Raw genomic sequence first — 121,896 nt, forward strand, 5'->3', positions numbered from 1 at the left:
ACATTTAAAAATACTCTGCTTTGAATGTTAATGTGTGTCTGGTATGTGTATCTGAAAATTACATCTACTCATTCTCCTCCTTAAAAAATACAGATATTAGAAAGATGCACGTTGTTTATTTCAAACAGTTTATTACAGTTTATTTATATTTACAGTTTATTTACTGTTACCAAGAGGTCTCCTACTTCACTGTTAATCACTTAAGCTTAGGTTCAAGGTGAGCACAGGGAAACCTTCCCCTTCAGCAGGTGAATTTAAAAGCAGCCTTTGTGATAAATGCTGCAATAAGCAGAGCACATTTTTAAACAGAGGGAGACTTTAGGAAAGTTTAATTTAGGAAATTGAGAGACTCACATTATTAAACCTCATCAAACTAATGCTCAAGAGAAGCTAGAAATACAACCTTTTTTAACTCTGTAACCAGTGTTCAGACTTTTTTTTTCTTTGAGGTAAAAAAAAAAAAAAGTAATTTCTTTCCTTGCAGGCAAGCCAAAGCTTGGTCGAGAGTTGGGTCGCGGCCAATACGGAGTTGTGTACTTGTGCGACAGCTGGGGAGGACACAACCCATGTGCCTTAAAGTCTGTGGTACCGCCTGATGATAAACACTGGAACGACCTGGCTTTAGAGTTTCACTACACAAGGTAAGTTGGAAAGAGTGAGTGTAAAAAAAAACCAAAAAAAATCTCACATGTAATGACAGATTTGGTTTGACCTCAGCATCAATTCTGTTCTCAAAGTCATTTTAATTCTTTTACACCAAACTGCTGCAGGTGTAAAGCTCTGCGCTCATCAGAGTTTGCGGTGCATTTTACTGGCACTCAGGTGAGCACAGGAAATTTCAAATGGCTCAAGCAGGTTTAGAAGAAACTGCAATTACCAAGAGGATAACTCTATTCATAGGATATGACAGATGCCTTAAGTTCAAACTCCACTCACTTTATAAAAAAAAAAAAAGTTTTGACTGTTAAAGCCTTGAGGCTGTTCTGAGCAGCGCACGCCAACATGCTGGTGGAAGTGACAGTGACTTATTAATACTCGTCTGCTCCAGCTGTCATAAAGGTGAGGAATGCAGGACTTTGTAAAGCTGCTCTATACCTCAATGTGGACAAACAAGATTGATGTTGTATGGTTTCCACATAATAACAAGTGAATACTTTATGATCATGTGACTGAAATATTTTGTTGTCCTCCCTTCTCCCTTTACGGGTGTGTTCCTTCAGGTCCCTGCCCAAGCATGAGCGGCTCGTCGACCTGCACGGCTCGGTGATTGATCACACCTACGGAGGCGGCTCCAGCATCGCTGTGCTGCTCATCATGGAGCGCCTGCACAGAGACCTCTACACAGGCTTGAAGGTGACTTGATAATCCAGGGAATAGAAAATGAGATGTAATTTATTGGTAAAGTATTATAATATTCCATCTCTCACTCTGTCCTCCCTTTATCTTCTCTCTGCCTTAATGTGTCGTCCCCGGTTCACCTGTGCCAGGCGGGTTTATCTCTGAAGGAGAGACTTCAGATTGCACTGGATGTTGTGGAGGGCATCCGCTTCCTGCACAGTCAGGGTCTCCTGCACAGAGACATAAAGCTAAAAAATGTTCTGGTAAGTTCTGACCAACAGCCAGTTCAGCACATGTACAGAGTCTATGACTGTGGAAGTTTTTATTTGCATATTTTTGTGAATTTGTAACAACTTTCAAATAAACTAATAAGCTTTATGGTATAAAAATTAATTAATTGTTTGTAGATTACTGTTTTGCTCCAGCACTTTTGTTAAGATTCAGTCAGCTGAGATGAACATGAAAAAATTAACATGCTAACTTCCCATGCCCACATCCTTAACAATAAAATCTTTCAATCATCAATCTTTTGTTGTACAAACAAAACAATGTACATTTTGTATCTTGGAGGAAAATTTATATGAAATAATGTCACATATTTTTCATAATCTGACAGATAAAACCACTGTAAACGCTGTACTCATCAAATAACTGTGTTCAGTGTCATTGAAATGGTTTTCACTTTCTCCGTTAAAGACAATGAAAACTGCCACCGTTAGCTCTCCCACCTTTAACTCTCCTGTCCAAACCAATATTCCTCTTTTTCCTTTTCTACCTGACCAAACAAATTTTCCACTCTTTCCTTTCTTCTAGTTGGACAAACAGAATCGTGCAAAGATCACTGACCTTGGCTTCTGTAAACCAGAGGCCATGATGTCTGGCAGCATTGTAGGAACTCCCATCCACATGGCTCCTGAGCTGTTTACAGGTATGATCACTGAGCAGCTGCACTGCTGATAATTCCACCATGAGGCTGTTTGAAAAAGCAGCTTTCTTTATTTACTTAAGAGGACGATCCTGTTACATGACCTTTAGGTATCTGTCCTTACATCTTATGTCAAAGGTAAACCTGACCACGCAGGAATCTTTTGTCAGTGTTTTTAAGGTTTCCTCTTCTCCTGACAGGAAAGTATGACAACTCTGTTGATGTGTATGCCTTTGGGATCCTTTTCTGGTACCTCTGCACCGGTTCGGTAAAACTCCCAGAAGCCTTTGAGAAATGCTCCAGCAAGGACCAGCTCTGGAACAATGTTAAAAAAGGTAAACAACTCATGAGGTCGAATTCACATCTGTGGTTTGAGCCAGACCAAGAAAAAAAAGAAGGTACACTGCACACATTTGAGTATTGCCTTTTTAGTTCTGGTCTGGTTCGTGTTCACAGAGGCAAACAAACAAAAGCTTTAAACACGACATGGCACAAATTCATCCTGCATCATCAGTGTTAAATGGACCCACAGGGGAAATCAAGCTCCAGTGATACTTTTATGATTCTAATGTGATCATATATATTCTCCGGTTTCACAGATTCATGAGGAAATAACTAATTATAATAAGCATTAGTCAAGACTGCAACTTGTCCCTTATGTAATGAATAATAACAAATGTAATTAGCAGTAATAGAATGAAAAGGAGGCAGCTGATAATGAAATATTACAGTTAATGAGGAAATACTGAAGTACACAGAGCAGGACAGAGGCACTCCACACTGCAGATTTAACTGCTTTTCATTAACTGGTTAATGTGGAAAAATCACTTATGATGACATATTCAACAGCACCACAGACCACAGCCAAAATGATCACAAAGTTGAATCTCTAGGACAGTTTAAACAAAAAGTGAACATTGTAACCTTCATGAAGGCAGGTTTTGTTGCAGAGCTATTGTATTGCACTGTGTCAGTTTTAGTTTAACACTTAGTTTAAGTGTAAATAATAAACAAGTGTACATTTCTTAATGTATATAGATCACTTATAAGGTTGCTTCCCTGACACTTCATGGCCACAGGATTCAGAATTCAGTTTAAAATCACACTTCTGCTATTATGAAATCCTGTAGTTGGTCGTTTTACCTTCATGCCGCAAACAAACTGTACCAAAGTCCACTTAGAGGTGGTTTCCAGATTTTTACAGGAATTTGTTCGACAACTTTCACATCAGCCCTGAATGAACTGAAGTAAACGTGGAAACTCACCAGTCTGTTTGAACTGAACAAACCAGTTTCGGTTTTCAGTCACAATGAGTTTGACAAATGAGACACCTTACCTTACCTTACCTGAGAAAACATGCCTGTCTACAAAATGACAGCCTTGATGTTCACTATCTGGGGACACAGTGTTGTTTATGATGTTATTTTCATTCTGTACGTATTTCTCTGCTGTCAACTCACTTGTGTCCCCGTCGTCTCCAGGTGCCAGACCAGAGCGGCTGCCTAGTTTTGACGAGGAGTGCTGGCAGCTGATGGAGGCCTGCTGGAACGGGGACCCTTCCCAGAGGCCCCTGCTCGGCATTGTGGAGCCCAGCCTGCAAAGCATCATGGTCCGGCTCTGCAACTGCGGCTCCGAACAGAAAAGCAGCAGCCTCGAGGACTCAAACTGAAAACACTCCAGACAAACTAACACACGTGTGATAAGGATTCTGATCAGAAAAGTATTTTTGTTGTATTTATGAAGAGCTGAACGGAGAACTTCTGAAGAACAGGTGACCAGTAAAAAAAAAAAAAAAAAAAAAAGTCCTCCTTGTTCACAGTTGTTAGATTTACATTATTTATGGGGAGCTGATACAAACCAGAAGTTTGCAAATATGTGTGTTTTATTGTTTGTGCAGTGTGTATTTGTATACAAACTCTACAGTATGCTTTTCTTGTAGCTGCCATGCTAATTGCTACTTGGTCATAGAATTGTAACTAGATACAGATTGTTTTAAAAAGTAGTCCGTTCCCAGTATTATGGAAAAAATATAAATATATAAAAGATTAATTTTAGACTGTATTTAAACTGAACATTTCTGCATCTATACAAATACGTCTTTTTTTTTAAATAAAATGATCTGTTACAACAAATGATATAAGCTATTGTTGGGTTATTGCCACAGATTTTGAGGTAAGAAAGTTTAATAGAATTCTGTAAATCGGCGACATCTTGAAACAAAGTGGAGTCTGCTTGCAGCTCTTCTTCACTGGTTGCACATGCTCACTGGTACCAGTTCAACCAGTGAGTGATTTCTTTCTCCCTTGTTTTATCTAAGTAAGTTTTAGTGGTCTGAACAGATAAGATTTTTTCCCCCAGTAATTCGTAAGTGGAAAAGCAGCAAATATTAGAATAAAGTGGAAAAAAAAAACAATTTGTCTCTCTGCTTTCCTATATCGTTAATCGTCTTTTAACCCTTTGTGGGGTTCGACGCTTATGAAGTAGGGAATCAAAGTTCTGTGTATCACACATTTTAAGAAATTCTGTGTACTTTGTAAAAAACCAGCAAATGAGCATATGAACACTGGATTTTATTCAGTCCCTGTGTCTCTACGTACGTGTGATGGCAAAGATGAAGTGTTTGAAGCCTCTTCTTCTACTGTGTAAGTGCATTTTTCTTCTATAATATCTAAGCTGAAACTTATTTATCAAGTTATCAAATTTTCTTACATTCAAGGACTAGCTGATTAATTAGTTCAGATGTTAGTGAACTGGTAATGAAAGTAATTATTTGCAGCTCTGGTAGCAGTAACTACTGCTTTGTGAGAACAGTGTTTGTCTTAAATCCTAATAAAGATTTTGTGTTTTCCATTTCAGACCCAGCTGATGCACAGCAGACGGGACAACATGACAGGATGTGAGGGGGCTGGTCAGACTGGAACGTGTGTTAATGATAAAGAGGAACCCAGGTGAGAGACATCAGCACCACCTAGTGATTTTTTTTTTATGCCTCACTTCTCTACTGCATTGTAAAATTCTGAAATAAGGTTCAGATGTGTTTTGGCAGGCCACTGAAGGGGATAACCCTGAGTAACTGACTCACAACACAAAGTCCCGCTCATATATAACCAGAGCATAATTGTAAAACAACCCAGTTGCATCATGTATTAAAAATACTGCTGTCACCTAAAAGAATGGACACCAATCAAGAGTACACGCAACTTAAACACATCAAAATGTTTGATTTGTAAATGATGTAAGCAGGGGCGGGCTGGGGTTGAAATTCAGCCCGGGAGCTTGGTTTGGAGAGGCATTTTACCCGATCGCACGACGGACGCAAGTGGAACTGTGATTTTAACATGAATACTTTATTGAAGATGCTTTGTGTTGCTTGCATGTGGTTTTGCTCAAATAAAAACAATTAAGTGTGTGTGTATGTGTCTGTGGCTTCTTTCTTAATTTACCCTGCTTGTCTTTCTTCAATAGAAACAGGGATCGGCTCAAACTTCTGTTGTATGGCGATACTTTCGATTATGGTATGACGACCCTGAACAGCAAGACGTGCTGTGTAAAACCTGCAAAGCTAAAGTCGTTACGACCCGAGGTAATACGACCAATCTCTATCAACATTTGAGACAACACAGAGAAAAATTTGACGAGTGCATGCAAATAAAAGCCCGACCAAGTAACGTGAAAGATAAAACTGAAAACCGCCCGAAAGAACCATAACGTACAATCACGGATACATTTTGAAAATGTCTTTATTTTCAAACTTTTATTTATTTTTTTCTATTACGTTATTTGGAACAAACAGTGTAATCTTCAGGTTTTTTATTTTTTATGTGTCACGTGTATGTTTTGAGTTGAGAAATACACAAACTATCATTATTCTGTGTTGTCCTTGATATTCAAGCAAGTGGACTCATGACACCATTCATTTATAATATAATAGAAGATGTATAAGATAATATAAAAGTAATCGCAATCGCAAAAAGCAATATTGTCCACAATAATCGCAATCGCACGTTTTTACCAAATCGTGCAGCACTAAATGGGAGGGGCCGTTCGTATCCGCCCTTAATATGCAAAATATTAGTTTTACCCAGTCCAGCGGTGTGGAATCATCCCAGGCTAACGTTAGGTTCATAGACTTTTTTTTGTTTTTCTCAACTTTATTTAATAAATTGTGCATAAACACAATGAACAGAACACATATGCCATGGGTGCAATATTTCTAACAGTTCAGATAAAATTCAGTTCCTTTAGGATGTTAAAAGTCCTTGTTGCCTTTTGGTTCTCCATGTGTTCCAGAATGAGTCCATATTTATTCAGTTCAACAGTGAATTGTACAAAGGAGGGTTTGGATCCAGACCATTTCGATTTATGAATATGATATTTCCCAAGAATGACAAGAATCTGTATAGCATGGTTCATATTTTTCTTTAGCGTATAATCAACAAAATATAACAACACATCAAATACATTAATAAGTACATTTGTATTTAATTTTTGGTTTATATATAATTGCATATTGGTCCAAAATTTAAGTGAATGTGTGCGATGGAAAAATAAATGAAATATAGTTTCCTTGTTTAACTTGCAAAAATCACAAGTATAATCTATATCCAATTTAAATCTTTCTAAAACATCTTTGACAGGATAAATTCAATGTATAATCTTAAAACATACTTTCTTCATTTTATTATTAATGCGATACTTATTGAGAACTCCACAAGCTTTTTCCCAGTGTAAATCATCCATCATAGAAGACCAAAAGAATTTTTCTGCGGAAGGTACATAAACGTTCAAAGAATTTCTTATAAGTCTGTTACTACACTGTTTAGAATTAATGCCTACATTTTCAATAAAAATTTGAGTGGAGTATGTAACATTAATATCTGTGATAATACAGGTTCTAATTAACGGACACCAGAGGGAATAGCATCAAAAAGCATATTCCTTCGGTGTAATTGGTATCCTGAACTTATTCAGAAACTCAGGGTATGATAGCAACAAACCATTTCTATTTATAAGCTGACCGATCAGCAAAATTCCATTGTCAAACCATAAGCGATTAAACAATGATTTATTTTTGTACAGTACAGTACAGTATCTTTGTTGTTCCATATAAAGTACCTGTGGGGACTAAAAATATGTTTGTATACCAATGACCAAGCTAAAAGAGTCTGTCTATGAAATGTAGCTAATTTAATGGGGATTTTGTCCAAGCAAAAATTACATTTTAACTGAAAATTAATGCCTCCAACTGAGTTAAATAATTAATTAGGAAAAGCATTCCAGATGCTATTGGGATTTTTCAAAAGCTGTATAATCCATTTAATTTTGAAGGTGTTGTTTAATACATTAAAATCTAGAACCTCAAGACCACCTTGATCTCTGTTTCCTCTGATAACCTCCTTTTTAAGGTACTGGGCCTTTTTCCTCCAAATATAGTTGTAGAGTATCTTATCTAATTCTTTAATAACTTGTGTTGGGACACATAGTGAAAGTGAGACATAGACTGATCTAGATATACCCTCAGCTTTAGATAGCAAGACCCTGCCATATATAGAGATATCTCTCATCAACCATGAATTTAATTTCTGCTTTGTTTTTTCAATAATGGGATTAAAATTAAGTTTGTGTCTCTGCTCCATATTTTTACAGATAACAACACCTAGATATGTAACTTTTTCTTTAACTGGGATCCCATGACAAACTGGTAGATTGCAAGTTTTAACTGGAAACAAAACAGATTTGTCCAAATTCATTCTTAAACCTGAAACATAAGTAAATTCATTAATATATGTTATGGCTTTGGAAATCTGATTTTTGTCCCTCAGAAAGATTGCTGTATCATCTGCCAATTGACAAATTTTGAACTCTTTACCCACTGCATTTATTCCTAGAAAGGGAGATTTCTTAACATGAGAAGCCATTATTTGGGTAACTAACAGAAATAAGAAAGGAGATACTGGACAGCCTTGTCTAATACTGTAGTGTCAGATTTTGTGCAGTATGTTTGTATATTTTGTTTATTTTTAAGTGTGCAAATCCTATTGTGTTCTGCTTTTCCTAGACCTGATTCTCTGTTTGCTTCTGCATCTCACTCACCCCCTCCCAACTCTATCCCTCACACACTGACACAGCTCCACTATCTCCTACACATACACACACACACCTCTAGTCTGCAACATGCACACTCCTGCACCGTTCCCTATGCTGCTCTCCCCCCCCCCCCCCCCACACACACACACACACACACACACACACACACACACACACGCCTCTACTCTGCCACATGCACGCTCCTGCACCGTTCCCTATGCTGCTCTCCCACATACACACACACACACACACACACACACACACATGCACGCTCCCTTACTCTCTCACAAAGCTCTCCATCAGAGCACAGCCCATCTTGCACCTGTGGTTGTCCTTGACACCACACTAAACCTCAAAGGTATAAGTCCCTCTGTCCCTCTGTCCCGTACATTGTACAGATGACCATGCTCCTGTTGCTCCCCTTTTGACTCTCCAATATTTTACTCATCTGTGTATGCTCCTGTGAATGTGCTATCCACTGGCGCTGCTTATTTGGCAGCTGATGTTGTTCAGAGTTCATGTGCTGTACTCATGTCACTCATACTCACTCCTACCATACCTGTTGCTAATTTTGAGGTAGTCTCAAAAGTTTTTTTAAAAAAAGTAAACAACAGAAATTCAGATCCCATTAAAAATAAAATGCGTGTTAAAAATGGACAATCAATGGTACACGAGATAAGCAATGACACCAAGAGAGACGAAGCCAGCCAAAGTCTAGGAAAAAAAAGACAAATTTGGCATAGAATTTGACGCTGGTAAAAATGCACCAACCAGACAAAGGGAAAATGAAAAAAGACATGCCAATTCACGCCCAGAAGTGTCCTTGAGATGGGTACAACCCTGTGTATATAATATGATGTATCTTTTGAGATTTTCAGATGCTCCTGCAGGACTTCTCATGCTTGTAGACTCTGTGTATGTAGAATAAAGATTTCTGGACTCAACCTCTCTGATCTCCTACACCTGATTGACTCTGTGCATTTTTCTCTGAAGAAGATTTGAACACTTAGAATTTTTCGAGAAGACAAAAACTTAAGAGAGTAAAGATTAAGGTGTGGGGACCTCAGCCGGGACCTGGACCCAGCTTCAACTGGCCCTTGACTGGGTCTATCGCCTGGCCTGAAAAATCCACATCAAAATCACGTAGTATATTGAATCTTTCTTTAATTTTACTGAACTGCTACAATTGTTATATAATGTCTGAATAGCTTTTTGAAAATATTCTCCAAATCCAAAAAAAGAAATGGCTTTAAACATGAAATTATGCTCTATTGTATCAAAAGCTTTGTAAAAATCAATAAATAAAATAAAGCTTTCATCAGGTATTAGGTTATTATAGTCTATCATATCCAGTATCAGGCGGATATTGTTACTAATATGTCTCTTCTGCATAAAACCAGATTGTTCATCTATTATTTGATATAAACCTTGTTTTAGTCTTTTAGCAAAAATTAAGGCAAATAGTTTAGCATCATTGTTAAGCAAACTGATAGGTCTCCAATTTTCTATGTGTGCTTTGTCTTTGTTTGGTTTTGGGATTAATGTAATTACACTTTGTTTCAATGTACTTGGAAATTCACCTTTTTGGATTGATTCCTTAAACATGTTCAATAAGAAAGGACCAAGTTTGACAGAAAAGGTTTTATAAAATTCACCAGTCAAACCATCATTTCCCGGTGGATTTGTTTTCTTTGAGACAATTTATACATTCAAGTATTTCAGATAAAGATATCTATCACAGGAGTCTTTGAATTTATCATTTATTTTATTAGTATGTGGTGATATGTTTTTTAGGAAGGGTTCAATAGGAGAACTGATCGGGACTGAAGAGTATAATTTTTGATAAAACCGTGAAACATGCTGAGAAATTAATTTAGGGTCATCTGTTAATGTTCCATTGATCATCAACCTGCTCACCGTTATATATTCAGCATTTCTTTTTTCTAAACTAAAAAAATATTTCGTGTTTTTCTCTCCATGCTCAAGCCATTTACGCCGTGATTTAATAAAGGCACCTCAAATTTTTTCCTCATAAATGTTAGATAACAAATATGTTAAATAACAAAATCAGTTAGATAACTGATTTTGTAGTATATTCATGTTTAATATATCTTGATTGGTTAAGTTTCCATTTGTTTCCATTTGTAATTTTACAGTTTCTTTGATAATCTTATCTTCCTCCTCTCTTTTTAATTTTGCCAACTGTTTTCCCTTTCTAATAGCAGCTGTACGAATTTAATATTTCATTAGCTCCCAAAAGTGCCCATAAGAGCCTGAATTATGGGCCTGGCTCCAGTACTTGTCAATAATACCATCCAATTCTACTTTAAGATCTTCACTTTTCAGTAAGGAGCTGTTGAGTTTCCAATAACCAGTGTTAAATGTGTACATACAGTTTGTTTTAGGGACATGTTTAATAAAGATAGCTTTGTGATCTGTTAATACAGCTGGTTCTAATAAAACACCTGTGACCAGATCACTAAGGTCATTAGAGATAAGCCAAAAGTCAACGCGTGACTGTAAGGAGAAGTTCTTATCGTTCCAAGTATACACATTTCGCTGAGGATTTTTCTCCAGATGTCTGTAAGCCTCATTCGTAAACATGAATGGTTGAGGGTACAGTCTATGTTTGTGTTCTTTGGTGGCCATCTGTCTATACTTTCATCAAGAGCCGTGTTAAAATCTCCTCCCCAAATTATTTTAGCTAAGGGATAGACCGAGTATAGCTGATTAATTTTTGATTCAATATCCTGAAACAGTATATTGTTGGTATGCCTGTTGTTGGTGGCATAAATATTAACCAAAATAAACTGGCTATGATCAAGATCAACCACTAAGATAATATATCTTCCTGACAAGTCTTTAACACCGTGTAATATCTGACCTTTAAATCTTTTAAGATGGTGACCCCTGCTGATCGATTACTGTCATTAGAAAACCATATTTCATTACCCCACTGATTTTTCCAAAAGCATTCATCTGCCGAACCTGCATGTGTTTCTTGAATAAAATAAAAGTTTGCGCTTTTTCCTTTACAATATAGAAAGATTGCTCTTCTTTTAAGTAGATTCCTAGGTTCATAGACTGTATAAACCACGGACGTAGCACCCGTGATGTCACCCATTGGTTTTGGGGAATCGGTTTTGTGACCAAACCATGGGCCTTTGAGCTGCGCCATCTTGGATTTTAGTGGGAGTTAGTGGTGTGCGATACTGCATATTTTGGTATCGATCCGATACCAAGTAAAGACGGGCCAGTATCGCCGATACTGGTACCGATACCGATACCTTTCAAAAAATAAGATTTTTGTGATGTTTCCTTTTTTGTTATTAAATAGTTAAAACCCAGGACAGAATTAGGACAAAGTTTATAATTAAATAGAAAATGCTTTATTATCAAATATTTTTCAGAAAAATCTTAAATAAAAAGTGCACGCAAACCAGTAAACAAATCAAAACAAACTACTGTACAAAACAAAGTACTGTTGAGAAACTATAATACAAACATTAAATTAAAATCAAAACAAAAACAACTAGTGAAAATATGAATAATAGTGTTTCCACTATACCTGACTAGCTTTTTACAAATCCCACATTCTTCTGTTGTATTTTCTCCCTGAGCTGATGAACCTGAGCTGGCAACTTGCTTGTTTGCTTTGTTTGCTAAGTCACATCGCAACATCTAGGGGGGAGGGGGAGCAAAGTGTGCCTGCTCTGCGCTGACACAGGAGCGGCGAGTCCGGTGACTTGGCTGTTTCCTCTTTGCTGAAACCGCAGCATTGGAAACAAGAGCGGAGCTTAAAGTAAAGAATCGATCTCACCAGGCTAGTATCAATCCAATACCAATACCAACTTGGTATCGATACTATCGATATTTGGATCGATCCGCCCACCACTAGTGGGAGTGTACTTTCCATATTTGGCGGAGAGGCGGTTACTCTACGGGTCAGCAGGTTAAACCCCCCCCCCCCCCCCCCCCCACCCACTTAGCTCGCAACCGAGCTATGCCTGTCTATGAAGCTGTCGCTCAACGTAACCACGCCCTAATTTATGTAGGAATTTTAAGCCGGTGAATTTTTTTGTACCACAACTGTTTTAGTGTTATTTAAGCTTTGAGGTCTTACTAAAATATGACTTTTTTGTCATATTTTGAAGCCTTAGTATACTATGAGGTGTTTCATGACATTTTGATGTCTTACTAAAATATGACTTTTTTGTCAAATTTTGAAGCCTTAGTATACTATGAGGTGTTTCATGACATTTTGATGTCTTACTAAAATATGACTTTTTTTGGCCGATTTTGACGCCTTACTATACTATGACGTTTTTTATGACTTTTGGAGGTCAAAAAATTTTTTGACTTTCTTTGGCCGATTTTGACGCCTTACTATACTATGACGTTTTTTATGAGTTTTGGAGGTCAAAAAAATTTTTGACTTTTTTTGTCCGATTTTGACGCCTTACTATACTATGACGTTTTTTATGAGTTTTGGAGGTCAAAAAAAAATTTTGACTTTTTTTTGTCCGATTTTGACACCTTACTATACTATGACGTTTTTTATGACTTTTGGAGGTCAAAAAAATGTTTGACTTTTTTTGTCCGAAAAAAACGTCATACTATACTATGACGTTTATTTTTTTATTTTTGGAGGTCAAAAAAAATTGTGACTTTTTTTGTCCGATTTTGACGCCTTACTAAACTATGACGTTTTTTATGACTTTTGGAGGTCAAAAAAAATTTTGACTTTTTTTGTCCGAAAAAAAACGTCATACTATACTATGACGTTTTTTATGAGTTTTGGAGGTCAAAAAAAATGTTGACTATTTTTGTCCGATTTTGACGCCTTACTATACTATGACGTTTTTTATGAGTTTTGGAGGTCAAAAAATTTTTTGACTTTTTTTATCGGAAAAAAACGTCATACTATACTATGACGTTTTTTATGACTTTTGGAGGTCAAAAAAAATTTTGACTTTTTTTGTCCGATTTTGACGCCTTACTATAATATGACGTTTTTTATGAGTTTTGGAGGTCAAAAAAATTTTTGACTTTTTTTGTCCGAAAAAAACGCCATACTATACTATGACGTTTTTTATGAGTTTTGGAGGTCAAAAAAAATTTTGACTTTTTTTGTCCGATTTTGACGCCTTACTATACTATGACGTTTTTTATGACTTTTGGAGCTCAAAAAAATTTTTGACTTTTTTTGTCCGAAAAAAACGCCATACTATACTATGACGTTTTTTATGACTTTTGGAGGTCAAAAAAAATTTTGAATTTTTTTGTCCGATTTTGACGCCTTACTATATTATGACGTTTTTTATGAGTTTTGGAGGTCAAAAAAATTTTTGACTTTTTTTGTCCGATTTTGACGCCATACTATACTATGACGTTTTTCATGACTTTTGGAGGTCAAAAAAAATTTTGACTTTTTTTGTCCGATTTTGACGCCTTACTATACGATGACGTTTTTTAAGACTTTTGGAGGTCAAAAAAAATTTTGACTTTTTTTGTCCGAAAAAAACGTCATACTATACTATGACGTTTTTTATGAGTTTTGGAGGTCAAAAAAAATTTTGACTTTTTTTGTCCGATTTTGACGCCTTACTAAACTATGACGTTTTTTATGACTTTTGGAGGTCAAAAAAAATTTTGACTTTTTTTGTCCGATTTTGACGCCTTACTAAACTATGACGTTTTTTTATGACTTTTGGAGGTCAAAAAAAATTTTGACTTTTATTGTCCGATTTTGACGCCTTACTATACTATGACGTTTTTTATGACTTTTGGAGGTCAAAAAAAATTGTGACTTTTTTTGTCCGATTTTGACGCCTTACTATACTATGACGTTTTTTATGACTTTTGGAGGTCAAAAAAAATTTTGACTTTTTTTGTCCGATTTTGACGCCTTACTATACTATGACGTTTTTTATGACTTTTGGAGGTCAAAAAATTTTTTGACTTTTTTTGTCCGATTTTGACGCCTTACTAAACTATGACGTTTTTTATGACTTTTGGAGGTCAAAAAAAATTTTGACTTTTTTTGTCCGATTTTGACGCCTTACTATACTATGACGTTTTTTATGACTTTTGGAGGTCAAAAAAAATTGTGACTTTTTTTGTCCGATTTTGACGCCTTACTATACTATGACGTTTTTTATGACTTTTGGAGGTCAAAAAAAATTTTGACTTTTTTTGTCCGATTTTGACGCCTTACTATACTATGACGTTTTTTATGACTTTTGGAGGTCAAAAAAAATTGTGACTTTTTTTGTCCGATTTTGACGCCTTACTATACTATGACGTTTTTTATGACTTTTGGAGGTCAAAAAAAATTTTGACTTTTTTTGTCCGATTTTGACGCCTTACTATACTATGACGTTTTTTATGACTTTTGGAGGTCAAAAAATTTTTTGACTTTTTTTGTTCGATTTTGACGCCTTACTAAACTATGACGTTTTTTATGACTTTTGGAGGTCAAAAAAAATTTTGACTTTTTTTGTCCGATTTTGACGCCTTACTATACTATGACGTTTTTTATGACTTTTGGAGGTCAAAAAAAATTGTGACTTTTTTTGTCCGATTTTGACGCCTTACTATACTATGACGTTTTTTATGACTTTTGGAGGTCAAAAAAAATTTTGACTTTTTTTGTCCGATTTTGACGCCTTACTATACTATGACGTTTTTTATGACTTTTGGAGGTCAAAAAAATTTTTGACTTTTTTTGTCCGAAAAAAACGTCATACTATACTATGACGTTTTTTATGACTTTTGGAGGTCAAAAAAAATTTTGACTTTTTTTGTCCGATTTTGACGCCTTACTATACTATGACGTTTTTCATGACTTTTGGAGATCAAAAAAAATTTTGACTTTTTTTGTCCGATTTTGACGCCTTACTATACGATGACGTTTTTTAAGACTTTTGGAAGTCAAAAAAAATTTTGACTTTTTTTGTCCGAAAAAAACGTCATACTGTACTATGATGTTTTTTATGACTTTTGGAGGTCAAAAAAAATTTTGACTTTTTTTGTCCGAAAAAAACGTCATACTATACTATGACGTTTTTTATGACTTTTGGAGGTCAAAAAATTTTTTGACTTTTTTTGTCCAATTTTGACGCCTTACTATACTATGACGTTTTTTATGACTTTTGGAGGTCAAAAAAAATTTTGACTTTTTTTGTCCGATTGTGACGCCTTACTATACTATGACGTTTTTTATGACTTTTGGAGGTCAAAAAAAAATTTGACTTTTTTTGTCCGATTGTGACGCCTTACTATACTATGACGTTTTTTATGACTTTTGGAGGTCAAAAAAAATTTTGACTTTTTTTGTCCGAAAAAAATGTCATACTATACTATGACGTTTTTTATGACTTTTGGAGGTCAAAAAAATTTTTGACTTTTTTTGTCCGATTTTGACGCCTTACTATACTATGACGTTTTTTATGACTTTTGGAGGTCAAAAAAAATTTTGACTTTTTTTGTCCGAAAAAAACGTCATACTATACTATGACATTTTTTATGACTTTTGGAGCTCAAAAAAATTTTGACTTTTTTTGTCCGAAAAAAACACCATACTATACTATGACGTTTTTTATGACTTTTGGAGGTCAAAAAAAATTTTGACTTTTTTTGTCCGAAAAAAACGTCATACTATACTATGACGTTTTTTATGACTTTTGGAGGTCAAAAAAATTTTTGACTTTTTTTGTCCGAAAACAACGCCATACTATACTATGACGTTTTTCATGACTTTTGGAGGTCAAAAAAAATTTTGACTTTTTTTGGCCGATTTTGACGCCTTACTATATTATGATGTTTTTTATGACTTTTGGAGGTCAAAAAATTTTTTGACTTTTTTTGTCCGAAAAAAACGTCATACTATACTATGACGTTTTTTATGACTTTTGGAGGTCAAAAAAAATTGTGACTTTTTTTGTCCGATTTTGACGCCTTACTATACTATGACGTTTTTTATGACTTTTGGAGGTCAAAAAAAATTTTGACTTTTTTTGTCCGATTTTGACGCCTTACTATACTATGACGTTTTTTATGACTTTTGGAGGTCAAAAAATTTTTTGACTTTTTTTGTCCGATTTTGACGCCTTACTAAACTATGACGTTTTTTATGACTTTTGGAGGTCAAAAAAAATTTTGACTTTTTTTGTCCGATTTTGACGCCTTACTATACTATGACGTTTTTTATGACTTTTGGAGGTCAAAAAAAATTTTGACTTTTTTTGTCCGATTTTGACGCCTTACTATACTATGACGTTTTTCATGACTTTTGGAGATCAAAAAAAATTTTGACTTTTTTTGTCCGAAAAAAACGTCATACTATACTATGACGTTTTTTATGACTTTTGGAGGTCAAAAAAAATTTTGACTTTTTTTGTCCGATTTTGACGCCTTACTATATTATGATGTTTTTTATGACTTTTGGAGGTCAAAAAAAATTTTGACTTTTTTTGTCCGATTTTGACGCCTTACTATACGATGACGTTTTTTAAGACTTTTGGAAGTCAAAAAAAATTTTGACTTTTTTTGTCCGAAAAAAACGTCATACTATACTATGATGTTTTTTATGACTTTTGGAGGTCAAAAAAAATTTTGACTTTTTTTGTCCGAAAAAAACGTCATACTATACTATGACGTTTTTTATGACTTTTGGAGGTCAAAAAAATTTTTGACTTTTTTTGTCCGATTTTGACGCCTTACTATATTATGATGTTTTTTATGACTTTTGGAGGTCAAAAATTTTTTTGACTTTTTATGTCCGATTTTGACGCCTTACTATACTATGACGTTTTTTATGACTTTTGGAGGTCAAAAAAAATTTTGACTTTTTTTGTCTGATTTTGACGCCTTACTATAATATGACGTTTTTTATGACTTTTGGAGGTCAAAAAAATTTTTGACTTTTTTTGTCCCATTTTGACGCCTTACTATACTATGACGTTTTTTATGACTTTTGGAGGTCAAAAAAAATTTTGACTTTTTTTGTCCGATTGTGACGCCTTACTATACTATGACGTTTTTTATGACTTTTGGAGGTCAAAAAAAAATTTGACTTTTTTTGTCCGATTGTGACGCCTTACTATACTATGACGTTTTTTATGACTTTTGGAGGTCAAAAAAAATTTTGACTTTTTTTGTCCGAAAAAAATGTCATACTATACTATGACGTTTTTTATGACTTTTGGAGGTCAAAAAAAATTTTGACTTTTTTTGTCCGAAAAAAATGTCATACTATACTATGACGTTTTTTATGACTTTTGGAGGTCAAAAAAATTTTTGACTTTTTTTGTCCGATTTTGACGCCTTACTATACTATGACGTTTTTTATGACTTTTGGAGGTCAAAAAAAATTTTGACTTTTTTTGTCTGAAAAAAACGTCATACTATACTATGACGTTTTTTATGACTTTTGGAGGTCAAAAAAAATTTTGACTTTTTTTGTCCGAAAACAACGCCATACTATACTATGACGTTTTTCATGACTTTTGGAGGTCAAAAAAAATTTTGACTTTTTTTGGCCGATTTTGACGCCTTACTATATTATGATGTTTTTTATGACTTTTGGAGGTCAAAAAATTTTTTGACTTTTTTTGTCCGAAAAAAACGTCATACTATACTATGACGTTTTTTATGACTTTTGGAGGTCAAAAAAAATTTTGACTTTCTTTGGCCGATTTTGACGCCTTACTATACTATGACCATTTTTATGACATTTTGAGGCTAAAAAAAAAATTTGACTTTTTTTGGCCGATTTTGAAGCCTTACTATACTATGACCATTTTTATGACATTTTGAGGCTAAAAAAAATTTGACTTTTTTTGGCCGATTTTGACGCCTTACTATACCATGACGTTTTTCATGACTTTTGGAGGTCAAAAAAATTTTTGACTTTTTTTGTCCGATTTTGACGCCTTACTAAACTATGACGTTTTTTATGACTTTTGGAGGTCAAAAAAAATTTTGACTTTTTTTGGCCAAAAAAAAAACGTCATACTATACTATGATGTTTTTTATGACTTTTGGAGGTCAAAAAAAAATTTGACTTTTTTTGTCAGATTTTGACGCCTTACTATACTATGACCATTTTTATGACAATTTGAGGTCAAAAAAAAAATTTGACTTTTTTTGGCCGATTTTGAAGCCTTACTATACTATGACAATTTTTATGAAATTTTGAGGCTAAAAAAAAATTTGACTTTTTTTGGCCGATTTTGACGCCTTACTATACCATGACGTTTTTCATGACTTTTGGAGGTCAAAAAAAATTTTGACTTTTTTTGTCCGATTTTGACGCCTTACTATACTATGACGTTTTTTATGACTTTTGGAGGTCAAAAAAAATTTTGACTTTTTTGTCAGATTTTGACGCCTTACTATACTATGACCATTTTTATGACATTTTGAGGCAAAAAAAAAAAATGACTTTTTTTGGCCGATTTTGAAGCCTTACTATACTATGACCATTTTTATGACATTTTGAGGCTAAAAAAAAATTTGACTTTTTTTGGCCGATTTTGACGCCTTACTATACTATGACGTTTTTTATGACTTTTGGAGGTCAAAAAAATTTTTGACTTTTTTTGTCCGATTGTGACGCCTTACTATACTATGACGTTTTTTATGACTTTTGGAGGTCAAAAAAAATTTTGACTTTTTTTGTCCGATTTTGACGCCTTACTATACTATGACGTTTTTTATGACTTTTGGAGGTCAAAAAAAATTTTGACTTTTTTTGTCCGAAAAAAACGTCATAATATACTATGACGTTTTTTATGACTTTTGGAGGTCAAAAAAATTTTTGACTTTTTATGTCCGATTTTGACGCCTTACTATACTATGACGTTTTTTATGACTTTTGGAGGTCAAAAAAAATTTTGACTTTTTTTGTCCGATTTTGACGCCTTACTATATTATGTTTTTTATGACGTTTGGAGGTCAAAAATTTTTTTTGACTTTTTTTGTCCGATTTTGAAGCCTTACTATACTATGACCATTTTTATGACATTTTGAGGCTAAAAAAAATTTGACTTTTTTTGGCCGATTTTGACGCCTTACTATACCATGACGTTTTTCATGACTTTTGGAGGTCAAAAAAAATTTTGACATTTTTTGTCCGATTTTGACGCCTTACTATACTATGACGTTTTTTATGACTTTTGGAGGTCAAAAAAAATTTTGACTTTTTTTGTCCGATTTTGACGCCTTACTATATTATGATGTTTTTTATGACTTTTGGAGGTCAAAAAATTTTTTGACTTTTTTTGTCCGAAAAAAACGCCATACTATACTATGACGTTTTTTATGAGTTTTGGAGGTCAAAAAAATTTTTGACTTTTTTTGTCCGATTTTGACGCCTTACTATACTATGACGTTTTTTATGACTTTTGGAGCTCAAAAAAATTTTTGACTTTTTTTGTCCGAAAAAAACGCCATACTATACTATGACGTTTTTTATGACTTTTGGAGGTCAAAAAAATTTTTGAATTTTTTTGTCCGATTTTGACGCCTTACTATATTATGACGTTTTTTATGAGTTTTGGAGGTCAAAAAATTTTTTGACTTTTTTTGTCCGATTTTGACGCCATACTATACTATGACGTTTTTCATGACTTTTGGAAGTCAAAAAAAATTTTGACTTTTTTTGTCCGATTTTGACGCCTTACTATACGATGACGTTTTTTAAGACTTTTGGAGGTCAAAAAAAATTTTGACTTTTTTTGTCCGAAAAAAACGTCATACTATACTATGACGTTTTTTATGAGTTTTGGAGGTCAAAAAAAATTTGACTTTTTTTGTCCGAAAAAAACGTCATACTATACTATGACGTTTTTTATGAGTTTTGGAGGTCAAAAAAAATTTTGACTTTTTTTGTCCGATTTTGACGCCTTACTAAACTATGACGTTTTTTATGACTTTTGGAGGTCAAAAAAAATTTTGACTTTTTTTGTCCGATTTTGACGCCTTACTAAACTATGACGTTTTTTATGACTTTTGGAGGTCAAAAAAAATTTTGACTTTTTTTGTCCGAAAAAAACGTCATACTATACTATGACGTTTTTTATGACTTTTGGAGGTCAAAAAAAAATTTGACTTTTTTTGTCCGAAAAAAACGTCATACTATACTATGACGTTTTTTATGACTTTTGGAGGTCAAAAAAATTTTTGACTTTTTTTGTCCGATTTTGACGCCTTACTATACTATGACGTTTTTTATGACTTTTGGAGGTCAAAAAAAATTTTGACTTTTTTTGTCCGATTGTGACGCCTTCCTATACTATGACGTTTTTTATGACTTTTGGAGGTCAAAAAAAAATTTGACTTTTTTTGTCCGAAAAAAACGTCATACTATACTATGACGTTTTTTATGACTTTTGGAGGTCAAAAAAAATTTTGACTTTTTTTGTCCGATTTTGACGCCTTACTATACTATGACGTTTTTTATGACTTTTGGAGGTCAAAAAAAATTGTGACTTTTTTTGTCCGATTGTGACGCCTTACTATACTATGACGTTTTTTATGACTTTTGGAGGTCAAAAAAAATTTTGACTTTTTTTGTCCGAAAAAAACGTCATACTATACTATGACATTTTTTATGACTTTTGGAGCTCAAAAAAATTTTGACTTTTTTTGTCCGAAAAAAACACCATACTATACTATGACGTTTTTTATGACTTTTGGAGGTCAAAAAAATTTGACTTTTTTGTCCGATTTTGACGCCTTACTATACTATGACATTTTTTATGAGTTTTGGAGGTCAAAAAAATTTTTGACTTTTTTTGTCCGATTTTGACGCCTTACTATACTATGACCTTTTTTATGACTTTTGGAGGTCAAAAAATTTTTTGACTTTTTTTGTCCGAAAAAGACGTCATACTATACTATGACGTTTTTTATGACTTTTGGAGGTCAAAAAAAATGTTGACTATTTTTGTCCGATTTTGACGCCTTACTAAACTATGACGTTTTTTATGACTTTTGGAGGTCAAAAAAATTTTTGACTTTTTTTGGCCAAAAAAAACGTCATACTATACTATGATGTTTTTTATGACTTTTGGAGGTCAAAAAAATTTTTGACTTTTTTTGTCCGATTTTGACGCCTTACTATACTATGAGGTTTTTTATGACTTTTGGAGGTCAAAAAAATTTTTGACTTTTTTTGTCCGATTTTGACGCCTTACTATGACGTTTTTTATGACTTTTGGAGGTCAAAAAAAATTTTGACTATTTTTGTCCGATCTTGACGCCTTACTAAACTATGATGTTTTTTATGACTTTTGGAGGTCAAAAAAAATTTTGACTTTTTTTGTCAGATTTTGACGCCTTACTATACTATGACCATTTTTATGACATTTTGAGGCTAAAAAAAAAATTTGACTTTTTTTGGCCGATTTTGAAGCCTTACTATACTATGACCATTTTTATGACATTTTGAGGCTAAAAAAAATTTTGAATTTTTTTGGCCGATTTTGACGCCTTACTAAACTATGACGTTTTTTATGACTTTTGGAGGTCAAAAAAAATTTTGACTTTTTTTGGCCAAAAAAAAACGTCATACTATACTATGATGTTTTTTATGACTTTTGGAGGTCAAAAAAAATTTTGACTTTTTTTGTCAGATTTTGACGCCTTACTATACTATGACCATTTTTATGACAATTTGAGGCCAAAAAAAAAATTTGACTTTTTTTGGCCGATTTTGAAGCCTTACTATACTATGACAATTTTTATGACATTTTGAGGCTAAAAAAAAATTTGACTTTTTTTGGCCGATTTTGACGCCTTACTATACCATGACGTTTTTCATGACTTTTGGAGGTCAAAAAAAATTTTGACTTTTTTTGTCCGATTTTGACGCCTTACTAAACTATGACGTTTTTTATGACTTTTGGAGGTCAAAAAAAATTTTGACTTTTTTTGGCCAAAAAAAAACGTCATACTATACTATGATGTTTTTTATGACTTTTGGAGGTCAAAAAAAAATTTGACTTTTTTTGTCAGATTTTGACGCCTTACTATACTATGACCATTTTTATGACAATTTGAGGCCAAAAAAAAAATTTGACTTTTTTTGGCCGATTTTGAAGCCTTACTATACTATGACAATTTTTATGAAATTTTGAGGCTAAAAAAAAATTTGACTTTTTTTGTCCGATTTTGACGCCTTACTATACCATGACGTTTTTCATGACTTTTGGAGGTCAAAAAAAATTTTGACTTTTTTTGTCCGATTTTGACGCCTTACTATACTATGACGTTTTTTATGACTTTTGGAGGTCAAAAAAAATTTTGACTTTTTTGTCAGATTTTGACGCCTTACTATACTATGACGTTTTTTATGACTTTTGGAGGTCAAAAAAAAATTTGACTTTTTTTGTCCGATTGTGACGCCTTACTATGCTATGAGGTTTTTTATGACTTTTGGAGGTCAAAAAAAATTTTGACTTTTTTTGTCCGAAAAAAACGTCATACTATACTATGACGTTTTTTATGACTTTTGGAGGTCAAAAAAAAAATTGACTTTTTTTGTCCGATTTTGACGCCTTACTATACTATGACGTTTTTTATGACTTTTGGAGGTCAAAAAAAATTTTGACTTTTTTTGTCCGAAAAAAACGCCATACTATACTATGACGTTTTTTATGACGTTTGGAGGTCAAAAAAATTTTTGACTTTTTTTGTCCGAAAAAAACACCATACTATACTATGACGTTTTTTATGACTTTTGGAGGTCAAAAAATTTTTTGACTTTTTTTGTCCGAAAAAAACGTCATACTATACTATGACGTTTTTTATGACTTTTGGAGGTCAAAAAAAATTTTGACTTTTTTTGTCCGATTGTGACGCCTTACTATACTATGACGTTTTTTATGACTTTTGGAGGTCAAAAAAAATTTTGACTTTTTTTGTCCGAAAAAAACGTCATACTATACTATGACATTTTTTATGACTTTTGGAGCTCAAAAAAATTTTGACTTTTTTTGTCCGAAAAAAACACCATACTATACTATGACGTTTTTTATGACTTTTGGAGGTCAAAAAAAAATTTGACTTTTTTTGTCCGAAAAAAACGTCATACTATACTATGACGTTTTTTATGACTTTTGGAGGTCAAAAAAATTTTTGACTTTTTTTGTCCGATTTTGACGCCTTACTATACTATGACGTTTTTTATGACTTTTGGAGGTCAAAAAAAATTTTGACTTTTTTTGTCCGATTGTGACGCCTTCCTATACTATGACGTTTTTTATGACTTTTGGAGGTCAAAAAAAATTTTGACTTTTTTTGTCCGAAAAAAACGTCATACTATACTATGACATTTTTTATGACTTTTGGAGCTCAAAAAAATTTTGACTTTTTTTGTCCGAAAAAAACGCCATACTATACTATGACGTTTTTTATGACTTTTGGAGGTCAAAAAAATTTGACTTTTTTGTCCGATTTTGAAGCCTTACTATACTATGACCATTTTTATGACATTTTGAGGCTAAAAAAAATTTTGACTTTTTTTGGCCGATTTTGACGCCTTACTAAACTATGACGTTTTTTATGACTTTTGGAGGTCAAAAAAAATTTTGACTTTTTTTGGCCAAAAAAAAACGTCATACTATACTATGATGTTTTTTATGACTTTTGGAGGTCAAAAAAAATTTTGACTTTTTTTGTCAGATTTTGACGCCTTACTATACTATGACCATTTTTATGACAATTTGAGGCCAAAAAAAAAATTTGACTTTTTTTGGCCGATTTTGAAGCCTTACTATACTATGACAATTTTTATGACATTTTGAGGCTAAAAAAAAATTTGACTTTTTTTGGCCGATTTTGACGCCTTACTATACCATGACGTTTTTCATGACTTTTGGAGGTCAAAAAAAATTTTGACTTTTTTTGTCCGATTTTGACGCCTTACTAAACTATGACGTTTTTTATGACTTTTGGAGGTCAAAAAAAATTTTGACTTTTTTTGGCCAAAAAAAAACGTCATACTATACTATGATGTTTTTTATGACTTTTGGAGGTCAAAAAAAAATTTGACTTTTTTTGTCAGATTTTGACGCCTTACTATACTATGACCATTTTTATGACAATTTGAGGCCAAAAAAAAAATTTGACTTTTTTTGGCCGATTTTGAAGCCTTACTATACTATGACAATTTTTATGAAATTTTGAGGCTAAAAAAAAATTTGACTTTTTTTGGCCGATTTTGACGCCTTACTATACCATGACGTTTTTCATGACTTTTGGAGGTCAAAAAAAATTTTGACTTTTTTTGTCCGATTTTGACGCCTTACTATACTATGACGTTTTTTATGACTTTTGGAGGTCAAAAAAAATTTTGACTTTTTTGTCAGATTTTGACGCCTTACTATACTATGACCATTTTTATGACATTTTGAGGCTAAAAAAAAAATTTGACTTTTTTTGGCCGATTTTGAAGCCTTACTATACTATGACCATTTTTATGACATTTTGAGGCTAAAAAAAAATTTGACTTTTTTTGGCCGATTTTGACGCCTTACTATACTATGACGTTTTTTATGACTTTTGGAGGTCAAAAAAATTTTTGACTTTTTTTGTCCGATTGTGACGCCTTACTATACTATGACGTTTTTTATGACTTTTGGAGGTCAAAAAAAATTTTGACTTTTTTTGTCCGATTTTGACGCCTTACTATACGATGACGTTTTTTCTGACTTTTGGAAGTCAAAAAAATTTTTGACTTTTTTTGTCCGATTGTGACGCCTTACTATCCTATGAGGTTTTTTATGACTTTTGGAGGTCAAAAAAAATTTTGACTTTTTTTGTCCGAAAAAAACGCCATACTATACTATGACGTTTTTTATGACTTTTGGAGGTCAAAAAATTTTTTGACTTTTTTTGTCCGATTTTGATGCCTTACTATATTATGTTTTTTATGACGTTTGGAGGTCAAAAAATTTTTTTGACTTTTTTTGTCCGATTTTGACGGCATACTATACTATGACGTTTTTCATGACTTTTGGAGGTCAAAAAAAATTTTGACTTTTTTTGTCCGAAAAAAACGTCATACTATACTATGACGTTTTTTATGACTTTTGGAGGTCAAAAAAAATTTTGACTTTTTTTGTCCGAAAACAACGCCATACTATACTATGACGTTTTTCATGACTTTTGGAGGTCAAAAAAAATTTTGACTTTTTTTGGCCGATTTTGACGCCTTACTATATTATGTTTTTTATGACTTTTGGAGGTCAAAAATTTTTTTGACTTTTTATGTCCGATTTTGACGCCTTACTATACTATGACGTTTTTTATGACTTTTGGAGGTCAAAAAAAATTTTGACTTTTTTTGTCCGAAAAAAACGCCATACTATACTATGACGTTTTTTATGACTTTTGGAGGTCAAAAAAATTTTTGACTTTTTTTGTCCGAAAAAAACGTCACACTATAATATGTTTTTCATGACTTTTGGAGGTCAAAAAAATTTTTGACTTTTTTTGTCCGATTTTGACGCCTTACTATACTATGACGTTTTTCATGACTTTTGGAGGTCAAAAAAAATTTTGACTTTTTTTGTCCGAAAAAAACGCCATACTATACTATGACGTTTTTTATGACTTTTGGAGGTCAAAAAAAATTTTGACTTTTTTTGTCCGAAAAAAACGCCATACTATACTATGACGTTTTTTATGACTTTTGGAGGTCAAAAAAATTTTTGACTTTTTTTTGTCCGAAAAAAACGTCACACTATAATATGTTTTTCATGACTTTTGGAGGTCAACAAAATTTTTGACTTTTTTTGTCCGAAAAAAACGTCACACTATAATATGTTTTTCATGACTTTTGGAGGTCAAAAAAATTTTTGACTTTTTTTGTCCGAAAAAAACGTCATGCTATACTATGACGTTTTTTATGACTTTTGGAGGTCAAAAAAAATTTTGACTTTTTTTGTCCGAAAAAAACGCCTTACTATACTATGACGTTTTTTATGAGTTTTGGAGGTCAAAAAAATATTTGACTTTTTTTGTCCGATTTTGACGCCTTACTATACTATGACGTTTTTCATGACTTTTAGAGGTCAAAAAAAATTTTGACTTTTTTTGTCCGAAAAAAACGCCATACTATACTATGACGTTTTTTATGACTTTTGGAGGTCAAAAAAATTTTTGACTTTTTTTTGTCCGATTTTGACGCCTTACTAAACTATGACGTTTTTTATGAGTTTTGGAGGTCAAAAAATTTTTGACTTTTTTTGTCCGAAAAAAACGTCACACTATAATATGTTTTTCATGACTTTTGGAGGTCAAAAAAATTTTTGACTTTTTTTGTCCGATTTTGACGCCTTACTATACTATGACGTTTTTCATGACTTTTGGAGGTCAAAAAAAATTTTGACTTTTTTTGTCCGAAAAAAACGCCATACTATACTATGACGTTTTTTATGACTTTTGGAGGTCAAAAAAAAATTTGACTTTTTTTGTCCGATTTTGACGCCTTATTATACTATGACGTTTTTTATGACTTTTGGAGGCTAAAAAAAAATTGGACTTTTTTTGGCCGATTTTGAAGCCTTACTATACTATGACCATTTTTATGACATTTTGAGGCTAAAAAATTTTTTGACTTTTTTTGTCCGATTGTGACGCCTTACTATACTATGAGGTTTTTTATGACTTTTGGAGGTCAAAACATTTTTTGACTTTTTTTGTCCGAAAAAAACGTCATGCTATACTATGACGTTTTTTATGACTTTTGGAGGTCAAAAAAAATTTTGACTTTTTTTGTCCGAAAAAAACGCCTTACTATACTATGACGTTTTTTATGAGTTTTGGAGGTCAAAAAAATTTTTGACTTTTTTTGTCCGATTTTGAAGCCTTACTATACTATGACGTTTTTCATGACTTTTAGAGGTCAAAAAAAATTTTGACTTTTTTTGTCCGAAAAAAACGCCATACTATACTATGACGTTTTTTATGACTTTTGGAGGTCAAAAAAATTTTTGACTTTTTTTTGTCCGATTTTGACGCCTTACTAAACTATGACGTTTTTTATGAGTTTTGGAGGTCAACAAAATTTTTGACTTTTTTTGTCCGAAAAAAACGTCACACTATAATATGTTTTTCATGACTTTTGGAGGTTAAAAATTTTTTTGACTTTTTTTGTCCGATTTTGACGCCTTACTATACTATGACGTTTTTCATGACTTTTGGAGGTCAAAAAAATTTTTGACTTTTTTTGTCCGAAAAAAACGCCATACTATACTATGACGTTTTTTATGACTTTTGGAGGTCAAAAAAATTTTTGACTTTTTTTGTCCGATTTTGACGCCTTATTATACTATGACGTTTTTTAAGACTTTTGGAAGTCAAAAAAAATTTTGACTTTTTTTGTCCGATTTTGACGCCTTACTATACTATGACGTTTTTTATGACTTTTGGAGGTCAAAAAAAATTTTGACTTTTTTTGTCCGAAAAAAACGCCTTACTATACTATGACGTTTTTTATGAGTTTTGGAGGTCAAAAAAATTTTTGACTTTTTTTGTCCGATTTTGACGCCTTACTATACTATGAAGTTTTTCATGACTTTTGGAGGTCAAAAAAAATTTTGACTTTTTTTGTCCGAAAAAAACGCCATACTATATTATGACGTTTTTTATGAGTTTTGGAGGTCAAAAAAAATTTTGACTTTTTTTGTCCGATTTTGACGCCTTACTATACTATGACGTTTTTTATGACTTTTGGAGGTCAAAAAAAAATTTGACTTTTTTTGTCCGATTTTGACGCCATACTATACTATGACGTTTTTTATGAGTTTTGGAGTTAAAAAAAAATTGACTTTTTTTGTCCGATTTTGACGCCTTACTAAACTATGACGTTTTTTATGACTTTTGGGGGTCAAAAAAAATTTGACTTTTTTTGTCCGATTTTGACGCCTTACTAAAATATGACGTTTTTTATGAGTTTTGGAAGTCAAAAAAAAATTTGACTTTTTTTGTCCGATTTTGACGCCTTACTATAATATGACGTTTTTTATGACTTTTGGAGGTCAAAAAAAATTTTGACTTTTTTTGTCCGAAAAAAACGTCATACTTTACTATGACGTTTTTTATGACTTTTGGAGGTCAAAAAAATTTTTGACTTTTTTTGTCCGATTTTGACGCCTTACTATACTATGACGTTTTTTATGACTTTTGGAGGTCAAAAAAATTTTTGACTTTTTTTGTCCGATTGTGACGCCTTACTATACTATGACGTTTTTTATGACTTTTGGAGGTCAAAAAAAATTTTGACTTTTTTTGCCCGATTTTGACGCCTTACTATACTATGACGTTTTTTGACTTTTGGAGGTCAAAAAATTTTTTGACTTTTTTTGTCCGAAAAAAACGTCATACTATACTATGACGTTTTTTATGACTTTTGGAGGTCAAAAAAAATTTTGACTTTTTTTGTCCCAAAAAAACGTCATACTATACTATGACGTTTTTTATGACTTTTGGAGCTCAAAAAATTTTTTGACTTTTTTTGTCCGAAAAAAACACCATACTATACTATGACGTTTTTTATGACTTTTGGAGGTCAAAAAATTTTTTGACTTTTTTTGTCCGAAAAAAACGCCATACTATACTATGAAGTTTTTCATGACTTTTGGAGGTCAAAAAAAATTTTGACTTTTTTTGTCCGAAAAAAAACGCCATACTATACTATGACGTTTTTTATGAGTTTTGGAGGTCAAAAAAATTTTTGACTTTTTTTGTCCGATTTTGACGCCTTACTATACTATGACGTTTTTTATGACTTTTGGAGGTCAAAAAATTTTTTGACTTTTTTTGTCCGAAAAAAACGTCATGCTATACTATGACGTTTTTTATGACTTTTGGAGGTCAAAAAATTTTTTGACTTTTTTTGTCCGAAAAAAACGTCATGCTATACTATGACGTTTTTTATGACTTTTGGAGGTCAAAAAATTTTTTTGCCTTTTTTTGTCCGAAAAAAACGCCTTACTATATTATGACGTTTTTTATGACTTTTGGAGCTCAAAAAATTTTTTGACTTTTTTTTTCCGATTTTGACGCCATACTATACTATGACGTTTTTCATGACTTTTGGAGGTCAAAAAAATTTTTGACTTTTTTTGGCCGATTTTGACGCCTTACTATACTATGACGTTTTTTATGACTTTTGGAGGTCAAAAAAATTTTTGACTTTTTTTGTCCGATTGTGACGCCTTACTATACTATGACGTTTTTTATGACTTTTGGAGGTCAAAAAAAATTTTGACTTTTTTTGCCCGATTTTGACGCCTTACTATACTATGACGTTTTTTGACTTTTGGAGGTCAAAAATTTTTTTGACTTTTTTTGTCCGAAAAAAACGTCATACTATACTATGACGTTTTTTATGACTTTTGGAGGTCAAAAAAAATTTTGACTTTTTTTGTCCCAAAAAAACGTCATACTATACTATGACGTTTTTTTATGACTTTTGGAGCTCAAAAAATTTTTTGACTTTTTTTGTCCGAAAAAAACACCATACTATACTATGACGTTTTTTATGACTTTTGGAGGTCAAAAAATTTTTTGACTTTTTTTGTCCGAAAAAAACGTCATACTATACTATGACGTTTTTTATGACTTTTGGAGGTCAAAAAAAAATTTGACTTTTTTTGTCCGATTTTGACGCCTTACTAAAATATGATGTTTTTTATGAGTTTTGGAGGTCAAAAAAAAATTTGACTTTTTTTGTCCGATTTTGACGCCTTACTATAATATGACGTTTTTTATGACTTTTGGAGGTCAAAAATTTTTTTGACTTTTTTTGTCCGAAAAAAACGTCATACTATACTATGACGTTTTTTATGACTTTTGGAGGTCAAAAAAAAGTTGACTTTTTTTGTCCGAAAAAAACGCCATACTATACTATGAAGTTTTTCATGACTTTTGGAGGTCAAAAAAAATTTTGACTTTTTTTGTCCGAAAAAAAAAACGCCATACTATACTATGACGTTTTTTATGACTTTTGGAGGTCAAAAAAATTTTTGACTTTTTTTGTCCGATTTTGACGCCTTACTATATTATGATGTTTTTTATGACTTTTGGAGGTCAAAAAATTTTTTTGCCTTTTTTTTTTCCGATTTTGACGCCTTACTATACTATGACGTTTTTCATGACTTTTGGAGGTCAAAAAAAATTTTGACTTTTTTTGTCCTATTTTGACGCCTTACTATACTATGACCTTTTTTATGACATTTTGAGGCTAAATAAAAAATTGGACTTTTTTTGGCCGATTTTGAAGCCTTACTATACTATGACCATTTTTATGACATTTTGAGGCTAAAAAAAAATTTTACTTTTTTTGGCCGATTTTGAAGCCTTACTATACTATGACGTTTTTTATGACTTTTGGAGGTCAAAAAAAAGTGTGAATTTTTTTGTCCGATTTTGACACCTTACTATACTATGACGTTTTTTATGACTTTTGGAGGTCAAAAAAAATTTAGACTTTTTTTGTCCGATTTTGACGCCTTACTATACTATGACCATTTTTATGACATCTTGAGGCAAAAAAAAAATTGACTTTTTTTGGCCAATTTTGACGCCTTACTATACTATGACCACTTTTATGACATTTTGAGGCCGTTCTAAAAAATGATTTTTTTTGGCCGATTTTGACGCCTTACTATACTATGACCATTTTTATGACATTTTGAGGCCAAAAAAAAATTGACTTTTTTTTTGTCAATTCTGACGCCTTACTATACTATGACCAGTTTTATGACATTTTGAGGCAAAAAAAAAATTTGACTTTTTTTGGCCGTTCGGGAACCCTCCCGATCCTGGATATTTAATATCTAGGCCACCAAGCCAGAACCCATCTTCTATCAGATAATTTTCAGCCATATTTTTTAAATTCCAGATTTATGTTTATTTTGCAGAGCTCAAAATCCACTGCTCCCTTTTTCTAATGGTGCCTTTTCTAAACAGTGAAGACTTGAGGAAATTGGAAGAATTTAGATTTTATCTAATGAAATAAAACAGTCCAATAAGATCATAACCATCTGTAATGAAAGTAGCTAATCAATTTCTTATGACAGATTAACAATACTTTGATCTGTGTAACTTAATTTAAAATGAAACTACAAAGAACATTTCCACCGGATGTAAACTCACAGATGTGAGGTGAATTCAGTGGTCAGATACTCTGCTCACATCAAACTGTTATGTTGTCGGCATGCAGATATGAAATGAGCATAATGAGTCCGTAAAAGTAAAAGATCAGCTCTTCCTTTTATGTGTAGGCCAAATGGGAAAAAAAAGTCCATCGCTCAGTTTTTTGTCAAATGCAAAATTTAATTAAAACTTCAAACTCTTCTGTAGTTTGTTCAGACTTCAAAGTTGGTGCACAACATTTTTAGTCCTTCATCCTTTGTAAAACTGCCAACAATTTTACAATGAACAGCTCACAGCAACCATTCAAACCATTTAATATACGAATGGTTTCAGATGTAACTTTAACTAAAAATTTCTCAGACTTATAAATCAGCCTTTTTTCCCCTCTTCCTGTACACATGTAGACTCGAGCCTGGTTTGCTTTTTGCGACTATGATTTAATCATTTATTATCATGGCAACGAGCCAGTTTCCAGCAGGAATCACTAAAGTTTAATTTGGTCTTATTTGACTTTCTGAAATGTACCGTGAATGGTAGATTCACTTGTTAGAAGTAAAACACAATGATACCACCATTAAAACCTCCGCTGTCTCTTTTACTTGTTGAATTTTGTTGAAATTGTGGAAAGTTATTCCACATAGAAAAATACCAGCCACTTTGTAGAGACTACTCTGTTTCACTACAAGAAGACAAAAACCATGAAGGAACCTAAAGGAATAGTTCAACATTTCAGAAAACACACTCATTCACTTTCTTTCATTAAATATGAAGCTACAGCCATCAGCCAGTAAGCTTAGCTCAGCTTAAATAATGGAAACATTGGGAAACAGGTAGCCTGGCTTTAATTGGGTTGAGTGACCTTGAGCTCTGGAGTGGTCTGAAAATAAAAACTAGAACTTTAAAGTTGAATTAAAACTTAAATTAGTTTTAGTTAATGGGGAAAAAAGTGTTGATTCCATTGTTTGATGTTTCACAGTGCACATCACTGTGAAACCAAAACGTTTTTTTGAGATGCTGTTAAGTGATTTATCCCTGTTTCTAGTCTTTGTGCTAAGCTAAGCTAACTGGCTGCTGGCATTAGCTTCATATTTGACATGAGAGTGGTATCAGTGTTCCCCACAAACTCCCTGTCAGCAGAAGTGCTGTTCCCAAAATGTCGCACCTTTGCTTTAAGCATCAACTACGAGTCAGCAGATTGAAGTGAAATTGATTTATGTTGAAATAAACAGGCTGCGGTTTCTATAGCAAAAATTTGTAATCTGGTCCCTTTTCATAGTAAATAAATGATATTTGTACAGTAGCAGGATGCACAGTTCTAACGCAAAATACTCCACACAGGAAAAAAAAAACCAACAAACATTTTTAAAAAGCAATGTTATAATGACTTGGCACTGATCAAAAATTTGAGGTAAGATGGAAATGGTAGAAAACAGTTTAATCAGTAAAAACAGGAGCGACAGAGTAAAAGAGACAATCCTCTGTTGAGATGCCAGAGTTGATATGAATGATTGACCTGGTAGTGTTGATTCTTATAACATGAAATTTATACATTAAATCCATATGGTTGGTAAAAAACAAAAAACAAAAATGGCATCCACAAACCTTACATCTATTTGACTGAATGTAACAGAGTAATTCATAATTAAAAACAGGGTCTGAATGTGTGAAGGAAGTTTACATATTTACTTAGATTTAAAGATATGTTCTTGATTCATTTACAGGTCACTCTATACAGTAAAAATGAATTACAGCTCAAATAGTATTACAGCACAAATTTGCATGTATTTCATTATTTTACAAAAGACAAAAGCTCTGTAGCTAATCTATAAAATACAGCGGTTTAGTCAATGAACTCCAATGAATGTGTTCATCCCTCAGATAAAACGATGAAAAACGAGAGCGCTTTTGGCGTCCATAAAAAATGTGCTCTCAGTAATTTACAAAAACAACCAAACAAAAAAAGATGTATCAAAAGTCCTTTGAGTCCTTTTTAGGTCTACACATGCAGGTTTCCCCCCCTCGAAGGCTGAGCAGTCTCTCTAGCTGTTGCCTCTGGAAACATCCTTCATTAATGAGAACTAGCTTATACGGAGCATCCATGAACAGGCAGAGGCAGCGATTCGAAGAGCCTCTGCGTCTGTGAAGGACCGTCCTGTGCCTCTTGGACATTTCAGGCATGTAAAATAGCTCAATAACCTGAGTCTGAACTCCTCAAACCTCAGACTGGCACAAACACTAACAGCTCCAACAGTGACATGAACTGGCAAACTAGAAACACAACGTAGCTATGTATGAAAAAGCAATGTCCCTGAATGTTTGCAAGTCTACAGCTAAATGACCCACCCCAAAAGAAAACAAAAAAACATGACCTCTTTATTGTTCCACAGTCTTCAAAACAAAATATATATCCTGGAACAAAAACAAAAAAAACACTACAAAAAAATCAACTGCCAACACATCTGGACAGTAAATAAAAAAGTGCATTGCTTCAAGTATGTAAACAAAATGATTTCTTTAAAGGGAGAGTGAGACTCATGTCAGTGTGCGTGAGCCTGGGCCAGTGCAGTGACTCCTGAGGTTTGGCACACATGTATGAACATGCATACACACATACACTCATATGCACACACACAACACACACACATACACTTCTTCAGAGAATCATGATGATGAGGGGGAACTCCTTTCTCCATTTTTTTTTAAGGGGAAGTCCGGTGCTCCCTGTTTGCAGTCAGTGTTGAAGAAGGAGGCTCTATGACCTGCAAAGACACACCCCTCCGTCAGCGCGGTCACATGGAGGTGTTGCAGTGGCTGCTGGGAAAACAGGGTGGTGAATGGAGGAGGAGGACAATGAAGAGGAGCAGGAGGGGGTGAGTTCAGAATGAATGGAGAGGAATGTAGCACAAAACAAGACAGAACACAAAAAGAAAAAAATAACCACGAGTCAATGAAACACTTCCACACAGACGTACACACAGACACAGACACAGACACAGACAGAGACAGAGACACACACACACACACAATCTGTGAGGGGGTGACGGATGCTAAAATGATGCACCAATCTGAAGACAGTGATCCTGATTGTTTTTGAATGAGGATCAGAGCTTCATGGGATAAAATTAAAGAATAAAAATCTATGATTTTTGGAAAGAGAAAAGGGGCAAAGAAGATTGATTAGTCTACAAACTACAGTTTGTTTTTCTTTCTGATGTATTTCAAGAAATGAGTTTAAAAGTGGCTTTGATATTTGCCTAAAAGAGACACACAACATGTTCATGTCTTAACCAGACGTAAACAGTCTCTCTATACTTTAAAGTCACTGCTCATTCACGAAAGAACAAACAGTAGCTAAGCTAATTTTATGGCGAGTCATCAGTTTCTTCATATTGGACATGCATCTGCGGCTTTTTTCATCCAGTTCTTGATTTTAAATTAACATTTTTGCCAATTTCAGACATTTCTGAAGGCAACATTCTTGAACAGCTACTTGTGTTGAGACAACATTTAATTTTTGAGTTTTTTTTTTGTAGAAAAACCTGCAACAGTTACTCAATTACTCAGTTAGTCAACTGGCAGAAAATCAATCTGCAACTGTTTTGATAATTAAACAATCACAAAACACATTTCAAATAAAAATACCACATATTTACTGTTTATAACCTCTGAAAATGTGAAGATTTGATGCTTCTACTTGTCACATCTGGAATATTTTACAGTGGACCCCATGAGTTTCTAGGGAGTTTTTTTCACTATTTTCCATAAACAAATCAACGATAAAAATAATATTTAATTGTAGCCCTAAAAAACATGTTTAAATTTCTCAAAGTAAGATATATAAAAAAAAGTAATGTTTAGCTATCAACCCTGAGACTCAAGAGTCGTTCTGCAAGTATTAAAGTATTCAAGGCAAGTATTAGAGTAGTAAGTATTTTCATGCAGTATCCAGCTTATTTAGAGATCCTTTTTTTGCTTTGACATCATGTTTGTTTTTGCTGCTGTGGTTTTCTCCAATATTAATTACTTTGAGAGGAACACAGAAAGCTGGAGCTACATGTCCATGGCTGTAAAAAATACAATGTCTACGTCCTACATGAGCAGTGAGTGTAAAATAACAAGACTTTAAAAACTCTAAACTGTTCCTTCAACAAGGATGGATATGACAGTTGCTGTCGAAATCAAATCTGCACATTCAGTTTTTAAAACTTAGCCACTGGTATCGTTTTATCGCTCAAAACTACACTTAGATTAACTGCTTTGGGTCCAGTTGAATTATACGATTATTAAAAGTGCTTAGGATCACTCCACGTCGACTTTTACACTGTGGGTAATGACAGGATGGGTGCTGTCTTCATTTGGCTTAATGTTAAAGATAATTAGGTGGAAATAACACCGACTACAAGCAATGAGAACAACAATCACTGAGGACGGCAGCACAAACCGGAGTTGGACGCAGACAGCTGAACGAAACACTGAATGACTTCTGCAACAGACGGTAACACAACACTGGACACGTTTACACTGACAGTGAGTTCAGTTCTGCAGAAAAACAACACATTTTTTTTGTTTCCCTATGAGTATCTAACACGTTTTTGTCTTTGTGATTTAGCTGGCCTTAATACTCACTCTGATCCTGATGAGTCTCCGTCCACCGTCCCTGCCTTGATGCTCATGGCGACGCCGTTCAGATGATCAGGTAGGCTGGGTTTAGCAGGGCCGGCTCGACTGTCACTGGAGGAGGATCCCTGTGGGGACGCTGTGCGCGGGGCATTTTCACACAGCTCATTGTGGATGCGATTGAGGCCGTTTCTCTCCACAATTGGAGAAAGCTGCTTCTTCTTTAGGATCCCTGCATTGGATTAAAGATGTGATGTTTTTACGAAAACACAACAACAAATGGGGAATTAATCAGAAAAACAGTGATTTACTCATTTGTTTAAATTCATATATGTTGGGATAACTCATTTATGTAGTTCCACTTGTACCAGTAATTGAGACAAAATAAAAACTCAATTTATAGAATTTTTTGGAATGGGCTGAACAGCACTCAGATCAGGTGAAACTGTGTTAGTCCACATGGTCATTTTTTAAAAACTTATTTCATGACAATAAGGACATATTTTAAAAACACACGGTAAAGGTATGTGTACTGTCCGGACTCCTGCTGGTTTGTGCATTGGGCTGAACCTCACCTTTGTGAGGATGGGCGTTGAGGTTGGGCAGACTGGGCAGAAGCACCATCATGGTGTCCTGCGCTCGGTCGTCTGATAACGTCCGGGTGTCGCGGCTGAGGCTCGGCTCAGGATTGGCCAGAGTTTCTGTCTTCAGTCTGTCTGCCCCTGCGAGCTCGCTGTCACTCACTGCTGCGTAGTCTCCAGGCCAGTACATCTTACCCAAACTGGTGTCTGGAAAACAAACGCGGAGAATTGATCAAATCCAAGAAAATGACTGAATATGTAGCTCAGTTTTAAGCTGCCACATTTACTATGGTGTACTACACACTAATAATTTTATAAGGGATGAGTGTGTTAATGGCACGTTTTGCTCAACAGCTCCATTGATTTATTTTTATTCCTGGTTTGTGAATGTGTATTTGTGGTCCTCGTAGGTGCAATGACATTGGTTCACAGAAGACACCTCAAAATTTCAAGGTTCTGGATTTTTTTTTTTTAAGACAGATCGATAAATGTTAAATGAAAATCAAATGAATAAATTAGACTGGGACTAGTTTCAGATGTGCTCCTGTACCATGTGGCTGGGGTCTCTTGGCCACATTGGACGCCAGGCTTTCCCAGCATTCCTCTGGGGGGAGGGGACCCTCCTCATCCTCGCTGTCTGAAGAGTGTGTGGAGGCGTAGGAACCGCTCTGGTCATCCTCTAGAGACAGGTCGCTGTCCGAGTCGCTGTCGTGATCTACAGAGAGAGATAGAGAGAGAGATAGAGAGAGAGAGAGAGAGAGAGAGAGAGAGAGAGAGAGAGAGAGAGAGAGAGAGAGAGAGGGTACAAAGTTAGTCCGGTCACACCTTTCAATACGGGTAAAGTAAATCAGAGGTGATGAATGAAAAAAGTACCGTTCAAGTGCTCCTTAGTTTCATGGAAGAGCGACGCGTGGTCGTTCAGCGCGATGTGCGCCTGACTATTACTTAACCCATCATCCCTGAAAAGACACAAGAAATCAGTTAACAGCTGCTCCTGTCATGCTGGCAGATGATGCAGCATATTCATTTTTAATTCTTTATATTGTGTCCTCACCGGAGCACAAATGGCACGTAGCTCTGCTGGCTCTTGCCGCTCTGCATGGTACCGTTCAGAGAAACACTGGAGTCTCCGAAGGGAAGGTGATACAACCTGCCATCCATGTAGTTTGTGTTACATTTGTAGCCCTGAAAATACAGAGATGAGGACAGGAAAGAGTTTTAAGAATTTAAAAAAAAAACCATCCTACAACTCCAATACAGAATTAATTTTTTGTTTTTCTGATCTTGTGTGGTTGTAAGACTGGTTGTAACCAGTTGTAACACTGGTTATGATGCTATAAAGATAAGTTTGGTGTTATTCTATATTTTTGTTATTGTCATGGAATCCCATGAAAACACCAAAACCAACAGGGAGTAAGTCTGTCTCTCCACATTTCTCCCACTCTAGGCACTCAGCTAAGGAAGCAAAGAAAAAAAACATAATTTAATTTTTGAAGGAAATTAACAACTGATTGTGAAACTGCATTACTAATTAATGCTAAATGTTGAAATCGGAATATTTTACCAAACCATCTATATGAATTTACACAATTTATATTTTGTTTTCGGTTTCTCAACATCAGACAGAAAACTGAAGTGAAAAAGATAGTTTTAATAGACAGTAAAATATTACAGTGCTATAAATGTGGTATTTAAATTTCAAAACTAATGTTCAGCAGTGATTACATTATCCACTATCCAGTGGTTCCTCCTTGAGACATAAAACTTTAAATGCAGCTCACAAATTTGTAGTTTCATTTTAAAAAATATGTGTTTTTAGAAAACGTTACTCAAATGCTAGAAAACTGAAGTGACTTTGTTGGGTTGTGGAGTTTACACTCATTGATTTGTTTTTAATAGTTTTTGGATCAAATTGGAAGAATAAGATGCATCTGGCTTTGGCTTTGACAGGCAAAACGTTTTTAGGTAGGATTAACTGGCTGGTCTGAGATCATTACAGCTGTGGTGTGTGTAATTCACTTTCACAGGAGCATCGGCGTTTTTATCACAGCTTCTGACATGTGACCAAAGCTGAGCTCTACATCCCAGAGGTGTCAGACTGAATGGAGTATTTTCTTAGAGCAGTGAAGGACTCACAGACGCCTTGGATTTGATCATATGATCCGGACGCTTGCGGCTGCAGCAGTATTTCATGGCATTCCTCGCTTCTTTATTGAAGACAACACGGAAGAAGAAAACAAAGGGACCCTGGGGTTGGACGACAGAAGAGATGGTCAGGACAAAAAGACACAGTCATCGTTTCAGACCATTTGAGCGGGGAACTGGAGGGCTCACCTGCACGCAGTTGAACCCAGCGAACAGGTAGTGGAAGATGATCATGTCACTGTTGACGGACAGGAGCGCCAGAAAACACGTGACCGAAACCAGGAAGAGGACGCCGCCTGCGGTTTTCAGGCCTGAGCTGCAGAGTATGAATCACATGAGAAAGAACACAGAGGGTGAAGTGAGCGAGGAGCTGTCAGGACGATTTCTGTGCCTTCACTGATCCAAAGATGGAAGTTGATGATAAGAAACCAGAGTACGCCAAAACCAACGTCGAGAGTTCAGTAAAGCCTGACACAGAAACAGACTATTGAGCTATTTTTTAGAACTGATCAAAGGAAATGTCTGAGCAGATGTCCTTGATGTGGTTTTACTGGTTTGATCAGAAAGTTCCCTGTTTCAGTCTGTCCATTTCTAAAATGTCAACATAAGTCTGAACATATTTTAATGAGAAACAAAAAAACATTTCATGTAATAGCAGATTCTTTGTTAAATATGATGACAGTCACACAATACCAAGCACAAACAAAATTCCCTGCCTGGTTAGCTTTAGCTTTGACTCTCTCTGAGGCAGGCAGCACGCTAACAGATGTTGGTGTTTATGTTTGATGAAATATGTGGGGACACTCACACACGAGGCTCTTTCTTCTCAATGCTGTGGTGCCTCAGTGAGCAGGAGGCTCTGGATGACAAGATGTAGAGGAAGATGTTCATCTGTGAACGAAATCAAATCACACTGCATCACTACAAACAACGAGGCAGGAGTTTGTGAAAGTCAACATCATATTAATATCTCACATGTCAGTTCTTGTTATTTTCCCTGCGGTTAATTTTTTTCAGGTGAGTGATTTTGAATATGTGCTGACAGTGACTCAACCGAACAGTGAGGGGTGTGCTCCCTGTAACAACATTTGTAGAGCCACTCTGATTTAGATCATGAGTCAGCATATTTGATTGTCACATGACCCAGATGACACAGTAATATGGCGTAAAACTACAATATTCGTGCACAATGCAACAGCTTTAACATGATTTCATCATTTGTTTGTGTTATAGTAGGACATTTGAAGTCTTTAAACATGACTTGTAATAACTTAAATGCATACTGCTGTTGTCAAGTAAATAGTTGGTCTAAAGGGACTCACCGACACCACCATGGCGATGGGTCCAGCAAAGCTCCAAATCAAAGTGTCGTACATAGACAGCCAACAGAAGTCTGGGTTCCCGTAGCCTTCGGGGTCCAGTCCCACCGCCAAACCTGAAGACAAACCCAGAACAATTTTCTGCATTTAGAGATATAAGACACTATTTAATGAAGGAACTCCCCAGGCTTTTCCCCCTGTACAATGGGTGCACTGTTGTGTTTTCAAGTGATAAAATGAGGGTTCAGACTAGGGATGGGGCCGATCCGATCCAGTATCGGTATTGGGTTCCGATACCAACATATTTCACGAATCGAAAATTTCCGATCCAACCTGCGGAGATTTCCGATCCATGAACCATTTTGTGCTTTAATGTTGTCTGCTGAAATGACTCCACAAGTGATTCCCTGTCGGCTGCCCTGCTAACTGGCTGCACCGCCGTTCAGGAAGTCCATTCCCCAGTTTGCAGCCAGCTAGCAGGTGAGCATTGAGCAGCACCATGACTAACCAACTTTTCAGCACATGTCCGCTGTGTGGAAACATTTTGCAGTAGAAACACCACGAAGCAAGACAACAATGTGCAACGTGCAATGTTTTCACAGACTGATGTCCTTTCTAGGTACAGCAGGAATAAAATGAACCGTGAGTGAGCTTCCGCCCCTCGGGATGTTCGAGATTTGAAAAACCTTGATTTGTTTCTGCTACAAACCCAGTATACTTAATTTGTGCTGATCAGATCAAGTAGCCCTTTTTATTTCTATTTTATTTGGACAGGGGTAGTCTAAAAGAAGGTTACCCTTTATGAGTATCTCTTGAATTTAATAAATATTGACTGTTAACAAGAATTCCCTGTTTTTCTAACCTTAAGTTGCCTTTGGGGACATACATGCATACATTCGTACATATCATATTTGCCTGTGGAGAAGATTTATTACAGCTTCATATAAAATCAACAATAATGATAATAATATTTAAGCAAACGGAGCTCTGGTATCGCAATAGTATCCGTATTGGCAGATATCCAAATTCATGTCGGAAGTGAAAAAAATGTGGATCGGTGCATCCCTAGTTCTGACCTGTGATGAAGGCAGGCACTCCCCAGCCAATTAGGTAGTAAAATCTCATGGGTCCATAGTTGATGTCTCGCATTTCGCTGATCATGCGGTAGACGTGCAGCCCCTCCAGGAAGAGCCAGGAGAAAGTGCAGAGGTAGAAGAAGTGCAGCAGGATGGCGATGACTGTGCACAAAAACTGCAGGGGAAAGGGCAAAGAGGACATGAGGAGGGAAGATTATAGTCTATAAACTGTAAGAGTATAAGTAAGAAGAGAAAAAGGGTGGAAAAGAGAAACTGATTGAGTACCAGGTTGTCAGCCTGGTTGATGCCCAGGATGAAGATGAGCTCAGAGAGGAAGAGTGCGGTGGCTCCGTTGTTGATTATACTCGTCTTGTTGCACTGCATGGCTCTCAGACAGAGGAGGAAGATCACAGTGAGGAGGAGGAACCCCAGCGTCACGCCCACTGCGCTCCACGTCAGGATTTTGATTGGCAGGATCTCACCGTTCTGACACAATTAGGTTAGGACGTAAAAAAAAAAAAAAAAGGTTGAGTAAAAAGTGGTGATACTGGTGGATCAGGTGAAGCTGAAAGGTTTGGTGTCACTCACTTCTCTCCTGGAGATATCCATAAGCACAGCAAAGCTGGTCATGTGATAACACTGACAGCTGATGTGGGTGATGTTTCTGAAAACCACCTCGCAGCCCTTTGCCGACCAGCCGCCGTTACCAGCACTGATATAAAACACAAAGACCATAGGACACAGAGAGATTAGCACGACTTCATCCAGTTTCTAGTTTCATCAACTGTGTGCGTGTGTGCGCGTGTGTGTGTTGTTGTTGTGCTCACAGTATAGTGTGGTTCCAGAAAACACAGATGGGTTTGGAGCGCTCCTCGGTGGTGACCAGGCGGAACTGCACAGTGATGGGTTTGTCCAGCGTGTGCTGCAGCAGCTCATCGTTGTCGTGGACTGTGATACTCACCACCGGTGTGTTGATGACCGGACGCTTTGGAACACTAAGCAAAAATAAAACGAAAATAAACTCAAAAATGAAATCACGAACTCTTTAAACCAACAACATGTTTGCTTCAAGCTCCAAGTCTCACTAATTTCCTAAAGCAGCCTGGCAATGTAGTAACATTACAGAAAAGGTGTGAATGGTGTGTTAAATTCTGTAACTCTTAGACAAAAAAGACCACAATTTGAGTTGAGACCAGCTATGAACCTTCTAACACCCTGCAACTTTCAGCTTGTCAGGACATTTTATTTTGGATAGTTTGGAAGTTTTCTCATTACTGTAAAATATTAGCTGAAACAAAAGCTCAGACTGGCAAAATATCTGGATTTAATGTGATCAAAGTTAGTATTTACAGTTTTTTTTTTAACAACAAATAAAGAGTTCATGATCTGGACACAGTGGGGGACTGTGAGGGAAAATGTGTAATGCATCCTATTGGCCTAATACATATACCATGTAACTGTACTATCAACTGTCCAATAAATTCAAGAATGGCGGTAAAAAAAAAAGAAAGACTAAAAAGCTTAAAATGCTGCAGCATTTTTCTTGTCCAGTAACAACGCTTCATGGTGGAGTTTTGCTTGTCATTCTCACCGCAGACTTCTCTTGTCAGAATCGTAGCTCTCCGGTAACAGCGAGGCCAGGCTGTGGAAGATGATCACACTGGCTATGGCGTCCTGCTGACTGTCGTCAGGGTGGCGTCTCTTCCTGTTAGCTGAGCGGTTCCTCATGGAGGACTCTGGGAACACATCCAGGTGTCTGTGACCCTTGGTGTCCACAGGTGGTTGAAAGACAGAATCAGGCAGCGTGACGGCTGTCTCCAGGTCCGCGGGACGAGGGCCCCTCAGGGACTGGTACCGCGGGAGTTTGGCTCCGGCAAAATTCATCTTTTTCAGACGGTCCACAGAGATGACTGAGGAGTGCAGCACAGTGGCATAGTGAGAACAGAAACTGTGATTTAACCAGAGCACCAGAGAAAATGAAAAAGAAAGAAAATGTGAGGCCAAGCAGTGGCTCACATGATCTTTGACAAGGACTGACCCAGATTTTAGAAATACTGACATTGTGACTACAGACTCAGTTTATAAACCAGCTGCCAAAAAAGTCTGTTAAATTGTCTGATTATTTTGTTTTTTCCAATTAAAGTTGAATTACGCAATAACTTCAGTGAATTTTTCCTTCAGTTTCCCTCAGCCCTTTGATTTTAATTGCGTTAAATGTTTCAGCAGCAAAACATCAGCCACGAGCACAAAAAAATATTTTTATTTTTTTGCTAGAAACCTGATTAATGCTGTAACATGATGGGAAGGAGCACCTATAAATATCAAGACATCAAGGTTTATTCTCTGCCTTTCAAAGAGTCAGACAAAGTCTACATCTTACTTAAAACATGATATAAAACTGACTTTAATATAAAGTGACTTTGCCTCCCTTGTATCTTTGAGTTTCTTTGAAGTTTGAATAATTAACATTATTATGCTCCATAAAAAATGAAATATTGCCGTTAGAGGTCGTCAGCACGTCACATATCTTGTTCCCTGGTACAACGCTCACCAATATGTGGTGTGACGATGGTAAAGGGGCTGAGGTAGGTCTTCCTCATGTTCTGTGCCAGTGTGTTTGCATATTCCTCGTAGTGGCGCAGCAGCGCCGCCGTGCCGCCCTCCGAGTGCTGGATCAGCTCCCAGTGCGGGCGAGTGTCTGGAGACAGGATGGCGCTGCCCACACGGACCAGATTCTGTCAGAAAACAGTGAGAGTTCAGTGTGACAGGATGTCGCAGCGGAGAGTGAAATGAAGTGTGATGTATTCCCCGCAGATACAGCGTGAAAGGCTGAGATGTCCTACCAGGCAAGACTGCCCTTCTGTTTATACACCAATTCTGTTTACTGAAACAACAGCAACAATCTATTGTTTTTATTTCCTTTCACGCTGTGCTATGAATACGACTCTGTGTGAAGGAGTGTGGGCAGCGTGTGGTTGTTCACCTCAGTGAAGTGGACGTCCTGTGTAGCTGTGAGGTTGAAGCCCTGCTGGTTGCTCTCATGCTGCAGCAGACTCTGTGTGAGCCGATAAGCCACTTTCACATCGCTGCCATAGTATTTCTCTGTGTGCAAGGTGGCGTTGGCCAACATGGCTGCCGTCTGCTGAACCTGTCCAGAGTCCAGGAGCGATGCGTTGCGGGAAAACTTCTCAGACTAAAGGAAGGAAAGTAAAAACACAACCATCAAGTAACTTCTAGACACTTTGTTGGTAAAGCATACTTTTTGGCATGCTAGTGGTGAGGTGCTGAGGGATGACAATGTCTGTTGGTCAGAGCAGACTGAATCCAAACATTCATGGTTCCCAGAGGATAGATTATACTTTGATGATCCCCTTGAGTCTTCCTCTAGCGCCACCATGAGGTTGACAATTTAGATTTTAAGAGACATATCATGTTGATGCTACCTCCTGAATGAGGATGTTAGTGTGAAAATTGCAAGGTTACATTTAAAACTGGCAGAGAGAGGAGCTACACACCAGGGCTTTCAGCTTGCTGAAGGTAACAGAGGTGCAGTTGAAGAGATTGGGAGGCAGCCAGCCCTTGTGCTCATCACAGTGTCGGATCGCTGTGCCTGGGAAGGAGGAGAAGGACAGAGAGTTATCATGAGAGATGAGGAATAGGCTGCAGCTGAGAGAGAGGGCTTGAGGCAAGTTTCACATATCGCCATTATTATATGGTAATTTGACAAGCGGCTGAAAAACCATCATACCGAGCGTTCCCTTGGGACAGGGAACTGCTGCAGGGAGACCGAACTTAGTCCTGGGCCACCAAATCTCAGCCTCGATGGCCTGAGGGCAGCTGTCATAGATTACTGTGAGAGGAGGAGGAAGGAGAGGAGAGGAGAGAGGAGGAGGGAGACGAAGAGGATAAAAATGGGAAAAAAAAAAAAAATTAACATATTTGAAGCTATAATGAAAAAAAGGATTATAAACAGTGACTTGACAGTAATCTGATGTTAGTCTGACCTTCACAGCCGTTCGGAGAGACCTCGGCGAAGGGGTTGTCACAGCGGTCACACTGGCGTCCGATCACACCGGGTTTACACTGACACTGGCCGCTCTCTCGGTCACACGCTCTGGAGAAAGAGCCGACCGGGTAGCAGTCGCACAGCAGGCAGGTGTCACTGCCTTCAGGACGGTAGTGGTTGTCCTGCGAACGTGATTGGAGAGACGAAGTGCTGATTTTTTGACATCAGTTTTTCGTTACTTAATTTTCATACATCAGTGCATATTTCCACCTGACAGCTATGACAAGCTGCAGCTGCTGGTTCAAGAACATCTGGCTGCTGAAGGACGAGTTTCTCATTCATGTTCCCCACCTACATTTTCTTAGTCAGACTTGAGCTGCATCTCAGTGACATATTACATACTGACTTTATGCAGGTATTGAGTGTTTTCACGCAGACAAGGTGACAACATTCCCTTTGCTGCAAACAGACTGTATGCAAATTAAATGAACGGTGAGCGAGCTTCTGCCCCTCGGGATATTTGAGATTTTTAAAACCTTGATTTGTTGCTGATTAATTTGTGCTGATCAGATCAAGTAGCCCTTTTTATTTCTATTTTATTTGGACAGGGGTAGTCTAAAAGAAGGTTACCCTTTATGGGTATCTCTTGAATTTAATAAATATTGACTGTTAACAGGATTTCCTGTTTTTCTGACCTTATACTACATGCATACATTCGTACATATCATACTTGCCTGTAGGGAAGATTTATTACAGCATCATATAAAATCAACAATAATGATAATAATAATATTAAAGCAAACAGAGCTCTGGTGTTGGAATAGTATTGATATCCAAATTCAGGTATCAGGATCGGATCGGAAGTGAAAAAATGTGGATCGGTGCATCCCTACTAAATACACACATATAATTAAGTTATATCTGATTAACTATATTTAAATAGCATCTTTTAACACCTAATAATCTTTAAATGCCCAAAAAAGAAATGGCTGAAGAAATAAATACCTGGTGCTCAGAGAACAATATTTGTTGTATTGAAGAAAATCATTAACAACTTGAGAATCCAGCAGGATTTATATGTTGAAAAGGGGAAAATTGATTATTTACTTTTCATGCTTGAGACTGTGTAAACACACCCTTACCCTCCATTTGTGTGTGTGAGTTATTTTATCAGTTCTGTTATTTGATCAGCAGACTCACCTTACAGCGACACTCCCCGCTGGTCTTGTTGCAGTCAGAGTCAAAGCCCTTGTCTGTCTGACAGTTACAGGGACCACAGGTCTTGTGACCCCACCAACCTCTCGGACATGGCAAGTCAGTCCTGTGGGGATACACACATTATCCGTTCAGCTCATTTTACCTACAGACTGATGAAACATACGCTGAAGAAGGAACTATGACTATCGACAAACACAGTTTAACATAACTGTGGTAAACTTTACTTTTTCTCGCAGTAATGGCCAAAGTAGTTGCTGGGACAGTCACAGGTGTAACCACGAGAGGAGCTCAGCTTCCTGGTGCATGTTGACTCGTGTTCACAGGGGTTTAATGAGCATACATCAGTGCAGTTGGTGCCATAGTAGCCTGTAAAAAAAACCAGTGTGGGCAGTGCCATTAAATTGATAATATTTACAAGAAAAACTATTCAGGAGATGGAATGCGACACGTGAGCTAAAAGGTTTCTAATTTTTAAGGTAACGTTTCAGCCCTGGATAATGTTATGATTATTGTTGTTGGCCTCTGAACATGCTGCACACTGACCGTTGAGGCAGGTGCAGGAGTAGCTGTCCCAGTCGTCGCTGCAGTAGCTGTTGACAGGACAGGGGCTGGAGCTGCAGGGGTCTGGCACGCTGCAGCCTGGCTCCACATTCACCTTCCTGGCCTGAGACAGACTCAGAGCGCCACCAACACGCAGACCCTGTAGGAAAACAAACAGTCACATGCAAAGTATGAACCCATGGATGTAAGACACAGCAATGCATTTGCAAGCAACCAGCTCGTCAAGTTTCACATATGAAAGTCGCAAGAAACTTCAGATGCGTTTGTAATCTCTACAGGGATCTCATGTCTGATGTTTGTTTTGATATTTGAAATATTCAAAATAAGGAACAGGGGAAATTTCAGATCTGATGAAACAGGCCGTTGGGATGTGTCACAAACACAGAAGCTGCTTCATGAGGTTTGTCTAAAAAGCTGTTTGAAATATTTTCATATAAACTTCCTGTGTTATGTCTACCTGCAATCCATTATCATCGTTTCCTTACAAAGTTAAATCTTTTCAAAAGACACTTCTGAGTGAGTATGAAGTGAAGTCAAAATATAAGTATTTGTGTTTAAACTGGGTTAAATCTGGTGGAAAATTGATGAATGGGGTCTACAGAAGAGGCACACCTGTATACAGCCACGGAAGCCATGCTGAATTTTCCCATCAGGCCTTGCCAAACCACCGATGCTCACAGTTTTCAGCTTGGATTCCCGCAGCTTCCCGTCCACCTCCATACTGGCCTGAATAGGATATATGACACTGATTTTAAGACTGAAAACATAGAGGGAATCATCCATAGTGATTTAATATCAGTAGGATACAACAACTCACCAGGTAGAGTCCGTGGTCTAAAGACAGCACAGCTTTGTGATGGGTCGTTGCTCCTCCCAAACTGCTGATATCCAGCTGCAGATGGTGCCAGTCTCCATCGTTCACCAGCACCTCCTCCATGCGGGAGAGAGTCGAGTCTTCGCCTCTGTGCAGCCCCATCAACACACTCCCCCCACGCAGCTACAGCGGCAGAGAGAAAGGGAAGAAACAGCAGGAGGGAGATTGAACCGATGCTCAATAACAGAGGAGAAAAAAAGAAAGTAAAGACCACCAAGAAATCAGGCCTGCATCACGCGATGAATAGAAACAGAGACCTCTGACAGCGTTTTACGCAGACTCTACAGCCATGAATTGCTGCACATCACAGGTGTGCTCTGCTGGAAACAGATTATCGGACAGTTGTGTAACATCAAAGCGGCGTCAGTCAAGACAAGCTCAAACAGCAGCTGAGCACAGGACTGAAAATGTCAACTCCTCTGACGTTACAACCACTGTCTGATAATTTTTCATTTTTTGTTTCATTGTCCTCTGATAATCAGTGACATGCTGCAACTTGGGCGGCCAACAGGTGGAGCCTCATTCTCAAAATGTTCTATCTTTTTGGAAGTTAAGGTGAGGAATCGCTATCGTGATCTCACTGCACCTCACACCCATGATGAAATATGTTTTCACCCTTTCTGAATTTAGATTTGAATATCAGCCTTTGCTGATCAGATCATGTGACCATAAAGAACAAATAACCTGAAAATCATCTGTAATTTTTTCTTGTTTCTCTTATTAAAGTGTCCCGGTGGTAATATATTCTTAGTCCCTTGAGGATACATTGACATTGCTGTGTATTGCAACATTTCAGTGACTGTAAATCTGTCCGTGGAGAGAAATAATGTATGATGCAACTTGCAAGGAGACCAGAGTGTAGCCAGAAAGTGTGTTTGTTTTTTTGAGTGTGTGTTCAACTATATGTTGCTTTCACCTGTAGTGTGAGGTTGTGCTGCAGGCCAGATGAGATGTGTAGCAGTGTGGCGCTGGCCTGACGGGTACGGAACATGAGCTCTAAGTGCCAGGGGACGGAGGCCGCCGTCGTCGCCGCCAGGTTGTTCCACTGCAACAGGCTGTTACCAAGGAAACGCTGTGGACTGGCCATAACTACAGAATAAAGATGACATGAAGCAGATAAAATGTTAGGTGAGAGTAAGACAGAAGCAGGAGTGGTGCAGATAAACGAGAAAAGAGTTTCACAGTAGGAGACGTGAGACGGTGAATCATTACTGTCAGTCAGCAAACACAGTATGTTCTCTGATCGCTCCATCAGACACAAAGACACTTTACTTCAGTGATCTCAGCTTTTTGTGGCTGTCTGATTTCAAATCAGGTGTTCAACACCTGCACTGAAAAGCGTTTTTTTTAAAACGTTTAAAGTAATTAGTAATTCAGTCAAAAATGTCTTTTATTTCATGTTCATTGACTGTGATGTTTGAGATTCACTGTGCAGAATGATGCATGTGCAGAATCTTAACAGCAGAGGACTGTTTTCACATTCATCTGCTCAAGTGGGAAAGTTTCTCTGTGCTCACTTTAAATCTGACTTAAGATGTGAGCGTACGAGCAGGGTTTGATCGTGGCTCTGTATGCAACCTGCACAGGCGTGATGTGGAAACTTGAAACTTCCCGTACACATACACTGCAACCAGACTTTTCATTAAAATAAGAGACATATTGTGTCCCATAGAAACACATCTGAAACAGAGTAAAATTTACATATTGATTGATTCTGAATTTTCCAACAAAGCAGATGGATTAGATGTAATTTTAAGTATCTTTAACTGGTTAATTGAACTTTTCTTTGAGGGAAAAATGTCATTAGTATTCAAAGTATTTTCATATGACTCAAAAGATGGGGGGGCAGTGAAATGATGTCACATCATTTCGAATATAATTTTCTGGTGAAGTTGATGAATCAGAAGGAAGTCATGGTGTTTGTTCACTTCATGCACTGACGCTCAGGTCCAGCAGAGGCTTTCTGGCTCCTTCACACATCAACAAAGTGACACCAAAGGACACTCAGTCTGCCTGATGTCTCCTACTGCCTGATGTGCCACAGTTTCCCTCTCATTAGGCTGTCTCTGTACGGAGTGAAGACAAACACCTGAATCACCCAAATCGAAACAATTGATTAGCAACGGCAAATAAACCTGATGCACCATGTTTGTTGGCTGGAGAGAGGAGCGAGACACAAGGAGGGAAACCGGTGGAGCAATTTGATTCAAAATGTTTTGGAAAATTTTGGAGCAGTTTGAAATAAGTTAGTGTTTTTATCCTGTGTCGTGCTTCCATTTGATACTGATTTTGAGTTTTGTTGTGTGAATGAATGTGTATTATGTGTAGGTTATTTGTGACTGAATAAAACAAAAATAATTCATTTATTTACACAGAGGATTTAAAAAAATTATGTGACAACATTAACCCTCCCCTATGAACTGTCAGTGAGTCATGTTTTTCCACACAGAAACCATTCTCATTAACATTCATGTGTATGTGCATAAACAACTGCACTCTGAAGAGGCACCTCTAATGGTGACGTTGATTTCTCAAGACTGTTGTTGGTTATAATATATTCAAGTTATCAAAGCTCATTAAATCACCTTCGGAGATCAGTAACGTGAGCACGCTGCATTACGCTTCTCTGTCCCACTTCCACACCACACACTATCCCCACCTTTTACTTAAGACGTGCAACACACCTGTTCGTATTTGAATACCCATTTCCACCCCCTTGCACAGCAATTTCTAATTCCCCAATTTTCTCCAACTCGATCTGCATGAAAAAACATTCATTTGAATTAATCTTTTTTTACTAACTCTACTTCAACCTAAAAACAAAGGTGTTCTTTTTTTTGCACTACAGTCATTTAAATGGCTCATTTCCCTTCCTCTGTCTCTTCTCAAATTGCTGTAAAACCATAAATCAACACAGAAAACAGCTGCGGCGGATCAGGTGGAACAAAAACAGACACTGGAGAACACGAGGACAGAAACATAAGCTATGTACTGTGTGTCTTCAAGAGTCAAACAGGAATTAGTCTTAAACTGGTTCAATATCATCTAAACCAGAGAAAAGTCAACCACAAGCAGATTATCTTTCACAACTGATCCTGATTCTGATAGAAATCAGGCATTAAAGCCTCTGCAGTGCAATCACCAGACTTTTTCTGACAATACTTGTCTGAAAATAAGAAAGCTGTTATCACTGATTGGACAAAGACCAGGAGCTTCACTGCAGACCTGTTATTTTGAAATGCAAATGTACTAGTTTCTGCATTTGGGAGTTTCTGCCACTGTTTCCACTCTGCTTATTTCAACCTGACGGATGCCAGTTTCACACTTGACGACGGGTTCAGTCGTAGGTCACAAAGATGGAGGACAGTCTTGGTTCAAAACTGCAAAACTGCATCCGTGTCAGCTCTCATTTCATATGTGAGCTCTCCAGCCCTGACGGCCAGCACTTTTCTACTCGACTCATTCACCTCTTTCACAGTTTTGTCCTCCAAATCCAAGCGGGCAATCACAGCTGAAGGAGCCCCACAGGTTCACACAGGTTCCTCCGTTCTGACACGGATTGTTGTTGCAGAAATGTCTTTTGGCTGAGCATCCTGGGAGGGCAAGAAAAGAAAGAGGTTGATCTCTCTGTCTGATCTATCCTACCTCATTATTTCATCAGGGTAGCAAAGAGTCAGAGGGTAATAAAATATTCATAGCAGGTACAATGATCATTTCCCACTGACTCTACTTCCCCGCTGTGCTCATTATAGTCGGTGTTATTCAATCTTCTCTTGCATGGCTGGTCTAACAGTAAACACCGTTTGACTACAAAACATTTACAGGTTTAAAAGATAAAGTAGAAGCTAGTCTTTGGAAGCCAAACAGCAGGTCAACACTCTGCATACCTGGCAGAGTGCCGTTGTTAGCGATGAAACTGGCCATGTCTATGTGCTGATTGTCAATTCGAAGGTTCTTCATGCAGCCAACAAACTGCTGGTTGCGAACCGGAAAATCTTCTGGAAGTTTAGGGACTCCTCCGAGGAGCAGGGGGCCGGTCAGGTCCAAAGATCTAACAACACAGAACCCGTGAACATTTACACACCCTGTTTTTTGTCCCGCCTCAACCAAAACGCATCATCAACAGTAATGCTTGGGGGTGGGGGTGGGGGTGGGGGGACATGAAAAATTCATCACAGAGATAGTTTTGCTGTGTTATTCTTCCACCCTAGAGAAGAAAACAGAAAGAAGGATAAACATCCCAATAAAGGAAAAAAGCAAAGCTCAGCTAACACCCTGGAGTTATGGAACTTCATTTCAAAACAAGTTTATTCTTTCACTTAATGAGCCGACTGCAGAGAAAGTAATCAATGAAATTACTGAAGTCAATACAGAAGTAATGAGGGAATCTGTAAAGCAAGGAAAAGGGCTATCAATGGAATTCCTGATGCAAAAATTAGATTTATCTTTTATTTCCTAATGAAAGAACTCATACCGCCGCTGATGAACTTACTTTTTGGATCCTGACTGGCTGCCTTGAGCGGAGCAGGTGTAGTTTCCAATCATGTGACCAAACCTCAGGGCCACAGAGGTATCACAGTTGTCCACCGTCACTACGACGACCTTCTGGTCCGAGGGGCCCTGCGGCAGGCCAGCCTGGTTTAAGATCGGCTGTGGAGAGAGAGACAAACTCATGAATATCAAGGTAGATTCTGCAGTGCCTTCCTTATGTTTCTGGGGAGACTCTGGTCAAAACAATGAGGATTAAGAATACACAAGGCTTTGCTACCTCGGGTGTGTTTCTCAGAGTTTGAGTTTTTGTGTACACTTGAGAATCTAGAGAACTTTCTCATGTTTGTAGATCTTTGGTTATTGTTTTTTCTTAACATCCAACTGAGGATTTCACAGTGCACTCAATGTTTTTGATTTTTAATTTGAGAGAATTAACCACAGAATAACAATACAGTTTATTTTAAGACGCCTTCATAAGTATGCACACAGATCTGGATCAGTGCAGTTCAGTGCAGCACAGCAGAAACCGTAAAAATAACTTGGTTTAGATGGACACATAAAAGAAAGTTATTATCCTGCCTTATGCCTCATAGCATCATATTCATTCAAGAACTCCCAAAAGATTTGTCAGAAAAGTATCAGAAACTGTATTGTCATGTTTCTATTTTTAAAATGCTGAAGTATTTTGGTCCCTCGATATTTAAAAATACCACTCTGAAATGGGTTGTTTAGAAAATATCTCATTACTCTGCTGCATTTGATAGAGGATTAATTCAAAAAGAACAGAAACTTCTGGGAATTTCAGCCATTGCTTATCTGTTTGTACTTTAATATGCCAGATTAAAAACTGGAGATTTGAAACTAGAAAAAAGCCACAAAAAAAATAAAATTATTGTTTGCATCACACTCGGTTCAATCCCCGTTCAGCTCCAGCTCGCTGTTGTTGAGCATTTTAATTATTCACATCATAACAGCTAGAGCTAAAGGCAGCGGCTGGCGAGCACACACGCAAACACACACACACTGGAGAAGAGCTTGCTCTCTGCAGGACATCCTCCCTGTCGACAAAGGATCTTCTTCATTGTCTGAGAAATCAATAGAGGGGGGTGGAGGTGGGTGCAACAAAAGAAGGTGGGGTCTGTGGGGGAGAGAATGATGATCCTGTCAATAAAAGGTCGCAACCTCTTTTCAAACTGGCCAGTTTGTCTGAGGTCACGTAGAGCTCATATTAACCCTAAGTGTAGGTTCAAGCTGGTGTCGCGAGCTGAGAGCTGAGAGCAGTGACCGCCCTCGCACACACACAGCTGACCGACTCGGCCGCCTGCAGGCGAGGACGGGCTGCTGAGCTGTCAGCTGGTCAGACAGGATTTAGCAGGAATTAGCTCGTCTCAGAGATGATATGAAGGACTGGCTCATTGTTGGTGGACTGAAAACAGACATAAGCTTTCTGTTTTTATAGTCTGGCCACTTAGTTCTCTGTGAGGTTGAACTAAAATAGATCCCTCCCCACTAGCTTAATAAGATTCAGGAATTCTAATTTCCTGATTGCTCTACTGTTACAACTGCCTTTGTCTTTGCTGTCTGATCCCTTTATTTAAAATCCTGCAGAAAAGACACCCAGCTGCAGACACACTGTAGATTTCACTGGCTGGTGCAACGTCTTCAGCTGCTCTATTGTAGTAACTTTATTAAGACAAAACACACTTTATTTCATCAAGCACTATAGTGATGACAAATATAATTTTGGCCCAAGGCCCTACCACAATTAAGTTTCTCTCACATGATGTTCTCATTGAATAGATTAGATTAAATCTCTGTGAGCCTCTAAAAATACTAGTCTGTCACTGCAAGGCTGCAGCTGGTTACATTCCTGCACTCACTTTGTGTCTTGTGATCACAGTTTTCTGAGTGAGTGATATAAACAAGATGAAACCAGAATGAACTCTAAACCATCTGTCTGAATAATCTGTCTTCTCACAGCACCTCACCTGGATCACGTCATCACTCTTTGTGAAACAGAAATGTCAGTTCCCACTGTGCTGTGGCATATTTTCACTGAAATATGTGTGACACGGACTAGAAGAATAGAAGACAACTTTATTGTACACCGGAGTGGTGAGAGCCTTCATGGTAATCTGCTTCATAGTAAATGTGATGCCAACCTCATGGTGGCGCTGGAGGAAACGTCAACAGATCACGAGTGTTGTGGGCTTCATTCTCTTGGGAACGATTAACGTCTGTACCAAGTTTGTGCCAACCATCATGTAGATGTTGAAAACGTTTATGAAATAATAGAATAATTTGACCAGCTGGTGGAACTAAAAGAAAATGTCACAAAGTTATTAGGACTCATCCTCAGGGCGCTCTAAATATTTCTATCAAATTAGATTACAATCCATCCTTTTGAAAAACTTCAGTCTAGACAAGCAGTGGACTGATTCAATTAGTCTCTGGAGCCATGCAAATAAAGCAAAGCATAAACTATTAAAACATGAAGTAAAATACTATGGATTGTGATATGTGGCTCACTAAAAGCTAATCACTGAAATGCTGATTGCACTTGGAACAGAGGACTTGCCAAGGATGAAAACTGTCTGTGAGGATGTTCGTACTGTTTTCAAGACTGATTCACTTGAAAGCTGTTTAGTCATCCGAGAAGATCAAGTTGTTTCGTGCACTTCTTGAAATCAGGGTTACTTTTTTCAGGGAAGCTCAGTGTGTCTAGCTGTACACGGATATTTGAAACATTCAACCGAGTTTCCCCCGAAGTACAACAGGCCCTGTTATCGAGGACTGTTCCCACAGGAAGTCACAACACTTGCTCTTGACTGTGAAATCCTCACAACGCTGAAATGTTAAGCAGATGGAAACCGAGACTGAAGGCGTCTTTTTATTTTTCAGCTGATGTTCCTTGGGGCCAATTTGTTACAAATTTGTTGATGATGAAACAAGCTAACATGCCATGTGAATTGCCAAAGGTGAAATCATCCGACATGCTCTTTTCCACGGTTTTCCCTCCGCTGTGAAAGCTCTGAAACAGGCAGCGCTCCAGATTGGACGCTCCTTTCACTGACCTCTGCTGCCATCAGTCACGGCTGTTGACTCTCCAATAATGACTGTCTGTCATGATGTCTTTCTGCTGCACAAAACCCTGTCCTGTCAGCACTGACTGGAACACACATATTTGCTCAGGACCACATTAAACATTGCTCTCACCCGCCGCTACAGGGGATTATGGGAATATGAGTTCCCTGTCAAAGTAGGGTGACAGGGGTTGCGCAGGAGGAGCATGTCAGAAAGCAGCACAAATATGGGGTCTAAGATTGACTGGAAAAACCATAGCAACAAGAGGGGTCGGCCCTGAAGCGCAGCGTCCCTGTTCAAAGCCCGAGTCAATACTTCTCCGGGCTTTTCTTTACCCTCCTTTCGCTCCTCTCCTGCTCCACTTTTCTGTCCTCGCTGGAGAACAGAGAGAGGGGCACCTTCCCCAGGGCCGCATCATTCACTGCCCGTGGTCCCAAAGGAAGCAGAGCCAAACACAAAGGCAGCGGTCATTGCCATTCTCCACAGTCCCCCACCATCCTGAAAGCCACATTTCAATCTAAAATGCTCCCTCCCCGCCTCACCCTGCCCCACCCCCTGTGGACAGGGACAGGTCAGAGTGGGGCACCATGGGATATACCTCCAGTGGGAGGAGCCATGTTTCTACCTCAGTGACTCACAGGATGTGGAACATAAGGAGGATGGGGAGGATTAGTTCAGCTAGTACAGCATGACTGCACCTGGACATGGACCTGGACACTTCTGGGATGTTTAAGTCTAAAAGTATGCTATGTATTCAATATGACACATACATGTGTAATAAATACACACGTTTCACTTTATGAAATGGGTACAAAACATACACTTGAAGCATCTATAATCGATATTTTTATGATAACAATGTGATAAAGTGAAAGAGGTGGCTCATAATGATGAAACTACGCTACCGTATCTCGTGGGAATGTTTTCAGCCACAGCAGGAAGCAGTGAAACACTCTAAAGACACACAGTACACAGTACCTGCTCAGCATCAAGCAGCAGACTGTCAGTGGCCCGCTGGTGAACATAGTGGAGCATTGAGTAAGATTTTTTTTTTTTTTCAGGAGTTGGTAGGGTTAAAATCGAGTGAATATTGGAATTACATTCGGCAAGTGGCTGCAAACACAAGTGCAGCTGAATAACAATGTGGCTCCATATCTGCTGCATGTGTAAATAAACTAACTCCCCATACCAACTTGAAAGGTGATGTTATGTGAGTCTAGTTGTCACAACTTGTTTCTGCTACTCACAAGTGGCCAAAAAAACCCCCCCAAAAAATAAAACAGAAATTACAAATGCAAACATCGACACGATGCACTTGTAACTGTCAGAAATCTGCTCCAGAGCTGGTGCTGTACATGCAAACCTCACATAACAACACAATCATCAAATCCTCAAGCACACTTACAGATGTAAAACTTCCAGGTCAGTGAAACAACAAAAGAATCAGTGTCCTTAGACTTTGGGGTTTTGTACAAAAATGATTAATGAGACTCTCACTGGCAAAGATCCAACTAGTTTTTATCCAGAAGTCGACAAGATTCTCCCCCTTCATTACTTCTGCTGGCTGAAATCTGACATGGCCATGTTATCATAGACACTGAAGAGAAAAATGTTGTGCAGCGGGGGTGTTGCCTGGCAACATCTTTATGATGCAAAGTGACTTCCTCAATAGACTAAGATGTGACATGCTGTTCGTTGGTCCTGGCTGGGAAAGTACTGAGGGAGCAGAGACAACAGCTCCATACATTCCTCCGCTGGCTGAGTTGTTCTGATGTTCTTATAGAGAAATGTATCAGAACATATTTAGCCCAAACTGAGTGTGTCTGGAAAAACATTCTCCCTGCCTTTCATTCATTCATTCACTCATTCATTCACTCCCCTCACCCCCTCCCCTTGTCTGTGTCTCTCCCTCCGTCAGTGTCTACTTGGAACGTTGGCTCTCTTCCAGATCATCAGCCTGTCAGCAGCGATTCTTCAGTCTGACAGAGCAGCAGCACTAAAGAGGCAGAACGACCGACTCACACAGTTCAGGGTTTCCTGTCTGCACTCTGGTTTACACCCACTACAGTTTGTCCCCCGTGGATGTCCTTAAGACCACTGAGAAAGCATGTCAGCTGCCACTCATCACTACAGACAACAGACAACTCGTCATGATAACTACAGTCTGACGCCTGCAGCTGATCAAACCTGTGACCTGATTTCACTCTGAATATTTTAAATAACTATGTCTGGTATTGTGCTGCCACACCTGAAGAGGAGAGCAGCAGCAGACAGATTTAACCAAAGGCATTTCAGCACTTGGATTATAATTAAAAGATGGAAATAAAACGAGGATAAAACCTAATGAATAGTTTGGCATTTTGGGAAATGACATTGAAGACTGATGCCCCTCTCAAGTCTGCATGGTAAAATAATAAGGCTAGAGCCAGCAGCTGGTTAGCTTAGCTCAACAAAAAAAGACCAGAAACACAGGGAAACGGTTAGCCTAGCTCTGTCCAATCTATCAATCATTTAATTCAAGTAAGCGTATTCACCAAAATGTTGAACTGCTCCTTTAACTGGTATTTTAAAGGAACTATTCAGCAATGTCCAACATATTATAAATTGGGACTTATCAAATCTTCTAGAGTTGTATATTTATTATTTTAAAATGCAGAAGTATAACAAGCAAGCAAAAATGTTTTGGATTATGCTTCTGACAAATGATAAATAAAAAACCTCATCAGTCAAACCTCCTCGGTGAAATCTGCTAATTCACTGTTTGAGGACTAGTTTTTCTTTTTATTCATTTTCAGTCCCACCTTGTTGTAGTAGTGAACCTCCACCACGTGCCACAGGCCGTCGCTCACACCTCCGAGGATGTACGGCGAAACCGTAGTCTTGGTCTCACCTGGGAATCAATCAAAGAGGGGAATGACTGCACAGCACTCTAAAGAGTAAATCATAAGGAGAAAGAATTAATCAACCAATGACGGTTCTACCTGCGGAGAAGGTGAGCTGAATCTGTTCGTTGATGATTTCCATGGCGATGAAGTCATGTTTCTCGTTGAAGCGGCCGTTGTAGAGTAACAAACCGTTGGACTCTTTGGTGGCAAATCTGGAAAAAATAATAAATTTTATGTAGTTACATTTTTGTTCACTTTCAAAACTCTTTTTTTATGTATTCATTTGTTCTATAGTCACCAAATAAGGCTGGTGATATTCTACCTTTTTCTTCCTGTCAAAAAATGTTATAAAAAGAGCAGAACCAACAATGAAGTGATCGCACTAACACTAACAACAAGTGTTTCCTGTGTAGCCAAATCCTGATGTAACTTTCTGTAATTCCTCTGTGCCACAGAGCTTCATTGTCTTCAAAGAATATTTAAAACACAAAAATGAGCCACACTATTACACTGGCTGACATGTTCCTTCATCACACTGAACATGGACACTGCACTTTATCCACCATCCTGCTGCTGCAAATACTAAAGCAACAAATGTGGATTAATCCATGACACAAAATAGTTCCATAAAAATGCACAATTTTCATTGTGATTATTATTTTAATAAAATAAAAATATATTTGTAACAATTTTAAAAACTTATCTTGAGTAGGAACAAATGTGTTTGTGGCTTGCACAGGATTTGTTCATACTACTAAAATTATACAGTAACACCTTGAACATACAGTATGTACACCGAATGCAATGACTGACAAGTGTACTGTAAAAGCATATGCTGTCAGCCATGCCTGTACTCTGTGTTAACAGAAAAAAAGACAAGAGAAAAGAAAGGGGGCAGTGGTCGGGTTTGGCCTATTTAAAAATATTTTCCTTTCACACTGAAGTGCTCGTATCGCACAGTGATGCAGTGTGACGTGCAACTTACTATTGCAGAGATGAGCTCAAGATTCAACAATGCAGAGGTACTGCAGAGATCACTGAACAGATAATGAGGTTAATCATGGGCATGAGGTCAAGCCAGATTTAAAATAAGAGTCACGTTTGCAGCACAGACACAGTCAAGGAATACAGAATTTGCGTGCCATGAAAAGATATCACAGAGGCACATTAAACGACACAGACACACAACACAACACAGACAGAAAACTAGGGCAATGTCAAAGCAGCAGGGTGAGGGAATGCATTACTGCAAGAAAGGAAGAAGCGCACAGGAAAAGACAGTTCAGAGTAATGACGACAACTGCTTCGAAATATATTTTCTCATGGTGGAGAATGCAGACAGCTGCCAGTGCTGTAACAACAGCCTCAGTTTCAGATTTCTGTTTGCATCTTGATGGTGAAACCAGAGAGTGCCCAGGGCCGTCGCGTTGCATGATCCTCGCATATTAATGCACATTTCAATATTTCTGCGCACACAGAGTTCAAAATACAGGGACCAGACTGATGACAGAGCCTCGCTCCCTAACAGGGATATAACTGGAGGTGTGTGGTGGAGCACATGGTTTAAAAATATCACGTCTACCTGTCAGCTGTGGTCTGTGGTCGTAAATCTGGTCCCATGGAAATGGGTCAGTGGGATTTGTGAGATAAGTGTGTTATAATGAAGGAAAAAAAAAAGAAATCCAGCTCTAACTACCAGATGTATTCATTATCCATCCCACAGAGGACCCAACAATGAGTCTCCTGTGCACATCTGTCAGCTGAGAGGTGTGTAAGGTCACTGTCACTGATCATTTACTCCATTAACATGGAGCTTAATTTTTTCCTCAGTAGCACTGATTAGCTCTGTTTCAGAAAGGTCAATGTCAATCCGCCTCTGAAACACTGAAAACCGCAAAGTTAGCGTGACTTTCTTTTTTTTTCTCAACCCAAATTGGTGCCGCAGCCACCATCAAAGCAGCGAGTCTTTTCTTTAGAGGAAGGATGTCATTCATACATTCAAATATCTATACATGCTCTCAGACAACATGAGCAGCCCCCCCCCGCCAAACACTCCTTTCAGTCTTCAGGGTTTGAGGGTTTACTGTATACAAGGCCATTTGTGCAGTATTCTTCAGCTGTAGAGGAGCCAGGGGGCACAGCACCACTGACCTGCTTACTGAGAAAAACGATAATCACGGCCTCAGAGGAAAAGAGGATGCTGATGCTCCAGCTGATAATACCATCACCGCATGGACAGAGCACAGACAGAGCAGTCAGACAGCTACTATACATCCACTTTTAAAAAAAACACAGCGCCAACTAGAATTAAGATCCAGAGTCTATTTCCCTTCACTAGACTTCAAGTCTTTGACGTATCGATTTAAAAGGCTGTGCCGCGTTGCCCCCCCGAGCCCCTCTGAACTATGAGAGTAATCAGCCGGAACTAAATACTGACTCAACTGGCATCACTGTGTGTCACATTAGGCATCCATCAGTAAAAATAACAACCAGTCTGCCCTTATGTAGGGAACCGTGTCACGCTATCCTAACATGCTGCAATGTATAAGATGTGTGCAGTGGGGAGGAAATGAAAACGAGCCGCTTATTGATTTTACAACCTGTAAGTGTGAAATAAAATGATGTGCTAGAAAAGAAAGAGATTATTATTGCTGTAACATAATTTTTAAATATTTTTAGCTGTTAAATCGGGTCCAGACTCTCAACAACTCCAAGGTGGATTCTGATAAAATTTGGTGCTGACATTCAGGCCCCCGCAGGATGAGCTGTAATAACTTTGTTGATCCTTTAATTTTTCATCAATCACCAGGTCACAATTTTTAATTTGTAGTTTGGTCTGTGTCGAAATGCCTGCAAAACTAATGACATCAGCCTCACTGTTATTTGTGTTAAGCGCTAATTAGGAAATGTTCAGTTCAGTCACAGTTCAGTATCAGAGATATCAAGATGTAAAAGACCTCAGCAGAAATATCATCATAATCTGTTCAAGCCAGCGCTGATCCCATCACACTCTGTGCTTTTTTTTTGTGAAATCTCAGTCTTAATTGTGGAGCTCCAGAGCCAAAGCTGTGATAGAAAGAGACCTAAAATTAGCCGTCAGTCGGAGTGAACAAGATCCACATCCTGAGCCATTCATCATAACAGAAGCCCTTTCTGGGAGAAACCCGATCAGTGCAGGTTCAGGTAACAGAGCCACTTGTTGACCTCACCTGCCTCGAGCTCTCGGTATCAACACCTTTTACACAGCAGCTACTTCACAGCTTCTCTGACCTGCCAGTGATACGTAAAACGCTTTCAAAACTGGTTTGAGCAGTTCTCCATCAAAAAAAGACTGTCATCTGAACCTCGCTTTAAGAAGCGCCGAGTCCATAAAGCTCACAAGGGGGATATTATTTCCACTGGCATCCATTGTGAGTGTCAACCCCTGCCAAGCATGTCTAAGGTGACATGAATTACAATACGCAAAGCAAAATGGAAGTACAACATTCCCTGTGATACCATTCGAGAGGTGATACTTGTTGTGACAGATATCAAACAGAACAGACGGCTTTTATCGTTGATTACATTTCATCACATGGAGGATCCATGCTGATTGGAGGTACCGCTGTCTTTGCAAGAGTGGTATTCACAGCTCATCTACTCGACCTCAACCAGATGCACCTGCATCCCAATTACTGTTTCTAACATTCAAAGGATGAAAAATGACATAGATGGCAAAATCAACACTGTCTCCAAGAAATTATGTTTCTATACATCTGAAGATGTTTGAGGAAGGTGAAAAGGGTGCATTCATAATTACATTATTATTACTACAGTAATCTTTGCCAAGTAAGACTAGAACTTGCTTAGCTTAATTCCCAGCGACCGGCATAAGATGAAATAAAAACAAAAACGATATCTTGCAAAAAATGAACCTAAAACTGTTCTGTCTGCTTTTAAAACTAATGCAAACTAAATTTGCATGAGACAGCTCTTTCTTTCTGGGCTGTGTAGAAAAGAGAAGGAACTGTGGGCTCAAATCTTTGCTATTTTTGCTAAATGCTAATTATGGCATGAGATAGCACCTCCAGCTCTCAGAGAAAGTGCCAGCGTTAGCAATGACAGCGCTGTTTGCACTTCTCATGTCATAAATTCTTCCAGTCTGAAAATAGTCTGCACCGAGTCTACTTGTGTTTTTCTTTGGCGTAACATTAAATAATGTGGTCAGTATTTAGTCCTGCCACCTTTATGACAGGACTAAATGCCATAAAATAGTTTGATGAAATATGTTTATTCACTTTCCTGCCAAAGTTGGATGAGAAGATCGATACTACTCTCATGTCTGTAACTACGAAGCTACAGTCAATTCACTGTTTTATGGAGGGTTATGCCTGTGCTAAGCTAAGCTGATCAGAGAGTGGTATCAATCTTATCATCAAAATGTTGAAATATTCCTTTAAAGATGTATTAATGGGAAAATGAAGCAAATAGTTTTTCCTTTTTGGAATCAAGGGTCTCAGTAGTAAATAAGACTGATTTAACTTGACTTGACAAACATTTGGGGAGAAAAACACTAAAGATAAAACCTAACTTAAAACTGACATTAAAAGGCAAGTTAAGTATTGAAAAATTACTGAAAAGAGACTCACAAACTACAGTAATGACACTGCATACATAGACAGTGAATGCACACTCATCATCTCAGGCTTCACCTTGGTGAGGGAGACTGTGCTGAAATAGGCCAGGCGCTGACTCACAGCTCAAAGTGACCAGTGACACTGACTGTAATAAGATCAGACTCACTCTTGGCTGAAGGATTAACATACTCATATTATGCAAGTCTCCTCTCCAAAAACTCAGCTCCTTCAGCTCACCTTCTTCCCAACACTTACCGCACAAGTTGCGCTTCAGTACAACACCTCTAACATTCACTATATTTTAGCAGTGGTTCTGTATTTTTAGCACAGATGCTATAATCTGATACCAAAGTGGCTCTACAGGAGATGCCTGTTGTTCAGTGAGCCCCATTATTGCTATTAAACACCATTATGGTTACATAAATGTGAGGAGGGGGAGAGCACTTCAGTGGAGAGAGCATGCCTGCAGAGGTAGGATGTGGGGGTGGAGGAGGAGTGAATCACAGATTACTGAAAGGCGATGGAGCAGGGCAGGTAATGCAGGTGAGCTGCGGCTTGTTGCAGGGAGGCGGAGGTGCTTACGTGAGAGAGAGGGTGAAGTGAAAGCGCTGGCGGAGGCCCTTGAAGGTCAGGAAGGAGTGCGGGGGGAAGTTGCGCGTGGTCATCTCGCAATAGGGCTTCTCAAAGCCGCCCGGCGGACACTCGCACTTGAACCCTCCAACCAGCAGGTTGACGCAGGAGCCGCCGTTCTTGCAGACTCCCGGAGCACAGCGGCCGGAGCGGGATGACAGTTCGCAGTGCTCTCCTGGACAAAGAGAGATGGATGGAGGAGGAGGAGGAGGAGGAGGAGAAGGAGGAGAAAGGTGGAGAGAAATGAGGATTAATATTGTTTATGACAAGAAGCTTTGCCTCAGTCATCCCTGTGGCTTCCACCTCAGGGACGCCACACTGCCATATTTGTTTTTTCCCTCTCTGCAGTTGTCCGAAATGTGCCATTTTGGAGTATAACATTATCCACCTTGTGTCAGGGACTGTGAAATATACAGCTGTACCTGTAACAAACATACAGGACTGCATGAAAAATTGTGACACTGTTGACAAAGCGTATGGGAGGAAATCTGACTTTCAGTTACATTGTTTTCTCTTCGACTGCATTTCAGTCACTTTCTCTCCTCTGTGTCACACCCAGCATGACTCCCCCTCCTCCCTCTGGGAACATGGCTGCAGTTGGTGCTGCATTCATATTCAGTGGGACAACCTGATGGCTGGAAGCAGTGAGTTGGAAGTGTCAATGCATTCAGACTCTGAACCCATCAAATAACATGATTGCAGTTTCTGCAGACTGTGGTGGCTCATGATGATTACTTTCAGCTTATTCACACCTCACAGACACTTGGTGAATTCGTGGTGACACTACAATGTTTCTGATTATTTTTTTCATTCCATTTTGCATTTTTGGATAGTGCCAGTTGAGATACAGAGAGCGGGGGGGGGGGGGGGGGGGGGGGGGTACATCATGCAGAATCAGCTGCAGCTACTTGACGGGTGTCTTAAACCATCAGGCCATGGAAAAAAAACAACCTGTTGTTTCCTGCTAGTCAGATACTAAAATTCATCTAAAACTGAAATGTAAATCTATTTTGAGAATTTACATTATAAAGACTCATCAAACCCTTTGAAAAACATGTATGTTATTGGTCAAAAGCTCAGATGTTTTGCCTGTTTGTGAAGCTAACATCTGATCCCTTTATTTTTCAACCAAGACCAAACTACAATACCATAACTTTGAAAATTTGATTCCTTCAAATCAGATGAAATCAAGAGTAAAATGTCTGTGAGCAACTCATGAGTTCAAAGATATTATTTGCCACTTTAGATTTAATGACTCACAAAAACTGACTGACTTTCTGGTCAATTGGTCATTGATCAAGAATAACTATTTTGATAATCAAATAATCCTTTAAAGTATTGGGGTTTGTCGGTAAAAACAAAGATATCTATGACTATTTTCTGACACTTTAAAGACAAAACAACGGATCACTTTACAGAGAAAATAACTGAAAGATTAATTGAAAACAGTAACCATTTGTTGCAGCCCCAGATCTCACTGAGCTGAACTGTGAGGGGTAGAGTGAGACACAGGACTTCAGGTCACATCAGGCCAACAAAGCAAGAATCGGACAGCGATCACTGCGAAGGGGCAGAGCAGAACAGCACTGGTATACTGAGAGAGCGACAGACAGTTTGACTGTGACCCGGTGAAAGAGTCTTCGTTCTCCTAGGACCCTGAAGTCCAGCTCACATGTGGCGTTTGTCTGGATCCTCGGGATAGGAGGCCGCAGCAGTTGCTCAGGCGAGACTGCTCGCTCTCCCATGCGTGAGCTGGAATTTGTGTCAAAGCCACTCAGCCAGCAGTGTGGAAGATTTCCGCTGTGTGCAGCACTACTGTAACACTGGCGCACACACACACGGATCCCACATCTTCATCCAGCACCACTGATACACAGGCCTTTTATTTACTCTGTGTCTATTAATCACTCTATTCACAGGCCTCTGAAAGCAAGTTTCTTTGTTTTGACGCTGTTGTCTGGGTACGTCTATTCAGTCAAAGCAAATTCAAGAGATGCTGGATGAGACGTTAAAGTGGCTGACACTGACTGAACAGTTACTGATTTTACATAGATGGATATTTTGGACCACAGAGGGGGGAAAAAAAAGACTTCATTCAGAAGACAGTGATTAAACTTTCAGCTGCAGTTTAAGACAAATGACTCACACAAGGTTTTTAAGCTGTTACTTAACGTTGGCAAATAATTAATTCATGCTTTGCAGTTTAGCAAACCTGTTGCCAGGTTGTGGGCCCAGGTTTATTAGCTGGTTTGTACCCTCTGCCTATGTAGTTTGTTTCATCTGTTTAGTCAGATCTTAAATTCACAGGAGGGAGCTCCTCTGACGAACTTCTGACCTCCCACTTTCAGGAAAAGGACAGCGGAGCATCAAGGCAAAACCTTTTGTTAAAGATTTACTGACATTACTGCAGGCTTGATGGCTTATTGTTAAGTGGGAAACCCTCAACCTTTCATCACTGAAGGTTTTATTAATGAAGGCTTCTTTGACTTGTAGGTCACACGACCAGGCATCCTGAAAGGTCTTTATAATGGATTATCCCTGATCTGTGAGAGACCAATAAATGTTTGGTTTTTTTTTTTAACCTATTAACAAATCCATCCGTGACAGCTCCATACGTATGCCTTATTCTGAAGTGCTATAAAAAGTTGCAATATGTCAGGGTGCCATGTCTGTGTCACTCTGTTCCACAGGCAACAAAATGGAGCGTAATAGCCCATCCACCCTGTCAGCCTGTCATGTTCTTACTGATACCTCCTGATGACAAACAGCCACTGCTGGCCAGCCGGCTGGAAAATAAAGCCTTTCTGTTACAGTGCTGTCTGCCTCGTTATTAATTCAGCAACTCGCTGTAGGCAATAAACTACTTGTGTTTCTTTAAGCTGTCGCGGGGGTGAAACATTGCATCAGCAAACAGAGCTGTATTAAACAGAGACACTCAGATTGTGGGATTTCAGTCTGAGACACTCAGACGGGTGCAGGTTTATAAAGCTGTAACTCCCTGTTGATACCTGATAAAGTGCTTATCAGTGTCTAGTTGATACCTGTGGGACGTCTTTACCGCAGGTGCTCCTGAACAGCAGCTTTACGTTGCCAGGTAAGCAGCACACCAAGGGTGGGGGGCAGTCTCGCACTCACAGTTCCACTAAATATCCTGATCAATAATTCAAACTCTTCTCCTCTGCTCTATTTACGTTCCTCTATAAGTCCATCCCAGTGACCACACTCCTGTGTGATCCTGTTTTTATTTAGACAGCAGCTATGGTCTTATTGGTTAATAAATCTACAGACGTGATTGAACACATAAACTGCAGATAAGCTGAACTGAATATTAGGCAAACACCACTTTGCCTCTGAAAAATACAGAGTTAAAATAAACTGCGTCCATTAAAGCAAACCACTCCATGGATTACAAATTAAAATATTAGCACTTCAGCCTACACGCTGGCAAAATTATTCCTGCTTTTCTCAAACATAAAAAAATAAAAAAATAAGTGCCCATGTATCTGCAAAATGGATCTGCTGCATTTTATCGCTGTACTGCTTCATCATAAATTGATCCCAAAGGATTTTCATAGAGAGAGAGAATAAACAAAATGGACAACATGTGACAAATAAGACTTATAATTGACCAGTTTCTGCCAATGTGACAGATATTCACATTAAAATCCACACCAGCACACAATCAAAAGCAGCGTTGAGCTGTTTTGAAAGTGTATAATTAAACCTTAGAAGAGAATTTATCTTTAAAAGTTGTAATGTAACTGTGCACCGCCCATGTGTGCAAACTGTTCCTGCAGACAAGGTTTCCTCAGAGATCTTAAACCTGAACAGGTGTGTCTGGGCTGCTAGGTAACAGCAGAGCATCGGCTCTCCCTGCTGAGTGAAACAGAACGGGTGGATCCCTCCGGACACACACCAACAGCTCTGAGCTCAGGGAAGCTGAGAGCAGGATCCACTTCCACTACAGCAGAGACTCAGTTTGTTCAAACGCAGATGATTCAGGTGAAGACGAGGAGGTTGGTGTAAGGACGGTTACACAGTTTCAGCTGGAGCAAGCAACCACTCAGGATTATGAGGGTGAATAATGAGATAAGATGATCAATAACACAAGAGACACATGACCTCGAGCTGTATCTGTGATACAAATCTTCTTATCGCATGATAGGTCATCTAGAGGCTGAGGATCTAGATGAAATACTCTGAAACACTCCTCGCTGGACTTAATTTAAAGAGAATGCAGAGAAAAACAGTCCCAAGCTTCTCTCTGGACTCGACTGCTGACAAAATGAAAACTAAATAAACAGAACCTGCCCAAAACAATTCAATTCCACCAAAGTAACAAACAACTCTTCTCTTTCTGACAAAACATCTGACAGCTATTCTACAATTTTCATCCAGTTTTCAAGTAGATCCTCACACAGCCATCACCACGACTGCAGACTTTCCTAATGATTATGCTTCTTCAAACACTTTTTGATGTTATAAGTATAACCTAAATCTTTACAGTTGTGGTTTGCAAATTATTGCAAAGCACAGCATAGCTCAGTTTACAAGAAAACATTTCAAGCTGTACATAACTAAGGCATTCAAATGTTCTCATTTCATTTCATTGCAACACAGCCTGTGTGTCTGGCAACACTTTTTTTTTAATACATGCCATCTCTCAGAGGCAAATTGTGGTGGCTGTCAGTGGTTGGCAGGTGTTAATTTCAAACTCTGGCGTGAGGTGTTTTGAAAATGGGAGTGTGAACATTTACCAGTTTTTTGTTCCAAAAGTGTTGTGGTGCTTTAAAACCCCGCAAATGTATTCGCAGTTACTGAATGAATTACAAGAGGATAAAATAAAACAACTTTTCATATTCAGAGGGGAAAAGGTCAGCAGTCAGACATGCAGGGTGGCATGCAGACAGTCTTTGAACAGATGAGTGTTACTCCTCCTGCTGTGTGTTTTAAACGTGTGTGCGAACTAAAGGAAGATAACATCTTGTTGTTCATCGTCTGCAGAATGACTCAGCCGAGCCAAATCATTCACTCTGTCCTTTTGAAGAACAGCAAAGATGATGGCTGTTATATTTTTTCATTTGCTTTTCTGCTACCATCTGGCAACGCCTACGGTCCAACAGTTCCCCAACACAAACACACACACACACACTTACGACACATGCACACACAAACATTCACACATACTTGTTTTACTATATTCATGGGGACCCGTCGCTGGCATAGTGCATTCCTTAGCCCGTTATCCTAACCATAAAGAATTTAATTCTAACCTGAACCCTAAAACCAAGTCTTAACCCTCAAACAGCTATTTAAAATTGTGGGGTCCAGCATTTTGGTCCCCGCAACACTGTCAGACACCTCAAAAATACTGTGGGCACCCGGTTTTTAGACCACACGAACATAGTAAAACGTGTCCATGTCTATGTACCATTAACACCAGCCTCTCACACATACAATCACAGCTTTGCAGCACTTAGCTACCTGCCTGAAACACATGGACTGAGCAATTTAGCGCCACTACAGTGTCAGGACTGATGAACTCAGCACTCACTGAAGCAGAAAACTGGGAATTTTAGATCACACAAGAAAATCCATCAGAATGAGACCTGCCTGAACGACCTTGTTTGATCAAACAGTCTGACTGTGATTCAAACATCTGAAATAATCACCTAAAGAACCACATTCACTCTCTGCAAAGTCCTGCATGCTAGATTTACCAGCACCTGGGTCCAAACCCCCAACTAATGGAGACTGATGTGGCCAACTGTGGTCGACTGCTGATTTCAGTGTGCCCGAATGAAACTACGCCCACTTCACCCACTCACGCATTCACTCTCCCTCTCTGCCGATTCACGTTAAAAGCACCTACAATTCAGCTCCAACACCCACAGCTGTGCATAAGAATATGTAAGTGCCACTCAACCTGGACTCTGAGTGACTAGGCCCACACACTCAAATGCCGACACTATTTCAGGCTTTATAAACAGCCGCATAAATAGGTGAAAAAACCTTTTAATGTTTGATGGGGAACAATGGAAGCGATGCCATTACCGAGACGCAACAACGTGGATTTCTGCAGTTTCTGAACTCTGGTTTAGCTCATATTTAACAGGAAAAACATTTTGTTTGGCAGCAAACAGGATTTGTGGTTTTAGTTGAGGCTCAAATCAGATTTTTAAAAAAGGGAGAAAGGTGAAGTGGTCCTTTAGAGTGCACAGCTGCTCAACACCTGCACATAAAATGATTCTGCCCCAAAATGACACTTCTGTTAAGTACATGTTTATTATATTTATTTATTTTTCTATAAGCACTTCTTTACTCTCTATGGAAATGGTCAAAACTTTATCTGCTGATGAAAGCCACAAAGTGTGGTTGAAAGCTCTGGAAGAAATCACCTGTGAATGATAGTAGATGTGTATAAATAAATGCTGTTCATTAATGCTGTCAACAATCTGTAAGGATTTCTTTGTAATACTGTAAGATGTTAAATAATTGGAGCGAAATTACACTGTGAATCAATCATCAATCAACTGCACACAGTTATGAGTGCACCATTGGAGAAGTTTAAATGGCTGACAAATCAATAAACACAGCTGTATATAACTACATTATATTGTGCTGCAAACTGTTTATCTGTTTGGCAAAAATTCTAACTAGTGCGAAGAAAAAAGTAAAGTATTACCCTTTAATCACACGTAATGAACCAACCAGGGTGGTTCTTCAAAGACAAGATGAAACTCTACATCACATTAAAAAGTCAGGATTTGACCCACTTAACCTCTCAACAGAAAGATGGGGCAACTTCCCTACTATTCATACTGTATAAATTAGCATTTTTTAACTCTCCTCCTCTTTAAGCTCCTTTTCAACTCCTTTTCCCCTTACCCCTTAAACCGAGTATGCAGACAGTCTTTAACCCTTTGAGGATGTGAATAATTTTTGGATCAGAGACTGAATAATTCCTGCAACTGGTTCGCAATTCTGCTGCCAACAGTAATAAATTAATTCTTCATTATCTCTGAAAACGGAAGCTTCTGTCCCCTCTGTCTCGACATACTGTGTGCTTTGTGATATGTTTTTTTTTTTTATCTTAGGTATTTTTACCACAGGGCATTTTACAGCCAGGGGACACTCTCCATCTGTGCTGCACACATCTATAATTAATAATTTCCTTCCTTTATTCCACCCAGCGATACTACTCTGGACAGAGAAATTGTTGTTTCTTGTTTTCTTCAGTGCAAAACACTCTATGCAAAGGAAATCTGTCTCTGAACATCCCTAGCTTCCAAAATAAGCATCAGTGAGGAAACAGAGCTTGTTATATCATCGTTCTTTCTTCTCTTTGGACGTCAGCTTTGAAACAGAATCCACTCCTACAACTCAGGATGAAGTTTCGCATGTAGGTGTAAAGAAGTATGTACGTACACAAGGTATTCAGTAGCCACACAAACAGACACACGAACAGAAATAGATTTCGACCAAAAATGCAGCAAAGCGAAGCATAAACAGACATTTTCATCATTTAAAATTTAGGAGCACAGTGATAATGGCAGAATTTGATCTGGTAAGTAAACAAGAAACAAAAATAATAAACCCATGTGGCTCTACTACTATTTCTAAAATCACAGAAATGTATAGCAGCTGTTTACAGGTTTGTTTACTTCCTCTGTGGCTGACTGTAACAGTGTTAATCAAATCAATAACTCATCACTCAGCCTTTGTCTGCAGAGCTACAGTCACCCGTGTACAGGACAGTCTGTGTCTATAAAGAACCAGGTTCAATAAAGAGCTGAAGAGGGCCGTGAATGGGACAGATGTAGGCATTAAAGCTCCCGTGGGATCTTTGTGAAGGAGACAGAAATTAACATTTGGAAGGTTACACGTGGACAGCTTGGCAGAAATTGTGCCCTTTCACCTCCTAGTGGCACTACACATGACAGTTTGCTCTTTCTCATCCCTGAAACTGTGATTGTCCAATCATACGTGAGAAACTAACTAGTAATAGGAGTTAATTAGCTGTCAAGCTACAGTTGGCAAAATCTGCTGGATATAGCTCAAATTTAGGCGGCATGAGATGAGAATGCTGCTTTTGCTGCCTCCTCCATGGATGTTTCATCTTCACTCGTGTCTGTTTGTTGGTTTGTTTATTTGTCAGCAGGATTACACTAAAAGTGCTGAACTGATTTGCACCATGGGCCAAGGAAGGACAATTAAAATTTTGGTGTGGATCCAGTTTAAAGGGGCAGATCCAGGTGTACACTCTACTGAGTGTCAATCTAGTTTACATCTGTAGGAAATCATAGACTTATTCTTTCAAAAAAATACAACAAATATCGAGCAGTAAATCTGACATTGTAAACTGAACAGAAAGCTTAATGCCTAGAGCAACAATAGCTAAAGGGGGGGGTGAACTAGTTAATGAAGCCTTGAGATGAGTCTTAAAAAAACAAACAAAAAACACTAGTTGTGTAAAAAGGGGGCTCTCACCTGTGTAGTCCTCAAAGCACTCGCAGGTGTAGCCTCCCTCTCTGCTGCGACACACCCCGTGGGCTCCGCAGGGTTTAGAGTAGCAGAGGTCAATCTCTGTCTCGCAGTAGTCTCCTGTGAAGCCGGTGGGACAGCGGCAGCGCAGCCCGGCGATGGGGTGGATGGGTCTGAACAGGATGGTGTCAGAAGCAACAAACGGCGCCAGGCTGTCAAACTTCAGCACCGACACACACTTCATGTAGTTCTCACATGGCTCGCGAAGGCAGATGTTGTCATCAAAGGGAAGAACTTCCTGTGAAGAGATCTGGGCGAGAAGGCTGCGGTTTAAATACAACCTCTCCTGGAGCTCCTCAGAGCCGAAAAACTCTCCACCTCCACTTTCGACCCCTCTCCCAGGCCCGTCGCCTCCTGGCCCGAGCCCTCCTGCCCGCTGGTGTCCCTCCCCAAACACGGGCACAGCCACGGACAGGCTGACGTTGAGGATGCGAGCAGTGACGTCCGTGTCGTCTTGGATGTTAAAGATGACAACGTCTTCAGGGGCGGCAGACAGGACGCGGGCGACGCCATCAAGAAATTGCGCAAGCAGCAGGGAGAGAAAGTGCTCCTGGGAGGTGTTGGCCAGCCTCAACGTGATACTGTTGGACAGCATTTCATCGGTGATGATGGTGACTTGGAGAATACACTGGGCCGACACTGAGTGGACGCCATCTGAAAGAGACAGAAGCAACAGGAAAACAGGGAGTTAACATGAGACTGATGGCACATTACAGCAGTGTTCGTAACTAATGGATCCAAAAATGATTCTCAAGTACATTGGCACTGCTTTTGATTTAAGCTGATTTTCTAAGTCAACAAATAGCAAACATATCACACAATCATTCTGTGGAAGTTTTCCTAAAAATGAATGGATAGGTTGAAACTGAGCTGTGGTGGAGGAAGAGTAACACAAAGAGGGAATTTTGTACCAAAAACACTGTAACTTTGGAAGATATCCACTTAATCTGTCTAACTCAGACAACTGAAACAACGCCATATTTTTGCACAGAAGGACTGTGGATTTTATCCCTCATCACTTAGACGAACTTTAGGAAAAGACGTCTTAATAATCAGTGTGAACAGGAGGAATGATTACAGCAAGCAATGTTCATTTGGGAAGTTGATTAATGTTTTTAAGACGGACTTCAGAAATTGTGAACCTGTTCTTGAAGCATGAAAAGAGAGTCCTAGTAAAAAGAAACAGCGGCTGAGCTCAGATGTCAACAGATCAATTTCCATGACAACCAAGAAAACTTGGTCTTCTGATGAAGACAGAAAAGGTTGTAAACTCCAGGCGATGGCGATATTCTATATTTTTGTTTCTGTCAACAAACTACATGAAAAGACCAAACCAGCAATGTCTTTCAATACTCTCTGACTTCCTTACTCTATTTATGGCTCTCAGCCCCAACCCCACTGGTTCCCAATGTGGACGTAAATCTTTAAAAATGTTTTGAAAATATATTTAAAAATAGAAAACAGGCTCAGTAATTTCCACAAACAGCTGGCCATTGTAGTTTTTAACAGATTTCACACACAGCAGTAAATAGTGAATTTGTTTGGGACTGTTTTCAGCTGCGGATTTTTGCTGGGGAGTATTTCTAGCAGCAGGACGGTGTTTAAGGGACTGAGTCAACATAAACTACAGTGTCTGTGTTTGTTGTAATGAAGGACCATGTCACCCTGTGTAATAACATGGTTCACTGAGGTGTTTTTAATAGTTTTTGGAAACAGTAAGAGATCAATGGTACAGAGGAATAAGCTATATCAGGCTTTGGCTCCATGTTTTCATCCTCCAAAAGCTGTCATCTGATACTCTATCACAACATGTGCTGATAAACTCAAATCCTACAAAAATCAAAGCAACCGGCGACTGCAGCATCAACACATGGAGCAGCTGCGACTACGGGATAGATGCAGGTACATGCATGGTGGAGGATTTATGCAGCAGCTGCTCCTCTAACACCAGGCTCAGGTATCTGCAGTAGACCCATATGTGTAAACAGACTAACAGCACGGTTGCAAAAGTAGATTCAGAATGAACGAATAAAGCTAAGGCATTACAAATTGTGTGTAAACTGACACTGATAAATATCTGTGATTTTTTAAAGTTGTATTCCTGGCTCAGATGAGTGTTTTTCTGGTTGTTTCTCATGTGCCAGAACTGATAACACATTCCAAGTTTCTAATCAGCAATTTCACACCTGTGTTCATAGCTCGCTCTTTCCTTTCTTTAGGGAAGCAGAGATGTTACTTTATTATACAAGCCATACTGAAAGCCAGAGATCTCAAATTCAAAAACAGTTAAAGCTTTTCTCAGCTCAGCAAATCCCTTTGTCTTTTGTCTTGCTGTTTTGATACCAGACCCATTTATTGTTGCATCCTTTAAGCATTCAATTGGTTGCAATTCGATGCAGACATAAAGTGTTTTTAAGTCTTCTGTTGTACAGTAGGTCTTGATTGTACAACACGTTATTCTGTTTCATCATGTTGCATCATGTTAGGTCTTGCATGGCAAACATACCACAGCCTATGTACTCCATTTACATTGACTCATGACTTTGCCAAGCTTGTTTTCTTGGGTGTTTTTTCTACTGTGATCACCTTTACAATAAAATGAAAACTGCTTATCATCCAGTATCAGTGAAATGTCTTTGACAGGAGCAGCCAGCACACTCTGCTCACTGAGGAGTAAAATTATAATGAAAGCAGCTTCGATCATAAACTGTCCAATCACAAAAGAACACAAAGGGAGGTTCACTATGCCGCTAACAAGCACAAAACATATGGATCTGTGTCTGTTACAGCTTCAAGGTTGCTCTAAATCCAGCAGATCGTGAAACGCTGCAATAAATTACTCCGCCCACTGACAAGGAGCCCAAGTCCTCCCATAATCGCACAACAGACAGTTTGCATTGTTTCTGTCTAAAATTGAACTCTGAATCTGAGCATTTTGCAGTTTATTTGAAATCTAATTGTTAAATATTTCTTTAAAATTTGGAACCAGTTTAGATGTTTTGTCTAACTGACTGGTCTCACTTCATTCTCCCATTATGAGTAATCAAAAGTTCATCTTATCGTCTTCGGATGGGGCTTTTAATATCTGGGGGAAAAATGGCACTATCACCTAAAAGTTTTTCTATATAGACAATGAAATCACTCATTTGAATCCTCTGACATTATAATATAACCTGATATAGGACTTTTGGTTTCTGGTTAAAGTCATGAACTCAGACTCAGTTCCACAGCAGCATCTACCTTAAGTTTGTTAACAGCAGCCTCCGAATGCTACTGGTCATACCAGACCAAGTAAGGCTGTGGCACGAAAACCCCTGAGTGTGTTGAGCAGTGAAGTTAATAATTATAAATTCAAGTTTTGGTTGGCAAGAGGAAGATTACGTAACTTTTGTCTTTAAAAAGTTACAGTCTCATTCTAAGACGACAAACAGAGACCACTGTCATTTTGTCTATCCCACCGCTGGCCTGCAGGTTTCCGTAGCCTCCAGAGCAAACATAAAACAGGCTTAGTCAAATCAAATGTGTGATGAAAACAAGCCTCGGCCTCTCCCTCCAAAATAATCAATGGGCCGCTTTGTGTTGGGGCGTCTGGATCCTGGCCAGAGAGCAGAACCTGCGAGCAGAACTCGCACAAACAAACAGCACTGCCCAAAGTTACCAGATCCCTATTTGGCACTGGGCGAGTTTAAACACAGAGTGCCAAAGGAGGGGGGAGGAAAAGGATGGCGCGAGGGGGGGCGGTCATAGAGGAAGTGAGACAGAGAAGCATGTTTGACACGGCTTTAATCCTTCTGCTTTCAGTCAAGCGCTTCCAGCACAGTAATAATACAGGGCCTTAGCAGAGGAAGTGGGGAAAAAATCAAAGGAGAGACACAAGCAGGGTCGCTCCTCTAATTCACACTTTACTGTAAGCACACACGCATACACACACACTCACAGACAAACACCTGTGTATACAAGAAAACACTTGCACATGACAAGGGAGAACACAAAGGCAGAACACTTCAGGCTCTTTACTTTCTCACACAGAGGATAAATTTACAACTACAGATGCAACTGGTGATTGTTTTCATCTTCACTTAATCTGCTGGTTATTTTTATGATTCACCATTTAATCATTTAAGGCTGTACTCCTCAATCTGGAGGTAAGAAAATCTCTCAAGGAGTCAGAAGATAAAAATGGTTCAAAACTTAAAAATAAAAAAAGTGATTTATGATGGAAACTCAATATAAAAACCAACACATATTTACATTTAAATTTTGGCCAAAAGAACTACTTAAATGATCAGTGATCAAACTTTTCTGCTGATCGACTAATCGATTGTTAGGACAGTCTTCATTTTTAGGACATAAACTTGTGGAAAGTGGCACTTTGGTTTTGTATTTGTACGTGATCACACAGATTTAAACAGAGTGACTTTCATTAAGCTGAGATGTTTACGATGTTCTAATGTGTTTCTAATGTGACTTCATGAGTCACATTAGAAAAAACATCTGATGCTAGAAAAACCCACACACACACACACACACACACACACACACACACACACACACACACACACACACACACACACACACACACACAAAAGGCTTATTGAAATCAAGGTGGGGTTTATATGCAGTTACAATCTGTCAGTGAAAATCCGACAGTTTTACTTCTTATAATTCCAGGTTTTAGACAGAGGTGCATTCAAACAGCTAAGTCTCATTGGAAACAAACACCATATTAAGGCCTGTGCAGTAAAAGCAGGAGTGTTACGACACTCACAGGTTTGGTACTGTAACATTTTACTTATTGTAGACACTGGAATTTTTACTAAGCTGACAGAAACTTCTGAACAACAATTTACAGTTTCCTTTCTGCCTCAGTTAGTTTTCTCTTTATCTGTTCAAGTAATATTGTAACTGATACTCTGCAGCGACAGTAGCCAGAAAAACACAGCTCTCAGTGAAGAGAGGCTCTTAAAGGTTAGGCCATGTATAAGGACAGACATCGCCTTAATTATGTCCTCTGCCAATTCACATTCTTGGTTGGGAGCTCGGGCAGAGCTCCAGACCTAGACGCAGCGCTGGGAAACTGAGTGCGAGGAGAATCTTCCCTGAAAGGGACCAGACCATCCTTCAAAGAGGTCATTCTCCACGGAAGGATACTCCGCACAGGAACGGAGGGTAAGCGGGACGTTTCGGGCCAAAAAGGAGGAAAAGAGGGATGCTTAGTTGGTAACGAGACAAGGTGCCAGCTCTGAAGTGTGACACTGCTCTCAGCCCAGAGCTCGACCCCCTCTGGGCCTCTGGGTGCCAGGAATGCTCTCAGCTAGGAAGTGGCGCCAGGGAAAAGATTAAACACACACTGGGGCTACAGGACTGCCAAGGCTGTGTACGGCATTGTGTGGGTGGTAGCGGTGATCCATACGTCAATACAAGAAGAGCGGAGAGTGTACACTGAGGGAGTGGAGGTTTAGTCATCACAGAATCACCGAAGTTGAGGAAAACAAGATGGCTTCATGACATTACAATTAAAATAGCCCAGTCTGTATTAAAGATGCGATCATTGTTGTCGTTTGAAAGCCTCATAAATTCACTGATTCAGGTGAGTTTTATGCTTTTAAATCAGAAGAGTGATCAAAACTGCATCACCAAACAGACAAAAACCAAGCTTTTGTTCTGTTTTCAAGCCTGTACCTGAAAATCCAATGTGTATAGATGGAAGATTTTCACCTTACAGTGGAAGCACGAATAATCCAGCATGTATACTAAACACTCCAACAGTTATCATTCATTTTCCTGATATAAAACCAGGCAGATCAACAGAGCCAAAAAATAGACAGCTCCGATTATAAACTGTTGTATGTAAACAAGTTGGCTCATTATTACTTACAGAAACAGAGTCTCTCGGAGACACACAAAGGCCATGTTTGATTGTAAGTAGAGGCCTTCATGCATCCACAGAGAACATAAATTATCAGCCAGGAGGTTGTGGAGGGGGGGATCTGCTGCTTATCTTTGAAATATTAATGAAACCCAGTTTCAACTGTCAGGGGAATTATGAACAACAAATACTCTCACTGACACAATGGTATATGAACACAAAGAACCTTTAGGATAGAATGTTTGCCGTAAAGAAACATACAATCAAACCAAGATGTATGGATTTCTGTTTTAAGCCTACTCAGGTTCTTAGTGACTAGAATAACTAGACTGCAGAGAGAGAGAGAGAGAGAGAGAGAGACAGAGACAAAGAGAGAGAGAACAAATCGGTGAGACTGGCCTAATTAGACCACAAAGTTGCCATCAAATCTCCCAGTTGAATCCCAGAAAATGTCAACAAAGTCATGGTGAATAAAGATCAGAAAGAGTCTGTGACCAAATTACTGAGGACAGAGACATCACCCACCCAGCACGACAGTAGCCCCAGCCCTCTCCCTCAGAGACTCCCAGTCGCTGGTGAAATGACAGTTTATCAGTTATTTACACTCTTCTCTTTATTTTTAAAGATTATGTTTAGGACTGTTCTGCTTTGTCTGTGTCCAGAGTTGAAACAAATTAAAGATGGAGAAGAGAAAAGAAGACAAGAAAGAGACAGAGGAGTCAACAAGCTACAAATACCGCACGTCTGATCTGAAACCTTGACGACATGGCCACATTAGCTGTGTTCCAGTCCAGGAGCTGCTTCCAGTAAAGAAAAGGACACAAGGTGTGCAGGTGTCACCTTCAGAGGACCGAAGGTTAGTGGGCTGAACCTGCAACCTCCTCTAAAAGTGAGACAATCTGCAATCAGTGTAAGATCCTGCTGCCGGTCTCACTGAGACCCTTTAATCAAACTTCATTAACCAAGACCAGGATTTTAAAGGTTTAGAATGTTTAAAAAAAAAAAAAGAAACAGATAAATTCAGTCTCCATGACACCCAGTTTACGAGCAGTGATGTTTCACTTTAACATTTGATGGACAAAGAGCAAGCACTGTGCCAGGTACATACAGAATACAAATAACTCCATCATTCATACCTCTGAGTGTCTGTTCCATTCGTCTGTTTGTTGTTATGTTACCAGAGACTGATGACAACCTGAGCACAAATACCAGATAAATGATCACATGGTGTATCCTGACTTTACAACTTAAAAAGCAGTGCCAAAACTCAACCATCTGGCAAATCTTTTTTGTTAGTCTTGTCGAATAGCATTGCTCAGTTTGAGGAAACCTGCAGACAAACCTGTCAAGTGTGAAATCTAATGTTTCCAATAACACCATATTGAAGTCTATGATCAAAGTGCAAGCAGAGGTATTAACTCTGCTTATACGTTTGAAAAAATACAATCTGTTTATACATGACTGTCATAAAAATAAAAGCCAAGCCTTCAGCAGCTTTTCCAACAGCTAATGTCAGGCAAAACTGAAAAAACATCAAATTCTTGTTTTCTTCAGGGTTGATAAGACATTCAGATTAGATGAATAGAGTAGCTGGTATTGACTCTGTGTCTTGCTCAGAGGTACTTCAGCAGGACAGCTGCTCACACATGCACAAGGTCTACATCCTGGCCAACCTGCCTCCTAATGTGCAGGTTAAACACCGAGCCAATGAAAGCACCTCCTAGTTATCGTGGGGAGGGGAAACACATTAGAGTGACTACAAAAATACCATTTATCATCATGACAGTGCAGAGCCGATAAATAATCGCAATCAAACAGCTCTCTCAAGCAGCCATTTGTCACATGTCTAATGGTGCCACGTTAAGGACGTCACACTCAAACAAAACCAATTCTGAGATCCAGAGTGGCTGATACTCCCTCAGAGGCAGCTGTGTGTTTCACTGCAGAAGTGTGTCATGTTGGGAGGGGGAACCTCCGGGGAAGAAGGTAATGAGGTTCAGCAGAGCTTGTCTTCGTTGTTCAGCATCAGTACACTACAGTATGCAGTGCAGCGCGCACGGAGTACTCACAACATCAAAGAGCGCAAAGCTGAGGTCCCGTTTCCAAGATCAATAGGGAGATCATAAATTAAGAATCACTTTGGAGGGATCAGGCCTGTGGACGCCTTCGCGGTGCAGAGCCTTTACAGACTCCAACCAGCGAGCCGATCTGCAAACTTACAAGTTTTTAATGAGTTTACGATTTGAAAGTAACCATCCCGAGTTTCTTTGCATCCTGTTTTGGCTGTTTGTTTCAGGACTTAAATCAGAGAGAGCTGAGCCCATATTTATCACACTTCTTAGAATTACACTTACAAATGCTCTTCAGAGCCAGCTTAAGAGTACAGAAAAAAAAATTATCAAGAGTGGGACACACTTAACAAGCCACTTACAGCCAAGTATAAAAGCAGCCTCGACGAGCAGGTCTCATGCGACACATGACCAATCACATGCATGCTCGAAACTGAAATATTCAATCAGAGAAAAGAATGAGAGAAAATCATATTACAAGAATTTAAGAATATAAGAATTTAGACAAAAGAGGACTGTGTGAGAGGACGTGCTGTATATGGACCTATAGGTCTGGCAGCAATCATGGTGATGGATCTATTATCGTGTTCAGGTGGGAAAAGAAGATGCATGTGTGATGAATAAACAGGAATCAGGAATAACAGCCGTCTCTGTTGGGCTTCTGCAGTCGGCAGGAACGATAAAAAACAATGTTAATGAGCGACTACAGTGTGAAACTACTGTCACAAGTGTCACGTTTGCATACTGCTGACAAACAACCACAATGGTGAGTCCACACAAGGTCACAGAGAGACAACGCATCCAATCAAACAAACCACAAAGCCATGACCCGAGAGTACAGTCCCTGTGGGACCAACAACAGGACACAGTTTAATTTAATTAGATTTAAATACTGTGCCCTTGGAGCGGCCTGCAATCGCATACATTAATTACTGGGACTCTCCTGCTGCATGTGTGTGTGACTACATTTCACTTGTTCTTTCTGAAATGCAGTTGTGCCGTCCTCTTTGACATGTTGATGGCCAATTCGAGACCAAACTGTAAATCTGGTCTAGAGTGAAATCAGACAAGGCTGAAACACTTAAAACTACAGAAGACAGAAACACAGACCTTTTCCATAGAGCGTTCATTCAGGAAAACACCAAAATGTGATCATAAATTTAAGTTAACCCATTTAATTTTTCATTTCTGTTGATTTGAGATCTTTGTGATTTCGTGGGAATGAACTTCAGGTGGACATACAGGACCAGAAAGCACACAGCGGGACAACAGGCTTAATCCTCACCTTCATACCAGCCAGCAAGCTGAGGTTCAATTAACACTCCAGCAAAGAAGAAAGAAAAAAATCAGTCAGACACTAATCAGTGCTGATGCGGGTTAAAGACCAAGGGAGCAGGAGTTTATCATGATGTTGGAGCTCTGTGGCTCAGCACTCTGGTCGTGTTTAAAACAGTCCAAAATCTGTTAGATCAAGCTTATCAGATGCCTCCTTCATTAAAACTAAGTGCACTATGTTTGGTGTCGATTTAATTTAAAAGCTGCAATCTCAAGTCCTGGTGATCAAAAGAGATGCAGTAAAATGTGGCGCAGGAGAGGCCTGCTTGAATTAACTGGGGCTGAAAGGTGAAGCACACTGAACGGCTGCCTGAATGGAGACTGATGGCTGGTTGGGGGGTGGAGGCTATGAATTCAAAGGGAAGGGCAGGTTTTTCATCCCATTACCCCTAAACCCCCCCTTTCTCCCCTCTTCCTGACCCCCCACTAGACAAGCAACGGCTGAAGCTGACACCCCACCACCACCTTCTGCATAAAATACTCAAATGATTCCTGCCAGGCCTCCATCCACCCACAGCAGGTCACATCACCATCTAGCCATCAGAAATCAAGACCAAGGCTCAGCTGCCGCAGCATGCTTACATAAGGATTTTAAAAATATCGAACTTATGAGACAACATTCCCCGAGAAGAGCCCCATCCACTTAACACATTTTTAACCATCAGCTAAACTTGGCAAAAAAATTTATGAGATCAAAAAAAAAAAAAATCATAAAATTTCTAATTTCTAATTTTTTGACACAATCTCCATCCAAAGCCATCACTCTGCTCCTCCGTCAGCTGTCACTGATTTCCAAACTGAAACTGTCAAACTCAGAGCCTTGGCAATATTCATGAATCACACAGAAACAGCGTTGAGCTGTCTTACCTTAAAACTGGCGTTTATTCCTGCACTTTCGGTGTAAAACAATCCATCAACTTCAGAAAATCCAGAGCCCTGACCAGATCACTGGTCTTCTTGGGCTAACTGTTAGGAACATTTTCCGCTTATTATTTTTTGCAACTCATGCAGTTTTATGCACAAAAACAACTTTTCATCTTGATCTCCTCCTAAGCTCTCTGTTATTTTGGGGCGTTTTCTGCCCCCTGTCTGTGCACGCATCTCGCTGATGACGTCGCTCGGAGACCCGTCTATGTTGCCTTGTCTTTCAAAGTCATGGTAACTGAGAAATTAGTTGCCTGGGGGGTAAAACATGTCATGAGGGCTGGGACATTTTAAAGCTTCTCTGATCACCCAAAACATTCTTGAACATTTGTGGCTCAGGGAATTTTCAGACCACAATGGCAGCGGATTTGTGGTTGATTTGGGATAAAAGCGCCTCACCCCCACCAGGTTGAGAACTGATTTGTTGGTTCCACTGTTGGGAAACAGCTGAACTCTGAAAATTAAAACACCAACAGCTCATGTAACAGAAAACCCACTTGCAAATCTCACCCTCAAAGGAGGGAATGGACAGCATGTTCAACCTCCTACGCAGCAGATTTTCTGTTATCTGTATCTGAGCAGTGTTAAGGTCGTTACATCAAGCAACACAAATTGCACTGAACATCATTATGTGCAATTATTAATTCTTGTGTGTGTGTGTGTATATATGTTTGTTTGAGGGTTCCTTTGTTTCAGGACCAAAAAATAGGTTAAATAAATATTCATATGTCTCTGACCTTGTTTGTGAAATAATGATTTAAAAAAAAATACAGCAGTACTTTAACTGGCTGTTTTATCTTCTTCTGCAGAGCAATTACGCCTAAGTAGCTTGAAAAAAAGAACAAAGATCAGCTGTTACGATAACCACAACACAACAACACCTAATTCCTACAGTCCCTGCGTAGTCAATAATGGAAACTGCTTGTGTAGCTCAATGTCAACCCAAGGATTTCAATCCAGAGGAGTCAGAGCAAACCCCCCCAATCTCTCTCCTGATTCCTCCACTCAGGAGAAAGAAGCTGACTATGCTGTAGAGGCCATTCGTACTCATTTGTGGACCCTGCCACAGCATCCCCTGATGACACTTTTCTGCTGTATCTGAAAACCACAAGAAGAGGACATTCCACGGATTCTTCCTCTATAGTGAAGCAGCTTTAGAGCCACAGAAAAGGAGCTGAACTCTTCCAATCAGAACATTTGCATATCAAAAGGAAAACTGCTGTCAGCGCAATAGTAAAGAGACATTAGCATGCAGAGACGTGAACAAGCATGAGGCCGTTATTCAAACGTACCAATAGTCAGTTGATAGATATTAGGCCTTGTTCAGACCTGGCATTACCATGTCTCTGGTGATCTGATCACAAGTGAACAGCTCTGAGCACAGGTGTGAAAGTACCCAGTGATCGAGATCTGATCTCTCAGATCACATGGTGGTCTGAGCTGCATATGGCCCTGTCATTTACTGAGACGCTTTAAAACCAAGGAGGAAACAACCTAAAGCCATAATCCAGGTTCGATGCCAGTCCTAAAAAAAATGTAAGAGCTATTATATTAACTTATTCTGACAGTTGACTGTTTGAAAACTGTATTTTTGGTAAGACAAATGGGAAAATGGGAAAAACAACAAGTCAACAAAAGTCTCAAGCATCTGCATCAAAGTGAACAGTATAAATAGTTACTCTCATTCAGTCTGTGCCACCAAACTGTGAAAGCACAATCCCACCACTGTGGTAGCTCATGAGGAAACCATCTGTTTAGTTAGCCTGATGCCCTCCTGTCAGTATTCATATAAATTAGACAGCGATGAAACATCTCAAACTCCTGCGCGCTAAGGTTCACCACCTCTAACCCTCGTGTCTGACGGTCCAATGTTGACAGTTTGCTCTCCGGAGTTAAAGCATATGAAACCAGGTCACTGTGAAATCACGAACTGTTTCGATACTAAATGAGCGCAATGTGGCGGAAAGGTAACGGCCCGTTAAATAAACATAATCTGTCACATTCACAGTGTGAGAAGCATGTACTTGTACTGTAATGATTTCTGTACTCCAGTGGAGGTCTGGAATTTTTATTGCTAGAGAAGAAAAATCCTTTATTTGATGTACTAGGTCAGTAGGTCCAAACACTTTTTGTCTGATGTAGCTCTGAACTAAAGTACCCTTTCACTGACATAACGTTGTTTCAAAGGTGTTTAATTAACTGATTTTAACTGGCATTTTATTCAGTGCTATTAATTGTATAAAAGTGGTTCTTTTATGTGTGTGTATGTTTTTTCATACAATTGAACTGTCAGAGTTTAGGTACATTTGGTCAAGTTGGTATTGGTACTAGTTCCGCTTGGAGAGGCTAAACCACTTCAACCATATCCATTACTCTTAGTTCACTATTTTAACCATATATGCTACTTTTTTTTAAACATTTATCCATATTTTTTGGAGTATAACAATTTATCCAATGCTCTTAGCTAACTACTTCAACCATTTATCTTCTACTTTTATTTCCAGTCACTGTGCAAGAGCTTTATGTGCTCAATAAGCGATTCAGTGAGGGGAAGACTTTAAAAAGTGTCAGCGTCAGACCGTACAGTACATAGGGTAATTCATGGGTGAATAACAGGCCCGGTGAGACTCTCCTGAAGACAGTAGCACTGGTGCAAACAAGTGGACACAAAGACAGAAGTGTGTGGGGGGTGGGGGGGGGGGGGCAGCCCCAGACAGAGCCCACTCCCATTGTCTGCTGGGACAGGGAGGACAATGCAGGACAATGCTGAGATATATGCAAGAACCGAAAGGCCTCACCCCAGCGATGCACCAGGCCTAATCCTAAACACGATTTCTCCTCCTAACACATAGATGATGTCATTCTACCCCCCCAACACACATACACCCTCACCCCACCTCATCTCCTCCGGACCTTCAGTGCAACCAAGCGTATCAGAGCAAGGCCCACAGGAGGATGTTCTGCTGCTGAGAAACAAGAAATCGGATACCCTCTGAGCGCATCTGTGTCACAAATCAAAGAGCTTTTAGATGGCACTATCATATCACCGTGTGCTTTACACTCTGTACAGCTTTCAAAACAGAGGGCCTCTGAAGCCTGTCACATGCAAGACAAGACTTTATCCTTCAAAAACACAGCAGACGGAAAGTTTATATCTGCAGTCAGGTGTCGGTTGACTTGTCCTGTAAAAATTCTTGCAGAGTGAAAGCAGCCGACAGGACAGGTCAGTGTGTCCCGGAGCATTACAGGTCCAAAGAAAGCCTTACATGCTTCACTGGAAAGAGGGAGAGGGGGGACAGTTGCTCTTTAGAACTTTATGTGCCTCCCCTCCCCCCCATCTTCACTCCACAAAAGGGACCTTACCCCTTGTCCCCACCCACAAGGAATTTCTCAGGCATTGCTGGGTTCACCATGACAACTGGGTGCTTAACAAAGCATTTCTCTTAGGCATTCTTCCTTTCACAGGGGAGGGAAGGGGCGGGGGGGGGGGGGGGACAACAGTCAAAGGAGGGAGAGACAGAGAGCAAGAGGGAGGGGGAAGGACGGGGGGTAAAGAGGCAGGGTGGAGGAGCTTGAAATGATGGGAGGGAACAGCGGAGGTTGCAGGGGTGAGAGCCATAGACCCGAGTAGATAGGAGAAAAATGGGAAATGGTGACAGGCAAACAAAAAGAGGGAAAAGAGAAACAGGATCAAGGTGATAGGTGATGTTAAAGGGATAAAAAAAAAGAAACAGTGCTACAAACATTCCAAGCAAGCCTGCAAGTGTGACTAACGCCATCCATGGAGGTAGGAGGGAGGCACGGAGAATGAACGGAGAGCATTAGGGGTGACTCTAGTTGCGCCAAACATGGGCGAGCGTTTCTCAAGCTGTGACTCTGAATCCTGTGAATCAAGCATAAGTCAAACAGAAATTCATCGACCATAAAGAACACAGAAACCCAAGGTACGCTCTGCTTGAGTGCAATAATTATATGCAGGGAGAAAAGTAATCAGAGCGGTCCAGCTGTTGGAGGCCACACACACGCGCACACACACAGAAATATACCAGATCTGTGCAGCCTGATGGTCTAATGTTACAGAAACAAACCCCTGAGAAAGTCCCTACCCAGACTGTTTCAAGGTTTAATAGATTATAATAAAATTATGCTGGGTGTGAATGCCTTGGCTCTTACATGTACAGTAAGTAATGGAGCAGAGAATCATCTCCATTAAAATTCCAGTCCTGTAGCTTTATCTTATGCAAAGCTGGCGAAGGTCTAAGACAATTTAAAAAACATATTCACATAGCCACAAAGAAATCTTACTTCTTGTGTGTATCTGATTGTAAAAGAAAAAACAAAACAAAAAAAAGCTCACAATTTTATCTCATCTTTAAACAACTTTTTTTTAAAAAAAGACCAAATAATCTTTGAGAAAACAGAAAAAATTGATTCACATGAGCATATCCGTTGTCTGCCAAAGTTACTTGGGCTGAACGCCAGCACGTTTGGCTCAGACAACTTTAAAAGCAACATAGTTTAACCTCGGAGCATCCACAGCCACTTCAGACTCACACTTGAATCTTAAAAGGCTCTGCCTTCTGGACAGTGACCAGGGAGAGAAAATATATGCTGTCCACCATGTAATTTGAGTATCTGTATAACCTGCAGTGTGATGTGAGCTGAATCAAACTGTCATCATTAGTTGTGGAGGCGTGTTTGTCTGTTAAATCTCTGCATTGGCGTTTTCAAAGTGAGCATAGGGGCATGAAATTGGCCTGCACTCAGAATTTGATTAAAACAAGGACAAAGCGTCCTCATGGCACAGCTGTAATAATGTATACGTTGTATATTTGCCACGCAGGGAGCCCCGATCTGACTCCTACAGAGTCACTTTACAGGATAGTGCAAGAAATGTACAGGAATTGACATCAATGTGCTCGTGACAAAACTACAAAAGACAGCAACAAATTGACCTAACATTCAAACTACCAAGCACAAGAACATGTTCAGAAATGAAGCATAATGAGGGATTAGCTATACTTTCTATAGGCAAATTAACGCGGCTTTAAGCATGAAAGAAAAGTAGGGAAAAAAATCTTTGCCATCAAATGCAAACACCTATTTATGCAGGCTCACGCTTGCCTGGGAACAGTAGATCAGCCCCTGAGTATGTCAACACTGGTGTGACAGATCCCGGGATACAGATGCAGCAAATCTAATCCCACAGACGACAACCGGCCTCTCACCCTGCAGTGTCACCCCAATTCTCTTCATAATGCAGAAGCACCACACAGAGAATAGGATCATCAAATATCAGTTTGGTCCTCAATATGGCAGAAATATGAGCTAGAATCGGAAAAAAAAAACCCTGAAATCGTCTGTTTTATCACTATAACATCGATTAATACAAACATGATAATCCTGATATGAGTCTGAGTCTCTTTTCTTCCATTCAGTATGGAAGCAGGCCCAGCACCCACACTCTAGTACTGTAAATCTGACTCCCTCACATAATTAAATGGTTCTAATCACCAATTTATGCCAGTGCACACAGCCAATACGCAATAAGGCAGCAAGATCCCCACGTTATGTGGTTATCAGATGTGTTTTCAAGAAGCTGCTTATGGTTTTGAATGAATATATTGCCAGTGTTGGGCTTTATAGTGAGGAAAATATGTGTTTCCTCACTATATACTGACAGAAATCAAATGAATGAAATTAATAAGCATATTGAAGTGAATCTTAGTTGCTGCCCATAAAAGTTCTTTATCCTTTATCAAATTTATTCCTTTAAAATTGGATAAAACAAAAAATGTACATGTTGATTAATTTGATTTTAAAAACTGTATTTTTCAGATATCAAAAGTTATTGGCATGTCTGTGAGCTCCAGCAGAAACAGCATCAGGCACAATAACTCCTATGCTAAACATAATACTATGATACAGAACAGAGGGTATAAACAGATTATATTTATTTTCTTGTATAAAGTGATTCCAATCATTTAAATACATTAAATTATAGTTACTCTATTAGTGAGATTATGGGAGTAAAATCCTAGTGTAACTGAAGTTAATCATTTTATGCCTTATTTTGAAAAATTTTAAGTGACTGCTGTGAGTGACTTGAGCCGATGCAATGGATTATGTTACTGAATTCAGCTTGAAGATCATCATAACGTGGATTATTCAGAGGTTACCCTCCAAAAGCTACTGCAAAGGAACCACTTTAAACTAAAAGCAAAGTGTAACTACATTCGAACCATTACTTCCATTTCAGTGTGAAGAGCAGTGCTCAGAAACGATGTTAATCACAGTCCAACAACATACAAAGGAGCCCATCAAAAATCGTCCATCATAAGGGGCCTCTTAAACGGCAGCATAAAGGGAAAGATAATGGGAAGACTTGGGAGGTCCCTGGAGGGAGAAGCCTTTGAAAATTGGGGTCAGCAGCATCTATAGGAGGAGCTCATCTTCCTGCCCCATCTCCTCCTCCAACTGTCTAATGACTTTTCTGCTCTCTTACAGTACGACTGTATTTTCCAACATGTCTCCAGTTTGCACAACCACAACTTAACTCTCCAGCCCTTCCCTCCCCCCTTGTCTCTCTGTCCTTCTGCCTCCCTCCATCTCCCTCTGTCTCCTGCAGGGGTGCTGACACATAAACCCCAGCAGGTGCGGGACGCGCTGGGGAGACACGGGCTCTAATTGGTCCTTGGTGGAGTCACAGCTGTTGCCCCCAACCACAGCCTGGTATGAGCTCTAGCGCCTGCCCCTGAATAGACAGCTCACTATTGTTCTCCAGAGAGGCAAAGCACAGCTCCAATCCATTATAACAACTACCCACGCCAACCATACAGTATCTGCTTTTCAGTGTCAACTCATCAACAAATCGGAGAGCACTTAATCTACACCACCACTCTCATTCATCTCATTCAGTCAAATGAAAAGAAATCCCAATGTCAATCCTACCAATGTCAATCCTCTCTGTTCTTGTTAAATATCTGATTTCATCTTTAACCTTGACATCCAGCGTCTTAATAAGACTCCCAGTTCTGTTTCCCTTTCTCTTTAGGTTATGCCAAGGTCAAAGAGACGGCAGATTTACAGCGGACCACACTGCGTCAAATAAGCTCCAACTGAGGGTAACAGCAACACACTCCCACTCTCTGTGGGTGCAATTCAAGTTCAGTCACATATTTGGAGCAAATAAAACTCTGTAATTTGTGCTGGCATGCAAAATTAAAGGAACACAGGCGGCTCAAGACCTGCAGGTTAAGAAAAGAGAACACGGCAGCAGCAGTGAGCAGGAACACTTGTTAGGCTTGTTTTAGACCAACAAACCTTTCTCAGTCCATACTGAATGTCCAAAAACAGTGGAAAAAGCAGTGATTTACATCTGAACCAGCTCTTGTTGTGTGTTGTCTTAAAAAAAACACACTCACACCAGACTCATCAGCCTTAAACAGCCTTTCTGTCAAATTCAAAACAAGAAGCAACACCTAAAGAACATCAACTCTTAGTTCTGACAAGCAATGGAAACAGTCCATAATTGAATTAGGTTTTTCATTGTATGTGGTGGTGGTGGTTGGGGGGAGGGGGGGGGTTCCGATGGGCAATTATGGGGCATGATCAGTCTGTGCACTGGAGTGTGGATCCCACAGGATGCAGACGTGCTCAGACAAACAGCTATTTAAATCTCAACAACAGACAAAGCTAAATCATGTTGGTGTAAACAAGAAAATTCCTTAATGAGGGGTCCAAAAAAAAAAAGGACAGATGCCCCCCCTACATAAACCAAGTGAAACAATTTACACAGAATTTAAATGCTTAAATACATCTTTGTCACTTGTCACTGTGTGATTTTTTTTTTTCAGACTAGAGTGGCTCACAAATATCCTGCAGTGAATATTAATCCTCCTTCATGAATATTTCCATTATATGAAAATCACTCTGGAATACTGACGCCAAGAAAGACATACTTAAGTCATCATCACATCCATTAGCGAAGTGAAGTGAAGCGAAGATGTAAATGAAGAGACAGGACCTGCTAATGGAAATGGAGTGGGAGCACACCTGAGTAAAGATGGTCTTCCTTCACTACACTACTTTTCACTCGCTAGGGTGGAGTCTGCAATTACAGAGAGTTATCCTGCAGTCTCACCTGACACTGAGATCCTCATGGAAGCCTCCAGGGGCCGGTTGTTATCCAGGGCCTGGCTCAGCTGAATCTCCCCCGTGCTTTGGTTCAGGAGGACTAGGTTTAGCTCATTTCCCACCTCGAATCTGTAGTGAAGCTGATCTGAGACGTCGGGGTCGTGGGCAGGGATGCGGCCGATCACTCCGGTGGGGAAGCTGCTTGACTTGTCAGTCACATAGTTGTTGAAAATTATCTGGAAGTTTTTGAGGACGGGCACGTTGTCGTTCTTGTCGATAAGTTTGATGTGGACAGTGGCGCGGCTCACCAGAGGGGCGGAGGTGGCCTGGACCACAATAACATACTCAGACCTTGTCTCATAGTCCAAGTCTATTAATGCAGTCACTTCTCCAGAGAAGATGTCGAGCTGGAAAACTTCTGGGATGTTTCCCTCCACTATCTGGTACATTATCTGTGCATTGCTGCCTTCATCTGGGTCTGTGGCTGATATGTGTGCCACCACAAGGCCTATCGGGCTGTTTTCTTCCACCATAATGTCAAATTCATCTTTCTCAAACACGGGGGGGTTGTCATTTACATCTAGGATTGTTACTTGAATGTTTACTGCTGTTTTCAGAGCAGGAACACCTTTATCTACAGCAAAAGCCTGCAGGTTGTAAACGGGCACATTTTCTCTGTCTAATCTGCGCAGTGTGCGAACAATGCCGGAGGTGGATTCAATTATGAAGTCTCCATCACCATCCTCCCCGCCCTGGAAGGTGTAGAAGACACGGCCGTTGAGGCCGGAGTCTCGATCTGTGGCAGAAACCTGGACCACACTGGTGAAAACTGGCACGTCCTCCATCACAGAACCCATATAGTGGTCTCTAAGGAAGCGGGGGGAGTTGTCGTTTACATCATTCACCAGTATCTCCAGGTAGGTAGTGTCAGACTTTTGTGGGATGCCGTTATCCCGAGCTGTGATGGCGAGAGTGTAGGAAACCTGGTCCTCATAGTCCAGCTCCATCTGTGTGGTGACGGCTCCTGTGTCTGGGTCGATGTCAAACTGTGGGATGCTGTCGTCCATAAAGTAGGTGATGCGCGCATTCTCACCTGTATCTTCATCTGTGGCACTTATTACTACAACAGTGGTGCCCACAGGCCGGTCCTCATTGATGTTGACGGTGTAATGTGAGCTCTGAAACACAGGCCGGTGCGTGTTGGCATCGGTGACGTTAACAAACACTTTAGCAGTGTCAAAGCGGGTACCATCACTCGCAGTGACAGTGAGGACATATTGCCGCTCCAGTTTGTAGTCTAAAGGCAGTGCCAGCGTAATGAGCCCCCCTCCACTCTGACTCGTGATGGAGAATCTGTTGCGGGTGTTTCCGCTGGATATCTGATAGGTCACCACACTGTTGATGTCCTGGTCCACAGCTGACACTGTCACCACGCTGGTCCCCACGGCTGCATCCTCATTCAGTCGCATGTAATACGCCTTCTGAGTGAACTCTGGGTTGTTGTCGTTGACATCCAGAATTGTCATGCTGATACTGGCTGAGGAGGACATGACAGGGTAGCCGTGATCTCGGGCCTCCACTCCAAAGTTGTAAAAATCTACACTCTCCCTGTCCAGCTCGGCTGCCACTACAATCCACCCCGTGCTGTTGTTGATGGTGAAGGGGAAGTTTGGCGTGGTTTCAGTGAGACGATACTCCAGCCTGGAGTTGTCTCCAGAGTCTGCATCCACTGCTTGGATGTGGATGATGGAGTAGCCCAGCGGCACGTTTTCCAGCACAGTGGCCTGGAATGGTGTACTGACAAAAATGGGGGCATTGTCATTAACGTCCAACACCTGCACCGTCACCAGGCCACTGATGTTTGATAGCGGAGGCCGTCCTCCATCCTGAGCTCTAATTCTCAAAGTGTATTCTTTGTTTGCCTCATAATCCAGGTGACTAACCAGGTCCATTTTACCTGTCTGAGCGTCAATATAAAACTGTCCCCTGGTGTTTCCACTCATGATGCTGAAGTGAACAACAGCATTGCTCCCTCTGTCCTGATCTGTTGCGGTGACCTGCAGGATCTCTGTGTTAGGGGTCATATCCTCAGGCACCTGGACTACATAACGTTTCTCACTGAACTGGGGAGCATTATCATTATCATCCTCTACCACTATGTGCACAGTAGCTGTAGCACTGCGGGGCCCGGGGTCACGACCTTGGTCATTTGCTTCAACTAACAACATGTAAGCTTCTACCTCCTCTCTGTCTACCAGGCCTTTGGTGCGGATTACACCAGACCTCGAATCGATCTCAAACACATCATTGGACCCATTGCTGTTGAGGATGTGGTAAAGGATGTTACCATTAACAGGTGCGTCTCCATCGGTGGCCCTCACAGTTAACACCTCATAGCCTATTTCTAAATTCTCTCTGATGCTTTCCTTATAATCCTGCTGCTCAAACACAGGGTCATGATCATTTGCGTCACTGACTGTTACAGTGAGGGTGGCCATGGCTGTACGTCGGGGCGTACCGTGGTCAACTGCAGTCACACGAAACACATGGGTGTCTTTTGTCTCCCGGTCCAGCACCTCCACTGTGGTCACGGCACCACTGGCCGGGTCCACAGCAAAGAGATTGTTGGAACGGCTATCAAAGAGGGCCTCTATGAAATACTCCAGCCTGCCTGCCTCTCCCTCATCCACATCCACTGCTTTCAAAACAACAACAGAAGTCCCAGCTGGCTTATTCTCTGCCACTGACACTTGGTACATTGGGGGATGAAACTGGGGGCTGCTGTTGATGCTTCTCCTCCTCCTGCTCACAATCCCTGAATCAGACTGAGCTGCCTTTTCTAATAGCTTCCCTAGGTGGCCCTGTGCAAAGGGGCCCTGCCCCACACGCCAGTGGATGGAGATGGGATTGACTTTAGCATTCAGCCCATTCCCTGTGTGCACCTCACAGATCAGATCTAGCTCCAGGAGGGTGTCCTGCCTCCAGCACAGAGTCTCAGACACAAACAGGTCCCCCTCTGAGAAGTAAAAGTCTCGGCTGTTGGTGACTTTGCAGCTGACTGGGGAGCCAGGTAGCAGACCTCCCACTGGAAATAAAGCAGAGCCTGCTTGGTGACACGCTGAGCGGTGGTGGCTGTGGGTGCTAAACAAACTAAGGACCTCCATGTCCCACTGAGGTTTTCTTTTACGCATGTTTGCACAGTTCCTACCGTGAACATGCACCTCGTACTGGCTGGTGAGGAGGTGCCTGTAGCCGGTGTCCGTGCAGTCCACCACAGTGTACATGGTGAAGGGGTTTGAGCGCAGCGGGGGGCACTTTATCGAGTCCGAAACAAACACAATGCCCGCCGCCGCGTCAGTCTCCAGAAACTGCTCCGCGAATTTGGGAGCGAGTACCTGATCCAAAGTGCACCGTGCGCCCCGCTCCACGCCGGCCACCACCGTCCCTGGTCCCGCATCCTCGCTGATGTGAACGCTGTAACCATGCGCCAGCGAAACCAGTTTGCACCACCAGAAAACTAACAACAAATCCCATTTAACGCAGTGCATCGCTCCTCAGTGTGTGTTCCGCCGGGTCTCCGAGTGAGAATTACTGCAGCTCCTTATTCCTTTAAACTTTCCGCCTGTGAGTTTCCCTTTGTTGCAGAGGAGCCATGCTCTCAGCGGGCGCACTTCTCTCCGGTCACTCCGGCTGATTTTTAAGAGGTAAACCCGCAGTAACCTTGGCCGGTGCTGCTCACACACACACTCGCACACGCCGGCGGCGACAAAAACAACAACAGGCAGCAACACCTCCGCTCCGTCCGCGCAACTCCGCTTGAATGGTAAAAATGGCTCCTGCTCCCCCTGTGCCTTGAGGCTCCTCATTATCATAAACCTGTGTGTGTGTGTGTGTGTGTGTGTGTGTGTGTGTGTGAGAGAGAGAGAGAGAGAGAGAGAGAGAGAGAGAGAGAGAGAGAGAGAGAGAGAAACAGCTCTGTTAGGGGTCTGAGGTCTTGATAGAGATAAATGAGAGACTGGAGACAAATGATACCAAACTGAAAGCTTCATTTACAAACATGGTGCACAGCAGCTAGACTTCCATTAGATTAGGTGCTTAACTTGACAATTTGCCATGTTTGGATTCTACTTTACCACCAATAATGTTTATAGTGCTTCAGTTAAGTGTACTTAAAGTGTTATATTTATATTAGTTTTGTTGAATATGTTTTTGAGTCTATGAAAGTACAATACAGAGAGGCATCTTGGAGATAAAGCAGTGGTGGCACATAAACACCCGAAACGATCCCCTAATTCATCTATGACACGTTTATGTCCAGCTATACTGCACCATTCACCTCCAGAAAGTGTTTACTCATTAGCTGAAGCATGTTTTAATATTAATGTTTTTAATCCAAGACAAGTTGTTCTGTCCATTGTTCAGCAATCAAACAGGACGATGACATTTTAGTTTAAAGCTATTTAATTATTTTTTTTTTGTTCACCAGTTGATTTCAAATAATCAACAGTTATTGTGTTCCTGTAGGTTTTATTATGTCCTGTTTCAAAAAACTGGAGCAGGAAAAATCTATTTAGAAGTTAAAGTAAGTATTTAAAAAAAAAAAGAAAAACCAGTGAAATCTTTGATACAAACTTGCTGTGAAACCTCGTGCTGAGTGTCACTGACACCTAGTGGACAAACTGTAGTCACACAGCTAGAAGAGACCGTTTCCACCAGCTTTGTCACTGTTTATGCTGCTCGATGCCTCACTTCAGTATCTCCTTCATTAATTCCATTTCATGAAATGCAGATGCCATCATGTTGTGTCGGCATGAGTGAAAGGGCGTCCTCTTGAAGCCCTGTTAGAAATAAGTCTACTAGCCTGCGTTCACATGCTCGTCATAATATGAAAGATATGTTCATATGTTTCCTAGTATTGAATTTTCATTTTCATGCCAATTTAAGTATTTGTCAAGTATTTGTCAATACAATATGTGGTCAGCCATTAAGCACTTTGATGTGAGGACAGGAGCCAACTATGCTACTGCTACCAAGTATACTGTTATACTATACATAGGCGGTCTAATATAACCACCTTTTGGGTAACACTTTAACACCTCTTTAGCCTTTACTTAGCATTAATTGGTACTTTATACGAACAATTAATAAATGGCTAATAATACACTAGTTTTTTTTTTTTTTTTTAACTATTACAGCTGTGTGTTACTATATTGTCATTCATTATCTGTTTAACCCATGTCCTCGTGGGTGCCAGGAGAAGTCACAGTTGTCCACAAATATACGAGTTAACAAATATATTTGCTTACATGTACATTCTAGTGTGTTATAAGCAATTTATTAAATATTCAGATGCTACTTACATGTAGTTGACAGGAGGCTTTTAGTAAAATGTAGCCTACCTGGGTTGCAGTGTTCACATTGGTAATGCTTCAAAGTCCCTGTTCAGAAGTGTTTGTGTTATTTTGTCCACTACCTTTATGGCGCGGCAACCTCAATAAGAAATGAAGAGAGAAAAATAAGAACATGAGTAGCTTTTTACTCTTTTTATTGTTGCTGGAGGCTCTAATACAATATGAATCATAAGCTTTACAAAATAAAAACAAAACAAAAATACAACAAAAAGATTCCCCTCCAAAATGGAAACAGACGAAGGTTTCCACTGAGACACAAAGACAAACTGTGACCCCCAACAAAGACATAGTAGGTGAGGAGAGAGAAGAGTTGAATAAGCTGAACAGAGGGGAGGCAAACTGTCATGTATACACAGTGTAGGGGATTGGGTTGACGACGTGATTATAACAGTCTATCCCCCATGTTTGATAAGTCTATATTTTCACCGACTGCAGCCCCATGCTCCTACACATGCATGCGGACAGAGTGGAGTAAAGGATAAAAACCTTCAAACACAAACCGAAGGCCGCCCTCGTGTTCACACCGTTCACAACGGCCAGAAGAATGACAGTTATATGTGGACAGTTATAATTTTATACAAATATATCGGGATGGTGGGGGGGGGGGGGTGCCGTAGACAAAAAATAGGTGCAAGAAGTAAATTTGATGTACATAGCAATGACAGCCCCGCCAAGCGTACGCCACCACAAGCACAGTCTATGTCCGTTTCCTCACCATGGAGGAAGAGCAGGGCCAAAGGCGTTCATTTCAAACTGACTGAGGACACATCGGCTGTGAGAACATCAGGGATTATTACTACAATGACCCTCACACTGTAAGATTATCATTAACCGTGGTAATACTATCATTATATTCATAACATGGGAGAGAAAAGACAGAGAAGAGAGAGGTGAAGAGAGACAGAGGGAGTGAATGGCTTCATGGCAGATGAGATGCATGAAAACAAAACCCGACAGAAAAACAAAACAAAAAACAAAACAAAAAAAAATAAAATAAAAAGCTAAGCATTTTCTCCTTTTCTGTTTTTTTTCCACAAATAAACAAGAGTGCAGCACTGAAAGAGGCATGGAGGGAGAGACGTAAAGAAACAGAGAAAAGATGGCAGAGATGAGGCGGAGAGAGTGAGAGAAGTCAGAAGAAAAGAAAAGTAGCATCTCTAGCTGTTATGTTTGCGTTTGAGTGCCTCCATCAGGTCGACCTTCAGAGCCTCCTGCTTTGACTTGTCAGCCAGAGTCTGAACACTCCTGTTCGGGATGGGATGGGGTGGGGGGACACAAAGAGAGGACAGACAGTCAGTGTGTGCAGGATCGAATACAAAAACAGAGACTGAAAAAGTTCTTCCAGTGAGACAGGAAAAACACACGGTCTGTAAGTTCAGGAGAAAAACCAAAGATCGTTTTAGAAGTGTTAGTTATACAGATGGCACAGTCCAGTTCTGCTTCTCTGTGAAAAATAAGTCTTATCACACATTAAACAATTACACACCACACATGGAACATTAATGTCAGGCAAAGGAAACAGTTGGTTATTTGTTGTCATGCAGCTGAATCTTGTGCTTTACCTGCTTACAGTGTCTTCACCATCCTTAAGATTTTGCACCTTGTTGAACTATTTTAAGATTCATAATAAATAATTTCACTCTGTTTAGATCAGATTCAGAGTTTTTGAACAATATCATCATGTTAAAGTGACAAGGGGGTGAATATTTATTCAACACCGTGCCTTCACACACGTTTACACAAACGTGTTTTGCCTCTGATAGGACAAAAAGCTACACACAGAATAAACACACCATTTAAGAAAACCTTTTTAGGGCAACAAACTGCAAAACATGAGGTGACTGTTTTGAATACTCCGACATGGTTAGTGTTTCACTTCCTCTCACACACTGTCCATTAGATGATGAGACTGAACAAAACCTGCAGGACATGCCTGCACACAGTGTTGCAGTATGAGCAGCTGAGGAGCATGCAAATTTTCATACAGTCCTGGATACACACACACACACATATGCACAAACACACACACATAGTCACCAGTGACCTGAACTCTGACAAGCTCTTAAAAACCACTTAATCAGATTGATTTGACTTAGTGGCTTCATTCTCTAACAGCTTTATCTACATCGTAACAAATACTGTCCTGTCATGTGACATCTGTGTTTTGTTTAATATAATGATGTTTAAAATCTGAACATTAATCTCAATCTTAATTACATAAAAATCCCTAGGCACAGGAGGCTTCGCTAAGAGGACTATGGTTTTTGAGACATAAGGCAAAGATTTCGTGAAAGGGAAAGGTGCTTGTTGGTGTTCTGCAATGGGGAATTAGTTTTTGTTGTTTGTTGCCTGAGAATCATCAGACTCAGACATACATGTTAACAAATCTTTGCTTTAATACACTGAAATAATATAATGGAAAACTGTGTTGCAGGTCTGTACCATCTTAAAAAAAGGTTATCTGAACATTAAGCTACTTCCTTCCTGAAAGTACAGTAACACATCTGAGAGTGAGCAGTACAGAAACATTTCTACTTACCAATACACACAAATATATATACACACACACACACACATACATATAATTCTCCATGCCAGGTTGTACCTCTGACCCTAGTCAATGAAGATCTGACGCTGGGTGAGGACCTGCGACAGCTCCTTCTGGAGCTGCCGGTACTTTTGGTTATCAGGCAAAGACTCAATAGATCTGGAGCACAGAGGAGAGGCAGCAGGGGAGGATTGGTGACAGAGGGATTGACAGAGGGGACAGAAAGTGATAAGAATGGCAGCGGAAATGTGGGATGAAAGGCAATAACGAAAAATAAGACCTGTTGGAGAAGTTGAGGAGAGGGGTTGGGGAAGGAGAAGGAGGTGAAATGAATACAGAAAAAAATGCAGCTGAATGGAGGGGCAGCAAAAGTACGTTTTACATTAAAAAAAAAATCAGACAAGAAATGACAGGAACTAAAGAAAAACAGGTAAGAAAATATATGATGTACAGGTCAACAGATGGCGACACCGAGGTAAACTCACTCTGGTTCTCAGTAAGACCAGTACAATTAGGAAAACAGAGATTCTGCAGACCCTGCTGATTGGCAGTGCTGTCAAAGAACAAGAAGTTGGTTCAAGTAATCCAGACAACTCATCTAGTGTTACCTTAGGCCGTTGACGATGTCCTTGGTCTTCCCAAAGTAGATTTCGTTCAGTGTGGAGCGAATCTTGTTCTCCATATCCTGGAACCAGAATGAAAACAATCTTAACCTTAAGTGTGATTCCCGCCTTTATTTTCTAATCCTGTGTAAGAAACCTGTAGATGAGTTGAATCCCTGCTTTAGGAGGCTCTCAGTAAAGGAAACCAAGCAGGCAGATATACTGACTTCGACAAGGCGGCCGATGTTGGCGATGTGGGGTGAGGATTCTCCAACCGTCTCATCTTTTTCCATCTGTGAAACCACGAAACAAACAGAGTTAATGGATGACTGGAGCACAGCTGGAAGCATCAGCAGTGGTTTTCTGGTCAGTTCAACACCGTACCTGTCTTGTAAGGCTGCCACCCAGGTTCATGGTACCGGAACCGGTCTTGGTTGTCTGGAGCCACAGCATGACGGTGGAGGTGAGTTTGTAGTGAGCAGTGCGACCGCTGGACTTCTCCTGCTCGCACAGGCAGACCAAGAAATCAGCGAGGACCCCAAACAATGTATTTTAAAGTAAACTAGAAAGTTTTGCACTGTATCATGTGCCTGCATTTGATGATGGTGCATCTGCTAAATGTCACTGATGTTAACAATCACCTGGAAATTCAAACATTTTACATTTTTATACATATTTTTCAAAATTTAGAACTAAATAAAAGACATATTCTCTTGCAAAACCGAATAAAAAACAAAAAGACTGGGCAGGATCAAATTCAATGCCAGCTTATTTCATATCAGCTGATTCTCACCTGCACCTCCACCACATGGATGGAGTCCCAGCACCCTTTGATCTTCTTGGATCCATCTCCGGCCTTCTTGATGAGAATAACTCCAGCGAAGCCATGATCCAAGTCCCAGAGGTACACGGAGGACACACCACCCTCAAAGTACCTAAAACCACAGATATCGGAGGTCACAAAAGCACCACACTGACCAGTTAAAAAAAAAAAAACATCAGGCTGCTTCAGAGGTACTCACAGGTCTCTGTACTGGTCAAAGGCATTATTGGCTTCAACCTCAAGTTTCCTCAGGCGAGCTGAAGGCATTGCACCATCTTCGATGGGAGGTTCATACTTATTACTCCACGGGGATCTGATGTATTAAAAAATATGACAGAATTCAGTGTTAATGTGGATCAGACAATGTTTAGCTGCTGGGGCAGTTTACAGGGCTATTAAATGTCTCTTTTTAACAGCTAAATCATTCATGTGAAGCTGTGTAACTTTCACTGAACAGCCAATGTGGTCACAAGTGGAACTTCCAGGATTAAGGCACACTGGATTTCCCTAAATTTCCTAAAGTTCTTGTGAAAGCAACAACAGTTACACAACAATATCTGTCTAAAGTTAGCTAACATTGTGAGAATTTTAAAAGTTACATAAACTTGCTTAAATATCACCCACTGTACTCACCGGTAACCTTGCATTAAAATCTGAATTCCTCAGTTTTACACCTACTTTGGTCCGAGCCTGTTTCCACACTGTCCCTGATGACCACCCCACTACCATCCCACCAGTTTCTCTCCTGTCTTAATTCAACTAATTCCTGTGAACTGAATAAAACACATGAAGTGTGGAATTTATGTATTTTAGCCAATTTCAATCACGGTCTGTGGCTTATGTTCCCACAACTGATTAACTGATCATCATGTAGTTAATGTTCCTTGTCTGTGACTCAAGTACAGTTATAGACTCGACCTGTAGGAGTCGCCGTCTCGGTTGTAATCACAGAGCAGATAGTCTTTTCCCACCACCTTGTCCCGGGCAATCTTCAGGGGCTGGTCCACAGAGGAGAGGAGGTCCTCACACAGACTGGGCACCTGGACACAAACACAGACAGACAAAGTTAGATACATTAAAATTTTCAATTTTCTACTGCACAGATACTTCAATACAGCTGCTGGAGCACATCTGGACTCCTCATCCACCTGATCACAGGATGTTTTTGTCAATTAAGATTTCCTGTAACAGATGCCAGTTCTAAAAAAAAACACAACCTCCCAGAACTGTGGAGGAACAAACTAGACAGCAAAATCACAACAATCCTTGCATCTGGTATTCTTCTTTCAAGTCAAAAATGATTTAAAGTTCTTGTCTTTCCCTCACATTCCAGTTACACTCAATGAGCAGAGGTTACTCAGTGGAGCCGGAAAAAAAATATCAGTAGGGAAACATAATATCTAGAGGATATGGGGGTACAAATTACTTCTCACAGACTGATATGGACCCCCCTCTCTATGCCCTCCTGCGTCAAAGCATAAACACAAAGGAGGCCCTGTTTTCCCAAAAAAAAAAAAAGCCCCCACACCCTCAAACACATGCACACACACACCTGGCAGAGAGGGGGAGAGAGGAGGAGAGAAGTGGAAAGAAAGAGGTGATTTCAGGTGATTCTGAATTGCCTGGAAGAGTCTGAGCAGTGATTGGTGGAGCCTAGAAATGCGGAGCGGAGGTGATTGACAGCTGTGATAATAATCACTAACAACCGGACACAGTGAAATGGTTGAGGAGAGAGCTGAGGTTAAAGGTGTGGGAAGAGGAAGGTGAGCAGGTGGGGAGCCTGGCCTTTATAGGAACGGATATGCCCGTGAAACAAGGTGCCATGCAAACACTGGTAAAAGTGTGATTTGATTTGTGTCTGATTTTGCTTTAATTTGACTCTGCTGGCACTGCTGCGTGAAAATGCACAGCACAGGTCCAACTATTTAAAACTAAGAATTTTATTTGAACAGAAAATTGTAGGAAGGAACCAAGTCATTAATTTACAGGCAGAAATGGAAGTTGTCCAACTGTTGCCTGGAGAATTTAGAGAAAAAAAAACTCACTCTGTGCACAAAAACTGGAATATCAAACGCTAACAGCTTCAGTTGCACAGATGGGCACAGTGATGTGCAGCAATGGTAACACTTGCACAGTCACAAACAACAAATTTGCAATGAAACACCACAAACAAAACCACCAGAGGTGAACAGTCTTGTGCATGTGCCTGTCTGTGTAGATGTAATTTTATTGTGTTGATGTTTTATCATGCTACTGTTGCTACATGCTGCCATTTTTTTACCAGCAGCTTTAAAATCTAAAAATATTCTGTTTACAAGGAAAAGAATCAGACAAAAGCAGCAAATCAGGTTATTGGATATGGTGAAACCAGGAAAAGTTCTGCATTTTTGATTTTAAAAATAACTTGATTTAAAACGATTAACTGATTAGTAAAGTAGACACTGACACTGTGTCTTAGTTATATTTGGTGCTCTGTACTTTTCTCGTATGTTGAATTTTACCTGTGAAAGTTCAGTTTTGAAAAAGTTTTTTTGGCTGAGCTAAGCTCTAGGTAAATTTTGAGACTCAGTCGGTGTCTGCAAACTGCAAGTTGCTGCAGGTGTACTGAGTTATCAAGTCAAAGACCAACTCCAGCATGATAGTTTGGGTAACAAACAAAATAGGGTTTCACTCACATTGAATTTAAATGTTAAAATGACCTAAACACTGACTTGGCTATGTGTTTTGCCTGTAAGGAAATCTGACGGGAAAAGCAAAGACTTACCAGGTCAATGAGGTCGCTGAGGTTCTTCTCGATCTGCTGAGGAGGCAGACGCCTCATCAGGTCTAGAGCACAGTCCAGCTGCTGGTCATTCTGAAACACACACAAAACCAGCAGAGACATCACTTATCACGCTGTACTATCAGATTATAGTTAAACACATTAGTGCAAAGCTTAACAACACTGTCAGGCAGCTTTGTTATCAAAATAACCATCCAGCTGTGTCACATTTGTTATACTGTTGCTGAAAGTGGTTTTGTCTCAAAAAAAAAAAACCCCAAACATACAAAAACGTTTTAAAAAGTCACAATTCTGATGGTGTAAAGAAAAACGTTTTCAGCTCCAAAGATTGTCCACATGTTTTTAGGTTTTACAAACTAAGTTGTAAAATTAAAACAAACTCTGTAATGACACTGTCTCACCATCTTTTAGACAACTATAACACAGTGCTCTGGCAGTAGCCGTATAGTTGTGTAGCCACTAAAACTCTCTCTAAAATTATTCAATGTAATAATATTAACCTTTTCACCATAACTACAAAATAGATAAACATGTAAGTAGATTCTAAGTGCCTGAAAACAGCTGCTCGCAAACACTGTTCACACAATTAGTGTCTTTAAAAAGTTAAGGAACATCAAATATGTCCTACATCAACCCACAAGTCTTCAGTGTAATTTAAGTGACCAGTATTGGTTTATTGGTAACAGTAAACCATGTAAACATTTTATTTCCCATCACTGACACTGAAAGTGAATCAAAATGGATCTTTTAACAGCTAGTGTGAACATGAGGAATGGTTACAGCAAGCAAAACCTGTTTCAGTGCTCATATGGAAATCTGATCATTGTTTGAAGACAGAAACTGCGAAATTATCCCTTAAAGAAAAGCCCCAACAATGAAGAAGTTACACAGAAAGTTTTACTTTCAAAACTGAATTGACTCAACTAGCTTTAAAGCACACTCACTTTAAGTGTGCACTGTGCAGCTGTGTTATGTAGGAAAATATACGCAAGTGTTGGATCAGGACTCAGTACTGGCATGCTCTCTATAAAAGAATTACCATACAGAGTTCCTTTGCTTTACCAAAAGAGCACAACAATAAAGGCGTGCTACATTCTGTATGAGGGTATGAGGGGAGTTGCTGTGCAGGAAGTATTCACACTCTTGCAGGCAAACTCTGCTTGCACTGTGAGATTACAGACACAACAGACATTTTCAGTTCAGTAGACTGAACAGCACCCATGATTTGTCATGTGAGTATTTTGCAGAGAATAGTGAAAAGGAGGATCAACTTGGTTCATACAGTCCAGAAAATTGCCCTGTGTTTCCAACATGAGGTGCATCTGACCATATCCAAATTAGTGATGCCAGTGCAGATACTGTCCATCAGCTTTCAAAGGATGTTCTTCATTTGGCTGAGGCTGTGTGACATGTCATGCAAAGACAATGGTGGGAAAATGCTTAAATGGGGGAATAGTTGACACATTAGATGGCAGTTATGATACCGAATTGCCATCTGCTAAGGATCACATAGCAGCAGGTAGTGAGGCAGAGTAGAATTTTTGGTGAGGATGAGTTGCACTGAGGTGAACTGCAAACAGGTAAATGTGAGGTGCAACACAACTAACATTCGGGCCAAACTTTAATTTCATCCATGGGCAGGCTTTAAGAACTGGCTATGAATTTAACCGGTGTGGAAACTTCGCCCTTTGTGCCTACTGGGTTGTAGAGTCAGCCCAAAGACAAAACACCTGCTGTCACAACACTGACTGGGTGTGGTCAACAACATTTTTTTCATGCCCCCAAAATCTCTGATTCAGTAGCCTTCCACACAGACACTCTGACCAACCAATGGGTGTCAGTATCACAGTGACAAAGGCATGATCCCTCACTGCCTTCCTACTCAGCCATCATTGTCAATTGTGTCTGGAGCGCAGGAACAAGCTGAAAGATTCATAGCACAATTAAATGAACAGAACAAATGGCTTCTTTCACAGGTGTGAGATCCAGGTTTTCTCACCAGACATTGTTTAAAACTTAAGTCAAACTGGTGATTTTCAAATTTACTTCAGCCTGGTGTCAGACCTACAGTGCGGTGACTTTTTTTCCTCGCAAATCAGCAGCTGATTGTGTCTGATTGAGCTATTTGTCTTTATTTCTCCCAACTGGTAAAAATTCTGAAGGTCCTCTGTTTTCATCAACAATGCACAATGAAGCTGTGATTAATTACTGCAAAGCAAACGGACGGTGATCGATCAACCACTCGCTGAGCTCAATCAGACAGATCCTGATGCATCACATCTCAGTATCAATGCAGTTACTGGATGATAGATAAAACACTCCGCTAACATCTTCCAGTACTCTTTATTCTCTGTGAATCCATTATGAAAAACTGCAGAGAGATCAATGTCAGAACAGAGGGTAGGTTTTGAGGAATGACAGTAAATTCTGTAAGTATGTGTCTGCTTAGTCAAAGCTACACTGCTGCAGTCTGCAGCCGGACACCAACTCAAGCCAATTCCTTTTTTGGTTACATGTTTCAGTTGTTTACTGAGGGCTGTTTTGTTGCGTACTTGGTCACTCAACACAAGTCTGATAATGTGGTCAGTGTTCCCAATAAATCACAGTTTGTGAAGCAGCAGGTTCAGTCTTTTAACTCTTTCAGATCAACATTCCTTAAAAACAAAGTCTGTCCTTTGACCATGGCAGTCCCTTTGTTGTGCAGAAGTTTTAGGATAAATAACTTTTCTTTAGGCATGAAGAGCATAGCCTGCATAGCCTTTCCCCCAGGGGTTTCTCCCCTTTAAATATGCAGTGAGCAGCACGATATTAGCAGGCAAAGGAGGACAAACCAGCCACAACATGAAACACTGGGGAATGTGTAGGAAGAGGGAGGAAGGTATGTGACAGTAGACACACAAACCACATTTTTCAGTTAACACTTACAGGTTACAGACTATGCTACAATCATCTTTGTGTGGGCATTATCAGACCGTTCCATCAAAGTCACCCTTGGCCTAAGTCTGAATGAGATCCAAACCAGTCAAGTTATTTCAACATAATGTACATTAATAAATGTTAAAGAGCTAGGATTTACCTGAACATGATGGGATAGATAACTGCTTTTACGAAACCAGACCAAATTATGAGCCAAGAGCCAAGCAATAAACTTCTATCTGGACTTTACTCATTCCTACAATTACAAACAAACCAAGATGTGCTTATGAGGGATGGCAGCCAAACAAGCTGAATATGAAGAAAAGTTTTCAGTGCTCCTCTAAAGTAATAAGAAAAGACACTTGCATTGGAGAACAGATTTTGCACTGCCACATAAATTTGTTGTTATGCCATTTTAATTCACCTCTTTTTTAGGTGTCTACAAAACCCTACATTTTGGTTCATCTATGAGGTAACTACTCTTAAGTGCGTAACCCTAACAAAGCATACTCATGCAGCTGCTAGCTGGTCAAAGGACAATGACATGTTATAAAGAAGAGATCCTTCTTTCCATAAACATTTTTCTTACGGGTGACCGTGAACACAACAGCGGTTTCTAGGCAATGTCTCCCATGCCATTTCCACTTTCTGAAATGCCTTTTGCCTGTCTCAAAATCTCTCTCAGCTGATGAATCAGTCTGCTCCATCAGACACCTGCGCTCTTTGACATTGTGTTTACCAGTGCTCCTGTCTTCATGTAAACACTAGCTCAGACCAACAACCCCTGGGGTCAGGGGGAGAGCAGTGAGGCTGAGCCAGCAGGATGGATGAGGTGAGACCGAGGAGAGTGGGCGACTGGGGAGAAAAACCAGCTGCACTCCCCAACTCAGACATAAGATAATTTGAGCCATGTGGAATTACTTCAGAGCACACTTTTTATAAACAGTGTGAAAGCACAAGATGGTGCTCCATTATGTTCAAACAGTTCGAATTAAATATTAGTTTTTTGTCAAGCTTAAACACAAAAACATTCGACAACAAGCAACAAATAAACAATAATTGCAGGTATGGTTAGTAGCCATTGTTGGAGCACAACATTTCTCAGAAAAATCATTGACAAAGTCAGGATCAAACTCGCAAGTAAGGAAAAACTTCGCAGCAGAGGAGGCTGTCAGCTTGACATGGTTTGGAAAAGGAGGAGCAAGCAGTCTTATTTTAGCTACAGGCAACCCGGCGCTTGACTATTTTAGCCTCTGCGTGCGTGTGTGTGTGCACGACTGCAGGATTGTCTGCGTGTGTGTAATATTAGCACGCCTCTCTAATACTATTCACAAACTTGTGTCAAATCCAAAACATCCTGTGCTAACTTTATGACTACGGAGCATCTAGCTTTGCTAACAGCTAGCTACAAGCTAACAACCAGCTAGAAGATATAGCCGGTAGCTTAGCCACAAAGCTAATTCATTCGTATCCGGTACGCAGAAGTTTTGCAAACGGAGCAAGTTAGATGTATCGGTGATTTATACACTTGGCTCCCCCGCTGCTGCTCCTCTCAGGTTACCACCCAGCAACCGACTGCTAGCCTCAGCCTAGCTTAGCACCCCTAGCCGTTACCGCTAAGTTAGCAGAAGCCAGCAGCTGCACCACAGCCCTCTCACCCCGGCCCCGTCTCTCCCACCAGCTCTGCCGCGGCCCTTACCATGTCTGCGGCGGTCTCAGCGGGGCAGAGGAGTACGAATTCACCGACGACTGTACACCTTAGCTTCACTGTGGTTTATCGAATCGCTCCTCTCGCCTCTTGTTGTTTTGTTGTTTGTTTTTTAACCCCCCGCGGAAGATGTTTTGTTCGCCTCTCCCTCACTGAACCCAGCCCTGTCAGCGAAATTCACTTCCTCAACCGGGCTACAGGAAGGAGGCTGCAGGCAGAAAAACGGGCCCCGGTTGCACTTCCGGGTCACGCCGGGCTTTTTCTGCAGCAGCCAATAGCGAAGGAGCAAGAAATGCATTGCCAAGTATGGAAAGAGAGGAGTGGTGCAGAGACCGTGCAGTCACAGAGGGCAGCAGATACTCAACGGCGCTGAAGGAGGAACATGAAATTCAGCTGGACGCTGATGTAAATGTGAAACAAAAGCTCACAAAGCAAGCTGCTCCTTCATAGCTGAATGGGATATGAATGGTCCCTTACTTGCACTATGATGATCCAAGTATCAAAGCCGATGTAATGAGGTACTATATGTTTAAAGGTTTGGTTTATGTGTATTGACAATCATTAAAGATGTTTTTTTTTTTTTGGCGTGATGAGAAAGGCCATTTCTCCCCAATTTGTAATTTATTTCTAAAAATCTCCATATCAAAGGTATTATGACATAGCACAAATGTAATTTCTTCCCTGAAGCTGCATCAGCCTCCTGGATTGTTTGTAAATGGGAAACGTCCCTGTAAACCTATCAACATCTGTATATTGTTGACTGTGTGTGGGCAACAGCAGTAGAATTTCATCAGAGGAGGGCAAATCTAGTTAGTCATGAAAATGATCAAAGTGACTAGCAATGTATTAAGTGTTTCTTTTAGAAAGTACACCTATTTTTCATTAGAAGCTGGTGTGACTTAATTTGTTTCCCAAAATTTGCCTCATCCAGATGATCTTCCAGCCAAAACATATTTTTAGAAAGAGAGCATGATACTATTACTGCTGTTGTAACATTGAGAACCACTAATGCTCTGTTCAGTATCTTATGTGCAACCCTTTATGAGAGCATCATTTCCAGTGCATATACAATGCAAATGGGTGTGCATGGACACTTCCACCAACAACGAAAACTAGTTATAAAGAAGAACTTCAGATGATGTTAGATGTATTGAATATAACCCAATAAACTGTCAGCAAGGAAGTGATCAAAAAATATACTTTTAGAGAAGTACAGAAATGGCAAAGCACCAAAATCTGAGTGGGCAAAACATATAATAAATATCCAGAGTGTGAATATGCTGCTTTTTATGTTTGCAGTAGAGATTGTTGGTAACAAATGAGGTTGTATGTCCTCACACCTCAGAGATAAATATTTATATATTAACTGATTAAAAAGGGAAACTAAAGGGCAAAAACAACAACAACAACAACAACAACAACAACAACAACAACTGGATAATTACATGTATTAGAAGTGAATGAAAGCGCGGTGGTAGTGGGGGTGTTCACGGAAGTTCCTCTCGCGATACTTAGCGGAGCTTCCCGATAGCAGAAAACATGGCAGACGAGCACGGACGGAAGTGGGACCGCTGTCTTGCTGATACAGCCGTGAAAACAGGTTAATGTCTTTTCATGAATCTAGTGTAACCTTTTAACGGTGTCATTAGAAATTATGCAGCATATTACGCCTAGTAAATAAACTGCGGTACAGGTCAAGGCTGGAGTCGAGGTCATCTTCTGCGAGACATTTGTCTGAGCATGCTGGGACACTTTACTGAGGTCAAGTGTAAACTTGCAATGAAATGAATGGATAAAACTATGTGGTTTGTTTATTTCTGAAGAAAAGTGTGATTAAGAAAGATCACATAGGTCTTGGCACACAACTTAGAGTCTGTGTTTTGATTAACAGAATCTACTGCGTGTGTGAACGACACAGACACAGCCTTAAAGGGTTATTCTGTCTACTTTCAGTCTGATACTATTTTCCCAGGTTCCCGTTGTTTGTCTTATCTTTCTCCCCTTTCTACATCACTCACAGCCTAAATCAACATTTTGCTATTCACTAACAGCAGGGAGCAAACGGTTAAATTTTCTGGTCCCTTAAAACTAAAGCTTGTCTCAATGATCTGTCAAGCAAACATATAGGGGGTGTACAATACGATGTATGCCAGAAATACCTTTTTTGCTGAGTCTGTCAAAAATGCATTCTCCACTCAAGACTACATTCAATCATGCAGAGCTGCATGAATCGGAAAGTACCATTTACCCCTGAGAACGTTTACCCACACTAGCATTTAAAAAAATAAATAAATAAATAAACAAAAATTAAAACTACTAAATCTGTCAAACATCACAGCCAACATCTGGCGAGGAGATGGTTAGTCTCTGAGTTTTAAACCTCAGTTTTCTCCTCTGTTCATGTCTGTGATCACCAATACCGTATTTTAATAGCGCACACAAATTAGTTGTTCTCGTTTACATGTTCTGTTTTTGCCGTCAGATAGATTTAAGGTAGTGATTTCATCTCAATTTCTAAATGCTACCTGTTAAGCAAGCAAATGATATTCTGCTATTTCACAATCACGAAGCCATCTGTCAAAATAAATGTGAACACATAATCGACTGTGGGTATTTAAATGAGTGATTGGTGAGAAAATTAGAGGTGACAGATCTTCATAATTTTACTTCTACACAGTTTAGGGGCCTGTCTGGGCAGGTTACATCATTGTTTTCCAAATGTTTGTCTGTGTCAACACTAAAATGCAAAGGCAGCGATTACAGATTTATCCACACTGGAAAGACTGTTGTCAAAAAACTAAATTTTTAGGTAAGAAAAATGCTGAACAGAGGACTGAAACAGTAAGAAAATGTCTTGCACACATACCTTTAAGCCAGTGTTGGCGACAGTCTGAGAGAAGTGAGAGAGGATCTGTATTACTACAAGTCTGTTACTTTTCCAGTCACAAATCAAACAAATTTATTTTAATTGCAGTTTAATATGTAATATTCATACACTTCATGGCAAAAGAACAATGCACAGTACTAAACTGCTCCCAACAGACATGGTTACATTTACTGCCAGAACCATGTGTCAAGTAACAACAAAAAAAGGGATTTTTCTCTAGGTCAATAATATTAAAATGAATAGATGTTTGGTTTCCTTCATCTGGCTCTGACCATCAGTCAGCCAGCCAGCCAGAGCTGATGAAACAACACTATGTTACTGTGCTCAGCACATCACCATGGGGTCTTTCAGCAGGGTGTAGTTTCAGATTGAGTTTATCTGTGGTATTTGGTTGGTCCGGCACTCAAATACTTAGACTGGCTGACAGTCTGTCCCAAAAGACACTAATGACATCAGTTTTGGCTGAATAAAATATGTTTCTTGCTGGAAGGAAAAACATCTGCATTGTGGCATTTCTTTGAGCTCAGTGTAGCAAATTGCCAGCTGTGCCAATGAGTTTCTGGTATCCAGAGAAACTCTGCAGCATATATTCTGCTCCGGGGGGGTTGGGGGGTTGATTTTTTTTTTTTTTTTTTTTTTGTTAGTCATAACTTTCTATGATGATTCGGGAATAGAAAACTTGGCCTATTTTGTGTAGCATTGTGTGTGTGTTAATAACTTCTCTAGCCAACTTTATATTTAGTGCCACAGATTTTGTGGTGAAACTGTTGGATATTCTTCAAAGGGAATACACTGCACTTATAAAGGAAGCTCAGGATTTTACACAGTAGCCAGCTGGCCAGTGATAAAAGTGGAGACCATGAGAGAAGTCATATCCAGCTTCTTTTAGTAATGGGATCGAGAAACCAATTGCATGTGGATGGATGCTACAGAAGGAGACAATCAGCAACATCCAATTCAGAACAGGAAAAAGCTGAGTTTATTGGAATCGTTTATTGTTCCTCACATACTTAATGTGAGGAACCAGTAAATAATACTAGAGTTAGCAAGGCTAGTAACTATTGTAATGCAATTTACTACATTCTTATTTGTTTTAGCTAATGTTGGTGTCATGCTATTGATCTTGAAAATTTACTGCATGTAAGACTAAAATAAAATATTCAGAACTTACATTTATTTACTTTTGCAGGTCCACTTATAAAATAGGACCGTGAAAAAAATCTGCCTTTGGTGTTTTTTCCAGCAAATATTGACCTTTTAATGCAGCCTTGTTTTCACTGTATCCCTTTAAATGCTGTGTGTCACCAAGGTGACGAGCCTAGAGACACTTTGGCAGCTCTGTGAGGCTGTGGCTCAGTGGTACTTTGAGCTAAATGCTAACCTCAGCATTCTTACATTCTCACAATTACAATGCAAACATGCTGATGTTTAGCTGGTTTAATGTTTTTACCATATTCACCGCCTGAGAATAGCGCATTAGCATGCTAATATTTGTGAATTAGTCATTAGTATTATATTATTCCAAATTATCGTTTGAGGACTATGAATGTCCGTACAGGAATTTCATGGCGATCCACCTTAAACTTGCTGAGACATTTCAGTCTAGACCAAAGAGGTCAGTCTACTGACCGGCATTGTTATTTGAGCAGTAATGAGCAAAAAAATAACAATACAATTAACCAGCTCTGGACTGCATTTGCTGACAAAACTTACTGCGTATTCTCAGGCCTGTGGTTTACACATTTCATTCTACTCCAGAACAAATGTTTTTGTTATAATCCATCCCCTTTGGAGATGTCCAGACGAAGAGAGAGGACGCCAAAATGAGATGTTGATCTGCCCTCGTATTTTGCCAGTGCTTTTACTTTATTACTGTCAGTGGAAAATCAGAGGTTTCAAAAACGCTCTGGCAGAAGAGCAAAGAAAGACTAGAAGTAAAAGACGGAGGATGTTAAAATTTAACTAAATCTTTTCATGACTTGGACGCAGAGGACAATGACTTTGGTGATCTGCACTGATAATGAGGATGTGCGGGAGCTTTTGTGGTCTTGTTTGACATTTGTAAGTTGTGTAATAGGGAACAGTCTAAGGGTTCTGGTTCAGGCAAATCGGTCATGCTGCATAGCTCTCTGAATCCAATTAAGAGTCGGAGGGGCCCAAATGGCTGTTTTTATGTGTTTTGTGTGCTGGCTGGCCTGCTGCTGGGTGTGGTGTGGCCTGCAGCGAGGTGAGGTGAAGTGCACAAACACATTCCTCCTCGAGATCGCACTCCGGTCTAAGAACTTCTAACAACTTAGCCAACTTCTGTGCCACTGACTAACCTTTTAGTTGGCCGCACTATGTCAAGACGTCACTTACCTGCATATGTTCACACTCTTTGACCTATCACCTCTCCTGCCCCCTGCCTCATGGACCCTGTCCTGGCTCCTTTTAACTCAGTTCCCCCTCTCTGGCACCCCTTTTACTGTTTTCTTTCTTTCTTGGACGTTTGAGCTCATGCTGCTTTTTCTCTCCTTCTTTTTTCCTAATGAGCAATGTCTTACTAACTTGTGCTATTTACCAACTCTTGCATAAAACATAATAGCGGCCCCCCTACAGATCTCATTACAACAGATTTACATCTGTGCCTGCCAGTTTTCATACTGATTCAGACCTGATCACATTTCCTTTAGTACTAAAGTAAGAACATTAGGATGTGTTTTTTTAATCAGTCTACTCATACTGTTTTTTTCCTCTTTTCAGTAACTGGCCTAGGTGTGGGCATTGTGCTCTCTGTCCTTTTCTTTAAACGTAAGTTGTCTTTGTTAATGTAAACTGGTAAAAGCAAAGAGTTTTTTTGCCATTTGTACTTTATTTTAAATGTTATGTATGGATGTTTTTTTTCTCTCCCCTAGGCCGCACATGGCCTGTCTCACTGGGTTCAGGTTTTGGACTGGGAATGGGATACGCCAACTGCCAGCATGACTTCAAGTCACCGTACCTGATTCATGGGCGCATGGTTAAGGTGAGCACAGAGGGTGAGATGAGCTGTTTGAGGTTTATGACACACTAATACATCATGATACATGATTCTTGTGTGTGTTGATCTTCAGGACCAGTGATGAAGGACTAAAGATGATGAGGATTTTCCAAGGAGCTGCTCATCTGTTTTTCTGTTGTCTTGTTATTTTGCTGCTCGTTTCAGTCCTGGCACTCATGCCCAATGATGCACATTCTGTGTTTATTAAAGGGCGGTCAATGTATATTTAATAAAGTCATTATGGAAAGCTCTCTTCTCGTTCTCTCTCTGTTTTTCTGTGTGCATGTTTGAGAAGAATGAAATGTGGTTTGGGGGTGGGAGGTAATTTTGTGTGTTAATGAGCTGGGAGACTCGAACTCCTGCTGTTTTGGAATGAGGGCCAGGTTCAGCATCTGCAGCTCTGTTAGAGAGTGGGAGGATGAAAAGTTGCACAGAATGATGGAATAAAGAAAATACAGTCGGTGAAGGAAGAATGGTAGTGTTGAAAGGGACTTTGAAAGCTAGAACCTTATGTTTGCATATATTTGTGTGACATGAACAACCAGTTTTCCTAGGTATAGGTTTAGTTTTCTTTGAGTACCATGGATGGGTAAATTCCCTTCTGATAAAAAGACAGAAAAGCAAACCAGTCTGGTCTTCACTTATGCAAGACCAAATAGAGTATGACATGCTTTGTAGTCCTGTTGTATGTTGCGTGAGTTGGTCAAGTGTGTTTACTGTGACCGTGACGGTTCCCATCATTGGTTTAAAAGCACAGGTCTTTATATCAGCAGGAATCTCTTACGTCCTGTGTATTTATTGGCTGTCTGTTTGGCAAGATTGTTTTGAGTGTGATTGATCACTTATGTGGGGTTGCATGTGGAGTCTGCTAGGAGAGAAGAGGGATTGTTTGTGTGAGCGTGTGCAAGCGCACACGTTTATCCAGCCCCCCGGTGAAGCAGAATCCATGGAATGCAGAGGAATGCCATTTCTGGACTGGAGTTTAGTGTTATTACTAACAGGTGAGTTCTGCACTTTGCACGTCTGAACATAACGAGTGTTGTACACTTTCACATCAAAGAAAACACTGCTGCATGCACGCTCTCTCTATTACACGCACTCACATTCTCCCTCTCCATCACAGTAACAGTTTTCTCAGCAATGTAAGCATACACATTCCTGCACACAATAGAATTAAACTCATTCCAGTGTGTTCAAAGGCCTGTTTCTTCGACACTGGTGTACTGCAACGCATCAGACACAGAGTAACCCTGTCAGAAATTAAGCCATGTCACTCATCCCCTGTCCATTAAAATATTTGTTTGCAAGTGAAGCGTGAAACAGATAGGGGTGCTTATGGACTCAAGCCAGGCTGAACACCTGTGAGCAAGGGTGCACTGGTAGGATGAAGTGCAGGAATGGGATGTATGTCTGGGTGTGTGGGAGGGTGAGGGGGACTGGTCACACAGCTGAGGTGCAGCAGGACAGCCAAACCCATCGGCTATACTCGTTTGTACCTGTCTGAAAAATTCTTGACGATGAGTCATAATTGCCAGTCTAATAACACTACCCAATTACATTTATTCATCTAATAGGGGGAAAAACTGTTCAGTCTGTATTGATGAATGTCTGGCATGAAATATAAGACCAGACATGCCATGTGTACTGCTGCATGGCTGCAGGCTGGAGCTGCTGAAGCTGCTGCTGGTGTTGATGTTAGATGAAAAAGAAAAAGAAAAAGAAAAAAAAACAAAAAAACAATGAACCTTATGCTACAGGTGGGATTTAAATAAGCTGATTTGATTGAGCAACTCAAAGGCAATATGCTCATGAGTCTGTCAGTGGTTTTTCTCCAAACATATTGAGGGGCCATAATTAGATCAAGTTGTCATGAGCACATGGTTAAGTAACCTGCTATTCATATTAGTTCAACTTACCAAAGGTGCTTTTAATGTGCCTACTGAGAGAAAAGTGCAGACCAGAGCAATGATTCACATCTGTTTTCCAGTTGTACTGCTTTATTAATGTTTCAATTTAAAAATCTAAAAACATGTGTTTGTAAAGCTGTACCAGATGTACATGCAAACTTATCACATGACTGTAAATATGCCTTATTTGTGTAATCTTGTTATATTTGCATATTTGTCCAGTAAATCTGATCTGCGGTCTCGCCTTGCTCCTACTTAAGGAAACATTTGAAACCTTCCCAACACTTTCCCTCCCTCCCCGTTTTCTTTCGTCCAGAAACGGCACAGCAGGACCCCTGTCTGAGGGCTCAACCGCGCCTAACCCCTGCTTCAGAGTTTTACAACAAAGGACAACAACTCGGAAAGTGTTTTTCAGTGGACTTACATGGGAATTTAACACTGGACTGGAAGAGAACAAAGGGGAGGGACGGTCTGAGCTGATGGACTCGGAGATGAGATAGCGCTCATAACCGAACCCATCTCCCCATCCTTCCTTCCCCGTGGTCGGACGGACGGTTCTTTTTCTTTCCGGATGATGTAACTGTTTTCTGACAGACTGAGCCGCTCTCGAAGTGCTCAAATTTTTTCCTTTAAATATCAGAGCGCGGTGATATTCCGAAGACGAGCCGCATCCTCTGGTTTTAGGAGCCCACGTCCAGGTTTCGGAGAAGGGGCTCTGCTCAGCGGGACGTTGCGCAGTGCTCAACTGGCTGTTCCCCGGGGTCGGTGAGCGGTGGTAAGTGTCTCAGCTATGATCACCGTTGGGGGCTCGTTACTCAGAAGGTACTTCATTACCAGTTCGAAAAGTAACGTTATTAGTGCACTTGTTTAGCTAATCCCCCGCTTCCGACAGCTGCTATCCAACATGTTTCGATACTTAATGCTGTCCCAGGTTACTTTCCGTTCAGTTAGCTAGCTGACGTTACACTTGTTGAAACCGTTCTCCCATGTCCGAAGTAACGTTAACTCGAGAAAAGCTCAGAGAAATCGCCTGTGAAAAATCAGGGAAGACACATTTGCCTAAACTATATGGCGTTAAAAAAAGAAAAGAAAAATAAATTACTGCGATTGGTGAAATAGAAAAGCCAGAAAAAGAAAGGTTTAGCCTGTTTCAGCCTTAAACGGAACTCAAGAAAACTAACTGACGTTAACGTTAACTGTTACGTTACTGAAAAATCATCAGTTACACTATTCAATTTAATCGTCGCGATTATACAATATAGACTTAAATAAACATTTTTAGTCGTCAAATTCTAATTGAATAGTCTCGATTATGTAAAACAACATTTTATTTATTGATTGATTGCTTTAAAGTCGTAACACTGGCTGCTATTGTATTAATGTGTGTACCAATTCGTTCCAGTGAGGAACGGTTCACATAGTGTTCAATCTGTCTAACAGCGCATACTTAAAACGTTTTCACCATTGTGAGCAAAATCTAAGCCTGGACTCTTGAGGTCTGTCCAAAAGAGAGAGGGAGAGAGAAAAAAAAAAAAAATCAGATATTTATTAAACCAAGTCCTTCCCACTCACCACAGCACATCCCATCAGCCCCCCCCCCCTTATACTTTAAATCTCCAGTTTAGCCAAGGATGGCTCTGTTCATTCTCTGCAGACAAGGTCAAGTTACTTGTGTCAGAGGCATATGCTGAAAAGTGTGTAAAGAAGTCATCGTGGGTGACCACTAGCCACTTTTTTTTATAAGCAGCAGGAGAAAACGATTTTGTAAATGACGTGACTGGTTGAGGCATTTTTAAAGAAGAGAGTGAAGGGGAGCACGGGAAAGCTGTGGTATTACAGTCAGGTGGTATGGAGCAACCACCTCTTTTACTAGAATATGAACCCAGTATAATGTTGCTCTCTCTGCAGCTGGTGAATCAGGTAATTAAGAAGTTGTCTCTTTTAATCATTCAAATGAGCCAAATCTAAAATGCAGAGAGTAAATTTCCCCAGCTTGAGGGACCAATAAAGGAATAAACTAATAACTCTACAAAATAAGAGGCACTTGGACCTCTGGGTTTCAAGCTGCTAATCACCAGGAAGTTGTCAGTCCACATCAGCAGGGATATGCAAAGTTCATATTTCATATTATCTTTAAAACCCAGATGATATCTGAGCAGTAGACATTAGAGGACGTGTAGAGACTTTGCCAGTCCTCTTCCGAGTATGTGTTTTTTTTTTTTTTGTCTCAAGCAAGGTTAACAGAGCGGTAACATGCTGTGGTTTTCTGCCCCTTTAGGTGCAGTCATGTGGCAGAGGATTCAGATTTGCTGCGCACTGTTTGCACTGTATTCAGCGGCACCGCCTGCACACATCAACCGCCTGGCGCTGTTCCCTGACAAAAGCGCCTGGTGCGAAGCCAAGAACATCACACAGATAGTCGGGCACACGGGATGTCAGCCTCGCTCTATTCAAAACAGGTCAGGATGAAGGCCCTCTCTGTTTCTCTCTCTCCCTCTGTCTGACAATCTCTCAGCGCAGCTGAAAAAAAAGTGAATAATGCGGAAACGTCTAGATGTCAATAAGCTGCTTTCTCAGTGATTCAATTCAATTTGTAGGGCACACTGGGGTTGTCACTGTTGTCAGTGCTGTATTTGGTACAGCAAAAAATAATGAAGGAACTTAACTTAAAGTGCCACACTATAGTGATTTTTCATGTTAGACTAAAGTTACTGCAAACATATAGTTTATTTCATTACCAACCAGACTAGATTACATATCTGTGTAACTCAGCTCCTTTTTTTTCTTTTTTTTTTTTACATAATAAAAATTTTACCTGATGAATGATTTTATACGTAAATGTATTTTATGCTGTACTTTATTTTCATGTGGTTTTCATATCTGTTATTGTCTTTTTATGCTGTTCTATTTATTATTATTATTATTAAATGTGAAAATCATACACAGTTAATTTCACCTTTGGTTTCCAAAAGTAAAATTAATCCAAGCATTGGCTGCCTGCACAGTTCAAAAACATGCATTCAGAAATTCTAATAATCATAGATGGAAAAATACAGGCATAGATATGAGGCTGTCAATAATCATATTTTTCTTATTGTCAATAAATCCCATGAAACCACAAAAACCAACAATGTGCTAGTCTGTCTCTCAGCCCCAAGCCACTTGGTTTCTGTTGGAAATGTAAATCTTTAGACATTGGAAGCATTTTCTGACAGAGCAGTATTTCAGGAAGAACACACATCCCCATCCTATTTATCATGTTTTTTTTTATTTTTAATCAGAAGTTGACCGGTGATTCTCCTAACATTTATGACTAACAAGTCTCCAGTTTGTGATTGTGTGTTTGGCCTGAGGCTACCAGGCATCCTCAGACTTGGTAGGTCAGTTCAGATTTCAGACTCTGTTTTTTCCTGCAGCTCTTGCATACACAGGCATGAGTGCTCCGGCCGAGCAGTTGAATGAAACACCCCGTGTCTGGAGGCACAATGAAAATAATGCACTCTCTCCTCCTTGTTGCAGAGCTTGTCTGGGCCAGTGTTTCAGTTACAGCGTCCCCAACACGTTCCCACAGTCAACTGAGTCTCTGGTCCACTGTGACTCCTGCATGCCTGCCCAGACACAGTGGGAAGTGGTAAGAGTTATTGCACATTAGCTCATGTAGCAAGCACACACCAACACTGACTTGTCAAACTCACACACAAACCACAAGTTTCCACCATGAAAGATGGCTGGCATGTACTGTTCACTACCAAATAAAAACGCACAGGGAAAAAAAAAAAACGCTCATGGAGGATATTGAATAGATTTCTGTCACAATATCTGTGGTTCTCCATGAACATAAGCCTCTATTATATATTCTTCTAACGTTCATTGTCCCTTTTAGCCAGAAGGATTCCACTCTTGTGATAACAAAGGCTTTGTGGTGAGGTCTATGTAGTTTGGAAAACTGCCAGGTAGGCTAGGCGGGTGGGACCACAGGTGAAGTCACCTCATGTTTCAGTGGAAAATATTGTACTTGAGTGCACAGCTGTTACCTGATAGATTAAATAATTTTCTTACTACTTTTTGTTGCACGAGAAAGGCCAGGGAAAGTGCATATACAGTCTCACCTTACTTCTAATTAGGTGGAAATGGATGTTTATGTCCCTGGTTATGATTGTTGTTTCAGGACTTTAAACAAAATTGAGTTTGGACCAAAACAAAGTCAGCTCTCATGAAAGGGGATACTGCTCCATGCTGTTTTGGCACTTGTAGTAGATCTTGATAAAACTGCTGAATGATCATTTTCAGTGGAAACAGTGAGGGGAAGTTGCGTGAGGTCTGGAGAATCGGCTGAGCTTATGCAACACTGAGATTTACAGGGTGGGGGCTGTAAATTATCTGTTTATTTTATATTGATTTTTTTTTAATCCCATTCAGTGCTATCAACACAGTCTGACTATACCAGTTGGTACAAAACAAATACAATGTAGAAATACAGCACTCTTCAACAAAATCAAGAATGTGTTGGAAGGTGGACCAAAAACAAAACATCAGCATCAGCAAATCCATACACATGTACCAGAGTGTACCTGTAAAAATAATATTTCACTAGAAGGAGAGATAGAAACTAAATCTCAGTTAATCACACCAGTACATTATGAGATATTAACTGAACACAAGTACATTAATGTATAAATTGTATAAACCAAATACAAATAAGTAAAAGAGGGGAAAAAATGTGGGAAAGTTCCCTCTTCCTACCAAATTAGCGATAGATTAGTGTCCATGCTACTTATTTTATGGTCTTAGCCCATTTACTGTTAATAGTAATAATAGCAAAAAAAAAAAAAAAACCTATAATTTTGAGGATTTACGCAAGTCTCATGAGCTGGGCAAGGTATCATAGGCAAGCTACACAAGGGCTTCACCTCAGTGAATAGAAATTCAACCAGTGACATAAGGCAGTGCTGGGAAAAAGAAGCTAACATTGTATTATCAGGGGAAACATGACTTCAAGTGTGGGAAACACAGTCTACTTCCACTAACTCCTGGTTTTGGCGAGATTTCGGCTGGAAAAATCTGATCCGTTTCTTTATTGCCCCCAAGCAGAAATCCAAATTAAGTGGGTCTCGAGTGGATCAGTCTCAGCGGACCATATGCATATTTTCTGGTGTTGTCCATATGGTAAGCCTTTTCGGAAAGGAGTGGGCCATTTAGTCTCAGAGGTTCTGGACCTGAAATCTGATCCCTCTCTCACCTCTTCGTACTTTGGAAATATTCCTAAAGGTCTCAGAAAAAATGACACACACCTTTTGAAGATTTTTATGACTGCAAAAAAAAAAAACCAATTACAAAATGCCGGCTGCAGAGGAACCCTCCCACCTACGCCCTCCTTATCAACATAATCAACTCTATTCGCTCAATGGAGAAAATGACTTTCACTCTTCGCCTTCAAAAGGAGAAGGGGGATAAATACTGGGAAAAATGGGATTGTTATAATCATCCAGACCTCTCTGTATGCATTATGAACAGTACATGCGCCTTTTTACCAACTGTGTTACAATTTCCTAGACCTTATGTTCTATTTTTATACCAAATAAATAAATAAATAAATAAATAAATAAATAACCCCAAAAAACTCAACTTACTCCACTAATCCCTCTTATACAGAGAGCCACTTATTTCGTTTACATTTTTTTTGTTTAGAATTTTTTTTTTTAATTTAACTTCTACCATTATAACATAACATTAAAATCAGTAGCAAATACATTTTTAAAAAATGAGCAAAAATAGATTATTAACAAAATAAATATACCTCTCTATATATACAAATAGCAGTGTGTTTATATGTATTTATGTGCCTGCACAGGTCACTCTGGAGTGTCCCGGCAGTGAAGACTCTCCTCGTGTGGATAAGCTGGTGGAGAGGATCTTTCACTGTAGCTGCCAATCCTGCAGTAAGGAAGGCGCCCAGGAGGGGGCGGTGATGCAGCTGTATCCAGCAGACAACGGCTTGGATGCTCCGTCTTTATCTGACACCCTCAGCGGGGCCCAGTCTCACCCTTTGCCCCATTCAGACACACACTCTAATAAGCATGCTCACCCGCACACAGACCACCACACACTACCACACACATCAGACGGAGGGTAGCTTTGTCATCCTCTTCCTGCCACTTTGCTCATCTCTTCCGCCTCTTCCGCTCTCCTGCACACTGCATTGTTTGTACCAATCTGTAGTATTGTAAAGGCACTTTGAAAATAAGACTTCACTTTGTGTTAAAACGTTTCTCTAAAGGCACACACACGCACGCACGCACACACACACACACTCTCACAAAGTCATGCTATCAGATTTCACTCTATTGTATATAAACTCATACAAACACACCAGCCTGTGCACTCTTTTGTTTGCTGATTAACACATGCATATGTGTGCATTTGAGCATCCAGACATGACTATAGTCTGTTAATAAGCTGTAGTCTCATTACTTTTAATCTGCTTTCAACGCAATAAATTCTGTTGTTGTTATAACTGCCTTTGTGTCTTTTGTATGTACACAACCAAACAAATACCCACTGCTTCCTTTCTCTTCCTTGTCTCTAAAAAAGAAGCTGCATATTTATGAATTTAGTGGCCATGACACGTGGCCTACTTTTCTTTGATCAGCAAAACTGGAGTCATGGGCAAACATTTAATAGATGTTGGTGCCATTTACAGAAGTACAGAAGAGCTGCATGATGGGAAGAGACCCTGCTGCTTCACTGGCCTGAATCTGTTCTCACAGTGCCAGAGAGTTTAATGAGATGCT

General features: G+C 39.6%; 5 protein-coding genes across 6 annotated transcripts in view; 3 read left to right on the top strand and 2 right to left on the bottom strand.

Annotated features, from left to right (window-relative positions):
- The window catches only part of dstyk (dual serine/threonine and tyrosine protein kinase), a 21,939-nt gene extending 17,874 nt beyond the window's left edge, over positions 1-4,065 (top strand). Inside the window, exons 9-14 of the mRNA XM_041033541.1 lie at positions 485-641; positions 1,221-1,353; positions 1,488-1,601; positions 2,152-2,266; positions 2,464-2,598; positions 3,745-4,065. Coding sequence (XP_040889475.1) covers positions 485-641; positions 1,221-1,353; positions 1,488-1,601; positions 2,152-2,266; positions 2,464-2,598; positions 3,745-3,932 — 842 coding nt within the window. The 3' untranslated portion in view covers positions 3,933-4,065. The remainder of the gene's footprint in view (positions 1-484; positions 642-1,220; positions 1,354-1,487; positions 1,602-2,151; positions 2,267-2,463; positions 2,599-3,744) is intronic.
- Positions 4,066-32,925: 28,860 nt separating this feature from the next.
- celsr2 (cadherin, EGF LAG seven-pass G-type receptor 2) lies at positions 32,926-94,050 on the bottom strand. The gene is made up of 34 exons (XM_041033536.1): positions 90,510-94,050; positions 72,116-72,823; positions 63,578-63,800; positions 58,476-58,591; positions 58,296-58,384; positions 52,412-52,569; positions 51,807-51,970; positions 51,387-51,512; positions 48,836-49,008; positions 47,863-48,042; positions 47,658-47,771; positions 47,028-47,184; positions 46,709-46,850; positions 46,467-46,587; positions 45,265-45,448; positions 45,009-45,110; positions 44,776-44,870; positions 44,244-44,453; positions 43,812-43,995; positions 42,852-43,170; positions 42,088-42,255; positions 41,849-41,972; positions 41,546-41,746; positions 41,261-41,435; positions 40,188-40,300; positions 39,674-39,756; positions 39,055-39,181; positions 38,857-38,967; positions 37,775-37,905; positions 37,594-37,679; positions 37,271-37,435; positions 36,715-36,927; positions 36,149-36,371; positions 32,926-34,336 (listed from the first exon to the last, which is right to left on the bottom strand). Exons 1-34 carry the CDS (start codon positions 94,048-94,050, stop codon positions 34,312-34,314), a joined length of 9,051 nt encoding a protein of 3,016 aa, XP_040889470.1. The 3' UTR covers positions 32,926-34,311.
- A 1,980-nt stretch (positions 94,051-96,030) lies between these two features.
- capzb (capping actin protein of muscle Z-line subunit beta) lies at positions 96,031-107,590 on the bottom strand. The gene is given in 12 exon segments (XM_041033583.1): positions 96,031-97,158; positions 98,519-98,620; positions 99,070-99,146; positions 99,291-99,356; positions 99,448-99,564; positions 99,857-99,998; positions 100,086-100,199; positions 100,805-100,926; positions 102,651-102,740; positions 107,284-107,354; positions 107,357-107,383; positions 107,386-107,590. Coding segments are annotated over 11 exon segments (1,125 nt in total). The 3' UTR covers positions 96,031-97,158; positions 98,519-98,526.
- A 1,206-nt stretch (positions 107,591-108,796) lies between these two features.
- LOC121179039 (MICOS complex subunit Mic10-like) lies at positions 108,797-113,448 on the top strand. The gene is made up of 4 exons (XM_041033615.1): positions 108,797-108,892; positions 112,922-112,969; positions 113,074-113,183; positions 113,272-113,448. The coding sequence occupies exons 1-4, from the start codon at positions 108,832-108,834 to the stop codon at positions 113,278-113,280; spliced, it is 228 nt and encodes a 75-aa protein (XP_040889549.1). The 5' UTR covers positions 108,797-108,831; the 3' UTR covers positions 113,281-113,448.
- A 1,973-nt stretch (positions 113,449-115,421) lies between these two features.
- On the top strand, positions 115,422-121,628 carry nbl1 (NBL1, DAN family BMP antagonist). Of its 2 annotated transcripts, XM_041033605.1 has the most exons (4): positions 115,422-115,880; positions 117,384-117,564; positions 118,625-118,736; positions 120,957-121,627. In XM_041033605.1, exons 2-4 carry the CDS (start codon positions 117,392-117,394, stop codon positions 121,236-121,238), a joined length of 567 nt encoding a protein of 188 aa, XP_040889539.1. In that variant the 5' UTR covers positions 115,422-115,880; positions 117,384-117,391; the 3' UTR covers positions 121,239-121,627. The 2 variants fall into 2 exon arrangements, with proteins under 2 accessions (XP_040889539.1, XP_040889540.1); XM_041033606.1 differs by lacking the exon at positions 115,422-115,880 and having other exon boundaries at positions 117,389-117,564; positions 120,957-121,628.
- The last annotated feature ends 268 nt before the right edge of the window (positions 121,629-121,896 follow it).

Source organism: Toxotes jaculatrix, chromosome 3 (assembly GCF_017976425.1).
Source record: "Toxotes jaculatrix isolate fToxJac2 chromosome 3, fToxJac2.pri, whole genome shotgun sequence".
Taxonomy (NCBI): domain Eukaryota; kingdom Metazoa; phylum Chordata; class Actinopteri; family Toxotidae; genus Toxotes; species Toxotes jaculatrix.

What these genes read in the sequence shown, in the direction of transcription:
- celsr2 (XM_041033536.1), bottom strand. Translation starts at nt 94,050, where the DNA reads ATGCACTGCGTTAAATGGGATTTGTTGTTAGTTTTCTGGTGGTGCAAA. An exon ending in GGCCATTACTGCGAGAAAAA is followed by an intron (nt 46,588 to 46,708) that starts GTAAAGTTTACC and finishes GTATCCCCACAG; the next exon opens with GACTGACTTGCCATGTCCGA. An exon ending in TCAGCAAGCTGAAAGCCCTG is followed by an intron (nt 44,454 to 44,775) that starts GTGTGTAGCTCC and finishes TCCTTCCTTTAG; the next exon opens with TCTGAGAAGTTTTCCCGCAA.
- LOC121179039 (XM_041033615.1), top strand. Translation starts at nt 108,832, where the DNA reads ATGGCAGACGAGCACGGACGGAAGTGGGACCGCTGTCTTGCTGATACA. An exon ending in TGATACAGCCGTGAAAACAG is followed by an intron (nt 108,893 to 112,921) that starts GTTAATGTCTTT and finishes TCCTCTTTTCAG; the next exon opens with TAACTGGCCTAGGTGTGGGC. An exon ending in CTCTGTCCTTTTCTTTAAAC is followed by an intron (nt 112,970 to 113,073) that starts GTAAGTTGTCTT and finishes TCTCTCCCCTAG; the next exon opens with GCCGCACATGGCCTGTCTCA.
- nbl1 (XM_041033605.1), top strand. Translation starts at nt 117,392, where the DNA reads ATGTGGCAGAGGATTCAGATTTGCTGCGCACTGTTTGCACTGTATTCA. An exon ending in CCTCGCTCTATTCAAAACAG is followed by an intron (nt 117,565 to 118,624) that starts GTCAGGATGAAG and finishes TCCTTGTTGCAG; the next exon opens with AGCTTGTCTGGGCCAGTGTT. An exon ending in CCCAGACACAGTGGGAAGTG is followed by an intron (nt 118,737 to 120,956) that starts GTAAGAGTTATT and finishes GTGCCTGCACAG; the next exon opens with GTCACTCTGGAGTGTCCCGG.